This window comes from Cebidichthys violaceus, unplaced genomic scaffold, assembly GCF_023349555.1.
Source record: "Cebidichthys violaceus isolate CVI_PGR_0920_01 unplaced genomic scaffold, fCebVio1.0.p SCAF_1, whole genome shotgun sequence".
In the NCBI taxonomy this organism is placed as follows: Eukaryota; Metazoa; Chordata; class Actinopteri; order Perciformes; family Stichaeidae; genus Cebidichthys; species Cebidichthys violaceus.
In genome coordinates, this window is record NW_027176262.1 from 8,142,296 (window position 1) to 8,286,474 (window position 144,179).

General features: G+C 41.7%; 5 protein-coding genes and 1 long non-coding RNA gene across 11 annotated transcripts in view; 2 read left to right on the plus strand and 4 right to left on the minus strand.

Moving 5' to 3' along the window:
• Nucleotides 1-2,721: 2,721 nt before the first annotated feature.
• Nucleotides 2,722-29,948, minus strand: pid1 (phosphotyrosine interaction domain containing 1). The gene is made up of 3 exons (XM_068709088.1): nt 29,801-29,948; nt 20,018-20,164; nt 2,722-5,437 (listed from the first exon to the last, which is right to left on the minus strand). Exons 1-3 carry the CDS (start codon nt 29,828-29,830, stop codon nt 4,952-4,954), a joined length of 663 nt encoding a protein of 220 aa, XP_068565189.1. The 5' UTR covers nt 29,831-29,948; the 3' UTR covers nt 2,722-4,951.
• Nucleotides 29,949-33,142: 3,194 nt separating this feature from the next.
• dner (delta/notch-like EGF repeat containing) lies at nt 33,143-83,134 on the minus strand. Its single transcript, XM_068709101.1, has 13 exons — nt 82,587-83,134; nt 55,027-55,395; nt 54,825-54,922; nt 49,553-49,716; nt 47,376-47,524; nt 46,396-46,549; nt 45,573-45,686; nt 39,782-40,015; nt 36,433-36,555; nt 36,193-36,306; nt 35,849-35,980; nt 35,248-35,494; nt 33,143-34,481 (listed from the first exon to the last, which is right to left on the minus strand). Exons 1-13 carry the CDS (start codon nt 82,995-82,997, stop codon nt 34,370-34,372), a joined length of 2,421 nt encoding a protein of 806 aa, XP_068565202.1. The 5' UTR covers nt 82,998-83,134; the 3' UTR covers nt 33,143-34,369.
• Nucleotides 83,135-85,528: 2,394 nt separating this feature from the next.
• trip12 (thyroid hormone receptor interactor 12) lies at nt 85,529-111,116 on the minus strand. 6 transcript variants are annotated; one of them, XM_068709154.1, is made up of 42 exons: nt 111,029-111,116; nt 107,691-107,837; nt 107,148-107,273; nt 106,049-106,836; nt 102,337-102,442; nt 100,789-100,925; nt 100,469-100,552; nt 100,172-100,267; nt 99,933-100,084; nt 99,794-99,829; nt 99,594-99,689; nt 99,406-99,498; nt 99,160-99,321; nt 98,674-98,742; nt 98,371-98,536; nt 97,060-97,177; nt 96,760-96,916; nt 96,285-96,354; nt 95,747-95,975; nt 95,481-95,599; nt 95,072-95,279; nt 94,646-94,746; nt 94,308-94,482; nt 94,039-94,180; nt 93,622-93,813; nt 93,360-93,511; nt 93,075-93,232; nt 92,816-92,889; nt 92,486-92,685; nt 90,783-90,910; nt 90,516-90,667; nt 90,222-90,364; nt 89,924-90,080; nt 89,608-89,706; nt 89,379-89,493; nt 89,004-89,158; nt 88,624-88,788; nt 88,338-88,502; nt 88,115-88,228; nt 87,855-87,949; nt 87,620-87,723; nt 85,529-87,043 (listed from the first exon to the last, which is right to left on the minus strand). In XM_068709154.1, the coding sequence occupies exons 2-42, from the start codon at nt 107,786-107,788 to the stop codon at nt 86,847-86,849; spliced, it is 6,093 nt and encodes a 2,030-aa protein (XP_068565255.1). In that variant the 5' UTR covers nt 107,789-107,837; nt 111,029-111,116; the 3' UTR covers nt 85,529-86,846. The 6 variants fall into 6 exon arrangements, with proteins under 6 accessions (XP_068565255.1, XP_068565249.1, XP_068565216.1 ...); XM_068709148.1 differs by having other exon boundaries at nt 96,285-96,357; XM_068709115.1 differs by having other exon boundaries at nt 96,285-96,438.
• Nucleotides 111,117-113,641: 2,525 nt separating this feature from the next.
• Nucleotides 113,642-124,484, plus strand: zbtb38 (zinc finger and BTB domain containing 38). Its single transcript, XM_068709166.1, has 3 exons — nt 113,642-113,774; nt 114,357-114,644; nt 120,160-124,484. The coding sequence occupies exon 3, from the start codon at nt 120,160-120,162 to the stop codon at nt 123,838-123,840; it is 3,681 nt and encodes a 1,226-aa protein (XP_068565267.1). The 5' UTR covers nt 113,642-113,774; nt 114,357-114,644; the 3' UTR covers nt 123,841-124,484.
• Nucleotides 115,010-126,596, minus strand: LOC137871378 (uncharacterized). The gene is made up of 4 exons (XR_011102800.1): nt 126,509-126,596; nt 125,575-125,655; nt 117,756-117,922; nt 115,010-116,990 (listed from the first exon to the last, which is right to left on the minus strand). It is a non-coding gene; the product is annotated as an uncharacterized lncRNA (long non-coding RNA).
• Nucleotides 126,541-144,179, plus strand: part of rasa2 (RAS p21 protein activator 2) — a 26,614-nt gene continuing 8,975 nt past the window's right edge. The window contains exons 1-10 of the mRNA XM_068709179.1: nt 126,541-126,792; nt 130,205-130,328; nt 134,332-134,435; nt 134,538-134,632; nt 136,491-136,567; nt 138,836-138,919; nt 140,269-140,341; nt 140,426-140,502; nt 141,072-141,173; nt 143,880-144,033. Of these exons, the coding sequence (XP_068565280.1) occupies nt 126,735-126,792; nt 130,205-130,328; nt 134,332-134,435; nt 134,538-134,632; nt 136,491-136,567; nt 138,836-138,919; nt 140,269-140,341; nt 140,426-140,502; nt 141,072-141,173; nt 143,880-144,033 (948 nt within the window). The 5' untranslated portion in view covers nt 126,541-126,734. The remainder of the gene's footprint in view (nt 126,793-130,204; nt 130,329-134,331; nt 134,436-134,537; nt 134,633-136,490; nt 136,568-138,835; nt 138,920-140,268; nt 140,342-140,425; nt 140,503-141,071; nt 141,174-143,879; nt 144,034-144,179) is intronic.

Below are 144,179 nucleotides of genomic sequence, written 5' to 3' on the forward strand. Positions count from 1 at the left end.
CTTTGTTTCAGTGTTTCAGCTCGTTGTTCCCTCAGACTCTTATCCCTCGTTCCTGACAAACCGGCTCCTCCTGGATCTCAGTCCAGACATTTCCTGTCCCCCAGGGATTCAGGGCATCATCTCATCTGTGAGTATATTACAATAGTGATGTGCACGGAATCCTCTGGGCTTTGGTTAACTGAGAGTCTGGAGTAGGTTGTGACAAGCAGCCACAGAGCCCCCCCTCCCCTTGCTTCTTTCTCCTCATTCCAGTCCACATTTCAATATGACAGGAATCTTAAATCATATGAAGCTTTTAGGGGATCTGGACATGACCAGAGGAAATAGTTTGTATTTCAGAAAGGACTATTCTAACATCCTCTTTATCATCCATCCTCAGGTCTGGGAGATACATTACCTTCAGCACTTTAGATTTGGAACTAGTTTTCTCTGCATGTTGTTATTTTGGCCTGTATTTTCCTAATAATGTCCCAATAGTTTTCTGCAAAGTTTTCTGTAATGTTTTACTAATTACAGGGAAAAGAAAGACAGATACAAATGTGATAACAACATTGTTATTTCCAGAAAACCAAGGAATGTATTGTGAAATTATTAGGCAATAAAAGGACCCGTAAAGAGTTCCCCATGTTATTTCTAAATTTGGCTTTTCTTGCTCATTCTTTTGTCATCTTTCAGCAACAAGAAAGTCTTTACTTTCCTGTTCAGTTTGTAATGGATGTAATATAACGGAAGAAAGTTTGACAAAAACGCAGAGTGGTCATGCCAAACCGATTGAAACTTAAAAGAGGGAAGACTGAAAATAATGTTTGCTTTGTGTGCACAAAATAAAGCCTGTGCTGAATTAGCAGTGGTTATAACAATCACTGCTCACTCAGCAGCACATAGGTTTTATTTTATACCACTACTGTATCTGCCTGGCTACTGTTCACGGTTACAACATACTATTTGTTGAATGTTTAAAACAAGTATTGTTTCACCATATTGAACAACACAATGTAAAGTGTGCTTTATCAGTCAAGCCAGAGGCATAAAGAATGTGTACAGGTCCTGGTCCATTTCACGCATATGCTACACACACGTTTACAGTACTCCCTCCAAGAGGCCCGGGCCCCCCCTGCTTGGGGAGCAACAGCCGAGAGAGAAAAAGAGAGTAAGGCAGAGACAGCGAGCGAATAAGAACGATCTGATCAGAAGCCAATATTGGCCCTGCTCCCCACCCCAGCCAGACCTGAAGCGTGTGGGCATCTGACGGGTGGATAGACGGGCGGTTTTGGGACTTGGAGGATGAAGAGCGGCCAGCTGGAGCGCTAACAGAGTTGTATTGTGAGCCGACTGACTTGACTGACTGACGCCTCGGTGGAGCAGAGACGTAGGCTGATGGGGGTGGCCTCTTTCTGGGCCCCCACAGGGCCCCTCTGTGCCGATGCACTCCTGGAAGTGGGTCAGACACAAGAGCACAGCGGAGAGCGATTGAGAGTGTTCGCTCAGCAGAGGCACGAGACAAAGAGGCATCAAAACGCCGGAGCTTGTGTACAGTGAGCTGGAAGAGACGGGTGCAGAAGGCTTTGTTTACTTGGTGTTATAAAGCTTTAGTGATGATTATCAGTATTGTGGTCAGATTATGTCAAAGGATTGTGGCTGATCAATGTTGCATCTGTTCAATGCAAACCATTACTAGAATTCGCTCATCGATATCCATTTGGTGCATCAGTGTTTCATTTTAGCCCAAACAAGCCGATGACGGCAGCACACACAATCTGTTTCCCTCCTGCAACATAGAAAGTAATGATTCTCATCATGAAGAGTTATGTTTATGACAACATGAAAAGGCCTCTTTGAAAAAAAAAAAGAAACTTCAAAGCGAGAGGCTGTAGCTCTTCTTGCCAGAGGGAGGCAGTGTTCTCATTCAACACATTAACATTCTTCACAGCATCCATTTTGCCTCCAATTCTCTGCAGCTCTTAAGCTGCAAAATGATCGCCAGCCACATAAGCAGAGAGCAGCTAGTTATCTTGTTATTGATGTGGGCACTTTGAAGAGACGAGGGCTGCCACATTCTGGCAGACGAGAGGCCGGAGCACAACAACGCAATAAAAGAAAGATCTGAGGAGACAGAAGAATGTGAAGAATGGGAGAGTGAAACCTCCTTCAGAGGACGGACAAAAGGCAGTGTCACACTTATTAAAACCTGAAATGAGCTTGGAAACATCATAAAGTTATGTTTATGAGTTTGTTCAGGGAAATTGTGCCCACACGCAGCCTGAGGAGTGAGTGTACTAGAAGTGTGAGACACTCAAACACTGGTCACAACATTTCTGCCCCATCGGCACTCTAACATTCACGATCCTATGAAAACAGAGCTTTTGTGTTAGATTGTGGCTTTAAGTCAAACATTTCTCAAGCACATCAAAACAGATTTTATACCTTGAATAGTTGCAGGAAAGTCACAATCCGGTGTGTTGCAACATGTGCGTATGGAGGACTGTGTAGTTATGCTTTACATATGTCCTGGCACCCTGTAAGAGCATCATCTGGTTACTCGCTCTGTTTGTTCTGAAACTGAACATGCTTTGTATTTATCCTCCCACATGCAGCCGCAGCGGGGAATCCACTAAGTTAAACAGGTTTTAAAGAATGAAAACTTCTTCTAGCCGGGGATCTGGTGACAGTGGAGACATGAGATGTGGATTTGAGACGAAACATAACCACACCGTCAAGCGCTTGGTCTTGGTAAATACTTTATATGCAATTGTTTCTTGATCTTTGCAAACACTGTATAGAAAACACTTAAGGTAACACTTTTCAAACATTTAAAGCGCGTCTGAGCTTTCAGACAGACATGACACAGTAATCTACAGCTTTATAAACACTCTCCTCCCTCTGACATGTCCATACACCCCCCTCACCATTCTTCCCAACACACACACACACACACACACACACACACACACACACACACACACACACACACACACACACACACACACACACACAGCCACCGCTATCAGGCTCTCCAATTATTATTCACAGTAGGCTTTATAACACTGTTTCTGTATCGTATGATGCATTTTTTTTTAGTATTTAAAATAGCTATCAACATTTATGCTGTAATATTTGGAAAGTGATACATTTGTATTTACATAAGCTTATTGAGCAATATTCAAATACAATGTGTGTGTGTACATTATGTATAATTGTATGCAGGTGTGTATATTTGAGTGTGTGCGGACCAGAGCCACCTGATCATTCTGTTTGGGTCGCTGACCGAAGACCATTTCCACTGATAGCGCCCAGTCTGTTCAATACAGTCCAGCTAGAAAAGAAGAAGAAGAAGAAGAAGAAGAAGAAGAAGAAGAAGAAGAAGTGGCGTGGAGCTCTGATGAGTTTTTGCCCCACAGTGGTGCCTCGATGTAGGGCAGCAGAGCAGAGTGAGACTGGTCACCTACTGTCCCGTACAGCTTGTCTGTGATAGCATGAGGAGATCATGGGGAGAATGGAGTGACCGGCGACGGCGCGAGGCGTTCACAGCACGTTGGACTCATCATACATTCAGCAGAGGCCAGGAGGTGTCAGTCTTTTATCTTGGACGGCTGTGTTTCAGTGTCCTATATCCTCAGCGACTGGCACATTCAGACTCTCCTGTTTCTCATTTCATAAGAGATAAAAAGTAAGAAAACGTGGCAAATGGTCACAGTACCGTGTCTTGATTTTAAAACGCCTCCTTAAGCATCAAAAATGGATGCTTCCGGGGCGATGAGTCTTCCGGTCAAAACCGCCCTCCCACTAATCTTCCTCCTCCCTTACCTTTTCTCTTTCACACACAGAGATGCAAGCACTCACGTGTACATTCATATACACAAAGTACAGAAGTAAGCAATTACACCCACACACACACACACACACACACACAGAAAACAAGATTGGCACGCACACATGGCCACACATACACACAGGGACCTGGGTAAGAGACCAAACTAATGTGAGAGGAAAGTGAGGCACATAATCTGATAGGCAAAATCCAGCCTGAATTTTGGTATACTCAAAACAGAAGTGGATGATTAAGGTGTCGCAGACAGGCCCGGGCTTTCAGCCCAGTGAGAACTTCTAAAATGTAACAGCTATGTAGCACCTATATTCTCCCGGGGGCCGTACCAATACTCTGAATCGTTAAGTACCTATTAAACGGAGACAGCGGTAGAAGCTCCGGCTCCATTGTCCAACATGAGTAACAGCCATGCTGGCAAATAATTTCGGGGTTGGACTAAGGTACCATAGTGATGATATGAATAGTGCTTAAAGGCTTAGCTTTTCTTTCACATCCTCATTTGCTATTACCAAGGTCGAAGGCATTGTAACAGAGATCCACATAATTAAACATCTAAAGAATTCATGTGCTCCAACAGTCTCATAAACTCTGGGTTGGGACCCGAAATAAGCCACCGGCCTATTTCCGCTGGGTCCCTACATGGCAAGAGTAGCAATAGGTTGTCATGAGCTGGGGTCAGAAGAACAGGGACTAAACTCTGTTTGTTTCCTGGGTGAAAAGCTTCGGAACCACAAACAAGAGTCTCTGCTGAGTGCAGGAGTGACACAGTGGTTGAAAATGAAGATGGAAATGTCGAGTCAACCTCTTGAGGGCGATTACAGAGGTGCTTGAGAGGACCCTGTGGGTCTTTGAGGGCCATTCATTCAAAGTGGCAGCACTTCGAGATCCCTGTATGTAAATGCAGGTCTTCAGTAACTCCTTTTTTCATATACTTTCCCTTTACAGTATTTAAAAGCTACTTCATTATACTGGGCGTGTTGGTTCACAGGGTCCGTTAATTTTCTTCCAAATTGGTAACAGAAAGGATAGTAGGGGGAGAATGAGAGAGAGCAGAAAATCTGTCCATCCTTCCAGTAACCCCTCGCTCTGTTAGGATGGGCATCAGGAGTTTAGGTGAGTTTCAGTTCAACCGTCGTCTGGGGTCGAGTCGTCCGGGGTGGATGAGTCCTCAGCAAAGTCGTCCGACGAGCCACTCTTGTGGATGCGGCCGTCGCTGCGCATGCTGTGGAAAGTCTTGCGGAAAGCCTCCATCATCGAGTGCGCCAGCTTCTTGGCCTCGAGCTTGCTCTCGCACTCAACGGCGTGGCAGTCCATCTGGAAGGACAGGTCGTCGTTGATCTCCCGGTAGATCCAGGCAAAGACGTTGGGTCGGACGCTGTGGTCGGCCGTGCAGTAAGCGATCCGCGCCACCTGGTAGGTGTCCATGGTTACCGAGGCCTCGCCGTGCTCGTCCAGGTGGTGAAGACGCACCTGGAATGGACGGATCTCCAGCAGGGAGTTGCCCTGCTGCTGGGCAAGGGCACGCCGCTCCACCAGACCCACCACCGCCGACTCTGTGCAGCCCGACAGAAACTGGGTCCCGGAGATTGTCACTTTACCCAGGTAGGCCACCTGTAGGAAGACACGCACAGATACTATCAGACTCGTCTTTTCCCACAATGCCATGTTTTACAAACATAAACATGCAGTTGGCTACAAATACACTACTACGGTTACAACTGCAGTTTTCTGACCGAATGTGCAGATGTCAGCTGCAAAGGGGAAAATAACAGAGATGCGATCCAAACTACCGTAGAAATATAAAAAATGTGAATGCTCCCTGTCATACTGAAAGAGTCCTATTAATAGGACTATTTATAAAGCAAACAACGTTACAATGAAAAGACACAGAGAAAATAATAAACTCTTAATAAGTATAGAAAAAAACCCAATTGTTTTAAGAAACAATTTGAAAGATGTTACAGACGTCTGACAGTGTCATCTGCATAGAAGAGGACATCATGGTTTTGAATCACCTGACTGAGCAGAAAGATGCAAATTAAAGACAACAGTGGGCCAAGAATGGTGCACTGGGGTGACCTGGCCTAATATTTAAGTATCTACAGAAAGGAGCATTCATGCATCAACCTCAACAGTTCTGCAAAGAATCAATGTCTGCATGTTCAGCTTTAACATCAAGATACTACAGACGCCACTGCCATGCAATGTGACAGCTGTTATCAGGGTCCAGAATGGTCCAAATCACTACTAAATTGGTCTTTATCTTCATCAAGAGTGGACCCATTTCATTTTTAAATCACCTCATACAGTAATTAATTCCTCTATTCATATGCATCTTTAGTTAATCAACCTTAAAAGAAACTGGCATGTGTTAAGTCTCACTGTAGTGATAATAACAGCCGTATCTGATTTCAGCCAATTCTGTGGTAACTGTGCTGACATGCAGAGGGATGTGTGTTCGCTATAAAAAAACACTATGTTGAGCTGTAGCTGCAGCAAGGTACATAGAATACCATAGTAATGACACTGCATACCAGAAGAGCGATAGACTGAGGAGATGGAGAGGGATAGGAGGAGAGAGAGTTAAGAAGGGAACAAAGCTGGAGTTTTATATGGGAACGTGGCCAATTTCGAGAGCGGTCCAGCAATAATGGCTGACTTGTGCGCGTTCTCTACATGGTGTTCTTTATAGCTTTATAAAAATACACAGAGGAGGAGCCTGCTACGAGTCAAACACTAAGAGAGTCTTTACTCCTGTCTGTGTTTATACTGGGGCAGGGGAATACTCCTCTCTCTCATGAGTTCATTACAGCTGGCTTACATGCTGCACACATGGCTGCAGATGACATGAGTGCAATGATAAGCGTGAATACTAAAGGAGAGATGCGTATCATATAACAGCCTGGAATGTTTATAGAAGATGTGACCTGCTTCATTCACGTCTCAATGCACATATGTCAATGTCAAGACAGTCGGAGGTTTTCGATAGCACTATTCCCTTAAGAAATGTTAACTATTACCCCCAAATCTTTTGAGTTTGCGCCGATTTATTATTCGACAACTGCAAAAGGTCCACCGGGCAGATCAACAGATACCAATGCCTGAGAGACATAAAGCACCAGAAAATTATACAAAGCAGTTGTCCTGGTCCTGTTTTAATCAACACGTGATCGGACAACGAGCTCTTCTTTCACAAAGTCTGTAACCATTACGTCTGCTTGCCCTCATTTTCTGCTATGAGTTTCACTGAATGGGATCTTTCAGAGTAAGCATGTAGAACAGTCAGCCAGTCACTTAGACCTGGCTCTTGGTTAGACAGGCAGTTAAGTCTTATGAAGGGCCGGTGTAGCATTTACCATTAAGCTGCAAAAAAAAGATTTAAAAAAAACTTGGAAAGGATGCCCTGAAATTGAATAAAAGGTAGTGCCGTGCTGACATATTTTGTTAACTCATGCACTCTTTGTGAACACACTCATCTAAAAACACACACAAAACCCCTTACAAACAAACACATCCATTAAAATAATAAAAGATTCTTTAAGAAAAAAGAGGAAATGAAAGCTATGGAGAAATGGAGGGGTAGAGACAGAGGAAGCTAATGAGAAATAGAAAGCAAAAGAAACTGGAACTTTCTGGAAAATGTATAGAATAATAAATATTTCAACTTCCACAATTCACATTCTTTCCAAAAGTTGGATGAGAAGATAGATATCACTGCTAGGTCTATGTGTTATGTATGGGGCTTGAGAAAAGACATGGTTAGCCTAGCTTAGCATAAAGACGGGACGGAAGAAACAGCCAACCTGGCTGTCTAAAGATTTTAAAAAACACATGTATCAACACCGCTCACGCTCACTTATTAATACAAATGTAAAACGACAATTTGTGGTTTTAGGGGTGGTTACATACCTATTCAAGGCCAATTTATGAAAAATAAGACAAGTTACTGTATATAGCCTGTCAGATAAAAGTAAGCAACACAAGCAACACTATAATACAATGCCAACATCAGAGATATTTCAACTCTGCGCAATAATTGAAATAGTGTCAGAGGTAGGTTGCACCATTAATCTGCTTTTTATTTTTTTCCCAATGGTAATATAAAATATTTCCTGTGACAGTCAGGTGGATTTGTAAATGAACATAAGTAGCATATTTCACCCAAATGTCTTTTTGATTTGGTGGTGAATCTATCTTAAAGTAGTAGCATGTGTAGTATCTGCTCCATATATATATATATATATATATATATATATATATATATATATATATATATATGGAGCAGATACTACACATATAAAAAAACACTGGTATGCTACAACTATGGCGGATCAGGCCCTGGTAAACCCTGATTACAGCGCAACATGACATGGATTCCCAGTTTCCTATAGGCAACAGTAAGAGATCCAGGAGGTGAAAGCAGCTGCCTCCTCAAGGCTTGTTTTCATTAGTGGTGACCGCAGGGGTGGGACATACAGCCTTTGCACCCGATCCATCATTCAGCCGACTACCACAGGTCTGCAGGAGCAGCCTGGAGGCAGGGTGGTTTGCTAGTCGACCACACTGACACCGTCTCGCAGCCAAAAGGCGGTCAGTCACTCAGCAAGCCAACAAATCCAAAGACTATGCCAAGATAAATCAACCATCCACAGTTTGTGTGTCAAACAGCAATAAAGAGTCATTGTGCACTTCTTTTTTTCTGTCTCTCCTATTTTGATATCGAGTTACTTGTTTAAGCTGCGATCGTTTCTACTGATTGCTTGCTTCCTAGTTGAATGACGGCCGACTGCGTTGCCAGGTTTTTGTTCTCTTACAACAGCTGGGAGTGGGCCAAAACACAAAAGGGCAGTTAATGTTTTCTCTCAATCTATGCATGTCTGCTCTACTGTCTCTGGTGTTAGAAAATTAGGCAGTGATCTAGTTAATGTGCCAGGTTAAATAAACTATGTTCACAACTTGGGAAAAAGAGCCAAGATGAAGAGTTGCAGCAGCTCGATATCTAGACTGAATTCAGTCTGATGTCTTTTCTCCAAGGGAAAGATTTGTTCTTTTTCCTAAACCAATCATTAGTGACTGGTGTATACACTACAGTTAGGTAGTTAGGTAGAGGAAAAGCTTTCTCTGATCATTCAAAGGATATATTAAGGACAGTAAAAAAGAAGAAGAGACTAGCATAGTAGAGAGGCCAAGAAAGAAAGTAAAGAAGGAAGATGGTGGTTTTGGTTGAGTCCAAAAACAAAAATGTATGTCTTGGATAAAGAACAAAACACACTGGCCTGATTTGGCACATTTGGACAGTTTTAACTGTTTGGGCTGAATGTTAACTATCAACATTCCAGACAAGAAAGAAAACGAAATAAACTAGTATAAAATAGGTAGATGTGTGTGTGTGTGTGTGTGTGTGTGTGTGTGTGTGTGTATAAAGACAAGCGAGGAGTGTGTGAGGTGAGGACACCAGACTCGGCAAACATTTAGAGTTTGTTTCCTCAAAGTCAAAACCAAACATCCAGCTGAAGAGGACATTGTTACTTATAAGGCTGTTCATAAAAAGAAAAAAAGATACAGCACTAAAAACACTCGACCCGGATATGTTTTTTTTGGTTTGCAGTATTTGAATCAGCCATTTCAGCAGTATTGACATTTTATCCTTCAGGGCTACGACACTGAGCCTATTTACACCTGCTATTACACTGTGGTCTGTAGGAGAACATAGCATCTCTATAAGGAAAGCTTTTTGAGCATTGGTGAAACTAAATGTGGAGTTTATTTGGTTTGGGTGCTGATTAATGGCGCTGGATAGATAAAAAACATGTGAACAGGTTCAACTTATATGCCAAATAAGAACCAGTATATTGCCATCATTCCAGAAATATGTGTTCAAATACAGTCATGGTTTTCATGTGTAAATTATATTTGGCACAAATAACAGCTGTGACTCATGGCTGTTGTGTTATTAATGTGTCATTTTGCTGAAAGCAGCAAAACGTACTGTTAATCCAATCCATGTGAAACACTGAAAGTGTTTGGCCGTTGGGCAGAACCATCATGGCCGCAGGCAGAACTACCAGTGCTAGAATAATGGACATGAACTAGATAATTGTGCTCCCTGGACCCAACAAGACACTCAATATGAGACAGCAGTGAAGAGCGACAGTGCTTCAAAACTAGACAGGTGCCATTAAAATACATATTTATATCCTGAGGAATGATAAGAGACGAGATCCGCTGACCTAGCACCTCTCATGGATGTTTTTGTTGAGGTGCTGCTTTCCCTCATGGGAATACACAAACAATAGACAAGTGGGACCCTTGCAGGAAAGCTGAAGCTGCAATGAATTTGTCCTTATATTATCATGAAGTAAAACCTAAGGGACACTTTTGGGAAAATATTATTTAGACTGTCAGGGAGTCAATGGATCACAAAACATGAGATCCTGTCAGGAACCGGCTGAGTAATTGACAGTAACAGACTGGACAGTCGTCGTTTTCTAGCTTTGAGGTAATAAATCAAAGCTTTATGATACAATATCAAAGAAAACAATTTTTTTCCCAGTCAAAGACGTTGAAGGCAAATGGTTCGATGTGTCACAATTAAGGGGGATACGTGTCAGGAACAATTTAATGCACAGGAGCAGGGCAAGTAGCGCTGCCTCTTAAACATTATGTATTACCTTTTTACCTTCATTTCAGTAAATACTTGCCAATTTTGTGAAGTAGGGGTGTTCTGAATTTGCAGGGAGTACACATGGAAACAGTAAAGCCTCTACTACGTCAAAAAAGAAAAAGTTGAAACTTGAAAAAACACTGTATAAAGGCAGACAATCTGGCAGACAACAGCAGAAACATGGCCAAGCAGACGTGACATTTAATATGAAATCTGTCTAAGAATGGAGAAGTTGCTTTGATACTCCTTCCTTTCTTAAAGAAAAGGTTGAGACTTCTAACCAAACACTCTGATAGAATAAAATACAAATAAAAAAACACCATTACAGCCTGAGCTGTATAATACATTATCTAAATCTTGTTTTGACTCCAGCTGAATACCTGAATTAAAGACAAGGCTTTAAAGCAGCAGCATTCAAACGCTCACAGAAGCACAAGTGAACAATCGGTGTTCCATGGAAGCTAGTAAATTGCAGAGGCGGACCTGAGACAAGTTAGTGGGTGACTTTTAACAGCTACAGTGTTTGAACGCGTCAGGATGGTTTCCAAAAGTACAAATCACAGGTTTTGATTGCAACAGTGAAATTGACTCAAATCATCTTAAAGAGTCGTGATTCAGGTTGGACTAACATACGCGGTGCAGAGATGAGCTGCAGTCAGGATCTCAAAGTCAAACTACAGATGCCTGCATGAGTCAGTGTTAGTGCAGCGTGTGAAGCGAACCACTCCAGCTCTGACTAAGAACTGATCCATCAGTCCATCCACCCCAGACCAGAACACGTCTATTGTTCTCTGCTCTGGCGGCCCGCTCACGAGTCGTTGCAGTGCTGGCAAGTCAGGCGGGCGGCTTAAATCATTCCAGAGATCTACAGTCCCCCCCTCCCTTGTTTAAACTCTCCATGTGTTTCTCTTCTTTCTCCCCCATCTCTGAATTTCTGTTGTCTTCTCTTTCTTCAACTCTCTCCATCTCTTTCACCAGTTTCACTTTCCAGCATCTGTTTCCCCCCCCCCCTCCCCCTCATCATCACCTCTCCTCTATCCTCACATCCCCTCCTACAGCTAGCTGTTAACATTTTTATACCGAACGACTGAAAATATTGATTCCATATGAAGCAATACGGAGACAAAGGTAAAGATCAGTTACAGGAACGACGGCCTTGGGGGGGCTGCAAAGGGAGGAATGCTACGAAGTGAAATGGAGCAAACATTGACAGAAGAACAGTGAGGCAGCAAGGACGTTGAAATTGAAACTATCCACTGGATTGTTGCTGCAGACAAGAAAACTACATGTGTATGTGTACCTGCTTTGTAGGACATGGGCAAAAACAAAAGAAATGGAGTGCAAGTGTTTTTGAATGTGGGACAGAGAGGGGAGGAGCGTGGTTAAACATTTGCATGTGTGGCGAGACATATGGCCACCATTACTGACTCTTTGTTTATGTAAGATATTCCTATTCTAGTCTCTCTGTCTCTCTCTTCTACACTGGGAAACTCTACGACCTGCAAGCTAGAGTTATTGATGGACTAGTTCTTGGTAGCCTTGCTAACTTGTCTTTGTGTCCTGTAAGAAGTTGAAAGAAACAATTTTGAGAGATACGCTGATTTTGATTTTGAGTTAGATGAGGAGCTTGAAACCGCTCAAATGTCTGCACACCGTACTTATGAAGCTACTGGCAGCAGCTTGCTAAATTAGTTTAACACAAAGACTAAAAACAAGGGAAACAGTTAGCCTGGCTCTGTTCACAAACCCACCTACTAGCATCTCTTAAGACCCATAAATAACTCATTGTATCTTGTATGTTAAACCAATACAAAAAAAACGTGAAAAAACAACTATTTGCAGTTTTGTAGATTGGAGTTGTAATAACAGCTCACAGTAAACATGCTAGCAGATTAGCTAACTAGCGGTAGCGCTGTTGCTTATGCCACCACACCTTGCACGCCTCAACCCTCTCCCACTCCCACTCATATGCAGACAGACATTTACAAACTTTTGCTAAATTTTATTGTGAAATCTTCATATTTTCATCTTCACATTCCTCTTAAAATCCTTCTGATGAAACAATCTGACAAAGATTGAACTGCTCATAACATACGTAGCCTGTTCTTGGGGGTTACAAGTAGATATTGTCTGATTTTACTGGGAGACTAGCCAGAAAGGTTATGAGTGATTGCTCTAGTTCCTAAGGTCCATCTGTATAAGAGACATGTATAGAAATCATCGGGGAGGTTGTGCAAATACGTTCAGTACATGCTGGATTATTAAGTTGTCTCTGCATTGCACGAGACTGCAACTGTTACTCATTAAAAGCATAAAGTATACTGTAGCACATCCATGCCAACAAAGTCACTCTGCTACCACCGCACATGCCAGTAACAATGCTTTCTCTGTTTAATGATAAATGAGGCAAACAGATTTTAACATTTAACTTTTTTTTGATGAGTCACAGGACACAAACCCAACAATGCCTTAAAAACCACAATGATGGCATGACAAAAGAGAAGCAGACATACATGCGGGGAAAGGGGGAGACGGAGAGAGAAAGTTATTGCCGTGAGCAGATTGACAGCTGAGCAGATAGAAAGTAATTGTATGCAAAAGGAGAACAGAAGAAAGAGAGGGATACACAGAGGGAGACAGAGAAAACATCCGCAGCCCAGCAAGCGAGCCTGTGGGAAGAGAGACAGGAACATCCTGGTCCTCTCTCACACACACACACACACACACACACACACACACACACACACACACACACACACACAAACACTGTCTATGTGTCTGTCTGTGTCGTTCCAGACTGTGTTTGTGTGTAAGCACACAGGCATGCATGTGTGTATGAGAGGTGCAGAGCTTGGGCAGCTGTGCTGCTGGAGCCACAGCTGGTTCGGCTATCAGCAGAGAAAGGACCAGAGGGGATGGGAGGAAAAGAGGAGGAGGTATGGGAAAAGGAGGAGGAGGAGGAGGAGGAGAGAGGACTCTATGAGGAGATACCTGTCCCCACGGAGAGAGGCTTTGGGAACATGGAGAAAGAAGAAGAAAGGGGGCCGAGATGACAGGAAGAGGGACTGAGAGCCGAACAAGGAGGCACTTGTTGAGGAGAGCAGTTCGGGTCCTGTTGGATCTGATCTGGGAACAGACTGAGATGTGAAGGTACAAACAGTCAGCTACACTTCTGAAACCCGTCGTTTCAGCATGAGGCACTTTCCCAGACGCCGGTCCAAGGACACACTGGTGGTGCAGACAAAACAAACAGCCTATCTCTCAGTCTGTGTCTGTTTTCCTATTTGCCACTCATGGACGCATTTTTTGTTCCAAACAGTAAAAGTTTGTGTTCTTTTCCAAATGGCACGAGATGAGTTGTCAGTGAGAAAAATACGGTTGTTTTTGTTCATGACTAAATGGCTGACTATTTGGAAACACGTGGGACTTGTATCTGGCAGTGGCGATCTTATGTTGTTTGCCAAAAGTAAGAAAAATACCTGGTATTATCAGTGTGCAAAAGGAAACTTGTAAATTCCAAAAAGTCATGCTTTTGGATAATTCAGAAAACAAAGAAAAAACTGTGGCCTATGGCAAGTTTATGCTGAAGAATATTTCGTGCAGTCATGAGGTTTACAAGCTTATTTTAAAAGGAATTTTTCAACATTTTAGGAAATCCGCTTATTCACATTCTTGCAGAGAGTTATATAATAAGATTGATATCACTCTCATGTCGGTACAGAAAATATGAAGCTACAGCCAGCAGCCTTAGCTTGGGTTAGCTTCGCTTAGCACAAAGACTGGAAACAGGGGGAAACAGCGAGCCTGGCTAAATCTAACTACCAGCACCTACACATCTCACTAATTAACATCTGGTTGGTTTAATTCATTTTTGGGAGTGGGGTGGGTGTTAAATTTCACTGCGGATGCTCCAACAAGAATTTCTAACATCCAAATATATCAATATATGTATAGTATTGACCCCAAAAATACAGCATTGTCTACTCAGTACCATGACACTGACAGAGACAGTTACTGAGCCCAGTATATAAATGACACAGCGTGTTCTGTAGATGAAACACCACCGACCCACTGTCAGAGATGGAGGATATCCTGGTCTTCTCCCTCAGGAGGCCCCTGCGTCTGGATCCCCCCAACATAACTGGGAATGCACTGCTTGGGAATGCGGCATTCCTGAAGAGGTTGTTAACATTCCTCTAAACTTATTGAATCAGCACAGTGCAGCTGGCTCCGCTTGCCACGGCATGCAAAGATGGAAGAGGCTTTTTTTTCTTCTTTTTTCTTTTTAAAGCGCTGTTTGTGTTGCGTGGTGAGATGACGATGTTGTATGTGTGTGTGTGTGTGTGTGTGTGTGTGTAAGTACAAAACAGAGACTGAGTGTTTCACTGTAAGTCAAGACAGGAGCACCTCAGTGTAAATGAAAGAAGCTTTCACATTCCCTAGCCCCTTCCATACATATGGTTAGATTCTTCATACTCCCAACGATGGCAATAAAATTAGTCTAAGCTTAAACATTCACTTGGCCACAAAATATGGTCTCACGCACACAAATTTCCCAAAGCAAATGCAAAAAAGAAATTGTATCAAAGACCTTTTTTTGCACTAGGCCCATCAGGACCAGCCGACAGAGCACGCAGTGGTTCATCTGGTCCAGATTTTTGCACAGAGAAAGTTTTGTGCAACACTGTAAATATGTTGTAGGAGGCAGAGCCTACATACATACTCATACCAGAGACGTCATTTGTTTATCAGGCCATCGTGATTCTAGTCGCACCAGTGCAAACACAGAACATTTTAGTGGCACTGACAGATTCTAACTCTAAGAAAATGCCTGTACTCTGGAGCTCTGCAGAAGTTACTTTGCTCGGGTCTAAGATTATTGGAATCATTTTAAATTGCTGACTCCCACCACAGAGATAACAGTGAAAGCGTTGAAGGCTAAACTTGAGACAGCGTCATGTCTCACTGTCCAGTGCCTGGGTCGGTCATTGGGTCTGAGGGAAGCACTGAACCGCTGCCCAGTCTGGCTCCTCCACCAGTTAACCTGAACCTTAATCCAGACTGCCTTTGAACAACCTCCAGTTTCCATAAAAACAAACACGCATTTCACTACTTTGAATGATGGTTACTGTACACAAAAATAACTGCCGTAAACGGTGGACATTCCTATATTTTCTTTGACATTTGATCATCCTGTTATCTCATGTCAAGGCCTACTCCCGAGACCTTGAAACACACTTTGAGGTGTAAAGAGTTCCTCCTTTAGGAGGGAATAATCCGGAAATGTTTGTACATTATCAAACACACACACACACACACACACACAGAAACGGAAAATCACTGATACAAAGGCTCCATTAGTCAAAAACACAGACGCACACACATTCATCAGAGAAGTGGGAGCACCGGTCATCTCGCTCTGGCTGCTAATCATCTAAATGTCATCACTGTATGTTCTGTTCTCCGTTCACTGGAGAATACGGTACGTCCAGTTCACTGACTGACATCGGAATATTAAGTACAGAGAGACACGAGGCCTCTCTGCCTCAGAGATTAGATAAAGACATGGTCGTGTAAATGACGTCAGTGTGGGAGGATCACACACTACCACTGGTTTGGTTTTGCTGACTGTCTTTTTCACAGCAGACAATTGGAAAAGGAAAAGCAAAGGTGTGACTGATAACTTTAACTAAGCTCTGTTCTAGCCATTACTATAATTTAAAGGCATTTTAGTCACGTCCTGTCAACCCTCATTAGCCAAATCACTGTCAATCCCATTTTAAAGGCAAATCCAAGGTGCAAAGTTTCCTCAGTGTGATGAAACAATTTTAAAAAAATTGTGAATTCAAGATTTTGAGAAAGTCTTTGTGTTAAAGCTAGGGTTAGTAGTCTTGATAAAGTAGCCTAAAGTTGATTTAAAAAAATTATCCAACCCAAAAACTAGCCCAGTTTTGCCAAATATTTTCCAATAAAAGTTCCAAAAGTTGCTAAAACTAGCAAGAAAGTTGCCAAGCCTGCGACACTGACGGCCTGTATCTTCAGGCCTCCCTCCAAAGCCAATCCCCAAAATTATCGTAATAATATTGTTAGAGCTGTCAAGCTAGCAACCTGTGAAAACCTGCAAGGGCAGAAATGAGAAATGTTTGTATAGTTGCTTAAAAAGTGAAGTACAAGAAACTGTAATTTAGAGATTAATTAACACTAACACTACTTAATTTTCAGCCAATCTGCTAATTGACTCATTGTTGCAGCTCCGCTCTTCAACAACTTCAACACAAACAAGATCTTTTCGTAGCATTTTGGCAAAGGGAGATTCTTGTGGATGACTGGTTGTTTCCACTCCACATCCATGATGATACTTCTACAGTTTACACAACGTCTCACCACTGGGCCGCTACAAAATGTGAGGTGGACGTGCATCAGACACTTGTGTGCTCATTTACTGTATGCAAGGTAGGCATAGCCAAGGGGCCGCATGAAAAAGCATGCACTTATATGAGAAAGTAATTTGTCTAGGCAGCCAGTCAAAATGAATCGCATATTCCTTCGTCAGAGACATGTGAACAGGGAAACTATGAGGTGATTATATACTTTTTTTTAAACTCTTGGAAAGTAGAGACAAGACAAAAAAAAATAAAAATCACGAGTGAGACGTCATATTGTTTGTATTTTGAGCAGACTGCAAAGTAATTTCATCATTTGTCACGAAGTATGACTGTGGAGCTGGCACGGCTGTAAAGTGCATTGAGGACTTTTTCTCAATGGATGTGAAGTGGACTGCTTTGACAGCAGCAGGCCAGGCAGGGCAATGAGAGGTGGCCTTTCATCCTCGCTAGCTGTTAGCTTTGGCAGAGAGACAGCCGGCCTCAGCGAGCCTTCCTGCCTGCCTGTAAACGGGGGTCACAACTGGGGGCTGGGAGAGACAGAGTGAAGGAGTGAGAAATGAAAGAGAGGGGAATACAAAACACTGCATGAGCATAATAAGTGGTATCATAATGTATTGTAGCATTTCAAAACAAGCAGGAAGGAGTGCAAAAAGACTAGTTTCCCGTGATTTTATCATTTAAGAAATATTGCAACGGTAAGGAGCTTTTATCCCAGGAGGATCATTCATGTGTCTGTTTTAAATTAGGTTTTATCTCCGTTTTATCTTTACACTATCAATACAGTGTTTGTGGCTGCGTCTGTGGTTTGCTTCCGCGTTGTGCTTCCACCTCGAAAGAGATGTGCTATCTAAATAATGTTTGCTTGAAAAGAAAATAATGTCTGTTTGAGGTCTAACAGTAGAAGCAGGTGGGCAGACAGATATGCAGACAGGCAGGTAGTGACTCAGACAGGAAGTTACACAAGCCAACAGATTCAGGCGGCGAGGCAGACAAGACTCGCATACAAGGAGGCCGCAGACAGATGAGGGAAATGGATTTTTTTTTTTTTGTGAGGCTGGTATTCTGCTGAATAGCTGTAGTGGCATCCATGGCAACACGGCTATTGGCGTTCTTGGAAACGCTGGAAAGAGCGGCGAGTACAGAAGAGGAGCGGATGCTGGGATTCAGAGATTCATTCAGACAAGAGAGGGATACCAAGTCCAGATGAGGAAAAAGGTGTTAAAATAGTTGTAAAATAGACGTACTTTAACAAGGGCAGGCAGGATAACAGCTGTCTTTAAGGGACATGAAGAGCAGGTGCAACGCGTTGTCGTAAACAATGCATCAGCTTAACAATATCACATCATGAGGAATGTTTTCTTTTTTGTTTTAAACAAAGGTGTCATCTGTCAGGTCTCATTAGTTCTCCTTTTATTTATCGTTGTTATACGAGAACTTATTTCTCTCTCCCAGCAGACCAAACTTCTCTGTTCTGCCAGTAAGTTCATCTAACTGACTTTCACTTCATGTTCTCATTTCAACTTCTGGGAACAGCTTTTGGGAAGATGATGAGGACTCAGCACTTTTCGGCCTTTTTCAATATATACAGTATATTGCTATATAAAGCAATATATATTGCTATAGTGACAGCTTTTACATGATAATGTGTCTATGTGTGTTAGCTCTTGTGTACAGAGAACCAAATAAACTCAGACAATTATCAACAAAACACATTGAGTGTGTTCCATGTGTGTGTTTCTTGGCAATAATTTCAAGAGGGAATTGTTTTCCCCCTCATATTTTAAAAAGGTACAGTGTGTAGCATTTAGGGGGATCTATTGGCAAAAATGGAATATAATATTAATAAATATGTTTTTCTAAGAATCGTTGTGTTTTTGTTCCATTAGAATGAGCTGTTTCTATTTATATACGGAGCGGGTCTTCTTCATGGAGTTTGATATGTTGCTACAGTAGCCCAGAAGGGACAAACCAAACACTGGCTCCTAGATAAACAGATTTTTTAGTGATGTGCACAAATGCATCGGGAGTGCCTAACAACCTTCAAACTGTACGTAAGATAAGACAACCCGTTCTGTTTTTGTGCTGCCTAACATGTTCTTAAACAGGCTATTCAGATTAGGCTCCCCTTCCTATGTCTGATTCAGGCTCATTAGAATATATAATGCCCCCATCTGAGTATCTCCACCCGCAGCATTAGAACTACCTTTGCAAAGGTGCACCATATTTTACTCGCAAGCCAATCTTAAATATACACATGACACTTTAATAACGGACTAATCGTTTGTTTGCTTGTGTATTCTATTTAAAATGTTCATATTTTTATTTTTCAATCATGTCTTATACTATTATACTGTATTTAATTTTATGCACCAAACTTACTTGGCAATAAACCGTTTTATTGTTTTTTTCAGGAGGAGGGGCTTAAAGCGACAGGTGCTAAAATGAAGCGTTGCAGACGGTGGGTGAATACAGGCTCTTTTTTTAACATTGAATCATGTAAACTGGTTCAAGTAGAAACCCAAAAGCATGAACCTGAAAATGAGCATGATATGTCCTCCTTTGAGGCAGGTTAGTTGAAAAGCTTCCACTCCTTTTCTTGTTTATGGTACAGCGCAAGTGACCAAAACCAACATTTAACCTCCAAAAGAAAACCCCACACGGTCACTTGGAGTTGTCTCACACGGGCCCACAGTCGTTCTGTTGTACTTACAGTGCTGTGGCACAAGGCAGGCAGCTACACAAAGACCCAATCAGTTACTTTGGATTGTAAGTGCTGTGTGTAATACCAGAGCGCGGCTGGTATTTTAATCTGCAGCCCTATTTGTTTTCTGTTTCGAGGACGAAGAAAAGAGAATAGGCTGTGAGTCAAACAGCTCATTGGATCAAACTATTTTTCTGACACTTCCTAGAGCCGGGGAGGGCAGGAAAACAAAAGGCACCCATGCCAGACCACATGCACACACTTTTCACATTAATTAACAAAGGCTGTGATTCAAACACACAAAAAACACTTCACTCTTGTGTATCCAAAAAAAGGAAAAAAGGAAAAACAGTTGGATTATGGTTCTATTAATGCTATTATAGATTTACTGTTCGGGAACAGGGCTGGATTTTGGGATTAACGGGTTCATGTGACCCTACCTTGTATCCAGCATGGGTCCTGCCCTTTGTGAGTGGTGTGGTGGAGCAGAGCTCGATGGCCTCGGGCTCGTGAAAGATCACCGTGGGCAGCGGCTCCTTCCTCAGCGTCAGCACATTTAGCTTGGTCTTCAGCATGGTCTGAAAGTGCTGATGGAGAAAAGAGAGACGTACACACTGTGCTTCAGGCAAACTTCCAACCAGTATCAGACAAGCTATAAGCCGACAGGTTCACATTTGCAGTTTCCTTATCAAAAATAAATGCAACCTCCACAACATGGGTATTTTAGAGTTTTTGACACTCACTTAGTCCAAAAGTATACAAAATTCATACATGTGTAAATGTGATGGGAGAAAGAAATCTGCTTGGTGCTCTATAAAACTTTCATGAGACTCAAAGGTTTCAAGACATCAGGATATCATGTTTTCAGTTTTCGTTTGACGAACGTATATAAAAAAAAGAAAAATGGCAGTATGAAATTCAACACAGGAGCATTCCCGATTTACAGAACACACACACACACACACACACACACACACACACACACACACACACACACACACACACACACACACACACACAGAACAAATCTCAGTGGTGAAAACTGGAGATGAAGACTAGAAGTGAGATGGTGTGTGAGTTTTTTTTTTTTTAAAGTGGAATGTGAAGATCAGATGAAGGGACCTCTGCCCCTCGCCACCTCCGTCAAAACAAGAGGAGAGCCGCCTGCTCCCATACTACAGTCCACAGCCAGTGTTTCCTGAAGCCGAGCAGAACCACATGGTGGATCTGGCCCTGTGGAATTTCTGCGCTTCCCGAAACAGTCGAGACAAAAAAATTAGCAGCTAATGAAATCAGGACTTTCACAACAAAGGAAAAAAAAACAGGCATATGGCATGTCTGCTGGGCTGTGGTCTGCAGCTCTCATCAATTATCAAAGACCATACAGCGCTAACGATTAGTCGGTGAAAATATTTTCTTATGCAAGGGCAATAAACTTTGAATCTGCCCGCCTGATTCATTGTAGTTTCTTTGCAACACAAGTTTAACAGCTTTTGTATAAGTCTGTGGATTACATTGAACTACACGGTCACCTGCTTTGACTCAAACTCGCATGCCGACATGGTCAGCCCAGAGGGAAATCCCTCAACAACTGTCATTGGTACACATATTCATGGTCCCCAGAGGATGAATCGTACTGATTGATGATCTAGCGGCATTGATTAGGTCAAATCTTAATCATAATACTTTGGACCAAATACCTGCAAAACTACTGACGTCAGCCTCTGCTGTGCTTACTGCTCATTAAATGCTTGCATGCCAACATGCTGAAACAAGATGGTGACAGTGTTAAACATTCTTGTTTGTATGCGAGTCCCTTTATTTCTCACCTTTATTATTATCCACTTTCTGGTCAGAATGTCTCAGAATACGTCTTAGAGTGGCCACTGTCCTGTTAAATACAGATTAGGCCTATTTTTTATAAATGCTTCCATTCACTTTTTTTTTCTCTCTTTGGCTCTTCAAAGCTCTTTTCCATGTTGGACCTGTCCGTTTTTGTAACAGATGCTTAACATTTTCAGGCGATGAAAACAGTCAATCCTGCCAAAAACAGGGTACCATCAATCTTCAGGGTTGGTTTGTTTGGCAAAGCTAAGAAGAACATAATCAATCAACTTCCAGAAATAGGTTTGGTGTCCAGTCTCGATATTCAACGCTGCTGCATTGTTCTGTAAAAATGTTACACACATTCAATTCAAAGCATTCTTGAGTATTCTTATTTCCTAGAATTGGCGCTTCGTATTCTGCCTGTGACAAACGTTCGATCATCGGACTGCAAATACCTGGCATTTGGCTATAAAATGCTGCCGCTACCCAATGATAACAATATTAGAGTATTCTATAGAGTCCTCATAACCATTATTATCATTTTAAGGTTTTCAAATCGTGCGTACACACTTAAGGCCAATTTAGTGGCGTCCAACCACACAGTACGCAACCTGTTGGACCAGAAACCCCAGCCCCCCCCCAAGCTAACCTTCACGTTGAAAAGAGGGTGGGGGGGCTGTCAGGACAGAAGAAGATAAGGCAAAAAAAAAAACAAGGAGCAGATGAAGGAGAAAGGGAGAAAAAAGCAAGATGGGGTTGTGAAAGTAAAGCCACATGTGTGTAAACGCTCGCTGACCTCCGCGTCAGCACTTTACAGCTTCCTGACAGCGGCTCACATTCCTGCGGTTGGCCCCGGTACGGAGAGAGGGGGGGGGGGGGTTGTGGTGGGCTTCCCAACTCCTCCACCCCCCACCAGGAGCAAAAGGCCTGAGCGGAGGGCCGCTTGTGGAGTAACGCTGGAATTCTATTCATAATATTTTCACTGCATTCTAATGTTATTTTATTTCTCATGTCCCAAAAGTCTCCTCATCAAGTTTCTGCTGCTATTGATTCTATTTCTGACTTTAGCTTGGACCGGTCGCCGCCATCAGCGCAGTGTGGGCTGAGTCGGTTTTGAGCTGGTTACAGGACAAGGTTCTTGTCCACGCTTCAGACCTAAATGCTAAACAATGGCCGCTATCACGAGAAAACCACAAATCTCAAAATAATGGTCTCCTTTCAGGATTATAAATTCTTTAAAAGATCGACACTTGAGCAATCGCTCAGGGGCCTGATCTCCACGCATACTATGTAAATGTTTGATTTTAGTGAAAGCCTCTATATTTCAATCTGATTGATTGAAATTATTTTTTTTAATCACACTACTAAAACAAACAAAATGCTCAAAGCAGCAACTAACAAACAAATAACTCTCTGAGGGACTTGATGGCTTTCCAAAATCCACAGATATCAGGAATCTAATGGCAGGATCTTTAAAAGTTTCACAACTCTGCCAGAGGTTTGGTAAGTGACACTTAACCCTCTCTTCCTTTTACAGCAACTGCCAAGTCAGTGTCGATCTGCATTTGATACCTGAGTCAATGAAGCGCATGACTTCACCTCAAAACCATAAAAAGGTCCCCCGTTTGATGGAGTCAGGGGAACCATTTCCAAAAGATCACTGAGATTAATTTTTCTCATTGGATTCCATCCAATGCAGACCAATGAAAAAGTGAAATGTTTGATAAATCGAATAATTATTGTGATTATATGACTATGAGGCTTTCTACTTTCTTTCAATGTTCATTTACCATTTTTAGAATTTGCTGTTATGATAGGTGATGAAGATTCAAAGTATCTATTTATACTTACTAAGTTGTATTACTTCCACTCTTTACATATTTAGACTTGCTATAAACCCAATCAAACCAATTGGTCATTTGTAGCTAATTATGACATTCACTGTCATAACAGTAAAAAGGTCTACATATTTAGTAGCGTGGCGGTAACGCTAAAAGCATCCACACTGACTCATCGCTGCCTGTAGCCATGTGATTAACGCGTATTTATAGCGCAGAGAAGTCACAATAAAAAGGAACTTGGCCGGACAGAACCAGAACAACAATTTCAGTTATTTATATTTTATGGATCTTAAGGTTCATATAATATCTGCTTAAAAACAGTACTTCCAATAAACTTGATCCCACAATTTTTATTTTTACACAGGCCTAACTTTTTTTTTTCTGTGAGTAGTACTGATGTTTAGAAATTGCGCGGACGACCAAAGTTAAATCCCACAGACCACGTGATGCCAGGTAATTCTGCCTGATTGCTCTCCATGTATGTCCCCGATTACTGCCGGAAATCACAAGTGTCATCAGCGCAAGTACACCTGCTATAGGAATTAAAAAATTGTGAATTGCGCATTTATAAATATGTAAATCCAGGACGTAATTCGAACAATCACGCCCATGGGAAAATCAAGCAGACAGGCTTTCGGAGAGTCTGCCTCCTGCAGTGATGAGCTTAGCAGGTCACAGATGGTGAGTTAAACTGTTGGCCCCCTGAGGGAGCATTCTTACAGGAAAGAGGTTCCCGGGTCAATCTCACGGTAAGACACTGCACAACACGGGTAAAAACAGACCTCTGCCACGCCTACTGAGACACACAAAATAGAGGCTGCAGAGATGTGATCACGACAAAACAGTAGGAAACAGCTGGAAACAATGTTAAGGAACTAGCAGAGGCTAAATGGGCAGATGATCTGTGTCTAAAGAGCATGATAATCTGAAAAAATACACCACTTTGATACATAAACCTGCTACTGGTTCATCCTGAAAAAGAGGTAAGTCATGTCATGTATGGCGAGGAGCTTAACACAGACCTCAAGACCAAAACATTTTTGTCAACAACATTTTAGCCTGCCTCAGACACATCTGCATACTCCAAACCGAACACATGTGTGGCTAGCTGGAAGATGAAAGAGTGAGAATGAGCTTCGTACCAGATGTTGTGGGTCTGTTGGCAGAATGCGAGACAGTAGGACATCACTGGTAGAAATCAGCTCATCAGTTCCACATCTTTTCATTTTCAAAAGTCAGCCAGGGCCAACTGTCAGAAATTTTTTATTGTGCATTTCAAAAGAATATTCTGTATCACTGTCACCAGCCTGGCGTCACCCCTGACTCTAAGCGGCCCCTACCACCACATCCCGGCTGGTCTCCATGTTCTGGAAGCCAAACCATGATTAGTCCCAACGATCGACGGCCACAAACAAGAAGCATCAAGCGTCAAACCTTGAGCCGCACATCGCTCCTCCTGTAGCGGCTGACGAAACAAAAGGCGCCCTGTGGCGTTCTCTAGCGAACAAAGTTCTGTTTACATTCAGTGTTGCTCACCAAAAGTTAATGTGTGTATGCTAGGGGTCCAACAAATATGTTGAATGCATTTCCTTCCTTAAACAAAACATTTGCAAAGCCGAACCTGCTTTGTTTACATCCCTGTTTGCTTGCTGGCAGTTTTCTTTTTCACCGCCGTTTGCTGACGCATTGCTACGTTTTTTTTGGGGATGTTACTGCCGCTGTTGATCAGTGGAATAGTAACACACTAAGACACTAACATGTTCATACAAACATTGTCCAACAGTGCTTCTTGTGGCCAAAAACCTCCACATGGTACATAGTAAAGCCGGAGAAAGATATTTTGCTTACAAAACGACAGGCATCAAACCACTGCCATTTGCCAGTGAGTAAACAGCACGAGGATAGAGTTTCACATCAAATGAATGAATGGTTCATAAATGTGATCCTCAAAGCGAGGCCAGTTTAACCAACAAACCCTGTCTCTGCAAACAATGCCTTTACTTTGAAGAGGAACAAAACCTGCGTCACTCTGGACTAACAACCGGCTCCGTTCCGCCAGACGCCACTCACACACACACACACACACACACACACACACACACACACACACACACACACACACACACACTTCTGTTACCTTATTGAAGGAATATGCTGTGGCCCCCATGTAGAGCAAGAGGAGGAGGTTCACTCAGCGTGTGGTGGCAGTTACTACCTAAAGCCAAAAGTAGGATTGCACCCCCCCTCCAGTTCATTGCATGGCAGGGACCGGGCAGTGCAACTTTCTAAGCTGTCCCTTCTATGTGTTTACTGCCAACCCCCTCTGATCCGGGGACAGTTTACGAGAGGAAATATGTCTGAACGGGCGTGTGGGAGGGAGAAGGTCAATGATCGGATGTCGTGATTGGTGGGTTACTTCTGTAGGAGGAAGCGGGTATTAAAAGTACCCAAACCTCAGACCCTGGGGGTGGAAATTTCTGTCTGGCAGTAAAAACATCAACAACTCTGACGTAAACAATGAACCCACCGCAACATCTGAAATGGTCTCCACGTGCAAGGGCACACGAAAAAGACCTGCTGATGACAAAAACAGGGCGTTGTCAAAAACGGTTACAATTGAAATTTAAATATGTTCTGTTATTCACCTTCTGTCAGGTAGAAAGCAGTGTACAGTATGCCCAAAAGATGAACTAATCAATGAATCCTCTACGGTCATCAGGTCAGCGGGCAGCCGACTGAACGTGCAAACTAAACATGGAGACGCAGCGCAGTTACTGTGCAGCACAGAGCCAGTACCAACAACTTTGACCACATTTGTGTTCTCACCTTTGACTGGACCTTAAATACGCATCCTGAACTACATAGCCCTGCTATTCTGTGGGTTTTCCATTCTCATATTTTGGCATTTTGGTGTTTTTGTGCTGTTTTTCTTTCTTTTTTTATGTAATATGTAAGAAATGTGCTAAGTGCTACACAAATAAACTTGCCTTGCCAATTCAGTTTCTGACGCTTGATTGATCAATCCGTTTTTTTCCAGCCATAAAATGTTAACACATTTTCCCATTTTAATACTAAAAACTAGGAAGATTTGTGAAAATATGTGTGCGGATTATTATCCAGATGAACCAACAACCTAATGGGAGTTGGATATACCATCAGCATGTTTACCGCTCTGGTCCACATTTATTTTTGGATTTGGGAGATGTGAGCTAACTTCTGCAACCTACGCTTACCCACATACGTTAACCCCCCCAACATGAGATTCTACCCATACATCAAATCCAAAGAGCCAAAAGCCACTTGTTCACAAGAGGCAAATGTTGCTGTTTGAAACAAAAAAAGCGCCGAAGAAACCATGTGAATTCTGCGCCAGTCTGCTCGTGGATTCCTTTTGCCGCCGAGGCCACAGTCTCAACAACATAGCTGTGGCCACAAAGCAACCTCAGACAGACGAAGAGACAGACAGACAGACAGACCAAGAGACAGAAACAAATAAAGGCAGGCGGAGATGGCCGCAGTGAGTAAAGGCGCACAGACGGCGGCTGATTCCCACCATGTTTGACCTCAGTCAGCTTATTACTGCACTGTCAGGTCCACATCTTTTCGTGTGCTCAGCCCTGTTTGTCAGAGTCACACACATTAAAGTATGTGACTCTGTGGAAACCATGGCTAACGGAAGAGCTGCTGACGGAGCGAAAAACACGTTTGGAAGCTCTAAGGATACTCAAAAAGGAAGCTTGTTATGTGTGTGTACGCACGCTTAACCCGCCTGCCAACTTGCATATATAGGACTCTGCCCTGACTATACTGCATCTTGTGCAATCTGTTGTTGAACTAACATGGCCTCCGCCTGGGGAGGAAGGGCCCCCCAAAAAAGTGATTGAGGCATGTAGTCAGCGAGAGGTAGGGAGGATGGGGAAGTGGACACAGAGAGACAGACGGACAGAAAACCGTGATGCAACACCGACGCACAGCATCGACAAAACACACACTTAGGTTTCTAAAACGCTCCTGATTGTAAATATAAAAGCAGCTTGCCGTTGCTGATGATGCTTAACTCAAAGCCACGACCTGCATCTCCTCAGCACCCCCCCCCCCCTCCCCCTCCTCCTCCCTGAGCGTGAGACAAAAATGCAGCAAGACATCAGGTGTTGCTATGGCAACAGAGGACAGCACAAGTGAGAATAATATGGACGAATGCCACAGTGAATGAAAACAAAACAGAAGATAATAAACACTGCTACATTCCAGATCAGCGATACCTTCAGCTCTAGAACCCAATCTTATACAGTTATTTTGGACCTTTTGTTTACAGATCCAGTAGATCCTGGCGGTGCATGTGGACCGTGAGCAATTCACATGGGGTTCTGCACAAAACAGAACAACCTGGGCAGACTTTGTTGATCCAAATTCATCATCACCATCCATCGGGTTAACCATTTCCATGCAGCGTTTCGTACTTTTGAAGTGGACAGAAGAAAGACGCAAAACTGTTTGTTAACTTTGGCTGACAGCTGGCCTCCAGGAGGTGGACTGGTGTGAGCCAAGAGGCGGTTATCAAATGTACGATTTCTTTAAAACACGCCAACCTGATTTTTTGTTTTCCTCCAGCATTGCACTTCTAAAAAAGCTGGATTCTGCATTTCTCATAATGCATAAATGAACTCGCCCAAACTCCATGCCCCCTAGTAGATTGCTTCCTGTTCTATTTTTTTATAGTCTCCAAGGCCAAGCTGATATTATTTTGTCAGACTTTAGAAAGCTCCCTTCAGAGACCCCCCCCCCCCCACTGTTCTCACAGGCAGAGTCGCACTCCACATGATAAGTAAACTGATCTTCAAGTATGCCACTATAAAGAATAGGTTGGCTTACTCTTTTTTGTTTACGTGCAAAGGTTTTCAGAGTCTGGATCCGAATGGTTCTCAGGTGTGATGGCAGTAAAAATACAAAAATTTCATTCACACTGAGACGATACACCGCGTTCTGCACCCCCCCCCCCCCATAAGCTGTTGAGAATCCAGTACAGCGCTGACGCACAATATGAAGGGTTGAGTAAGTGCACATTGGCCAACGTGACGTCCATATCGCTCTGGTTTAGGCACCAAACGTGTGGACGTGGTGGACTGAAGATGGCAATAAAATGCCTAAATCTAAAAAGCACACCGTGACTGTATGAGACATGGTGATAGATGGGTAGACTAAGACCTGTGAATAAATAAGTATCAGCTGCTGATGAAAAAAAAACAAATTCACCTCACATTTACATTTTTCAACCTTGCAACCAGGTGACTGTTCATGATGCTATTTGTCTGTTTGGTGAGGGGTTCTTGGCAAAGTGCAGTGACTGGAATGATTCACTCATACCACATTTACTTAATTAGGGAGCCACGTGAAAAATGTGAGACATATGGGGACTGAATGACACTTGTTGAGCTAGACACAGAAAGTCAGTTCATCCCAAAAAAAAAAAAAAAAAAAAATGTGCTCAGTCAACCTTAATAACCCAATGACTTGGATGTTTTCAATGAATCGAAGAGTCGGGCGGTCACGCAGATGTGTGTGTGTGTGTGTGTGTGTGTGTGTGTGTGTGTGTGTGTGTGTGTTTACGGGATCATTTACGGCGGGCCCCCCTTAACCCCCACATCTGAGCACCGGAACTCTCGGTTTAAATAATACGTGATTCCATCTTCTTGACGCCTGGGCAGAAGAAGGGATTGTGCAAGTTCACTTGGCAGGCGATCCGCAGGCCGACATCTGGAGAGCATTACGTCTGCTGGGAGACGTGAAGCCAGGCTCGGTGCGCGGCTTTGCCCCATGGATATCAAACTACGTGTCATTTACTGTGGTGTTGTTGTTGTTGTTGTTGTTGTTTTCTCCATTTCTTAACAGGTCGCAGGTAATTTAACGAGGGGCCTGCGCTTTTTTTCTTTTCTTGTAGCGATTTCACACGGGAATGAAGAGTAAAACTGTAGATTAAAGCATCCTGATGTGACAACATGAGGGGGGAATAGAGTGACAACAGGAGGAGAAGGCCTGCAGTTGCACTCAGGAGGTTAGTGTAAAGGTAATGTTGCATGAAACAGGCCTGTGGGCCAAAATCAGCCGTTTTTTTTACACACTACAAGAATATGCTCGTGTTCATTTTAAGGAAAAATACCCGCGGTAGATTAGCACAGGAATGCATCGGAGCTGCAAATTGTTGCACTGTACACCCCCCGGCTTGCGTAACGTGAATAGGTGCATTTAAACGTATCACAGAGAGATTGGCAAAGAAAACGACGGTTGTTTTGAACCTCGCATTGAAGAGACGACTGAACAAGATCTCGAGCGAAAAGACGGTGCTCACAAAACATCTGTAGCTGCTCGGCAATCGTAGCAAGTCTCTCCAGGCTGGAGCCGCGCACAGCACGGCGGGTTTCAGTGACCGTTAAGACGGCTGAACCGTTTATTTACTGCTGCCCTGTCAACAATAAGCGTTTCACACACACACACACACACACACACACACACACACACACACACGCACGCACGCACACACACACACTGGGATCTTACCTGCAATCGCTCCGACGCGGGTTGCCACATATTAGCAGTATCAAAGGTTTCTCCGTCTTTAACTACAGCTTGTTCTCTTTTCGTAGTCCGGATCACATCTGTTCGCTTTCACGGATCGCCTCTCTGTCCTCCTTCAATCTGGACTGGTCGGTAATGAAGGATGTGTTGCTCCGCCTGGCTGCAGTAAGCAGACCGACCAGCAGGTGGAGCCACCTGCCGCGTCTGGTGGGCTCTTGATGCTGCCTTCAGGTACTTCAGGATAATCGAGACTAGAGTGAGCCCCCCAGGAAGAAAGTAGCTTACATGTGCCACCATTATAATAGCATACCGTGTTGCTGTTTTGTTTCAGAAGGTTTCAGAAGATATTCTGCAAGTTTCAACTTAAAGACTGCAGAGAAGGCATTCTGTTATGCTTAATCCCACATGAAGACAACCATTTTATTCAAGTTTTCTCTTAAATCAAAAATTAGTCATCTTTATACTACACTAATCAACCCACAGGAAATTGCTTCAGACTCTGTAGTGTTTTGGTTCATGCTCGTGCTCTCATCAACACAGTTTTCTGCAGCTATATCAGGCAAAAAGGTATGAAAAAAACAACAACGCCCAGCACCAAATTACACATAGCGACTATCTGGTGAACAGAGTGGAGCGTTTAGCTATTTCCTTCACGAGCAACATGGAGACTAGACCAGAGCGACTGAATATTGGAATTACATTCATCATGTGGCCAGCAACACAACGCCAAATGAATGCTAATGTTGCTCCATGTCTGCTGGATTTGTGAACAGGCAACTGTTTGCTAACACGTTCGCCTACAACTTTATATGTCAGTGTTGCGTTTACAGCTTGTTCCTCTGCCCCCAAGTGGCCAAAGAAATGTATTGATCGTGCCTTAAGTGCACTTGTAAAATGATAGGAAAAACATTTTCTAAAGTAAAACTAAAGAGTAAGTCTAAGTACTTTACATGGGGTCCACCCTGAAAGTCATATTTATCACTTTAAAAGAATGACCTGTCCTCTCTAGTGACACAGTCTAAAACAGTTGAGTAGCTAAATCTCCTACTGACAATTCTGGTTAAAAACATACACAAAGTAATTAATACCTCCATTTTGTTCTCTTTGGTGATAACCTGTATTTTTCAGGTGTGTTTTGGGATCCCAGAGAGCGCTGCTTGTGATTTCTGAATGTCATCACAGACGACCAGTTTGTAATGCTGCAAATTCAGGGGCTTTCATCAGTGGGCCATAGGCTCAATCCCCATTGTGTTACCTCGTTCGGTGATGGATAATGACTTAACAGACATTCAAATGAAAATCGTCAACATTATTACTTTAATATCAAATCAACATTAAAACATGTTTTTTTTTCAGCTGGACACCAAAAGGCTCTAGTAATGATATTTAGCACCATTGTAAATTGGACCTCAAGGTCTCAGAGGATTAGTCATCCAGACCAGAGTATAGCCAGCCAGTAATGGAAATGTGGTTACTTTAAAAAGTTTCACAAAGACAGCTAAGGGCAAAGTCAAGTGAATTGCAGCAATGCCCACATATTTTAATCTTCTTAAGCTTCTCAAAAACAACATGTAGCAAAACGTTCAGTCTGCCTGACTGTTTTGAATGGGTTTGTATGACCTTGTTATTCTAAAAGTGCGGTCTGGGAATCCACTGAAGAATTATCCATAATTGTGTCGAGTGAATTAGTTTGACTGCTGCCAAAATGTTGTACACATTTTAACTATTGGGTGATAATGCTGTTGTTGTTTTTTTGCTGAAAGTGATACCGTTTTGTAATGAAACCAGGGAGAGACGTGTTTTGGGACCCGTGTCGAGCCAAACTGTGACTACTCTGACCTTCTGATGCAAACAGATGGCAAAAGCCGAGCACAAGGCCTCCAAAGCAGACCATAAGCAAAGGTGAGAGCCGTCAGTGACATCTGGTGCTCCTGCAACGTGTGTGTATGTGCATGTTTGTGTGCACACACACAATATGTAGGTGTGCTGAGCGACATGACTCCACAGGCTCAGTCTGTATTTAGAGGTGTTTACATGGGGAACATCTGGATAAAGCCTGAGGTCACTGAGGGTGTTCACTTTATTCACTCCATAAAAGGGCTTTCCCACAGCTGAGGGTTCAGTCTGGTGGGTTTGACCCTGGGACGTTACAGAAAGACAGACACTGCAGATTATTTTTCATTTTGGTTTTTGCTTACATGAAAAAACAAAAACAAAACAAATCAGGATCAAAACAATTGGATCATTTTAGCCCAAAACGTATTGCAGCATGCTCTTTGTTTCTCTGAATCGCTACAACAGAGGTGGAGAGTGGAAAGTGAGCACAAACCACACTTCTATAACAGCCACCTTTATGGTAAATATACCAGGTTGAAATAAACTGGAATTATCCTCGAAGGTTGATTCAATTGATGCAACTACTGTACGTTACTCCATTATACCAGCCTTAAAGAAACAGTCAACAGTACCGCTTAATAAATAATAGTAGGGCTGTGTATTGGTAAGAATCTGGCGATACGATCCATATTATGATACAGGGGTTACGATTCAATATATGTTTGCAATGTATTGCAATATATTACAATACTGTAAGCCAGGCGACATTTTGCAATATTTTAAATCTATTTTAAAACTAGCTTAGTATAAAGAGCAAACCACCATATGCATAACATTAGTGAAAAACGTTTTCTTTTTTATGCAATCAGAATGGTGGGATCATATTTGCATTCATCACAGTCGCTGTAACATCCAACCTCAAAGTGCTATTTTTTGTGCAATCTGAGCCGCTATCTAACACAAATCTTTGCATGTAAACTATTAATCAAAAATCGACACACAGTATCACAACAATATTGCGATACCCAAGTGTATCAATATTTTCTCACACCCCTAATAAATAGCGACTTAAATGTTTTGATATTGTATTCTCATTTATCTAGTTTAAACTGATGTCAGGGTTTTAACTAGTACAATGAGGGCTGGGTCTCTAACTAAATATATTTTTGGCACAGACCGAAATGTGTCCAAAGTAACAATAACAGTACAGTAATGATGACTAAGTCCCATTAAGTGTCCCAGTAAGCTATTCCAGTGAGCCATGCACACACACACACACACACACACACACACACACACACACACACACACACAATACTAGGCCCTCCACTAAGTGGAATGCAGCTTTTCCCACTATGAAGAGTCAAAATATCAGATGCGAGGTCTATTGGCACTACTATTTAAAACTGTCACCTGCCCCAATCGCCAACACTTGCTGTTGCCAGACAACAACATGCTTCACATGACACAACAGGCGAGTACTGTAGATTATGTTCACTTGAATCTTTATTGTTTTCATCATTCAACATAGATAATAGGTAACCATGTGGTTTAAAATGAGAGGATAAAAAATAGAGGATTAGCTGAGCCTGTTGGTAAAATATTGCTTGACTTTGAGAGGAACAACACAGCTGCACGGACAGAGAGGTTTCCATTGGCGGGACATAGAAGCACATTTATTCTGGAATAGATATCATCCCTCTCAGTCTCCTCTTCTTCTTCTTCCTCTCCAACCTAAAGCCAGAAACTTTTCAACACCGTCAACAGGTGAATTTGTACACTAGCATCAACAGGTACTCTGAGTAAAACCAACTACTTTTCTGTGCATTGAGGAATATACCTACCTATTATCCTAAAAATCACTGAAATACATACAGTAGGATGGCAGGGTCACAGTACTCCCACTTTCTTTACTATTCATAATACCATTGAGAGACTTGCATGTAAATAACAGGACAATATGCAATTATTTAAAAAGAAAATGTGTGTGACTAGTATTTTATACTTGTGTGTATTTAATCTTCTAACCACAAATTACCCCCAAAATATTTGGCACAATCTTGACAGAGAGAAATACAACTGCAATGAAAAAAACCCAACAACAAGTACAAAGGATTTTAAATTAATGCAGAGAGAACATCTAATCTAACCATGCACGAAGTAAGGCAACCTACTGCAGATTTTTTTGTTAAGATATAGAAAAAGATACAGTGTATGCACCAAGAGGAGTGCACCTATTTCTACCACACCTGTAAGGACTGCTGTCAGCACTGTCTGCTGAGTTTACACTTAGAAATTTAGGCTTTTGGGTTGCTGGCCTTGCCGACGGACAGACTGTCTGGTGCAGACTAAAGTCCTCTTTATTACAGCAGAGGTTACGGTAGTGTCGCCCATCATCAATAACTAAAGTAATGCAAAGTATTCTCTTATGCTACAATAAAGCCTTATTGGAAAATATATTTATCATATTCCGGATTTATTCTTTTTAAACTACAGTATGTCAATGATAATTTTTTCTCCACTTTACATTCAATTTTGTTTTGCTGTTACTTTTTTTTCTTAAGAAATACTTCAAGATTTATACTGACTTTGTGTATATATATGTATACACATAAATGTGTGTGTGTGTGTGTGTGTGTGTGTGTGTGTGTGTGTGTGTATGCACAAGTGTACATGAGCAGTGTACAGCTTGTGATGTGTTGGGATTGTTGTGTTTTACAAATCCTTCGTCTTGATGAGGGTAACCAAAGGCTTGTCGTCAGGACTGTAGTCTTCGTAGGCGATGGGAGTGGCATCGTACATGGCAGGCCTGGACTTCTTGCCAAATCTGATAAAAAAGCATAAACACTGCATCAAATAAAGTTTGTCAATGTAGCCCATATACTTTGTTGGTACTGGATGAGTGATACGGTGACAGATACAGAGTACAGAAACTTGTATTAAAAGGTCACTTTAGTGTTTTAGTGTTGCACTTCTATAAAGTTAGGGAGACTCATAACAGACAGAAAATGAAACGTCAAAATGTAAGCATTGTAATATCCTATCTTTTAGCTTAAAACCACCGGATCCGTCAGTGTCATTTTGTTGGACCCTCCCTGCCTTTGAAATGCCCCTGTGCTTTAAACTCAAGGTCCAAAGATTGTAAATCAGGCTGTCTGCTCGAGATTTAAACTTTCCCAGCCAAAGCTGAGATAATCACAGCTGATAACATCATCATGTTCTCCAACGTTATAAAAGAAGAAAGCTCCTCCAGAGCAACAAAACAGTTTTCAGAGAGGAGTAAGCTACTCCCCATGTCTCGTAAACTGACTTGAGCTTCCAGTTTATTCTTGACCTTGGAAACAGCAATTGACTTCTTTGCTTTTATTGGGAGTCACGAGGTCCACAAGCTCCAAGAAAAGGCAGTAAGGGAACCATGAGTTGAGAGTGTGAACTGACCGTTATCTGTGAACTTGGTGCTTTTACTTACTTGGTCCTTTTTTAAAGGGAAACCCCACCAACACATACGTACACACACAAAGCTCTGACGTTAATTAACACTCTTCCTGTGAGACTTTGTCAATCCGTCAATATATTCCGATCCCGTCACTGACCTGGCGTGACGGATGGAAGCGATGGCGTTGCTGAACTCGCTGTCGATGCTGCGGCAGTTGTAGAACTCCTGGTAGGCGTGGCGCGACGAGCCCTGGTACTCGATGCGGCTGATGCGGCAGATGCCCACGATGAGGATGATGAGCATGAGGACGAAGGCCACACACAGCGCTCCGATGATGATATAGAGGGAGTGACGGGGCATGTTGGTCAGGGTGTCCTCGGTGTGTGCTGGTTTCCACTGCAGGTCTGAAACAGACACACACACACAGTTGTGTTTTCATCACTTTAGAGGACGTTACATTGACTTACATTGATTTCTTGGAGACTTACCGTAACGCTTACCATAACTGCGTCTAATCCTAACCATTACACCAACTTTAACCTAAACCTGACTTTACTCTAACCTTAAACCAAGTCTTTCCCCTGTAATGTAATGATTCACGTGAAGGGGACGTGCCTTTTGTCCTGAAAAGGAAGGCGAGTCCCCACATTGTGACTATATAAACAGATTTATGTCCCCACAACATGAGTCATGCACACACACACACACACACACACACACACACACACACACACACGCGCACTCACACGCAGACTTACGGATCTCACAGCTGGGCCCCACCCACCCAGGTGGACAGTGACAGGTGAAGCCATTTGATTGGTCAATGCACGTGCCTCCATGGTGACAAGGGTTGCTCTCACACTCGTTGACGTCGACCTCACACTTCTCCCCTGTGTGGACATGAAAGGTTGTGTTCAATGACAACTAGAACAACACAGGCAAGAGCAGGAACCGAGGCTCACAGTGTTCTGACTCCTGATGCAGTCGTTTACAAATCAAGCCTTAACACCCAAGAATTGTTATGTGTCACAATCATTTTATAACCCTGCCATGTGAATCATACTAATAAGGTAGCCGGTCTAATAATGGCACCAGCGCTCACCCAGGTATCCAGGTGGGCAGGCGCAGGAAACATTGAGTCCTGCACTCTCACAGTGGCCTCCATTTTGGCAGTGCATCTTCAGACAGGGATCCTTGTAGATTTCACAGTGTCTGCCTGCACAACCACACAGAACATGTCTTATGAAAACCATTACATACAATAGTCTATGTAGACGCAAACTCACAGATGTGTGCCTGCATCTAGAAATATTCACAAACTCTGTCATATATACATACATACCATCAAACTGTGGCGTGCAGACACACTCATAGGCATTGATGAGATCCCTGCAGGTGGCGTAGTTCTGGCAGGGGGCAGACAGACACTCATTGTACTCCTCTTCACAGTACAAGCCATGGTAGCCTTAATGGGACACACAACAGTATGTAATAATGTAAGAGTCATTTAATAATGAATCATGTTATTTTGCTGATGCAACCAGAAGATGTTCTAACCTTGAGGGTTTTGCTGAAAATTGTATGCTGAATTTAACTGTGATCAGCAGTTAGTGTAAGTCATTAACTTTTACTGATCTTACTTCTCAAATGTTGCGGTGTAGCATTTGATGGTGCGATGGGACCTGCATGTCTGTAAAACAACCTTGGCCTCGTCATGAACGTTAAGATTAGTCATCACTTCCTCTTTCCCTATAATACTGCAGAGAGCAGTTTCATCATGGAGCTCCACGTTCAATTTAGATTTTCTTTCTTCAATACTGGTCCACAGGAAGAATGCACAAGACACCGCTAACAGTGTAGCAACACATTTTGGGATTTGCTTGGATTGAATGAGTTAGAAAAGTGTGAATATATTGTATGCCCAGTATTTTCCCTCTGAGTTTCAATGGCATTGGGCATCAGGTCAAATGACATGCAGTGCACTGTGTTTTCCATAGGATGGCAGCTGTGTACTGAGGCAGGGTAGGACCTGCAACATCTGAAAACACCGTCAGTGTATGAGTAACAGACAATCAGTTAATCTGTTTCTCAGATAATATTTAGAAGCTAAAAAGAAAAACACAAAGTGTAATGTACAGCTTGTGTCCGCACACTGCTAAAACAGTTTGCGGGCTGGTTATGAAGATACAGCTACTAGAAACACAGGGAAACTCAAGGACAGAGTGAATGTCAGTATATGTTTTGTAACTCAGTCACTGTGTATTTCAATCTGCAGTATTTAGGCTGAGCAATAGTTGTAATGTATGTAAATGCGCTGATAATTGGATGTACCTTCATATACCTCATCACACTCACAGCTGCTCTTCGTAGAAACGCTACACCATCTACGACTTGAGAACCAAAATCACCAGAGGACCAACGTCTCTTGAGTCCTTACACGACTATGTGCAGCAATCTGTTTTCATTAGCGCTGCTCCCACTTTGACTACATTTCTTAACCGGGTCCCAGTGCTGACAAAGTTTCAACAAAACCTCCCTGGGCCTTAGCTAACATGTGTTTGGGGAAGGAGAGAGGTGGAATTAATGAGGAGCCCGGTTAGATCCTCTAGGGTCCCGTCTGTGAAATGCCAGTGAAATGTCAAGTGCCTTTCCAAGACTGACTGCTTTCTGTGAGCTGGCTGGTGGGCTGGCAGCCTCTCAAGTGAGCTGGATTACAGGAAGCTGAAGGATGGATCCTTCTACATATCAGCTCCCCGGCAGCCTTCTTTCAGACAGCCATCAGGAATTTACTCAACACATACACACACACACACACACGCATTAGCACACTTATTCATGGCAGATAAGCACACATATTACTGTATCTATGAGCACACACGCACATACACGCACACAGACACACAGACACACACACACACACACACACACACACACACACAGACAAACACTCATACCTCAGACACCAGCTGGCATTTTAATGAGCTGGAGAAAAGGTCAATTTTGGTCCAAAACATTGTGTGCGTTTGTGTGTGTTCACTGTAATGTCTGCTAATTACAAATCACCAATTTCACCAATCCCATTAGACAGGGAGGTCTGAGTGGAGACATTTGATTGGAAGGCGGCATCTGCTTAACTAGCATAGTCACAGACACAGACAATTGATTGCAAGCCCCCCCTCCCACACACACACACTTCACCATGACAACCAGAAAACAGAGGATGAAAGGGGAATGAGGTGAGGTAAACGGCAGGAAGATAAAGACAAGGAAGGACAAAGGGACACGTAGAAGAAGGAAAAAATATGAAAGAAATGCAAAATAAAAAAAGAATAAGACTCAGGCTGTGGGGAAGAAAAAAAGATATCTGAATAATTGGAAAGCAACAGACGACTGCTCTGCATGCCGTGACAAAGCAAGAGTGAAAGCATTTGAATAAACACGAAGAACATGACTTATGGAGGGATTATGGACTCAAGAAATAACTCAAATATTCAGGAAACTGTTTCTCAGGTTAGAAAAAAAGCTAGAAAAAAGCTCATACATCATTTAAAATACAATAAGTGAAAGAACAGCTCTGTGTCAATTCGTCTGTGTCCTGCAGACTAAACTATCAAGATATGTCAACACCATCCTGGTTAAATCAAGAGAGACAACAAAAAGAATGTAAGAATGGGAGAATTGACTAAGAGATCCAGATGGTGAATGGCTTATACATCTTACTGACAGATGGTATAAACAGAGAGCAGTAAGGGCAAAGTTTCAAAGGATGTTTATGGGCCAGTGGGTAAGTCATCTATCTCTCCATCCCAGCAAGGTAATTGCAAGACAGTGGATAATGATAAGTCATCATTCCACTCAATTGATTTCATCACAGAGGCATCGATGCAAGCGCCGCAATCGTCCTGTCTAAAAATAACTCATCATTCACCCAGACGATATTTACTGCTACTCTTGAGTCTGAGCTCATGCTAGAAGTCACCGTCTTTTCACTCATCACTAAGCTCTATGGTGCTGGTTGTAAAGCCAGATCTAGAGTGGTGAAGATTCAGAAGATATCTTACAGCTGTGGATGAATTTCTGAATGGACGGAGTATCGAGTGCAAGGGGTCCGAGGGATCAGGGGTACCAAGACAATAGCTTCTGTTGGAAGTGACTTATATAAAAAAAAAAATTTGATGGAAAGTCCAAGTGATGATCTTGGAATTGAAACCTTGATTAGGTTTCTTTGGCTCCCGATCGTTTAAAGTATCTCCCAATATCAAGTGTGATCGGATATATTCTGTTCCTGCTTGACAAACCTGCAACACAGGTTTCATTTGACGGTTTCCTTTAGGATTTTCTTTAATATTTGTGGAGAGGGGTGTCAGGGTGGATCAGCTGTGATGGAGAAGCTTTAGGGAAAAAGGTTGACAGGCTGTCATCTTTAGCATGAACAAAATACTTCAGTTCAGGATCTCTTTACAACCAACAGTCCTTCTGTAAGACTCCTGCAGAACAAACACTTAAACTAACTGCATCTTGAAAGAAAGTTCAGACTCTATCCAGTCTAAAGGCACATAGGTCCTATAACAGATGCCCTTTTTATTAAGTAGACACTGTTCAACAAATAACTAAAAACAAGGTGGGCAGCATGACATCAGCTGCCAGCAGCACCCTGAGCCATTTCTAAAAAACCTTACTAAACAGCTCACCTGGGACACACAGACACCTGTAGCTGTTGCCCACGCTGCGGCAGACCCCATGGGCGCAGGGGTTTAGGGCACAGAAGTCCACCAGCTGGGCACACGTCGGGCCGGTGAAGCCTGCTGTGCAGCTACAGCCGAAGCCCAGGGGGCCGGGCCCCTGGGCGTAGCATGTACCGTTGTTGTGACAGGGGCCGGAGGCACACGGGTCCACCTTCTGCTCACATGTAGCCCCCTGGTAGCCTGCAAGAGAGGAGAAGGTGTGAAATACACAGAGAGAAAAATAGAGAGAAAACCATGGGGAACCAGCACACAAATAATGAAAGTCCTCATATACCTGGAAGAAAACAGAAGCTTGGAAAAGCTGCCAATACCCGTGATATTAACTTGGTGACCTTATCAACTGGAAAACATTAAGCAACAGAGCTGAGGTGCAAGAGCAGTCCTATTGCCAATTCTGCAGATGTAACCCGTCTCTAATTTGATCATTTCAAGGCTTCAAATGTACCTACCTACTTGCAACAAGGTGGGGAGAGTGGCACAGCAGGGGTTGAGTTAATGTAGATCAGGTGGTGCAGTGCAAAATGTGACATCCACTTTGGCATGGACTCTTCTGTTCACTAAGACTGCCTCTTAATGCAAATAGGCTCAAAAAGACACGTCTGTGGGTTTCAGGGGCACACAAAGACCTTTCGACTTAAAGTTAAAGTTAAGTTTAACTTTAACTTAAAGTTTTGTCTTTAATTTGATTTCAAAAATCATTTCCACAAACTATTATACTACTATAACAAAATATGATTTTTTTATGTCTTTAATTTAAGGTAGCGTCTGCACTGGATGTTTTAGAGCTTTCTCATTCACAGTTTCAATCTTTGCAACCATCCGAGGGCAGCAGGAATCATGCGTTTGTTCCATCTGCAGACTTGTAAGCCACTTTACTTAAGTGATGCATATGCTTCATTCAGTGTGGGTGCCTTAATTAAATCTCATGGCAGGCAAAGCACGAGGGAGTACAATTATGTACACAAAATATGTGCACAAACTTCAGACACAAAATTGTATGCTTGCACAACCAGTCATTTATTCCACATACTGTAGATAGGCCTGTCACAATAATTATGTTATTGACTTATCGTTTTCAGACATTTTAAGTAATTTTGGGAAACACACTAATAAGCATTCTTGCTGAGTTAGATGACAATATTGACACCCCTGTCTGCAGGTTTAGTAGGATATGAATCTACAGCCAGGAGGTAATTAGCTTAGCTTAGCTTAGCATAAAGACTGGAAGCAGGGGGAAACAGCTAGCCTGGCTTCTTCCAAAGTTTAGAAATACTGCACGCCTATCAGCACTTAATAAATTCACATAACAACACATTAGACCTCATTTGTTTAATTCATACATGAACGGAAACGGAAACATTTTGGGGGAGTTACGTGCTGTCAGAGAGCCAGATTAGCCGTTTCCCCTTACTTCCAGAATTAATGCAACAACCCATTTGCTGTAGATTCATATTCTAACGGATTGCTCATCTAACTCTCAGGGGAAAAAAGCGAATAGAAGTAGAGAAACTATTCTTTTAATGACTGCCTAACAACTTTGCAGAAGCCAATGTGGGGAGAGCGACAGCACTGATAAAAAGAAAAATACAGCACGTAATTTGGATCTGTCACCATCTACTACCCCAAATCACCACATCATGCTCTTTTGTTTTATCCCTTCCTCCTCATTGTTAAAGACAAAAACACATTGTGAAAGCAGCTCAACAGAAAATGAATTGTTGCCGTTGACAGGAATGACTAAACTATTGTGTTAAAAGGAGAGTAGTAGTGTTTCTGTCGTGGCTTTTCACCGTCTTTGTGGGGTGACAAGACCTAAAGAAGAAACCAGTGGCGTCAACACACAACCACTCATTAGCATGTGAGCCTCTGCTATTCTCACCTAACCTTGTCTAAAAATAACTTCCTCCCTCTTTTCTTCCAGCCCTTCTCCCCCCTCTGTCTTCACCTCCCCATGAGAGCTGCTATTGTACTGCAGAGCGGAAAAAAGACTCTGTACATGTATATATGTATGTACATGTGATTTACAGTAACACCGTAGTAAATCCCTGTACTGACTGCACACTCCATTGAGCTAATGAAGAAATCTTAAGCATCCATTGATCTGCGAGACTTTATTTCACTGGGTGAGGAGGACATGTATCATTCAACAGCAGAGAGGCAAGAGTAATCTGCAGCAGAAATCTCACCCAAATCTCTCTCTTTCTCTCTGTGCTCCTTTATAACTCCTCTGCCTCCTTCCACGTCTCCTCTTCCTTTCCCCACACTTGCAAAACACACAGATGCTAGCCCATGCGCACACACTTAATTAAACACCCTCTTGCATACATTTAATGTTATGATTTGTATTTAATCCGTCATTGTTGAATCCCCTGCTTTCCACAGTGTTTAGCTCCTTTGCTCTGCCAAAGAATTTCCGCCTCTTGAGCTCAAACGGTTTCTGTTTATTTGTCTAAATTTCTATCCAAATAGGCACAAACACACACACACACACACACACACACACACACACACACACATACACACATAGTAACATGGGACCTGGCTGACATAGAGGTGTCTGTTCATTCCTGCTGCTGGCATTCAAACCTGCCAACATTAAAAGCAGTTAACAGTTTAAATTTAGCCAGCTCGCTCACTCCCCCCGCCCTGATAGTTCTGACTGGAGGCAGTCACAGTACTGACACGCACACTTCCTCTTCTGTCAGTGCGTATAAGTGTGTCTGTGTGTGTGTAAGTGAAAGAAAGTTAACAATGTGGCAGTCTCTGATGAGGAGTGAGAGGGCAAAATTGACTTGAGCACATCTGTGAAAATCTAATGTTTAAATGGTATTCCTACAGATTTGAGCTCTTTATCACTTTACTTTGAACTGACAGAAAAACTGGAAGGCAGTCAGAGTAAAGACCTTAAATGTCAGATACAATTATTTATATCAAATATATATATTAAATTGTAAACATGTGAACTATAGTCGCAATAAGGTCTGATTAGGGTAACATCCCAGAGTCCATTTAGTTGTTATATCTCTCTGGAAAGCTGTTTTTTTTTTTTTTTAGATTTGCTGTTGACAGGGAAACAAATATTAGCTTCTATTCCGGCAGGGTGAATCTATTTTAACATCCCTGCCTCCCTTGTGATGTTGCAAATGAAAATACGGCTTTTGGTCTCGTAGTGATCACAGAGTTGATGCCTCTATGATGATATCGGCGACAGTTGTCATGCCATACATCATTTTATTTATTGCTTCTGTCTGTGCTGGAACATTGCAAGTCAACATGGAGGTGTAGTTTATTTGGGTGGGAGGGTAGAGCTGTATCTGTGCCTCTGTGCCTGTTCATTTGGCCATCTGAGTGTGCTTACATTTCTTTACCTGTGGAGGACACTACTGTATAAATCAACTCCTAATTATTATTTACTGTAAAGCTTCCTACTCTTTTCTGTCCTTGAGAAACATGGACAAACAGACAGAAAAGGAACTTGTGACTTCTGCTCCAAAGATTCAAGGACTTGGAATGAACGCTGGAGGAACAACAAACTTTTTAATACATTTTGTATTCTCCTTTCTCTTTGGTATCTCTCCCTGTTATTCCACATAACTTGGAATTGTAATAAAATCCTTTTTTGATACAAGATTAAATGTTTTCTTCTACTTGGAAACATTTCATTACTGTGAAGGATCTCCTTTACAGTACCCATGCTAAAAAAGACTAAAAACATTCTGATGTAAAACATCACCTTCTACTTTTGATTATTTGCCCGAAGGCTGTTTACATTTAAATAATCCTCCCCTGATGTGTTCATCAGTATGGAAGCACACCTCTGCTCATCTCTGTGTGCTTCTCTAACACACACAAACTTGTTTTTGTCTCCAAGGAATAGATGCAAGTTGTTTTTATGTCCTCCTTGAAGTCCTACCCAACCCAAAAACATAAACAGTACACTTTCTTTAACAGACAGATGATGCCGTGGTGTCATTTAGCAGTCAACAACCTTTACCTCAACCTTACTCGTCCTCATGATGCACAGTGTGCATCACAGATTTATTAAAAGAGTTTTTCTTGATGCTGTGTGTCTGTGTTTTCTTGCAGGAGTGTGCGAGTGTTGTTCAGCATTATGATTCAATTATTGATTGATAATTTGTTAAACAGCGTGTGCCATTCTGAGACATCCTCTGCTATGGATTTCCCATTTTGAGTTTGTATGAGTGGAGCTCTTCTTTTTTTGGTCGATTATATTCCCGCTCATCTTGAAGTTTTACTTTTTTTTGATTTGATTATTATTCTTTTCAACATGTATTACTGTCTGTCCGTCCAGGGAGAACAATCCCTCCTCAGTTTACTCTGATGTGTTTTTGCATGTTTACCATGCTAAAGGGTTTTTCTCTATCCGAAGTGACAGTCCAAGGTCAGAGGGTTTGTCTGCTGTACCGATTGTAAAGCTTCAATGCAAATTTGTGATTTGTGATATTGGGCTATATAAATAAAATTGAGTTGACTTTCTACATCTATTCCAAACAAACTGCCTACATATTTCAAGCTGTTCATACGGCAACATGAAATCACTTTCTCAGCACAAAGTGTATCACTCTTAGTAAGCCATGACAGGGTGACAGTGAGCCAGCATGCACAATACCAGGACCCTGAAACTGAAACAGCTAAATGGAATTCAGTCATCATTCATTTTATTATTTATACCTGTGCTTTTCCTGCTGTGACATCTCAAAATGTCTTGTGTGAAAATGACCTATGGTTAAATGGTTTACAAAATTGCAAAGTTGGACATGTTTTCCTAAATGCTGTATTAGTCACTTTGGTGATTAAACAAAAAGAAAATGGTCCAAGGCAGTTTGACATATTGATTTACCGTGCTGCTACATGAAAAATAAATGCTCAGAGGTAATTTGTCCAAAAGGTCTCTCGGACCCAGAATTATCCAATAAGCTGATGAAATGTTTAAAAGCCCTCTTTCAACAAAGTCTCCCAGCGCTAATATAGACGTGCTGGCATGGTCTTCACCGCCCTTTCTCTCGTTTAATGAAAATACCTGCGTCAAAAGCGATGGATTATGAATTACTTTCCTCATTGGAGACCTTGTTTTTCTTGGCAGCTGCAATTCAGTCAGGTGTTGCAGTGTGAGTGAGACCTCCAACAGATCGAGAATGAACTGACTGCTGGGAGCTATACCTGGAACAATGAAACAACCTTCCCGCCAGCTTTTACATCCATCTGCTGTTTCTTTATTTATGTGGCCAGGGCCATTGTTATCTAATGTTTCCCTGGTGTTCTAAGAGAGAATACACACTCCGTATACACCGTTGCCCGTATGTGGTGTACGTTAATCACAAACTAGTGCGCTCTTATTGAGAAATGCAGTTTTGCAGTCACAGATTTCCCCAGAGAGGCTAATGCAGGTCGCTGAGGCTATGAGGACTAATTAGGATAGAGGATGAAGGTTTAAAATAAGCATCTCAGTGGCACAGATACTGTTAACCACGCAGATACACAGCGTGTATAATAACTGGAATCAGATGAAAAATACACTTTTTCTGTCTATATGTCCCTCTCTGTGCGTTTGTGTTTTCACATAGAAACACAAAAAACACTGATTTTGGCAGAAATGCTTGCGTAATGTGTATATTTAATTTTCTTCCAAAAATATGTTTTTTTTATTTTAAAATTACAATACTGTGCAACCAACAAAGCAAATAGAGATACAAAAATATTTATATAAATGACCTACCTTCGGGACAATAGCACCTGGGCCCGGCCAAGCTGCTGAAGCAAGTGGCTCTGTTCTTGCAGGGCTGAGAGAGGCAGTGGTCAACCAGCAACTGGCAGCGCTCCCCTTCATAACCTGAGAAAAACGCAGTTTATAATCACTACTACTTGATTTATTTCATTATATTCAGACAAATGCAGCTAAACGTGATCTGTGTAAGATTGAGCAAAACAAAAGTCAACTACCAATAAACAGCCTAGTCATGACAGGAATTCTAAAGTTGGAAGTGTTTTGCTATTTTGTACTTACTTTTAAAATGTTTGAGTTATGAACAATTGTTTTTTACTTGCATATAAATGTATGTCTGTTGTCTATTGGAAAGATTGTTTTGGTGAACCCCAGCAAGAGAGGCAGCTAATGGGGAGCCAACTAAATATGCATCTTCTTTTTCCTGTTTAATTTTTCCAGTCAGCTGCCCACACTGCTTGTTTGCACAGTTCCCTAATGGGGAATGACAGGCAATCAGCGGTCACCTCCGACATTTACCTTCCTACCAGAGGCCCTCACTTCAAGTCCCTGCCTTAAATAAATCTGACAAGGTTAAAGGTTCAATATGATCTCATCTCTGTTCCCGTGCTTTTATTCAGAGAAACAATGAGAGAGGGTTCCAGTTTTTACATCTGCAAAGCTCTAATCAAACAAACCAAGACCACAGCAAGACTGAGACTATTCATGTAGCTGCATACACGTGTGTATACAGCTTTGTCTGTGTTTAAAGGCATCCAGCATGATGCATGCACACTCACACACACACACACACACACACACACACACACACACACACCTGGTGGACAGGCGCATGTGAAGTTGCGTCCTTCACCCCCCTGTCTAACGTCGGTGCAGGTGCCGTTGCTGTGACAAGGTCGGCGGTGGCAGGCATCGAATTCCTCACAGAAGATTCCAGTGTAGCCGTCCTCACACTCACAGAAGAAAGTGCTCTGCAAAACACACACACACACACACACACACACACACACACACACACACACACACACACACACATTTCACAAGTCAAATCAACGAGCCTTGAAGGTGAAACGACCGGAGATAGCGATGAAAGGAAAAAAAATCTTGTGAAACAGAAATAATGAGATTGCACATTGAAAAATTATTCAGTAACATAACAATGCACTAACAAGCAGCAGAGACACTGTTTGATTTTCTCAAACAGCGAGGGGAGCGATAATGAGAAAAAGAGAGAAACCGTGAAATGGTCTCGGCAACACCTCCCTCTATATTTCTACTTTAGTTAGTTTTTTTTTAGCACGTCCGGTGAGAATCTCTTTTAGTTCAATGTATGGATGTGGAGGGGACCAACGGGTCTCTGGTGGTTCCTTCTACTTCATTGTCTTCAGGGGTGCGGCTATACCAGGCCAGAGACTCGCATGCATTTTGATCACAAAATGAATGAAACTGTGTTTTCCGACTGCTAAGAATGTGTCGCGTTGCATTGCTGTAATCTGTGGCATTGCGTTGTGTTGCTCTGTACCATTCTGACCCGTGTTCTTTTGTTTTCTGTTGTGCTCTGCATTGTTCTCTGCAAAGTTTTTTTCTGCTGCACTTTTGTGAATAATGATCAAAATGCACTGGACACAATGCTGCAGCTGCACTGATAATGTTGGGTTGAATGGTAAGTCTTCTTTTGTTTAATGTGCAGATGCATTATTGTTATGTAAGGTGTGAAGTGAGCTGCAAGTATCCGTTCAGTTTCATTCACACCAAAGATTATGTGTTGTTTTCATGAGAAGAAACATCATTTCTCACCTCGGAGGGCTGTGTGATACATTTGCCTTTCCCAGAGCACTGAGGGTCACTGAAGCTGCTGCCGGGCTCCACACAGCTGCTGGCTTTCACCGTCAGGTTGAGACGCAGGGTGACCTCCGGGGCTGTGGGGGTGCCCACACGCAGCACGCCTATCACAGAAGAATTGAGGGAAGTTTTAAACTATTCATGTGGTGTTTTTATTCATTCATTCATTACATTTTAAAAATATGTACCATAAGCAGATAGTATAAAACAAATGAGCCCCAATTCTAGAAGAATATGCAATCAGACAGCATTTTGAAATGTGCTTTGATTGGCTCTATGGATGGCAATGATGGTATGTTGGTTGGACAACCACCGCCTCCACAACTATTGAATACATCTTCTACAGACATTCATCGTCCCCAGAGGATGAATCCTATTATTTTTTCTTTTCATCTAGCACCACCACGGGGTTGTCATTTGTGGTTTTGAGTGAAATGTCTTCACTATTGAAACTATATGAACTTTGGGTCATTCATGTCCCTCTTACTATAAATGTATTAACTATGGTGATTCCCTGACTTTTCATGTAGTCCCATCATCAAGTTTAAATGTATCCATTGCTTTGGTTTAGGACTAAATACCTGCTAAGCGTATGAACTTCCCATTAGCCCCAGCTGTACTTGGTGTTTATAGCCAATAAGCAATGTTAGCATGCTAACACTCTAAACTAAGATGGTGAACATGATAAACACCTCCTAAATATCACTATGTTAGCATTGTCACTGTGAGCATTTTGGCATTTAGCTGACGTCAGCCTATGCACAGCCTCAAAGAGCAGCTAGCATGGTTGTAGACTCTTGACGATGCTTGAGGACATAATTTAAATAACTCCCTCCCTAAAGTGAACCTTGCTGCCAAAAAACAATTAACCCTCATGTGGCTAAAGGTGTTAAAGAACTGATGCAGGCAGCTCTTCATTGTGACTGAAATAGAGTGCATGCCTCTCCGTCTTGTCTCTCTGGGTCTAGAAGTTCAGAACATCTCTCATTATACCTTCAATCAAAGCTGACAGTTATATGGGCGCTTGGATAAAAATAGCCATATAGTGAATACCAACTGCCATTTTTTAGAGCCTGATCTGAGCCAATGAGCTGCGAGTCCACCAATGACGAGACTTTGACGATGCAGTCTCCTTGGCCAATCAGAGGGCCCGACAAAACAACTTATGCTTCTCTGTCACCCCTGACCAAACGATTGTCAGCCCCAATGACATGGAATGTTGGACCTGCGGAGTCACTGCTCCATCAGATTGTGAAAGCTCATTGCCAACATTCAGATCCAGTGACGTGTGAGGAGGGAGATGCAACGTCACTGCTCCTCCCTCCGCCCTCCTTACTGATGCTATGCATGCATCTTCCTCTTGCAGTTTGACCTTCAGTCCTCCCTCTTTCTGCATCCTGTCTTTCTCTTTAATCCCTTTCTGTTTTGCCATCTCTTCTTTCCCCGTCTTCCTCCCTCCTTATCTGACTCTTCCTCTCTCCCACCCTCCATTATCCTTCCACCCCTCTGATTTAACTCCCCAATGTCATCGTCCTCTCTCTCTCTCTCTCTCTCTCTCTCTCTCTCTCTCTCTCTCTCTCTCTCTGCTTAATGAAACAGCATCAGGTATGTTGATCACACACACAGAGGTCAACCAGCCTTTCAGACTCTAACTACCCCCCTCCAAAATCTGTGTATGTGTCTGTGTGAAGCACAGTATTAAAATACAGATGGAATATCAGCATAAATAGCCGTTGTTTTTTTTTCTCAATATGCTAATCTAACATTTTGACTCATATATGCAAATATTATGCGATTCTCCCCAATGTCATGTCAGGAATAAACGCTGTAAATACGATTTATTTAGATTCATTAGTTCCTCAGATGTGTTTGCCTCAGTTGTAAATGAGCGATTTGGAGGTATTTAAATGTAATGTTATCTTCTGTTTGTTGGATGAACAAATTAAATATCAAAAACAGAGATAATGAAAGTATAATTAAAATGATACATTATGACTAAGATTCTGTTTAGCCAATGAACTTGATATATTCTGCAGCCTCTCGCCCATTAGTTCACAATAATGATAAAGACGAACTGATATGAATGCTGTTGTTGAAAACTGCATCATATGCTTGTATACATGACGTCTTACTGAGGAAGTAGTTTTGTCCCAGAGGCAGCGAGCGGTCTGGCACCACCAATCCATCGGGAGACTGCAGGAACCACATTGTAGTGCCGTTCAAAATGGAGGAACGGAGGAAACCCTCTTCATTCACACGCCACAGCACCGGAGCTCCACTGGCATTCACCACCACCCTAGTTGGAGAGATGAAACAGGGGAGGGAGGGATGGAGGACGAGGACATGACCGGGGAAGAAGAATCAGAGAGAATATATGATTATTGTAGGCTTTCTCTACAGTTTGGACCAAAGCTCAAATTTACAGCGATTGTCGATGATCCCGTTTTAATTGGTGACAGTTCTCAGCTGCTCTTTTAGCTTTTGTACTGCAGGTCTGCAGTATTCACAGTTTGAATAATGGATGGTACCAGACAATATATTGAGAGCGCCAAATATAAGAAACACAAACTGCACCATTATTATTTTGTGCATCCAGAGAACACTTGATTCAACTTCCCCAGACATCTTGAACTAAAAAGTCAACAAAATCAGCATGAAAGTTAAGATAAATGAACTCATCCTCTATGTAAACTTCTCTACTTCTTCTAATCCTTATTTCAGTCAATTTAAGAAGATTAATGAAACATCGACCTCCATTCTCCACTCATGTCGGTCAGCAGCAACACAGCAAGCTGACAGTCGGTGTCTTACTGGTTGGACACTTTGTCCCGTGTTTGAACCCAGCCTGTTTGTTCTGCAACCTGGCATCATGGGCAGGTCTGGTGAGTAATGGCTGTCAGAGGTTTGGCCCAGTGTGGGGTTGGTGTTGAAACACTGTGACCCTCTTGTAAAAAGGCATTTTCTTCGGAGGCTATCCTTCATCAGGACCTCATACAATTTGTACAAAATAATGAAAACCAAGATGGACCAAATAGAAACTGGAAAAGCAGCAGGTTCAACATGGAAAGAGATGAATAGAAGAGTGAGAGCACAAACAAAGTGTGCAGTCAATTTTTAATGCTGCTGCAAGGTAATGCCCTTAACTTTGGTCTCTCCTCCACATTGCTTTCTCTATTTGGATGCCTTTTGTGGTTGAGGATCCTCACTGATTAAATACCTCTAAACACCCCTCTAACCTCACCACATCTGAAAAGGTCATTCACATATCTACAAAAACAAATACAAAAAAATGTACTTTGTACTCTTAGCTTTTGTGCATCAATAATTACTATCATCACTACCTCTACAGTACCTTTCAGTCAAAGAGCAGCAGCTGAAAGTGTATTACAGTGACATTACATTACATTTAGCAGACGCTTTTATCCAAAGCGACTTACAATTGAGTATCTATCTACACACCGTAGGCACAGCTTAAGTGGGGTTAAGTGTCTTGCTCAATGACACATTGACATGAGACTAGTGGAGCAGGAGCCGGGGATCGTTGCATTACGTGTTAAACATTGAAATGTGTTTATTACACTTAAAAGAATTGGATGGTTGGCTTCACACAAGTGGAAACACGCGGTGAGCCACAAGCTGTTCGATTTGTTATTATAGCCATCAAGAAAAACATGGGAGTAGTCGCATGTGTGCGTGTATCTGCGAGTGCGTCTGTCAGCGGCTAATCTCACATTGTGCTGCAGCAAACTACATAACATTTTGGGTGCCCAGTTATGGCTGCATGCTCAAGGGTCTCGTGGTTGCGGTGACTCACTCTTTCTCAAAATACCTTTTATTGCCTGTTTTATACTGCTATGGACTGCCTGGTAACTCCTCACTCACTACTCGGTCCCCGGTCGGTTGGTGCCGTTAGTGCTAACACAGCTGAACGCATCTCCGATCTCCGAATCGGTGCCAAACTTGCCCTGCATGCTTGTATAAGAGCTAGCGATAAAATAGTAATCAGTGCATCTTGAACAAGAGCCAGTATTTAACATATGACAATGTTTAAAAAGGAGACCTTTTAGAACCATAAAAGAGAAGACTTAACATTTCTCTTTACATGAGCCACCTTCAGAACTTCAGAAATGGCCTTCTGTCGGGAACAGATCAGAATATAAAAAGGACATATTTAGGTTGTGTCCATTTCACAAAATTGTTGAGTGAAGAGGGAGCTGAGCCTGAAGGTGAAGCTATGAGCAGTGACCGACATAATAAGATGGTGGACAGGCTACTTGCTGAAATGAGTTTTCCTTTGCAGGGTGTCTGGGCTCAGCCTGAGGGACAACACAGGGAGCTCAGATATCTGGGGAACTACTGCTATTTCAAGATGAAATGAGCTATTAGTATATAATTAGTAGTTAATACATGGTGAATGGTGAATTGACTTGCATTTGTATAGCACCTGTTTATTCTTCTGAACACTCAAAGCCCTGTCCACTACATGTTATCATTCAGCCATTCAGACACACAAATGTCTTGCCCAAGGAAACTGGAACTGGAGGAGCCGGGGATCGAACCACCGATCCTCTGACTGGAAGACGACCCACTCTACCTCTGCTGACGCATATAGATTTACGGTGGATTTACCACAATATCTTACTGTATTTCATAATAACTGGAACATACAGTTAAATATTCATCCTTGAAATGTAAATTAACAGTTAATGCTGTCAGTTAACCATAGCGGCAGATAACTGTAATTTATCAGAATAATACATTATTTTCTGTGAAGTGGTTGAAATACACTTCGCTAAGTTCAGTGAGTTACTAATCATCAGACAAGAGCTCGAGCTCAAGTAGCTGTAACGTCAGCGAGCTAACAGCATAGCCAACAACAAGTTTGTTTTTGTAGTTTGTTTTAGTTGTTTTGAATTAAATGCAAACGTAGCAGATTTTATTACCCTTTGTAAATAAACAATAACATTCTCTTATATACTGTAAAATGACCGTAAAAAACAGTTATTCCACCATCACATACTGTAATCCAATATACGATAAGATACTGTTAAAATAAATTACAGCAACTGCCGCAGTAAAATAACAGTTCATTACCGACTTCTCTGCTGCCAGTATTTCACTGTTATTTTACAGTGAAATTGTTGAGAGATTTAGTGGCCAGTTAGTTATTATTGATTTAATTCATCAAAGCAATTACATTAATTTGATTATTATTTGAAAGAATTAATATTCTCATGGGTAATATTCAGCATCAGTGTTGATATTGTTATGCTTGTGTCTGTAATCTTCTGCAGTGGTGACAACCCCCTCTCTCTCTCTCTCGCCAGCTCCTTGGGGGACACAAGAGCCCCATTACATTATTATTATTAGGGGCAACATCATGGACATCCTTGACCGTTGCCTCTGCATTATTTATTGACCCTTATTTACGGAACCATTGTAATTTTTTCTGTTTAATAGCAAAAATGCTCTGAAAAGATGGAGTACACCTGAAGCGGAGTAATGCAGGTAATACAGTGTCTCAGAAGTGGGTCATGAAGAGATTACAATGGAAGGTTATTAGTTACAAAAGCTACGTAATGTTGCCAACAAAAGTTGCTGCATGAGAGGTATGCAGATAAAATGCTGTGCAAAGTAATTTCTATTGTATTTTCTTTTCATTGCAGTGTTTATGCAGACAATATTCTGTACAGCATGCTCTGTTGTTATTCTTGTTGATTAGGATCCAAAAAGCAGGGTTCATTTTGTAGGTTAAATTCTGGGAGTTTGTGTTTGAAAACCACTGTATCACTGACTTACTCTGTTGGAATGTTTCATATCTGTTGTCATCTGTAACCACAATTAATCCGGTCAATTAATACAATCGCGTCACTGACATTGATTAAAAGTAAAAAACCGCAGTTCATTAAAATTATTTTTAAATTAATCAAATGAATCCTTTATCTTTAAATGTGACATTTTCGTTTCTATCGGGCTGGCAATGATAATACGTCTGAATGATTCGTGTGAAATCTTTCCTCCTGGGAGCCTAACCAAATCAAATTAATCTATTTACTTCTTCTCTACAGAAACAAGGAAGCTCTGGGTATGAAGCAACTAAATTCTCAGTTTACTGGTTTATCTTTCACAAACAACTGTTTTATTCTATTCTATTATTAAAAAAAACCAACAACAACAACAACAACAACAACAACATGATATCGGCCTCATATTCATGGCTGTCCTGCTCTCTAAAAATCGGCTTTGCACATTGAATAACACATATTGCTCAACCACTAGACCACATCCTGTGTGCACTTTTACACCCCTAAATTAATGCTGCATTCACATTAAAAGGGTCAGACTTTAATTATGAGCAGCGGAGACGGAAAAACTGTCAGCCACCTAGTTGTAATTCAGAGATATTCGTGAATTTCTGGCAGCTAAGATATCTCCGACATGGTGAAAAGAGCTACATTAGAGTCAACATGAGGTGAACTTAATAAACTGAAGGTCAACATGATTCTCAGTTGGTGTTGACATTACTTTTAATAGAAGAGTGCTCTGTTAAAAACGGTCCTGCACAACCACACAGGTGTTTTTTTTATTCTGGCTGATTACACCTCTGCTCTGATTGGAGTTAATTATTCCACATGATAATAGAAACGATTAACGTGTAACACCCAGCAAGAGTAAGAAAACTAACAGGAGGGTCCATCAAGCACAGTCTGTGCACACCTACCCAGTCCTGAGAAGTGGTCCAATTAAGCCTGAGTGAAATCACCTGTGTGAGTGGACTTTTAAGTACCAAATATTCACTTCCTGATTGATGTACACTTTTGGTAGTTGATTATTTACTTGTTGTTTTGGCTCTTGCTTTTGGAATCTACTGTAATTACTGTTTATCCAAAAGGTGTAAGCTACAGGCTGTCACTCTGAGTCATCTTTCAAGTTTACAGGGAGCAAGTATTGGATACACAAAAGATAATTTTTTGGTGGACTACTCATTTAAGGCAAAGTTGGATTACCATCCAGACAGAGTGGGAAACTGCCCCTCTTGTGGCAATTAGTTTGTGGTTATTTGAGTAATTGCACATTTGCCAGGGATCGAATAGTAAAAGGATAGACCCATACCCAAGTATGCTTACATGGTGTTTATTCCTCTATGAGTTTAATAAGATTACTATTATAATATAGTATCTAACCATTGCAGTAGTTTCTGGGTCACAGGGCAAAATATGATGAAGCTGCCAACTACAGATGGGTAGTTAAAGGCAACAGGATAGATACTGCACAATGCAAAGAGAGTGGGAGGAACCGGGCATTAATAGGGGGCCCACAGCAACATTTGGCCCCGGAGCCCCCGGCTGGTTAATCTGGCCCTGCTTTAAGAGGAGAGCAGTCAGTCGTAAAAGTTACTCTTACTTTACAGCTGTTTCTTCGGGCACTTCCAGAGACAGAGTCAGTGTTCCTGATGTCAGCTCACACAGCTCAGGACTCACACAGTGCAGACCCTCCGTCACCTGAAACACACACACACACACACACACGCACACACACAAACATATGTTATGCATTTGAAAGATAAACCCACAGGAGCTTTAACTGAGCGTGGAAGTTATCTTACCCTGTCTGCTTCCCACGGCACCACCAGCAGCCTCTGGCCAGGTTTGGGTTGCCATGGCTGCAGGGTGGGGGGTGGTGGCGTTGTGTTGGAGCGGATGGTGGAGGGGACGGTGGAGGGGATGGTGGTTGGCTGTGGCGGCTGAGTAGCGGCCGTGGTGGTGGAGGCGACGGGGGTGGCCAGTTCAGGCGCGGAGGGGGTAGCGGGGTCCCACTCGGCAGCCGGCAGGTCCAAAAGGATCTGATCACACCTCTCCCCCTCGTAGCCTTCGGTGCACTCACAGGTGTAGGCCGGCTCCCCCTCCTCCCCGCCGTCGCTACGGCTGCAGTTTCCATGGAGACAGGGGCTGCTGGCGCACGGGTCTGTGAAAAACTGAAAGAACAGAGGAAATAAATAAAAACAGGAAGAGGCAGAACAAAAAACATTATCGTCCAACTGTGTTTTTTCAACCTCTGTCATTCCATACTGGACACCTAATTTTATTTTGGTCTTTTTTTGACACAATGAAAGCCTAAAATGTGAGCATCCAGCTTAATTTTAAATGGGTCAAGGAGTGGGTCATTAAAACGCTGGAGAACAAGAAAGTGTAGTCATCACTACTCAACTGCTTCTTTTATTGCTGTCTGACTCAGCTGCCTTCTTTACACCACTCATTTATTTATTTTATTACATTTTGTCTCTGTGTTCCTGATAAATTGTTGCAGGTGTGCACTTCTTCCTCCCTCGCTCCATTTTTACACTCTTTCTCACACACACACACACACACACACACACACACACACACACACACACACACACACTTTGTCCCCAAACAAGGTTTTCCCTCGTCATGCAGCGATGAAAAAAATGCATCCTGACAGCCTCCTTCATGCTGGTTTCCACCCCCCATCAATAATTGATCATATTTGCAGGTGAAAAAGGACAAAGCCTAGCTCATGAAGCTTACTGCCTGACACTGTGTTGCCTTTTGCTTGGTTTTCAGAGCTTTCTTAGGCCTAAGAGCGTCTATAATCCTGTTGCCTCTATTTATTTATTTTGAGCAAATTCACCCAGAATCACTCAGGTATCTGCAGCTCCAGCTGTCTGATTCAAATGTGTTCAGATAACAGTTTTAATAAAAGCGCAGAGAAAAGAGAGGGTGTGAACAGAAGGATGGTATTGATGCGTGTACCAAATCATCTAGATATAGATGTGCATGTGAATGTGCATGTGTGTGTCTGAGAGAAACAGTGAGAGGCAGAACAACAGAGAGTCGTTAACAGTCCGCTCTCTCCACGACCGAGTAACAGCTCATTAGTGCTAATCTCTCTCAGGTTTTTACTCGCGATGCCTCTATCAAACATTGTCTTTGCTCCGAAGCACAGCGGTCCCAACCGTCCCAGCACGCCACTCTCTCTGGTCTTTACACAGTCTGCTGCTCTTATCTCCTCTCTAACGGCACCAGGGATTGAGTTTATCTACCTTTAGAGGACAGCGGCGCTGGCTCGTCTGGGTTAAAGGACACATTAGAGTCCAGCTCATGAGCTTTTTCATCTGTCGCTCTTGATTTCTCCTCCATCCAGCCTGAACAGAATGTCCTCGAACACAGCGGGACTTATATATACACACTGTATAGTTATGGGATGAACAATAGGATCTCAAATTGCTTTTACACACATTAGCAGATAATGTTTCCTTTCTTGTGCTTACTTAGTGTTTTAAACTTTACTAGGTACATCAAGAAAATCTAATGCAATCAAAAATCTTAAAATTGTGTGCAGTTTATCAAGTACACACGTTGGCCCCAGCACTTAAATTGTGAAAGTTTTAAATCTCTGTAAAATGAAATTACTTAAATTAAGGTTAAGTAATTTGAAGAATTCACCTTTGGCGCTCAGACATTTTAAAGGGTATTTTAATGAAATGTTACAGCTTACATGATTAACTGATTATTAAAATAAAACCTTATATGAATTCATGGTTGAAGTGATTGTTTCTTACAGGTGTAAAGATTCTGGACTTAAGGCTAATTGGTTGGTTGCATGTCGGGTTAGGTGCCATTATTTGTTGTGGTGACTCTCAATTAAATTATGTAATTTTCAGATTACTTAACAAAAACTGTAATTGAAGTCAGTGATAGATTCATTATGAGGGCATTACACAGCCATGGTCGACTCACACAGGTGTTTTCACTTATTTGCCTAATTGGTCCTCTTTTAAGGACAGTGGAGGCGTATAGAACATGTGATTGATTGGCATTTTTGTTACTCTCTAGTCTCACCTGCCAAGGCATGACAATTCACACTTTCCTCACTCCTATTGGTACAATATATTCAGATTGGTGACTCACATAATCCCCAGGTTATAACTATTCAGTGTATATGGCAGCCATTTTCTATGGTGCCATTAGCATTCATGTACTTAGTTACTGCCTGTCCTCCTGCATGATGTTGCTTCTTATTCTCTGGCCCCAAACGGCTCACATGCCCCAGGCTCTGGCAAACCATGCGAATCAATTTCCTCTAAGCAGCTGATTATAACTCACATTAGTCCCTTTATCTATATTCCCACATGGACCAACAGGCTGAACAAAGACATTCTCTTGGGCCAAATGAATTGCTTCTCAAGGTGCTGTGATCTACAGTATTTGCTAATTTGGGACGTTCACCCTGAGCGGGAAGGATCGATACAGCCGGAAAGGATGGAAACAGCAATGCACTTAAGCCATTGGTATCATCAATTTAAACACACACACACACACACACACACACACACACACACACACACACACACACACACACACACACACACACAATGAGTTAAACAGAAAACTTTAAGGTGAAATAGAAACAACTGAAAGTCTTGTTGTTGAGTTATGCTGCACCTAAAATGCTGAGTGTGCAAGATCAACCAAATTGAGTAACAAAGATGTTAATATAAATAAACATATATGAAGAATAAAATGTCACAATAGTAAATTAATGATGAATTATATTTGCTTGGGTTTAAAGTAAGCTTTTCTCTCAAGAAAACTTCCATTAGCCAAATCTTTCCTGGGAAGAGATTATTAGGAAATCATGGAGCCGTGAAATAAAGCGTCACTAGCATTTTATATATTAATTCTGTAAGATCACGTTCATGATGTTTACCGCTGTTGTGCTGAAGTGTTGAAAGCATTAAAGAGTAGTCTGTTGGGCTACAGAGTTAGTAATCAATGAGACAAACGGATAGGAAGCTTAGATAAGAAGACTGGCAGAAGTGTCCTTGAGCAAGTCATTATAGTGAATCCCAACCAGCTCAGCAGATCTGAAGCTGCCCTTTGCCCTCTGAGAGAGTTAAAAGAGAATTTCACCACATATATTAATACATGTTTCAAAACTGCCTGCTAGCTTCCTCGTACCAATTTTTCCAGAGGCTGAGTTGAGTTTAAACTCATGATATTACAAAGAGAATGGTATGATAAACAGAGGGCTTTATTAGAAACAAAGCAGTATTTAAGAATGTATCCATTACTCAGTGATTTTACAAACTGTTGTTGTTGTTGCCAACATTTCAAGAACTCAGAAAAACACATTTGTTTGTATCCGGACCATGACTGTGCAGCATGTAATCCTTCAAGTACAGCTAAAGGAAAAACAATAGTTGGAGTTGTGAGGGTTTTCCCGTGTGTATCAGCCCAGCCGTCATAACTGGTCAGTTATTTGGTGGAGGCTGCATTGGGAATATTAAAGTTTTCAATGGATTGATTATGGGGGCCAAATGACAAGGGTGCCTACATACTTTTTGGATGGGTGTGTTTGTCATGGTTTGGGCTCAAGGAAGATCTTAATGTCACAGCAAACATTGATATTTTAGACAATAGTGTGCTTCCAACTTTTTAGAAGCAGTCTGGGGAAAATTATTTTCTTTTGCCCTCCTGCACAAAGCACGTCCATGAGGAAATTGTTGTCCCTATTTGGTGTAGAAGAAAGTGACTGACCTACACACAAAGCCCTGACTTCAACTCCATCCAATGCTTTTAGGATAAACTAGAACAACGATTGAGACTTTATCGTCCAACGTAAGTGTCACTAAATGCTCTTATGGCTGAATGGGAGCAAAACCCGTTCAAAGAAGGTGCATTGTGTGCACATTCAACCCCTAGTTTTGCACAGGTGGAGGAAGATATTTTAGAGTGGCTATTACCAATACTGCACCAAACTCGCCCAGCACTAAACAGCATAAAGACATAGTTAGCGACTAGCTGGTCAATTTTGTGGAGCGTTTAGCAGCTAAAGAAACAAAAAGCAGAGCTAAAAAGAGAGTTCATATCGGACTTACATTTGCCAGGTGGCCAGAAACTCCAAATAAATGATAATGTTTCTTTTAACTGCTGGATTTAAACTGTTTCCAAACAAGTTTCTTATATCAACTTACAAGGTGATGATATGTCAGGGTTTACACGCCGTCACAGCTGCATATTAATGGGTATGCTTTTGGAATAAGTTAGTCAACAATAACACGTGGGTACAATGTTTGAGAACTTTCTTTTACTATGGCAGAGAGTTTGCTCTGAACAGGCAGATCGGCAAGTTCAACAAGCACCTGTGAAGCTACAACCCTGACGGCGCTGGAGCCGTTTCATAACAGCAGTTAACTGAGCGCTCCATTTCACCAGTTTATCAGCCACTTACTGTTTATGGGAGACTCATTTGAGCGGTAGATCATAATACTGCAGGGGTTCACTTTAACGGCCAGATCGTTCAGCTAATCACACACATGCAATTAGTCAGAAGGGCAGCGATGACTCATGCCGCACATGAAAATAAAATGTACACGTGACGAAAATAATAAAGTTTCACACACTAAGGGCTGAGGACTGTACAAAAATAACTGATTAAAAAAAAAAAGGCTTTTCAGTATCGGTCTGCACAAGAGCACTCGAATACACACATGAGTACAGGAAAAAGGTGAGAAGCTGATTTGGTCACTCAGCGGGTTGTCTGAAATTGTTCTACAGCTCCTTTATAACCATCAAGGTGTGTTGCCATGGCTACAGTAGCTAGGTAACGTGAGCGCAATTAGCAAACAGTACTATACACGTTGTGTGTGTGTGTTTATTTCATGCCCCCACCGCATCAGTTCCAGGCACACACACACACACACACACATATTATATCAATATTTGCCCAAAGAGTCTCATCATGCTGCAGAGAGACAATCCATTTTATAATCCACTTACTGCCTCATCTGGGCTGTTTATCACCATTTGCCTCCCTCTGTCAGAATGATAACACCCCCACTGTGGAGAATAGATACAGATAGCATTTGCTTAATCCTTCACTCATGAAAACACTCTCTCGCAAATGAGGAAAATATCTCCGCAGGAGCTCAGTGAAGGATAAATTTGTCTTGTTAATAGTCCCTCCTGAGATGAGGGGACACAGAGTGGTTCTCGGTAACATTGTGTCCGGACGAGTGCACTTGCTGTACTGTAGTGATGCCACAGTGCATCTGAACCTGAGAGGCATCTTGAGAATAAGCGAACACTTAACAAGATAGATTTTCAAGAGTAGTGTCCATTGCTCAAAGTGAATATGGCATTAGGCATTTAACTTTGCCTTGAGAAAGCATTTCAAACAGCAGTTTGTGTATTCAACCCTAGATGTTCTACCTTCCATTTGTCCAGAACTGTTGCTTCATTCAGCTACCTGCAGATCGCATTTTCCTTTATTGGACCATCTCCAACAACAAAACTGAGTGAGAAAAGTCTCAGGCTATTTCACTAACTGCCTTTTGGTGCATACACTGAGGCTAGTAAGAGGTAAACCCTAAAGAACCCACTGCTAGCCAGTCTTCTTTCTCCCACCTTCTATATACACATACTTTATGTGACGGAATGACTTGACACTGATAAGAGCAGATGTAATTCCTTTAAACAGCTTCTCATTATTAAGATGACTCCAGGGCATGACCAGAATCAGAAATTCATTATTGATCCCGAGGGTAAATTTGTATGATGGGGAATAGTTTGCAGTTGCCAATGTCGAGATTGTGTCACAACCATCAACGACCGAAAATTTAAACCTCTCATTGTGTCTGAACAACTGTGGTTTATAACATGTTACACTTTGTCTAATGCGAGTGCTTGAATACTTCACTACTTTGATGCCATTTGAAGTAATACATTTGATTGTTTGTGCTAGAAAACACTTGTTTAACTACACACACACTATTTTTGTAAATTATTTTTCATGTATAATAAGTTACCAAATCAACTGAAAATTAAGAATCATTACTTTCCAGTGCCAGTGTTAAGGTTATGATACTGCAGTCTGACTATCAGCAGAAATGTAATGTATCGTGTCGACAGTGGTCTTATATTTCATGTTTTAATGATGAGAGATAGTTAAAAATGTATGCGCCTGATCTAGATCCATCTTCTTTTTAAGACCGAGTGTGTATTTGTCAAGCATTCACTGTTTGCTGAATTCAAGGCTACAGAGAGAAACTGGAGCATCTCTCTGCACTGCGTAATCTCAGAGGAACAGAACAAATATGAGAAAATATACGGTTGGAGGGAAAAGTACAATCTTGCAACACGAAGGCCATGTACTTTACAACACACACAGCTATAACTACATTATTCTCCACAGATCGACAGCTGTGAAACACACTGCATCACCAGTGTTAGGGAATTACAAACATAACTATGTGACTATAACAGAAACAAATACTGTGTAATTATATAATCAATCACACAGCAATTAGCTAGATGAACCGAATTAAACTTTCATATAGCCAGCAGCAATTTTTATCCTGAATGTGCAGTACGTAATGAGCACCCGCAATCCAGCTAAAACAAAATATTTAATTCATGATAGTGACAAAATGATACTTTAAAATCATCCCTCAATGGAGTCATTTTCCCCCGCAGTATTCTCTCCAGTCTGCTGAGGATGGCTGAGCTCTGGGGTGTGATCGGATTATATAAAGATCCAAAAAAGCATTAAAAATTGCCACCGGTACATAATTAACTGTACTAATCAAGTGGAAAATGTGCTACTGTGGAAATATCACCTTTCATATAGCCGCAGGAATGTATGGAAGTACAGTACACAACTTTTGGGTACAGACAGTACAAGTCCCCCAATGCATTCCTGATTTATGAGAAGGGAGACTCAGGGATTCAAACCCGAGCAGGAGCAGTGCACCGAATGAAGCATAAAACAAAACAAATAAAGCGAAGAGTAAGGAATCTACAAAGCAGAGCACTGGTGCAGACGGTAGGTGATGAGCAAATACAGTTCTGGATACCAAACAGTTGACACCCAAGAAGGAAGTTTTAACAAATGATGAGACATATAGGGCTCTGTGAGCACTACAAACAAAGAATGCAAATGCAAACTTAATCGAGAAAGGAACGATAAAATTAAGAAACTGTTTGATATGGATTTGTCCTGTAGACAGTCAAATGTCTCAGACTGAAAAGTGGCAATAAGCTCGTCAAAGGAACAATGTCTGTTCTCACATCATGATGCAAGACTGGCAAACATTTCTGTCCCTGGCAGAAAAAGTAACTATTTTTGTTCACATGCCAATGGATGCAAGAGGATCAACATTTTTGCAAGTCTAATCCCTGCTCCTTTTCATAATACAAGAGACTGATGGAAACCCAGCTGAGTAACTGCCCAACTGTCAAATAAAATTGAAAGACTTGATAAGTCGTAGCCACTGAATATTTTAGGTATGGATTTGGCTGGTGGCAGGTTTTAATTTTAAACCCTATGAAAACCGTTGCTTAGAAGACTGTACAAAAGAAAAATATGAACAAATACATGAAATTAATTGTATTGATAAAATCTGCATGTTTTGTTTAATAAATTGATATTCATTAATTGTTAGGACAGACAGAAGACAATCTTTATTCACTGTCACAGTCATTGAAAATGAAAAGCAGCATGTGTATACATTCAGTATACCTTCAGTAGTGTAGTAGTAGTGCTAACACTATGGTTTACTGGCATGGTATGCTCCACAGGTTGTTACGTAGAAACACAACATTTTAGAAATGTAGGCCTATATCTCCTTCCAACCTCTCCGGGTAACGAGTATCACTGTTACACAACGTTTAACCATGACTAGCTAGAAATCCACACAAGCAGCCTGAAAATGAAGAAAATCTGAAACGATTGCATGAGAGTCTGATTTGGAGAATAATTGTCAGAACCTGGTCGGAGTTGGCCGATGCTACACTACGATTGGCCAACTCTGCGTTTGAGGGGCGGGACTTAGCAAAGGGTCAAGTATAGCTGTGAGTGTGATTGTTAAATAAGTTTTCCTGACCAGGAAATTGAGTGGTTTTTTTTCATTTTCAAATAAGAAAGGTTTTTGCTTCCCTTACGCATACGACCTCATCAACTCAATAATATTGAAAGACTAGAGGTAATGTGCTGTCTTGAGCTTCTGGTTTAGCATTTAAGCAATATCCTGTCAGTATCCCAGGTAGACATTACTGTTGTTACGGTTTATTACACCCGTCAGTCAGAAAACCACCAAGCATGAAACCCCTCATGATCCAAACTCGTCACTTCTGCTGTCAGCACAGACACAACTTAAGACACCACTTCACTCAGCCTGAGACTTTTTCCCATTTCTATCACAGCCATGAATGGAGGAACGGTTGATTGTTAGGATGTACTTGTCAGAAGTTACTTTTACAATGTTCAGGTATTTGAGCCTTTTTCTGTCACACTCATTGAAACTGAGACATTATTTTCGGACAAAGAGAAAGGAGACAGACAATCTCATCTTTCCATACCGTGAAAGCAAAACAACATTTTAATCTTTTCAGAGTGAAGCTGAATAATCGTGTTTTTATCTTGGGACTCAGGCTCATTAAAATATATTAATGCTCTTGTCATATCAAAGGACCAACAGCAACAGATCTATTTTAGGGACTGCGCCTTAGATTTAAGAAACACAACAGTGTTAAATGTCCTAAGGCTTTTGCCTGTTTGGTGCAAAGCAGACAGACATGAATCAAACCATCAACTGAGAAGAGACTGACAGCTGTCGGGTTGTGTGAAGAGCTGAGGTAGAAACAAGGCAGTTCAGATAAAATAAGGAACCAAAGTACTTTAATAAATAGATAGTTAGTTTATAGATAGTTTATAACGAATGAGATCAGGAGAAACGCCGAAGATCCCATTTGAGAAATATATGGAAATAGAAATGTTTTTGCTGTCTTGTCAGCATTATTTGTAATATTCGAATATTGTAAAATCAAAAGAAGGTACAAAAAACAACTCCACATGTAGCCAAATATATATATTTTTTGATAAGGAAAGTTGGTTTTCAGTACATCGTCACTTGTATGTGGTTTCAAGAGGCTGCAGTCTTCTCTAGCTTGTTTCAACATGTATTTGATCAAGTTTTAGCCATTTTGGGTGTTCAGTTAAACTGGGATGAAGAGTGTCAGCTGTCTGTGCTGCTATCTGCCAGATGATTGACGAGTCTCAGCCAGAGATGAAGCAGGAAGAGGTGGTGATCTCACTGAATGCATCTGGAAGCAACAATGGATTTTATGACTACTTGTAAATCAAACTGACAAATCCACAGATAATTGTAGTTCCCCTTAGCTATGTGAAGCAATGGCGCCGTTTGCTGAGACGGCCATCAGAAAAACTTTATTTCAAGCTTTAAATCTTCATAAACCTTTCAGCTGTTACCAAACTATTGCCTGTTTTCACACCCAGCAGATATACGGTGAAACATTAGCATTCGTTTGGAGGTGTATTTTTAGCAACTTAATGAATGCAAATCCAATATTCACTCTCCTTTGAGCTCTGTCTCTACCAACCATATATCTGTAGCTAGATGCTATGCTATGGTCTCCAGCTAGTTGCTAACTGTGTCTGTTTGAAGTTTGGTGTGGAAATCAAAACAAATAGCTAAAAGATGCTAAAAACTATTTTGATTATGGTTTCTTTCCAGGTATACAAAGATGGTGAAAGTATTACATTGCTTAATATGACCAACAAACCAGCACTGAAAAGAAAAGGCTACTTTAAAAATAATAGGAAAAAACTACGATTACAAGGTATTTTTGCTTGTAAAATATGCCAATGAAACGAGTGAAATTTGGCATGGTAAGATTTCTTTAAAGACAATGTAATATTTAGGCCTCGCAAGATAAAGAGAGATTCAGAAATTTGCTGAGAAAACTAATTTTGAGCTTTATTTCACTAGTTTTTAGGAAGTATGTCATAATGAGCCTGCTCAAAAGTTAAATTTTTTCACTTAAGATATTCAAGACACGTGGTCTAAAAACAATCCCCTATATCTCACTGAAGTGGGTCTTGTTAGGGGATTGGGTCTTATATTAAGTGTTATGAGTGTTAGACGAATATGTAAGATTTTGCTTTTTTTGCAGTGCAACTCCCATAAAGTTTGTGCAGCCCTTCAGGCAGCCTCATAAAATACATTATTACTCACAGCAATGCCTTAGGGAGCACCGCACGGGAAAGATGGATTTCACTCATTCACTCACTCCTAAGAGCTGCCCGGTGATACCACTAAACAGACTCGCTCGGGGGTACTTAAAGTACACATTAACTGCATCTGGAGGAAGAATTTACATCCTTAAAACAGATTTCCTAGTAACGTTTCTTTGATAAAGTGGCTATAGCTGTCCTCATTACCACATGGGACTGAGCCATGTGACAGCACACTTATCGATGAGTTGCCATCCCTTTGACAGCAAGAGAGACAGAAGACGAGCAAGGACACAATACTTGTTCATTATCATCTGCTAAATATGAAACCATGCAGGAGTTCACTTCCTACCGCCAAAAAAAGGGTAAATAATTGTTCTCAAAAAAAAAAATTGGCTCCCAGAATTGTATTGTCCTCTCAAGCACATTAGGCCTACATTTTCCAAAATGATATCCCAAACCATCGTGGGATAAAGACTCTGCAAACTGCAACCATCTGCTTCATATTCATCCAAGTTGTTGTAGCATCCAGTAACACGGGACAGTGCTTTCGTCGTGGCCAGAAAGTGTGTTTTTGTCAGGCGAGCCTTTAATGTTATCTATTTCTGCACATCAAAGCATCCGCCATCCCTCCTTCTCTCCCAAAATTCCCCATCACTTCCTGGCCCAGTGGCTTCAAAGAGCAACTCCTCTTTCAAACTATGGATCCATGAAGCCTACACGAACGTGGCCGAGTACCTCGATAGATGTTGATCTCGCCTTGATGCATAAATAAATTTAAATGGAGGAGCAGTGGAAGTAAAAACATACTAATGAAGTGAGACTGCCCTTCGTGCTCATAATTTCCCATCTAAATAATATACATACATATCTTCCGTTCTTACGCATTTTTACTTTTTTTGTTATCATATTTTATTGGAGTTTCATTTTTTCTGTCACTCAAAAGCCAACACGCAGCAGGAGGACACTTAGTTTGCTCCACAAGGGTCCTCGTGCTGTCATCAAACAAATGACATGTAATAACCTCCCGTGATTGCTCAATATCATCCCTCAAAAGACATTTACCTCTCAACTCTGCCAAATAAATAGACAGAAAGATAAGGGGGTTTAGAGGAGAGGAGTAAGGAGAGAGGAGAGGCGCTGCGAGGCTCTATTTATACCCATCCAAGTGACGCCGGGGCTGCAGGGTACTTGAACGTCTCTTCTCGACGGCTGGGACACAGTCGTCTGTCTTCTTATCCTATCAGACGGAGACTATAATGGATCAGGAGCTTTCAGGCTCTTTGTGAATTTACCAGAAGCTTGGAGCAGATGCACTGACAGATAAAAGTTTTTTTTGTTTGTTTGGTATTACACCATGCAGCTTTTCACATTACAATGACAACTAGTCTGTCTGCTCGATACTTCACAACACTGCAGTTATTCTTGATTAGCTGTGAATATCGACTCTGTGTCAGTGTTGAGACTACAGTATTTTTAGCTGTCACAAGTAGAACAGACTGCATTTGAAATATTAGGCACTTTTGTGCAGAGTGAAATATTGCATCTCTCTTCAGATTATTCCTATTCTAAATTTAGCTCGGAGCAGGGCACGTAATATGAAAAATGACATTGTGGATTGCTAACCGGCCTTAACGAAGACTGATCTTGCTAGCTGTCCAGTTTTCATTATTTTAACAGAATGTGCTTTAGTTCACAATTAAAAAAAACATGAGCTAATATGGCTTAAATTAAACAAATGGAAATATTAAAAAGAAAGCATGCAACAACAGTGTCATGTGATTTGCTGCATTTTTATTCATAGCACTGTCATCACTATCATCCCTCATCACTTGGCTTCACTGACAGTTTAATTCTGAACAGTATGCAGGTTAATGTGGGCCATAGCCAACGGCAAAAACAAAACAGCTAACTGTGCGGTTCATTCTCTAAACTAGTCTCTATATCAGACGTACGCCGTCTCACTGGTGTGACTGACGGCCTTCACGCAACATGTTCACCGACACCCTGGAAATCTCAATAACTGCACTTTTTCCTGCGTAGCTCTCTGACAGAAGTAACATATCTAAACACAGTGACATGCAGAACATAACAGTGACTTATAACAAGTCATGCAGCTCATTTTACTCGTTAAATACAGAGGCTTGGTCAGTAGCCCTAAGCTTCAAATTATGACTCTCTGGGTACCTCTCTCGCGTTAGCTTTGGACGCATCAGGGATGTCGTGTCAGTTTCCACTTGTTACATACATAGTGTCTTTTCTAAAATTAACTACCGCTTTCACAGGAAGTTAGGTTTAAGCAACAACACCACTTAGTCTGTCAAGTCAACGTCAACCACGATCTTTTCCTAAAACTAACTAACAACTCTGTGAAACAAAGAAGTTACGTGTCAACCGAGTCATGTGACTAACAACGGCACAGACTCATGACAAAATGATCAACATTTACTTTTAGTTTCACACGGTGACACGGTCACTGGTCTCCTAGACAAATGTCCGGTGTTTGTTTGACCCATCTATCTCCCCTTCCCACGCGCCGTGTCTGTCTCGCTCTTTATACTAGTTGCTTTGACAGTCAAATAATAGCACTGATGTGTTTACATTGGGGTTAGTTGAAATCCCGGTGTGTCGGTGTCAGAGAGCCGCGGGCACTGACCGACCGTCAGTATTTGACAAGTAGGGAGGGAGACCGGGTTTCCTCCCCTCATTCAAGCTCATCCACCAGACACAAACAGCAACAAACACACCTCTATACTGGACAAAAAACAAACTCAACTACAGCATACTGCCCGTACTGTCCTCAAAGGGATTTTGCACAATTATGCCGTATACTTTGTGGGACTTATACTACATCACCTCATGAGGAATGGTAAAGCCTTTAACAGCTATACAGATAAGCAATGAGCGTAAGCAAAGAAGACTGAATTACCATCCATACATAATATGGACATGTCGATCAGACAGAGTCACGGTCTATCACCCGTAGAATAACATGTCTCTCACAGTTACAGGCAGTTGTGGTCTGACAGTGGACATATGTGTGTATGTGTATACGTATATATATAGAGAGAGAGATATATATTACTATCGCTCATACATTATATATCAAGGACATTGCAGCAATAACACCACTAGGTCAGCAGCTGTATTTTCACTCTGCAGCCTTTTCTAACATTAAATCAGATGCAGACTGCTGTGCAACACAGAACACTTAATGATTTGGATGGAAGCCCTCCTCCTGGCTTTTAAGCTGTCTCTCTGTATGACATGCTGTTTCATCATTACTTTCTGCATAAGAAGTTACTTCCCACTGCGATCCGACTTACTGAGGAGCAGGAGCATTAGTTATTGCACATTGTAATGAATTTAGAGTAACAGGTTTGGATATGGATCGTCTGTGGTTTGTGTCCAAACGGTGAATTATTGTATATTTTTAAAAAAAAAGTATTTCTGCAGGAGAACACAACAGACAATATAAAGTGGTCGCACACGTGGGCAAGTGCTGGACCAAAAGACAGCAATGAAAATACAAATGAAGAGGTCGGCACACTGTAGCTCCCCTTGCAATTCATTAGCACATCCACAAGTGACGTTTCGAGCAGATGCTCTTCTGCAGACTTAGTTATATCAACAGAGACGCCATCTTTAAATACACATGCTCTGGTCACATGATAGTAACTTGATAATACCGGTGAACCATAAAACCCACACATAAACAGTTACATATGTATTTTAAAAAAGCACATATATAAATATAATATTTAAAATATATAGGTAAGAACCTCACAGCTTGTAAGAACAGAATACCTTCTAAATATGACTAAAATAATTACCTCTAACTCTATCGGAACAGGAATCAACAATGTCAAGCCCATGGATATTGACAGAGGAAGAGAACAGCATCTAGACCTGGAGTCAACCAAATACACAATAATGTTTAGACCACAATACCACTTGCTGTATACAAAGCCAGAGTACGCTAGACTTAAAAAAAATTCTCCAATCGAAAAACCCAGCCCAGAGTTGCAAACTCTTTTCAAATGATAATATACCCGGTTGTTACGTGTGGGTTGTATGGTTCACCAGTATTATCATGTGACTATCATTTGCCCAGAGTGTGTGTATTGCTGATACAAGGTATGGTGTGGAGCATTTAGGGGGGTATATTGGCAGAAATGGAATAAAATTTGAACAAGTATGACATAATAAGTATGTCATTAGTGTATATAATAACCTGGAAATAAGAATTGTTATGTTTTTGTTACCTTAGAATGAGCCGTTTATATTTACAAAGACAAACAGCGGCTCTAGAAAGGGCCATTCGTGTTCTCGTGTAGGCCGATAAGTAGATGCTACACACTAGACCTTTTAGGAAGCCACCATTGTTTTTTTTACATTTTCATTTCTGCAGGAGAAAAACATTACAATGCAATAAAATAGTCTCTCTCTCGCTCTCAGGCCACAGCTGGTAAAGACGGATGTCATTCTGTGCCGTGATCTACGAGCTCGCTGTTCGCTCTGACCTACATACACAGAAGGTTCCTTGCAAAACAAGATATCCACTGTATGAAAAAAAAGTGACACCTACTGCTGACACAATTAATCGGGCACCTGCATAAAAGTAAAACAGTTTCTGGAACTAAATCAAAGCTATAAGGTGGCTTGAGGCTTTTGTCGCTGTTGAAAATATCTCAGGTTACATTTAAATTATTATTTTTTAATACGTACGTAGCAGATGTGAAAAATAAAAGCTTAATCTCAGGCTGGGTCTGGAGCTGGTGATGCTGCCACAGGGAATTAGTCACTGAAACACTGGAAGTAGAACATCCTGTTCCCATTGTGACCTGAAAATCTATAAATGACCACCATTCATTTCACCTGGAACTGGTTAACAGCATGAGGACTGTTGAATAATTCTGTAAAGAACTATAGAGTGTACAAATGAGTAATACAGAACATGTCGTACCTCGTACAACTACTCATTGTGTTTAATGCGGGCCACATGATTTGTTCCTTTTCCTGTCTGAATTCATTAATTCATTAAAAAGGAAGTAGATGACATCTTTCTGCTCGGTGTTATGTACTCTTCCCCTGTTGATCTTTTGGCTCCCCTCGTCACTGCTCTGTTGCTATGGAGACCCCAGAAGAGGAAAGGGGGCATAGCAATGAAAACTGGTCCTCATCGTAGGAGGCGACACTGGACATGTATATCATCGCTGTCCTCCCACCGGTTTTGTCCCCGAAGAGGAAGAAAATGTTCTTAGAAACCACAACAGAGAAGACGCTTCTTTTAAAGGAGCTCCAGATCTTCTGCCACACCGCCTACATGAACATGTTCGACCGGCAGAAGGAGGGAGAGGGATGACGGGAAGGATGTTCTGAATCGACAATACCAAATGTGATTCGGGGGATTTTCTTTTTTTTTTTTCCTGAAGACAGTTGTGTTTGGTTCATTCTATAAAAGGATGTGAGGGAGACTAATGTGTCGGTTTGTTGGGATAACAATAGAAGTAAATGTTAATACTGTAATAAGTTGATGCCATTGTTTCCTAAAGCTTATTTAAAGGATATCGTTGCCATTGTCAACAAATCCCATTAAAAAAAAACGAAACAACAATGTGTTCATCAATGGGAGTCTGTCTCTCAACATGTTCTGACTTTCCAACTCAACACCAAACCCATTTGTTCAGACTAAAGATGTTATTGTTTAAAGTCAATACATATATGACATATATGGTTTCATTTTTTTTTTTTATTTTATTAAAGGCCCAGTCATTTCAGAAAACGGTTGAGCACTGTAGTTTTTTTAGCAAAAAAAATAGGAGACATAAGTGCATTTGCTCGGGATTACTTTCAGCAGACGATTGACACACAGTTGTTATATTAGTTTATTATTTACAGCAGCACACTGAAACAAGTCAGTATGCCGAGTTAGATCTGTTGAGTTCTTATGATTCAGTTCACTTACTTGAGCTCAATATTTCTCAAAAAAAACACACAGCAAGTAGTGATGAATTATAGCTCATTTTTGAAAAGTTTCACTGCTTTTATGAAATGTTGTGAAAAAATGTTTTGAAAGCCGAAAAGAGAAGGCAATGTCGTGTATAACCCCCATCGATCAACAGCGATTGGCTGCGGATCACTGAGGACTGATGTGATCAGAGCGGCGCTGTTGGAAGCAGATGTATCAGCAGGAGATGAAGCTCCAGACGGATCGATTTCTCCCCGAAAGCTCAAACTCAAGTTTAAAGCACATCACAGTGAGCCAGTGAGCCACACACTAAAAAGAAGATTTAAATTCCCATCAGAAACACGTTCTGCTTTTATAAAGACAGATTTGTGTAGAAACTGAAGACAGCTTGGGTTCAGATAAACCATAATGTCTCATTTTACAAAAAAATGTTAGGTTTCAAGTAGAATATATTAATGTAACTGAAGCTATAGCAACTTGCAATATATTTTAAATCATGTATTTTGTGTTTTAATTGAACTTGAGTTTGATGTGTAAGCGCTCTCCTCCCAATAAAACTAATATTGCTTCTTACAAAACCCAATTTTAGGTGAACTTCTTCTTCATATCAGACTTAATATTTACTTTTTGTCAATACATTTCCAGCATAATCCCCAACGGACAGGCAATTTTTCCACAGCGTCTTTCCTATAAACTGGTAGACAGGCCCAGCCGTTAATGCGAGCTAATCTCTGTGTCTAACGCAGGAGGCTGGTGACTGTGCCTCGCTCCTCTATCTGGCTGGGATGCTCTGCTGGTCCTGAAGGGATTTTTTTAGGATTAAGCTGGCATTCATTGTCTGCAGCTAAGCGAAGATGTTCAAGACACACACCAGTACACACACGCATACACCGCCACATGCTGGCTTGTCTCCCAGTTGGCTTCATTAAATAACATATTGTCAAATCGACTTAACTGACATGTGTTGTGTGTGTGTGTGTGTGTGTGTGTGTGTGTGTGTGTGTGTGTGTGTGTGTGTGTGTGTGTGTGTGTGTGTGTGTGTGTGTGTGTGTGTGTGTGTGTAGACAGCAGGAGTCAGTTCGGAATCTGGTACTGAGTCACTGTCATTTGGAAGGAAGAAAGGCAACAGAGCAGAGGATGATACACACACCCCTCCTCTAAACACACACACACACACACACACACACACACACACACACACACATCTGCTTCCTCCAACCCCAAAGCAGCAATCTCTGCAATGCCTAACCATGATCTGGGAGGGCAAACATGCTCCAAAGGCGGAACAGACCGCCTCAGAGTCTGTCCCCTCCTGCAAAGTTCTCTTCTTCACAACTTAGTTGTGATTCTCACGAGGCATTTATGTGAAAGTCTGAAGTCATGTCTTGTATAATAGTAATTATTTTATTTACAAAGCACCTTTCAAAAACAATGTTACACAGTGCTTGACAGTAAACATGTGATAAAAAATCATTAAGATCAAGATAAAAATAATCATTAAAATAGAGACAATAAATATGAATAAATTCAAAATATTTGCCTACGAAAAATGTCCATTTAATGCAAATCTAATGGACAACAAAGTAATCTGAATGATGTGTGAGAGCTTAGCGATGGGGACACACCACATCACTTTTGCAACAACTCCTCATCCAGCAGCCAAGACTCTCCATGAACAATCCTCAAAGCTACAGACGGACTCCCTGGTGAGTTCTGTCCAACCACTGAATACATGACACCACATTTGTGTGTCTATGAGCAGTTCAGTGTGTAAAAATGTGATTCAATGCAAACCAAAAACAACATTTGAGAACAGGAGGGAGCAGCTGAGAATGAATCAGAAAGGAATATGAACATGATTCCTCAACTGGTGTGTTCTTGTATCAATAAATATCATGTTTTTAGTTTTATTAGTATAAATCTAAGGACGAATATTTGGTACCATGGATACACCTATTAGGAATCCAAATAAACAAAAGCATGGTTCGTATTGAAATAAAAAATCTTATAAGAGGGTTCAGTCTCATTCAGATCGCTATATCTAATGAATTAAAATGAGATATATTCTTTGAGGCCACATGTAGACTATTGTGTACTCGATGTGATATTAGTAGAGAAGATTTATTTGCACTCACATCCCCTTCATGTTGTCTTTGCCCTGACCAATCAGCAGCGAGAGATGTCTCCATTCTGTGAAAGCAGTTGCCTAAAGCAGTTTTTAACTGCAACCTATGATAAATAAGCCTATTTTCAAGTCAGCTTACAATAACCTGTAAAGCTACACTATGTCAATCTCACGTCACCATTTATGTGGCTATTTTTCTCTATATTTATTGTGGATGTAGCCAGGTAGCTATGTCTGCAAATTACATCCCCATTCTTAAAAAAGGTGCAAGATAAGAGATCAGATCATTTAATGTTAGATCAAGAATTGGAAGGAGGGTGCTACCATTCCGCGACCAAGCTGTCAGTTGTCAGAGAGCATTATTACAGCATTATAAGCTGTAACCGCCCTATGAGAGCAGTGCATATACACACAGTCCAGTGCTGATAAAGGTTCATTTTGTACAAAACTGACCCAAACTGTCACAACTTGGAGAGCAGGCAGCAGGGGAAAGACCCAAACGCATGCAAAGGCTGATGAGGGAACAATGCAGTGATTTAACAGATATGACTCACAGGTTTTGAGTCTAAAAGGCAGGCAGGAACAGCAGGCAAGGCCACAGGAAACTCCAAACAGAATTGTAACAATGGAGACGAACTGACAGACGACAGAGGGAGCCCAGAGACGACACACAAGGTAAGGAGGGTGATAACGAGGGACAGGTGAGAGCGGGCCAATGAGGAACAGGTGAAACTCATCAGGGCAAACCAGCTCACAGGTGGGAAACACAAAGGCAGGAGGGGAAGTTGTTTGAAATGGGAGAAAGGTGAGTATTTCAAAATAAAACAGGAAAGTGTGAATGAATAAATTAGCATTACACTTGTAATGTATGACTGTATGAACAGCGATGCGTTCACTTACTGACGTGACGCACACACTGAAATGAAATTGAACAGGAATGCGACCGACTAGTGAACAAACTACATACTCAGTGACTTCCAATCTTTGAACTGAACCAAACGAAATGATTCGAATCAGCAAAGTGTTTCATGATTTCCACCTCTAACACACACACACACACACACACACACACACACACACACACACACACACACACACACACACACACACACACACACAAACACACCACACTCCTGACACATACGCTCATTACGTTGACAGCAACAACAACAACCAGACTAATCATTAGGAAGTGGCAGCATGACGGTGTCATAGCAGAGGTTTATTATCAGGGTGAACTGCTGCTGAATTAGAGCCTCTCTGCCCTTTTTTTTACATTATTCTGCGAATGGTGACACAACTCGCTGCTCCATTAAAGATATAAATAGCAATGAGGGCAGACGAAAAGCAATAAAAAACACCTAAACTAAACCACTGGGAGAAATGTAATGACTTCTCTATCCAGGACAGAGAGGGTGAAGTTTCACTTCGAGAAAAATGAAAGAGGCAATAACACAAAGATAGGAGCCCTGTTCACGATGAGTGGCAGCAAATATGTGAGCGGTCAAAACTGCTTGACAAATGCAGCAACTGATTGGCCTGTATTAAGGAAACAAGAAAAAGAAAAACAGACATGAAACATGACTGTAGTCAGAAAGATTTCATTATTTTTAAATTGTTGCTGGCAGTGTTCAAAATTAATTCTGTTACCAATTGTCTTGTGAATAATACTTGTCTAATGCTGTCAGATGATACATGTGGCAATTTCTTTTAAGGGATTTAGGCAGTAGTGGAAGAAGTATGCAGATATTTTACCGAAGTAAAAGTAGCAATATCACAGCGTAAAAATACTCTGTTACAAGTAAAAGTCCTGCAATCTTACTTTAGTAAAAGTACACAAATATTAGCATCAAAAAATACATAAACTATCAAATTAAAAGTAAAAAATACTTATTATGCAGAATGGCCCTTTTCAGAATCATGTATTTCATATTACTGGACTATAATCATTGATAGATTAATGTACGTATCACTTTAATGATTTTAAGAAAAGTCAGGGGATCACCAAACTTGGGAGGATTGATCCTCTGGGGACCATGAATGTCTGTCGGTTACAAAAGTTAACTTCAATCCATCCATTACTTATTAGCATATTTCAGTCTGGACCAAAATGGTGGACCGACTGTCCAACATGTCTCTAGAACCTCTCTGATATCGTGGCTAAAAATGTTAAGTTTTAACTCAACATAGAATCCAAATTGCAAACGCTACAAGCCAACCAGGTCAAACATATCAAGTGAAACTAAATCTAACACATGACTTTCACCAGTCATAATGGACCCGTGGGTGACTGTAGCAATCAATACGCAGAGCAGAAGCACTTGGTGTTGAGCCGCTCACGTCCTCTGCAGACCAGCTCCTCTTTCATCCATATATGCATCAGACCTCACTAACCCATACACCACCTCAGCACGAGCTTCCCACAGATCAAAAGGCCAGGTGATGTGTGATATGGAAATAACCAAAGTGATTGGCCACGAGCCCTCCTGCTCAAAGGCAGCACAGTCCGCCTCGAAACATCTAAGGACATCAACATGAATAGTGATAGCTCAGTGATAATAGCTCAAAGGAGTCTTGCTGATTGGTAGCTGCTGTATCAAAGGTACCGGCAGGGTTATAAGCAGCCTGTTACCAAAGTGACATCCTCGCTTTCATCAAACCATCTGTAACTGATTACATGTGGATGTAAACCTGTGCAAATGGTGCAACAGTTTGCAGTTGTTTAACACCTATTTTCCAAGTTGACTGTGAAAACCAGTAAGCATTTACTGCAAAATCAGAATGTTTTTTAGTTTTTGCTATGAATAGTTTTTAAGGGGCTGAACTTTCTTCTTTGGACACTCGATGAGCTTTTCCCTGGCCAAAATGTCAACTATGCACACAAGATATATTGTTCTCCAAACAAGACACATTTCTCATCCCTCTGCACAGCTTGAATTTTTATGACCCCAGGCTGCAAATTCACACAAACATGTTAAACCCGACAAAATATTTTGTTGGGGGATGTAATAAACGCTGCAGCCTCTAGGATTTCATTTCAGTACTGCAAGGTGTTTTAAGTGCAGTGAGAGAAACAGCAATATTGTAGGAGTCACCATCAGAGAAAAATAAGCATTAACAATCTCTTTACAGAAATATAGAAGAGTGACGCTGAAGAGAAGAGGGATTGAAAATAATAAATAAGGTAAGAAGACAAAAAGACAATATCTCTCTAAAGTAATTAAAGATTATATCGAAAGAAAGTTTAATTTTCACCAAGATAACATGGCGTCATCGTGATGTGACATGTTTGTCTTGTCTCAACAGTTTTATTCAATTAAGACTGGTAATTTGACATTCAGATATTCATCACTGGTCACGGAGCATTGTTTATTTATTTATCTATTTATTTATTTGTTTTTTATTATGTCCCCTACGTAGATTTTACAATTACAGACTACAACATGTGATGCACAGGAGTGTCATTTTAAAACCAATATTGTCACAATTTTTAAGCTGAAACAATTAGTTTGTTGGAGCCATAATGTGGTTTTGTTGTTTTCTTTTGTCTTTGAGGGAAACACGAGGTGGGTTTGGATGGTCAGTTCTGACATTGAACACTGGGTGGCACATTGACATAAAAGTGCATATAGGTAAGTGCCTGGTAATGAGAATCAGGTCTGTGGACAAAAAGCCAACAGTTTTTGTCAGCGTGGTGTGTCAGCGTGGCGTGTCAAGGTGTTGTATTATCCTGTCATGTAGTATCCTGTGGTGTTCTGTTATGGTGTCAATGTGCAAACGGAATAAATGGATCAACGGATGAAAGAAAGACAGCGTACTTTCTCCGAACAAGTTCTCCTGTTCGCCCCCCAGTGGCTTTAAGATAAAAAAAAATATTTGTTAAAGTCACTACAAGTTAATTAATGTATTAATCTGTTGGCAGAAAGTAAATCAGCAGCAAATTTGAGGAATCACAATTAACCTTCAAGTCAATACATGGTAAAGGCTCTCTGGTTCCAGTGTCTCATATGTGAGGATTTGCTGCTTTTCTCTGTTTTGTAATTGTAATTAATAAATAATGAAAATAATCATTTGTTGCAGTCCAACTTGATTTCATAACCACTTTAAAAAAACTATTACCTTTGAGAAAACACCAGCACAGGCAATATTATGATCAACTGAACATACAACACTTTTGAGGTCAACAAAAGTGCTTCAGTAAATAGAGATATAAAAAGACTGCCCTCTATAGCAAGAGGATATGAGAGTCCATTGATACACACACACACACACACACACACACACATACATATATATATATATATATATACATATATATATATATATATATACCCTCTGACTAACAAGACAGGAATATCAAAGAGACCAAAGGCTGGCGATGAGCTTTGAGCTCTGCTTAATTGGATGCGGCTTAGGCTGTTTCGGGTCCAGCAGAGTGAATAGCCCTGGGAGACTGACCGCCACACACACACACACACACACACACACACACACACACACACACACACACACACACACACACACACACACACTCCCTTTTCTCAAACTGACAATGTTCTAGTTCTTTGATAAGATGGTGCATCGTATATCAACATACTGTCACTTTAAACATGTGAAACTGTATGTTTTTATAATTTAAAAGTTTGCACCCATCTTCTCAACATAGACATTGATCCTGCAGATGATGGCCCAGATACATTTGATAAATAACAATCTTAAAGGAATAGTTGCTTGCTTTCTTGTCTTGAGTTAAATGAGAAGATTGATTGCGCTCTCACTTCTGTACACTGAATATGAAGCTAAACCCAGGATAGGGTTAATATAGCTATGGACAGGGGGAAACAGCTGGTCTGGTTATGACCAAATGTAGCAAAAGCTGCCAACAAGCAACTCTGAAGCTCATTTATTAAGACGTTACATCTTGTTTGTTAAAAATAAAAATAATGTTTTATCCTAGGAAGTGACTGCGTAGTCCTCCAGTGCAATCACAACGTGTCGTTTTGAATTCTTCTATTTTGCTACGGATTCTCTCGTCTGTTCCTTAAATATGAAGCTTGAGCCAAGTAGCTAGCTTAGCATGAAGACGGGAAGCTAGGACTTCCTAACTGGGACTATTTTTTGGCAGGGAGCGGTGACTCCCTGAAGTCTGGAGGTCACTTCATATAACCCCTTGTAAAACTGTCTTGTCCTTTTTAATTCTAGCTTTAAAATGCTTTTGCTACCATTGGACAGAGCCAGGCTCGTTGTTTCCAGTCTTGGACTAAGCTGTGCTAACCAGCTGCTGACTGTAGCTTCATATTTGCCGTGAAAGGGGTATCATTCTTCTCAACTCTCAGGCTAACTCTCTAAATATCAAACTACCCCTTTGAAAATGTTCTTACACTAGTCAGTGGTGGTAGAAAAGGAAACATTAAAAAATCACATTAAGAAGCCAGAACTTATATGATTAAAACAGTGAAACCGAGGTTCTTGTGAGTGAGACAGCACTTATACGTGTCGAGGGGAAAACCGGTGATGAGTTGACATCTGAAAATCATCAATGGATCAAAAAGCCTTGAGTCCATCACAGCTCTGACATGCTATGTGAGAGCTTGTTAAGTTGAGGCAGAACTGTCGGCTGCAGAAACAGCTGAATTACTTCTGTGCTCGAGATATCACCTCTTTCACCACCTTCAGTTACACATCTCCTCTCCAAATAACAGTCAAACAAGCGTTACCTCGCGGTAGCTGTGTCCATGTACATGCACGCATTAATGCATTCGCACACACACACAACTTCACTGATCTCCATGCCAAATCTGAGCCTCATAGGACGAAAACTGTGGCTGCCAAACTTATGGTGGGGACATTTTTGTGGACCAACCAACTGACGGAGCATGCTGCAAAGCTGCTGGTTGCAGCTAATAAAACATGCATCCCGTGTTCGTAATGCTGAGGCTGTAAACTTAACTTCAGTCTGCATATTCTGCTCTGATCCACTGCTTTCATATAACCGAGTGGCTTAGCAGCCCTGGACTTGTTTCATGACATATGGCTGCGTTGCGCTGCCACAGCCTTATTGTGTTGTAGAGCAAGTCACCAAATCCATCAGGGCGCACAACAGGCCTTTCAATAATGAATAAGCCAGAGGCTGAGAAGCTAATAACTCACAGAGAAAGGCCAGTGGTGGTGAATTCCAACAGGACAGCTTACAGGCTGCCATCCAGAAAAGGTGCAGGATTATATTAAAACTCAGGGAGTTTAACAAGTAGAGTGGGTTTGTTTTTCCCTGCTGCTGTGGTTTGCGTTAGCTGCTTCCACACTTTTAAAACACAACAAGTCACAAAGCAGGATTTGCAATTTAGCCAGAACATTTTTAACTTATTATCCTGAAATCAACAGGCATGAGTTTTAATCCTTACTCTACAATTCAAGTTGAGCTTTACAGATTCTGCTTGGTTTTTGCTCTCATCCTACTTTGTGTATGGCGCCCTTAGGTTTGACACAGAATTTAAAATAAAAGAAGGGAGAGGCAGCGAGGAGGGTGAGCAGATGACACTCGTTTACAGCAGCATTTCTTCACTAAGTCGCCCCCAAACCAGGACTTTACTCTCTTCAAGACTCATTTCTCCCCCTTCCTTCACTGCCGTCTCTTTCTTCGATCTCTCCTCCTTTGTCACTGGACCATCTGTGTTGTGACGCATGCAGAGGCAACCAGCCCAGCGCTCTGCCAATCAGGTCATTTACCAAATCTCAATTGACTGCTGCTCCAGTTTCCATGGAGAAGAAACAACCAGCAGGAGGGCAGCAAGGCGAAAATAAATGATTCCCCTCGAGCCTGGCTCGGGGCCGATTCCGGACCTGAGATTTGACGCATAAGAGGAACAAAGCTGAGAGTGGATGTTGTTGTCTCAGGATTTTACAGCAGAAGAGAGAATTGTGGGCAAGGTGGTCAGGGAGAGATGTTTTTTTACCCCCCCTCTTACCATAAAAAAATATGGAAATTCTGTACATGCCTCGTCCAGCCGCAGCTCAGGCTGTGTGACAACATCGTCCTTTGAGGTTTGTGTGGAACAGAGCGCATTGAAGTGAAGCAGGCTGCAGAGGTAACAAACTGCAGCCGCTTTCTATTCTGAGACATGAAACCAGGACAGCCAAGGAGACAGTGATCAGGCCCCTGTTGATGCTCCACTAAATGGCTTCAACACAATGCCTGCACACCACCAGCAGGCTCACCTGTACACCACCAGCAGGCTCACCTGTACATACCTTCCACCATCATAAACAACACCAGCATGCATGTACAAGATGAGCAAACATACTCTATGCATATCCACATGTAAACACAAGGTGCAGGGGGGGATATGGCTGCCACCTGTTGGTGATCCTGCTAAAGTTCACCCAGTCACCTTGCCGTTTCCCTGCGTGATGCTGCAGCAGACTCATTTATCCTCTCTGCTGCTGGCGGATGCTCTCTTTCACCCCAGCATGACTCATACCTATTGAGCCTAATGCTATACCGAGGCTTAGCCACAGTCTATCTATTGTAAAGCTCAAATTAATTACATGCAATTCAGCAAAAAGAAAAACAGGTTTATGTGGAGATCAATGCTGAATTAACATGCTTCAGAACTTTAAATGTCCTTGAATAGATGGAAGTGTAAAAACGATGCAGAAGGAAAAAGCTAATTATCTCCTATGGAGTAAGAGCTACAAACTCAATCCAGCAATGTGATGCCGCTGAAACAATCCTGTCAGTCTATTATTTTATTTTCAACCGTATTCATGCAATTTTTCCAGGGACTAACACCTGGGGGAGCAGCATGCACGGAGGGGAAACAAAAGGAAAATCTACAGTCAAATCTACATTTTGCAGACTTCCATCAAAAGAAAACGTTTATTAAATTATTTGGTAAACCAAATCTAAACATGATGAAGGCTACGAGGAGCAGTTGTCAGCTAAAAATGTTTTTTTTTTGATGTTCAAATCTATTTAGATTTTTTGCATTAGGCTGATGACATCATGCAGAATGGTATTAAAAGAGACAGAATTGCTAAGGTGCTAGCTTTAACCAGACGGACCTAATAACTTGTGAAAAGTTGTGTAACCTGCAACAGAAAAGCACATCTGTCCAGATGTTCCAATTAATGAATGCAGTGTGAAGACGGGTCCTTTGGCCTTCTCCCAGATGTTAACGGCTTCAGCCATACTTGAGTTTGTATCAATCATACACATTATTAGAGAATGCGCTTGAGGAATACATTTAACATTACCAAAGGATTTACTGTAACTTTCGTTTGCACAGATGTAAAAAGAAACTTGGGGACATCATAGGGGGAAATGCTGTATGTCCAAAATACTCAACAGCTCACACAGTATATATACTCTCTCTCTCTCTCTCTCTCACAAACACACACACACACAATTCTTTGGTTTTCACTAGCATCTCACTGCTGCCGCTCTTCCCTCCTGTTGCCACAGCAACGCAGCACTTGTCTCCGTGTCTCAGTGACAGCACATGCTCCCATTAAAAAAACATCCGAGAACAGCAGAGCAAGAACGCACTCACACATGCCGTCATCTACTGTACGACTCGCATGCAAATCAAAACACAGATAGGATTCAGGTTGATCTCTCTCTCTCTCTCTCTCACACACACACACACACACACGCACTATCCAAGTTGAACCCCTTGAGATGATGATAATGAATAATTAATGATAATGGATGATGCTAACATGCCCAATACAAAAAATAAATAGAATACAGATAATGGGCAAATACAGCTCTTTATTCTTTGCTCTATAAAGTACGTAACACATGAAACAACCTTTACATCTGCTCCTTCATAGTCACCAAAGCTCATTTAGTATCTTTCCTCTCAAGCAAACACCAAACTAAAGGATAAGATCTCTCTCTCTCTCTCACACACACACACACACACACACACACTCTCACACACACACACACACACACACACACACACACACACACTCATCCTGTGCAGATGACATGAAATTAAAATGTCCATACCTCACAGTTGCGTCCAGTGAAGCCCTGGCTGCACGTACAGGTGTACTCCCAGGTGTCCTCTGGCCTGCCAGCGGATGGCAGGGCCAGGCAGAACCCCCCGTTGAGGCAGGGTCTCCCCTCGCAGGGGTCCGGACGAGGTGCCGCCTGGGTCGGGGTGGGCTCGGCTGGGGCCGGGGTGTCCGGGGACAGCTGGAAGGCAAAGGGGACGGCCCCGATGCTGCTGCTGTTACTGCCGCTCAGGAGCAGGAGGAGGAGAAGCAGGGGGGGTGTGAAGCGCCGTGCGATCTGCGTGGGACGGCAGCAGGGGACTGCTGGCACACTGCACACACTCATCCTCATACTCTGGTTTCTTCCCTTCTTCTTTTTGTTGTTGTCTCCCCTTTCCTCGGAGCTGAAGCAGCTGCCGTTCATGCAGCGGCTGAGAGGTGTGTGAGTGTGTGTGTGAGAGAGAGAGAGAGAGAGAGAGAGAGAGAGAGAGAGAGAGAGAGAGGAGGAGGAGGCTGGTATAGGATGTGGAGCATCAGCTGTGCACAGGCAGAATGACTGAGAGCAGACTGGCTGATGGTGTGGAGGCTGAGGGAAAGAGAAGGTGGGGATGCAAAAGGAGAAGGGGAGGGCTCTCGGCTCTATTCTGTCTCAGAGTCACAGTGACGAAGATAGCTGACGACACCACCACCCCCCCCCCACCCACCCCACTCACACACTCTCTTTCTTGGCTTCTGTGTGAGAGTAGCAGGGGAGCTCTGCACCCTCTTCATTTAGAGTCTCATCATCCATAACCTCTCCTTGGAGCCGGCCTTTGAAGGTGGGAGGGAGGGAGGGGGCTGTAGTTGGGGAAGACGGAGGAGGAGGAGGTGGTGGTGTTGGTGGAGGAAATCTTTATCAGCTTTGCTATAAGATTAGCGGCTTTTCAGCAATAACAGGCGGTATTACCACAAGGGAGATGACGCACTCCAAGTGTGAAAATAGCAGAATGATGCTCAAGGTGGTTCAAAGCAAAAATGTCCAAAATCCTTCATGAAACAATAACAGCAGACTGTGTATGGATGCTGCAGTCCTTAAGGTCAGAGATCATCAGCTCTCTTTCACCAAGATACCATCACGTGATGACCAAGGTGGTGAGAGAACATCTTCACATAGAAGTTGAAAGTAGCACACACGTTGACATACTTTTCACGAGTTTTTATGGGTATAAATTCAGGACAAAGACATGCTTTAGGTTGTTGGTTAGGTCATATTATTAATTCTGTTTTGGGGTGGATTTTCCCTCAAGTCCCTAATCTGATGCAATGTTTCATTGTGAGGAATCCTGAAGGGGGCGGTCAGTTTATAATTTGACTGATCAACCAATTGCACATTAGTGTTTTTTTTAAGGACACTGAACTTTAAAAAAGGGGCAGTCCACCAATTTTACATAAATCTACTAGTCACTATACTAGTAATAGTTTGAGACGAGTGGCATGACAAATTTAGAACAGAAAGAACCCATCTTTGGATTGTGGAGATTAAAAGACTCAAGGCAGGGAGAGTGTGAGAAAAGATGCTCCAGAGTTGCATTATGTGAGGTTCTGAATAGGATCCATGCAGTTTTTTAAGCTTTATCTAAAGTATAGGTTTGCAAAAGTCTTTCTTGAAACAATGGAAGACACCCACTTGATTTAATTAACTCAAGACTACTGAAGGCTGGTTTACATTTTCAATTAACTTTTTTTTTGCTCAAAACAAGGACTGTTGATTCTGTCGCTCATCTCTTATACATAAGACAGGATCTCTTAATGAACATTAACATGAGGATTATTACAGCAATCCAAAACTGTTAATGTACACACTAGCATCAGACTATTGGAACAGTGTGAGCCTATCCTTTGAACAAGGGACTAAACATCAGGGACTTTATGGAAGTGCTGTATTAAATCAGTGGAATGCCCCTCAAATTGTATTAATATGGAAAGCTTACCAATCATATATTAAGACAGAGACAACAAAAAAAAGTAGACTACTGATCAATTCAACCTGCACTTCTAACACAACGTCCTTACATTCTTTTCAATAAGAAGCAGAAGTCTCATCAGGCCCTGACCTTGTCTTTGTATTCTTTCTCCATCAGACTCAAGAGTGGATGGTTGATTTACAACCTCAATTTATTCAGTTTAAGGAGTTGCATGTTTCTGAGAGGGGTGGTTTGTTTCAGTGAGATCAATAAAAAGCCCTGGTGGTTGTTAATGAGACGGTGGCCTTACACTGCAGCCTCAACTTTCCCCATCTCCATAATGAGTCCTCTCAAGATGCAATGAATCTGTCACCTTACACCACTGCAGCCAGCTCACTGAAGCTCATGGTGCTGCAGCAGACTGCTAACTCTGAGTCTGATGCTGGTACACACACACACACACACACACACACACACACACACACACACACACACACACACACACACACACACACACACACACACACAAAGAGGAAAAGAACAAAAAAAGGACTATGTCTGTCTCAGAATTTAGATTTGGCTCGTAAAGTTGAATATTCTATTATAAATGGATGAATCACTGTGTAGTTAATTATTTCCAACACCTACACACATTATGCAATTTTAAATCCAAGGCTAAGCTTTCTGTTGTTTCAGAGTTTGGGAACACAGAGGTGGTAACGATGCAGTTTAAGAGGCCGAGTTTAGTTAAACCCTGCTGAGACCTAAAGGGCAACATTCCATGTGAGCTGAAATAATGACCCTCGTCACCTTCCCCCATGGCCACTCCCCTCATCCTGTCCAGCTCTGGATCAGAGTGCGTGAAGATTTGGCAGAATTATCCATAACAGATTAATTAATGATCAGCTTTACTGAAAACTGTCCAGTATCTAAAAAGTTCAACCATCTGTGAAGGATTCATAAGAGCAACACGGCGCAGTGATGGAGGGGTGGATAAATAAATGAACAAAGATGAGTCAAACAGTTACTTTATTTATGTTCAGGTAAAAACATGAACCTGATGCAGTAAATTATTGCAGATCTTAGAAACCAGCACATGAACGATTGGGCCAGGAGAACATACAGTGGCGCCCTCCCCTGGCCACAGACTGCAGGTGCACACCACGGTTTGTTCCAAGCCAGCAGTGCAAAGAAAATAATAATTATCAACTACAGCAAGAAATAAAGACAATATAGAAAATTAAAAAAAAAAAAAAAAAAAAAAAAAAAAAAAAAGGTAAAGCAGACATTCCCACCTCAAACAGGGTGTGAAACTGCATATAAACTTTATTCCGTAAATGAACTTGAAATGCTATCTGGCCATGAAACGATAAAATGAGACCAGCCAAATTTTTTTGCCCAGCTACATTATGTGTTGAGGGTTGCTCAGAGCTTGGTCTACCAAGATAACCCTACACATCAGGTAGGGCCCAACAGAAAGACACTAACTATCAAAATAAGAGCAAAACAAAATTTCAACACATTGGTTACAACTCTTCATTTGAGCTGAAGCTCTCTATTATAAAGGAGGCCAGAACACAATCTCAACATGGGTAGAGGGGAGAAAGAAAAAGATAATATACGCTCATCACTACCCGCATTCAACCAACGGCAACTCTCCTTTTTCCACAACTTGAAGCAAAAGACACACGAGGGGGGGGGGGGCGAACCGAAATGCAACACACAAACTGGGGTCAATATAATACAGAACAGAATGCGAACAGACGAACTGAGAGGAAGAGACATGAGAACAAAGAGCTATTCTATCAAATGTGTAGAATGAGCAAAGTCTGCAAATTTGTCTGTACAAATGATCTTTGGAGCTAAAGTAAACCTAGCTTGCTCGATGGATCCCCCCCGCCCCCCCATCCCCTCCCCCTCCCCTCCCTGACGCCCAGTGACGTTGTCCACCACTCTGGAGAGGAGACATCCCTTTTTTTAAATATCACATAGCAATGCAATTTAAAATGTCACCCAGATGTTTTCATCTTTTTTTTTTCCTTTTTTTTTTAACATTACTCAACTACTGATATAAGTTTTACTCTCTCTTTTTTATATTTTAAGTTCTGTGAGTCATGGAACACTTCTCCACTGGTTTTTTTTTTGATGGTTTTTTTGAGAGACCGGGGGCAGCAAATATATATTTAAAGTCTTAATTTTTCTGCAAGCTGCTTTCTCTAACAAGAAGGCCGTACATGTAGCCTTGATGTATGTGGTTACAAAAAACTAAGAAGGAAGTCGTGATTTCATCAGTCGCTGTAGAAGGCATTTGAATGTGAGATGTGGAGAGATCAGGAAAGGTGGAAAGACTGCTGGCCCTCACGGGCCGCGATCAACAGTTTCTCTCGCATTATGTCTATGCTGGAGTAGTCAGGCAGCTTCAGGTAGTTGACACAGGTCATGACCGAGGGGAGGAAGTCATCCGGGTTCTCTGTCGACTCGAATGTCTTCCTCACAATCGTCAGAGGGGGATTCAGGCTCCGGAAACCTGAGACAAGAGCCAGATGACGGACAAAGTTACAGTAGAGACATGAGGAGAGCTAGTTAACGTTAGCTGTTAGCTTCCAGCTGGCAGCAGTCTTTCTTGGCTAAATAACGGAGCCAACGATGAACTTAATCAGACATGTAGGCCTATTGTATTGTCAGTCATTCCCATGCTTGCTACTCAAAGTAATCACAGTGACAGAGTCCCTCTCTAACAGTCCTGCTTATAACGGAGCTAACAGCTAACATTAACAGAGGTTGCATTTAGTTACATTACAGTGCGTTCAGGTTTCAAAAAGTAACATTTTGTTTTGTACAGCGATAGCATGATGTGTTCAAATGTAATCTCATAAAATGTAGTTTTGGTGAGGTGTTCTCATGCAAATAAACCCTATATATGAAAATAAAGTAAAAGGATAACATTGACATTTTTACTTTTTTGTGTCCGATTGTCCAAATCCCTGTTGATTTGATTTATTTTTAAGTAGACCTACATTTTCGGGCAAGTAAAACACCTCAACTACTTCAAAAAGGCTGAAAAAGCTTAATGTCAAGTGTTTGTGTTTGTGAGGTGACTCACCACCAACAGGCAGTCTGGGGCTTCCTGTGACAAACTGCAGAAAGAGTCTCTGCTGCTCGGCATCAAAGCTGCTCAGCACCTCAAACAGGAACCGTACGGCACGGCTACAAAAACACGGGAGGAAACACAAGTCAAGCATTTGTCTCGAGACAAAGGTTAATAAGACAGACGTTATGTAGAGAGGCTGCACCCATATCTAATGGTGCTCTATTAGAAATAAAGAGTTCGGTCTCACCTGTCATGTGTGTAGCCGTGGTCCGGTCGACAGCACTCCATCAACGTCTTGACGTCCCACGTCTCTGATTTACTGCCGCACAGCAACTGGTCGAGCTACAGCGGGAAAGGAGAGGCAATGAAGGAACTTGTGGACCAACTAATATTTCTATTGAATTTTGCATGATTGTTCAAGAGTTGATGTAGCTTTTTTATTGACTGAATCGTACTGTCAGTTGCGATGATGGGCTGGGATGAATCAAAAACAGCAGATGTGCCTACCTCCTCTGGATAGAAATACTGCAGGTGATGCAAGGGGAAGACTGATTCAAAGCCTTCCCTGAATGACTCAAACTGTCTGGACACTCCTTCATTTAGAGTCCAGTACACCACCAGCTGGAGGGAGAAAAACACGGAAAAGATCAGCTTTAAGAGGAACAACATCAAGACAGTCACTCTGTTTCATACTTTTTGTCTATTTGTGAGAAAAGACTATTTCACATACCCTGAGGTACTCCTCCAGGTTGTAGATTGTGACCGGAAAGTCTTTGCCACCCTTTTTCAGCTCAATGTTTGGGAATCCTGGAAGAGTGAAGTCCAAACTCAGGTCTTCCACTGAGCAGCCGTTCATGTTCAGGCTCTCCAGGGCCTGCTGTAGGGTCTCCCTCGTCTGATGCACACAAACAAAGAGACACATTACAAAATATTGTATTTCAGGACTACAATGGAGACCAATGATGGACTTTTAGATGCATTCATGGAAACAAATGCATGAAGTCCCCGTGCTTCACCTGTGATCGGTCCTGTTCCAACCTCTTCTTCTGGCGAATAATATCCTCCAAGTGCTGGATGGACTTCGCCACACCGGGGTCAATGTTCACCAGGTCATGGGAGCTGATGGACACCTCGTGCCGGAGCATCCACTTATAAAATGGCAGCCCCAGAGGCAGGTCCAGCTAGGAGAAGGAGCGAGAGGAAAGTGGTTTAGAAAGTCAGTTAAAATGAAAACATGCATGAAAAGCTATGCAATGTTTTAAATGATGAAAGATATATTAGGACCAATATTTGAAATAATGTATCCGACTGCCAGCAGACACCTTGATTATGCCTGAAAGCTCTGAATGCAACAGGTCTAAATAAGAAAAATAGAACAGAAAATAGAGGTGGTTACCAATCTGAAGTCCATAATGGCTTTGGCCATCAGCTTTCCTAAGAAGCGGAACTTCATTTTGATTTTGGCTATGTGTGCTGGTTTGGTTGTCCTTCCGAAGGGAACAGCAAACAGTCCTTTGGAGCTGAACATGTACTTAGTTCCCTCTTGGCTTCCTGTTGGGGCAGAGACATAAGTATGGTCAGAGTAAAATCACTATATATACACACACACACACACACACTTTCACCAAAGATCAGTCCGGGACAAAGAGCTCTTTATTTAAAATAAGTAGATTTCACTGCGGCAGTGTCTCACGTTGTGAGTGAAAAGTAAAAGCCAACACTAACATGACATGCTTTTCATCATATTCTCTGCGAGTCTGAAGCTTCGTACCTTTAGGATTGGCCAGTGTGACCTCTTCGCCCCTCCACAGGCCGAGATCAGCCCGCTGGAGCTCCTGAGACACCAGAGCGTAGAACTCCAGAGTGGGGCCAAGACCTGTGCCGACCTGGAGGAAGAGTAAAAGATTAGAATCACATCTATAAAAAAAAAATATATATAAATAAAAGCATTTTATTGGACCAAAGTGCAAGTCATCCTTTGGTTTTAACATAACAGATACCTCGTTCTCATACTGAATCTCCAACATTGCCCTGGAGCTGCCCAGGTCCTGCATCACAGACTCGGCCTGTTTCAGCAGCTCGTCGCGGTTTATCGTCCTCTGCAAACACAAGACGGAGGAGGAAAGAAATTAAGTTTAAACCAGAAAAAAAAGTTCAAAGAGCAGTCCTTAAAAACAGAAAAAAGGTACCAAAATGTTAACATTTCAATAAGAAAAAGATCCCAACAATCATAAAAAGGCACAACACAATTTAGATACACTGTGTACAATAGATGGCTTACAGTACAACTGTTCAATATAACACAAAATATTGTACCTTCTTCCTGTCGAGACGTGGAGCAACTCTGCTGTCCTGGGAATCTGATTGGTTGATCTCAGGGTTTGTGTCCAGTAAGCGCTGCATGGCTCTGTCGCGATCGAAGGCAGTTACGTAGAACAACATCTGCCGGGTGTCAAAGGGGAAGAAGAACGGACTGTAGAGAGAGAAAGTGTATGTTAGAACCAAGTAATTTTAGCCAAAAATCAACACAAATATTACTTCTGTAGCCAAGATACAACACAGGTGACAGATACAAGGCCAATTCCTCCTTTTGGTCTTAAGTATGAACATTTACCAGGTCTTTCCGAGCTCAATGAGCCAAGTCGGGATGTTCCCCGTCATGATGACCAGCGGGTCTTGCAGCTGACGGTTAGCTTTAGCGGTCAGCTTACTGTTGATGAACTCACTGGTCGCCATGATTTCCTTACACACAGCATTCTGCAAAACAACCAGAAATATTACATATCTTCATGTTACTTACTTACACACACACACACACACACACACACACACACACACACACACACACACACACACACACACACAAGTCGCTGCCTTCCTCGTGTGATTCTTCAGGAAAGAGACTTACTTCGTACAAGTAGAACCAGTATCTACTGATTGAGTGCAGGACCCTCAGCAGCAGGTTGACTTCTAAAGAGGGGTCCTCAAAGGTAATGGTCTCTGGAGGCTCTGAAGTGAGGTATGTCTCTAAGGGGTTGATGACACTGGGACACACGCCATCTGGAAGAGACAGGAATTAACAGTAGTAAAGATTCAGACTTGTAAGAAACAAACAATCAGAAGCTGTGTGATCAAAACATGTGCTTCCTTCACTATGAGATATTTAGGATCCCACCATGCCACAGCTCATCCTGCTTCTTGGCGTTGCGAGGAGAGGTTTTGGTGGGAGCAGTCTGGGCTCGACCCCTCTTTCCACCCACAGCGTCTTTGCTGCCGTCCTCGTCCTCTCTCACGGGCTTATACCTGTCAGGAAGAAAGAAGGGACGTTATGTCTCTGAGTGCTTGACGAGCATTAGCGCTGGGCGGTATACCGGTTTTAATTTCCCGTATGTTATTAATTTTTCATACACCGTCATAGCCGAAACAACTGCTGTAACTCTTCAACAGGCAGAAAAATACATTGTTCGCCGCGAAGAGCACTACGGCCGGAGCTAACGCTAGTTGTGTATTGAGTGGGACCCCTAAGTTATGATTATAACACAACAATTAATAACCCACAACTAACACTCTTTAACAGGGCAAAACACCACGGCACACAACAGTTTGTGACACACAAACAATTTGTAACACTAATAATTGTACATTTATAAAATTACACCGCCGAACGGCATGCTGGGTACAGCTAGCTAGCTAGCCCGTTAGCTGGTTTGTTAACAGCTGGGAGAGGCTCCGTCGCTACAGTAACGTTACATTAAAGAACAGAAAAGAGCGATGCAGGATGAACAAAGAGAGACCAGAGATGCACCAATACAATGTGTGTCCAAGAGAGGAGCTGTGTCTGCTGTTTGGAAGTTGTTTTCGAGGCCGTCAACCAGTAACGTTAGCGCTAGTGAAACCGTGAAGCTAAAGGGTCAGACGTCGCTTGAAGAGGCATTTGCTCGAGGCACTGAATAGGACAAGGAAAGCAAGCGGTGGAGCGACATTACGAACGCAATAACGATCCACCTCTGCAAGGACACGGTCCCGCTACACACAGTCGAGAGAGACGGGTTCAGAGCAATGATTAAAACACTGGATTCAAGGTATGTCTTACCGGGGCCAAACTTGTTATCCCTACATTATACGAACAACACCGACGCAAGATGGAAGTCGTCCACTTTTCTACAACAGTGTAGGTCAGTTTATAGTGTTTATACAACCATCTTAACATTTTTAAAATGTAAGTTTGGTTTTTACTACGTTGCAGTTTGCACAATAAAAATTGTTTACATTCTGCAACTGTTTCATGCATTCTGATTCCTTCATATATTGTAACATTTTGTGGGGCCAAGCAAACCCTCTAGTAATCAAAGCCTTTATACATGATGACATTAAAATGTATTTAGATTTTATGTACTCCTGACAGTAGAGTAAGCCACTTTAAACCTATATAAAAACCCAGTCATGGGAGAAAAAAAATACTGCGATAGAATGTGAAACCGCCAGAATCTTAAAAAAATACCGCAATACAAATTTTTTGTCATGTGACAAGACTCTCGGTGTACGAACATTTCAAGGAGTAAATGCACTGAGGTCAATAAGCACTTGCAATTCCAACTGTTGGTGAGTATGTGTGTTAATCACCTACTGTGTACTCCCCACTGCAGAGTGTATATTAGAATACATTGAAATAAATCACCACTAGCAGAAATGATGATATACATTATTTATATTTCTGTGACCCTTCAAGGACTGACTAATGACATTCAGAAAACAAATCCCCCCCAAAAAAACATTGCTCTTCTGTTTCAAAAGTGGCAGTGAAGGTTAAGAAAGTTGGAAGATGCACAAAAATAAGTATAAGTAAAGAAACAGTTAGATTTAAAAGAAGCATTTTACCATATTGTGTGCGTTTTGGTCCAGATTCCAGCTCGCCCAAGTGGGTTCGCCTCATCGTCTGTCGACTCCCTTTCTTCCTCTGCTTGGAGACTGTACTGCCGTACAGCCTGGTACACAGTCATGTTGTATGGCAGCAGGTGGTCACCGATGTAGAACTGTAGTCTGTGACGCACACTCCCAGAGTTCAGGAACTGTGCCGCCTGGGTAACCAATGAATAACATATGTGATTTATTGATAATACTGACGCGGTTGCAGGACTTAGCTGTCAATAGGATTAAGGGTGTACGATTGAAAAATGGGCCTTCTTTGGCATTAACGGTATCACGTACCAGGGATTCATCGATTTCATCATCTGAACCGTCATCATCGCTGTCTTCATCCTCTTCTCTGATTCGGCCGTAACCTGTACAAACAAGATTTACAGTTAGCAACCCAGCTAAAGAAACACTGAAAGACCCATTTTAAGAGCAGTTCAAAGGAAAACATTTTGGCATTTGGATAATGTGGAGGAAAAACAGGTGCCATAGGAGAACTCCCGGCTGATGGTGTACTAAAGGAGGCACATGGTAATCTACTAGAGTCCCTCACCTCTCACAACAAGATATCTCTCAATGGCTTGCACCAGGGCCAGGGGGTCTATCTTCACAGGGCCACCTTTCCACTGCTTAACGTTAGTGCAATCTGGGTGTCTCTGCAGCTGACACTTGAGCTGATGTGTGTTGAAGAACTTCAGTGCCTGAGAGCCCCTGGAAAGATGCATTTTAAAAAAACACATTTTAAACGTATATCAAACCATACAGTTTCATACCCAATCAAACGTGTTTTAAATATAAAGTTATTTTGATCAAAACATAACAAAATAAAGCCACAGACCTGCTGCCATTGCCGTTGCCACTGGGGAAATCATGCACTTTGACGGGGAACTGCTCCATTTGGCTCAGGCAGCTGTTCATTTTGTGCACCAGTGCCAAGTACGGGCCGTTCTCTGTCGGGTCCAGACGACCTACAGGCTCCATTCCTTGAACCTGCAAACCAAACGAGAGAAGAACAAAATCAAATTCTGAATATCTAGACTGCCAAAGTCATGAAAATCTTTCAAATGTATGGTACATTTGAAAACATTCAAGTCTCTCACCGGACAGCCAGCGAACACATGGAGGAACCTCTTGAGCCGCACGTCGCGGCTCAGCAAGTCCCTGTCGGTGTTGGAGGTCAGGTAGACCAGGAGCTGCTTCACCAGCCCACTGTGCTGGATCTCAAATGACGACACGTCAGATTCTGATACAATACTGGAGATCTCCACCAGGCACTCCAAACCACCGTCAACCTGGGAAACGGGAACAAAACACATCGTCAGATAAATGTGTCAGTGCTGGCGTACATCATTTTTAGTATCCATCTCTCTTAAGATTCTCCATCAGGTTTAACAATTTCTTCAACAATTTCAACTTAAAGGGCAACATCTAAAACAACAATACATATCCTTTAGTTTGTAGTGCATGTTATTATCTCATGCTTGCTGTTCAATAACAGGGGGGTGAGGATGTGTTACCTGCAGGTTGAGCTGCTCAGTGGCTGTGCAAAGTCTCTGGAGTACATTCAGTGCAGGGTTGCTGCCATCCACATTTTCAGAGTTGAAGTAGCGCTCCACAAACTTACTCGCCTGTTCTTTGATCCAGGCTTTTATTTTGTCTCTACAAACGCAAAAACAATTCACCAATTACATGAAGTAAACACACATTACCCTCATAATCACTGTTACTTAACATTACAAGAAAAAGAGCACAATTTGAATAAATGTGTAAACTCTCATCATCGTACCTGTTATTTGAAATTGAGTCCTTGGGCGGTGCCCTCGCCAGGCCACTCACTCCCGCTGTGCGTGAGGGCTCAGAGTTGGCATTGTTGGTCTGGGCTCCCAGCTTGCCCCAAGTCTTGGGATTAAGACTGGCCAAAAAGGATGATTTGGGTGACTGAGTACTGGTAGGGCTCTTGGCTGTAAAGAACCCAAAAGGAAAATTAGGAGGGTTATTCATGGTTTCAAAATATATCAAAGTCCACAAAATAGTATTTAATATGCCTTTTTTATGTCTCAAAGAGTGTCTAGTGGGGATGTTTAAACATCACACATACACAGGGAGAGTAACACTTTAACTCACCCTGATTGTCTACTTTATCATCATCTCTTGGGGGAGAGTATTTGGGCCTCCTGGGCCCTCTTTTAGGAAGCCGTTTCCTCTTCAGGACATCACTTAACCGTCTTGATGGAGGAGAAAGTAATTACTATAACACTCTTGGGGGGGGGGGGGGGGGGGGGGCAGCAGTATACATTGAGCATATCCGACATTATGTGTGTACTTATTAAGCAATGCACGTAATTTACTATAGTCAATTGAACTTGTGGAACTAATTGCCAGGCAATAAAATGGTTTAAAAACAGTTTTTCAGGTGATTCAACACAGGATGCAAATGCATTTTGTGTTAATGAGGATAGTTTCCAGTGTGGACACTAGCACTGTAGCCTCTATTAGAAACACATTTTTCTGTTAACAGGCAAACCAAAGCCACACGTGGCACACACTCACCCCTGTGGGCTGAGGTCCAGAGAGTCGTCCATGCTGTGCTGGAAGCTGGGTGAGCCCAGATCAGGAGTTGCATTGTTAGCAGAGGTGGTGGATGCCGTGCTGATGGTGGTAGTGCACAAACTGGCAGTACCACTAGGGCAAGCCTTTGGGGGACTAGTTACTAGAAAGCTCTCAGATTCTGACAGGTTCTTCACCTGGTGCATCACACCTGAGAGAGAAAGCAGAGGGACAGAAATTGTATAAATCCTTCAAAAATAGCACAATACACAGCAACACAGTGTTTGTCTTAGGAGGGAGTTGTAGCAGCGGAGGTGAGTCCTCTGCATCTTCAAAGCATGTTTGTCATGCATCTGTAACTAATGTAATGTATAGGACAGACATTTGAGTTTTCCATTGGATTATACGCTACCTTCTCTTCTAAAATAGACACTGAAGACATCAGGCAGCTTCTGCATGAGGATCTCAGCCATCTGAAGAGAACCCACTACAATCTTCAGGTCCTGGCTGGATAGCATGGAGGCAATGTGACTGTAAAAAAAAAATAGATTAAAGTCAAGCTACTTTCAACTCAAAGACTTACACCAGTAAAGAAGTTATTAACTTAATTTCAGGCAACCCTCTGAGCTGGTTTTAATGTCAATGTTAACAGTAATCCACAGCCCAGTGAACTGATACCTGGACACAGCATGGTTCCTCAGCACATCCTTCAGCAGCTCTGCATCAGCAAAGTAGATGATCCTGAGGATTGCTCTAAGGCACTTGTGTCTGACAGCAGGGCCGGCCGACGAGCTGTACACCTCATACAAGACCCCGAACAGAGTTTTGATAAAGCACTTTGCCAGCTCAGGGTCCTCCTTCATCAACTGGGCTCGTGCATCCTCTCGACGAACCTCCTGGTGACTCCCTGGAGAAAGACGGCGAACAGGTCAGGCTCATCTCCTCGACCACACAGAATTTGGTGACACAATGCCACAGAATTGCAGGCAGTAAATGTATGGTGATTTACCTGACCATAAAATGACAACCAATTACTGTAATTAACAATTCATTCTCCTTTCCCGATTACAGTTGCCATCCTACTCAGTAGAGTTGGCTAAAAAACATTTAGGACATCAGGCCCCGTCAGTGAGCGTTTGTGGTTCCTCTTATTTCATGATATAATGCTATGCACTGTCATCTTCACACAAATGGTATTTGAAAAGGTCTGCATTACCTGTATTAGGGTTGGCAAGAGGATTGGGTTTCCTCTGGATACCACGTGCTGTTCCTGTGTCTTCATTAATCTGCTGCATAGAGTTAAAGTCAATTGTGTACACACGGCCCAGGGTTGACAAGCTGATCTCATCCTCCCCGTTCTGGTGTGCTGTCTGCAGGGCAAGATAATCACCACCCCAACATCAGTTTTCCATACGGGGAAGCCCCAAATATTTGTGTGTGTAAATGTATTGAGAGAGGATGACGCACTGTAAATAGACTAGATGTTGTCAAGTAGTGTGATGCAACATTTTAATAGATTTAATCCATTATTCATCCGTCAGATAATTAACTTGTAGTGTGACGAGGTCCAGAATGACTGACCAGAAATATTCAAATACTGACGATGATTGAAATACAACACATCACTATGTATATCTCCAGCTGTTATGATTTCATATCATTAATACAGAATGTGGGTGATGCACTCATACCTCAATGATGCGGCTGTCAATGCGGTTGTAGGGGTGCCACAGTCCACGGTCATCCCTCCATTGCCAGATCGCTCCCTCCGTCGTCTGGGCGCTGCCCTTCTTCAGCATCACATCCACTGCAAAGATGCCCTCTCTGGGCAGGCAGGGCATCAGCTCGCTGGAGGAAGAAGAAGAAGAAGAAGAAGAAGAAGAAGAAGAAGAGCGGTTAACCATCAAGCAAATTGCAATATTTTTGCCATATTGCCCTGCATGATCTTAACCCACAACATACTGAGAAGAAGTCAGGCTAATAGATGTTACCATATGAGTGAGGTCAGTTCATAGAGCTCCTGGGGGCTCCGGGGTACCAGTTCAATCTGTTCCTGGCAGCTGCCGTTTGATGCGCCACACAAGAGGAAACGCAGAGTTTCTGCGATATCTGTGAGAAAAAGGTAACACAAAAAACATTTCTGTTGTTAGCTGCCCTGTTGCACCTTTAACACGTAATATTCTTTCACTTCTCCTAAAGGCAGTTGAGACCAAATGCTAAGCCAATTTTAGAGGCAGCCAATGAGATGAATACAGTCTAGAAGGTTCAAATGAAGGCAAAGATTTATCTGCTCGAGTTGAAAATGTTTTGAGGTGCAGTATAGCATGTACACCTGCACACACAAATACACGTCAGTTTATAGGTGCTAGCTAGCTACAAGCTACATTTTGTACCGTCATGGATCCTCATCACAAACCACACATTTTCCTGAAGTATTGCCACAAAATGCATTTTACTAGAATTGTGAAGGTGTCGAATATGTTAGCTCATAAAAAAAACTAACACAACTCATCAGTGTACGTTTGCTTTCTGACTTCAAATAAATGGACTTGTACTTGTATAGCGCTTTTCTTTTTTTTTTTCTAGTGTTCAGACCACTCAAAGCACTTTAACAACATTTAACACTGCATGTCATGTTGTAGGGGCTACCTTGCAAGGTACCTGCCCATCAGCCTAGCATTCATACACCGCAGGCACAGCCTCTGGGGGCAATTTGGCGTTAAGTGTCTTGTCCAAGGACACATCGACATGGACTAGCTTCTAATTTCCCTTTAGGGAGAATGGGACGAAACCAAATTGAAGCTCAAGTGTTGATTGGATTGCTATAACAACACTCAAAAAGGGGTTAGAACCACTTGTGATTGTTCAGTTCGTTCATTGATTGACAGCGAGATCAATCTGACCGTGAGAGGGACATTGGTGTTCCATCGGCACTGATGGGGTCTTTAAAAACGATTTTGATAATTACCAGTGTTTGCTAGGACAATAGGGGCTGAGTAACTATTAGCATAATTAAGTGGGCGTTACATTTGTAATATTTTGAAAGATTTGAAAAATGGAATAAAAACAAGTTTCCTTTGCTATTGTACACTAACCTTTTTTCCCCTGCAAAATATTTATCAGGCTGCACCAGCTGGTAACCATCTCATTTATTAAGTATAAGTGTCGTGAGTACATACAGTACCAATGTATAAAAATATGCATGACAGCATATGAGAGTGGCAAGGGTGTGACCTAGTGTGTGTGTGTGTGTGTGTGTGTGTGTGTGTGTGTGTGTGTGTGTGTGTGTGTGTGTTACTCACTCTGTTTCATAAGCTGGACTGCCAGGCAGGGGCAGTTAGAGCACATCAAGGAAAACATGCGCACAACCATGATAAACATCCCCGAGCTGAGCACAGGAGGGGTCACTACCAGCAGCTGCTGAATGTTGGTCAACAGGTCCCGTGACGCCACCTCCTGCAGCAGGTTCTGTTGATTGAAACACACACACACATGAGCATGAGCTGTGGAGTTGGATGGAAAATGGAGGAGATAATACAGGAATGGCAAAAAACACAAAAACAGCAAACATGGTATTAAGTCTTAAAAACAACTGAGGTACAAACCTCCTCGTGTTGAAAGTTGTCCACTAGTCTGGCGAAACAGAGGCAAGTGCTTTCGACTGACTTTTTATCCTGAAAGAGGTTAGTGAAAATAGCAATCAGTGAATCTTCACAATAGGTTACACTGAAATAAATGACTGAAGAACAATGTATGGAGGATATGATACAGCAGAGGATTAAACAGTGGCAAAGCTAAAGCTGTTGTGCCTTAAAAAAGAAAATTCAGGCTGTGTGAACGCAATCCTCCCAGTCATCTAAATGTGTACAAAAAAAGTATTCATTTCCTAATGATTGACCAACACACTATAACAGAAGTACGACTTCTCTAAAAAAACACTTGAAGTTTAACACTTTGTATACAGTTACTGTATATATTAGAAAAGCATATTTTTCTCTCCGTTTTTCGTAGTACAACCAGGTGCAATTTTAATTTCTTTTGCACAGAAAACACCAAATATGGATGAAAATTGAGAAATTGAAAAAACGCACCTGGTGTGTGAGTCTCTGAGTCAACAGCGGCAGAGAATCCGCAACAAAGTGGAACTCATCTGGCGTGATGCTCTGGCAGCAGTTGGCTGCGATGGCCAAAGCATTCCTCTGAGCATTGATGCTAAAGAACTCCAGGTAGAGGAGGCAGTCAGCGAGCCCACCCTGCAGGGGAAATAACATGATTGCTGTATATAATTGTGGCTAACAGAGATGGGATGTTTTCAGAGTGTGAAAAAAATCACTTACAGCCTGCAAAATGGCTTTGCTGTGTCGCCTTGACAGCATCTCCAGGGCCGTCAGGGCCTGCTCTGCTACGTCAATAAACTGGATCACCTGAAGCTGCACAGAAGAAGGTGAAACAAGGCATTAGCATATATCAAAAAAATCCACCGTTAACAAGCGATAAGGGACAGACGGAGTGCACGGTGTCTCACCTTCTCCAGGAAGACAGGAATAGCATCGACCACCACAGCAGAGGATCGAGGGAGCGCCTCCATCATGTAAGTGAGTGCACGAGAGGCGTGATTCATCTGTGTGCACGGATCAAAGGCATGCAAATGAGCATCATTAGAAAAATTAATGACTCACACAAAACACTACTACATTGACAGAGATAAAAGTTCCTCATACTCACAATATCAAAGTTATGCTCCATTTGTAACAGTGTAATCTGTGAAAAAGACAGTTGAGTGTATTAGTATGGGATCAGAATAGTGGAAGTCAAATATCAATACATACTGGAGAGGTTAATGACCAAACAAAGTAAGACTAACCAAAGCGGGCACCACACTCTTGACCGGGAATCCACCAAGTGTTTCCTCGTTGCCCATCACCAGCAGCTGGCACATCTCAATGGCAGCTTGGAGCTGCTGAGACTCGTCACCTGTGGCCTGCAGGCCCTGCAGTAACTGCTGAGCCTTGGAACCTGTGGACAGCGGGGCGGAAGGTTTCATCGGTTATTTACCAAACGTAAAGAACACTGATTTCAAGAGTAGGTTGGCAGTGTACTCACTCGCTCCACTGCCGATGGTCCTGTGAAACAGTTGTGACATCCGGGGTCCTAGGGGCCCAAAAAGATGAGGGGGGAGACCCCTGGCCTCCAGTAGGGCTATAGAGACAAAAACAGCAAAGTTTAGAGTGCAACTATACAAAAGGTAAAACAGTTTGTGTAATTTTTACACCTGAGGCCATAGCATTAAAAGGAACACTCGTACATTCATTCATGCAGACACAATATAGTGACATAGTCTACAAATGGTTAATCTATGTAGCGATTGACTGTAAAATCTTGGGGGGGGGCTTAATGTACCTTGAAGCCTTCCCATTTCAGAGTCATCCGACTCACTCTCTCCAGAGGTGGTCATGCCCACTGCTCCGGCAACTGAGCTTGAAGCTGGACACAGAGAACATATCAAATCAGATTTCATAGTGGAACAAGTTAAAAACAGTGAAGAAAGAATTTATCTTTCAAGCTGGTAGCCAAATTTCATAAAAAAATTAGACTATGAGGAAAAGCTTAAAAACCCCTGAGGGCTTGAAGAGGTTTAATTCCCATACAAGTTTAGTAGAAACATTCTGATCATTTGCTCTCCTACTAAACAGGAAATGAATAAGTGGCATGATGGGTACCTGAAGCCCCTTGTGATGCCTCATCGGTGCGAGCGGCTGACGAGTTGGCCCCGTCCTGGTTGTTGTCGGAGTCGGCCATTTTCTCCTGACGGCGAGCGTCGGCTGCCCCGCGCTTGCCCAGGCCTGAGCCCCGCCGACTGTGATACGAGAAACAGAGCGACAGTATGAGTGACAGCAGCGTAATCACAAAGGACAGTGCATTCCAAGTCAAATGGATATAGAGCAGTGGCACCACTGGATTTTCTGTTTTCATGCTGAATGTTAATAATATTGTTGATCAGACCGAAGTGCGAGATTGAAGACTAAGATGCACCTACACTCCTGTGGGACCTTGTTTCTATTGCAACAAATGCCTAATCTCTGGAGTAAGAAGAGTTCAAAGTTTAAGATGTTGGTTACAAGCCATGTAGTGATGATCTAAACAATATCCTTACTTATTTGGTGAAATAGCTTCATCACCTTAGTGGGGAAGAAGGGTTTTATATAGGAAACACAGGGTGAATTGCTCACATCCTACATTGCGTCATACAGCTTTCAGTGTGTCTTCACCATGAGGGAAGGCTACCGTTGCAGGGTCAAACAAAGCTCACAGGTTCCCTGGAGAGTTTTTGACTGCTATGGAGGTTTTTCTTTGAAGGGGTCCTTGTTCTGTCATCTTGCTCATGTGCAAAAGGATGTACATGCATGATGTGGGAGACGAAATGCATAGTCCTCCAAGTGGTTTCACACTATTCCACTGATCTACAGGTGGTGGTAATACACCAAGAAATGATGCAATGCGCCAGTAAAAACAGAGAAGAAGAAGACTGCAAGCTAAGTAACATGGCTGTAAACGCACTCAAGCCGATTGTTAGACCTCAAGGAAACACAATGAGCATAGTTGAGTAACACTGAATGTAAACATAACTTTTGTTTACAAGAAAACTCCACAGGGCACCTTTAAGTTAGCTCATTTGATTTTGACAAGCAACATTTTAAAGTATGTGATAGCACTATTCAACAATTGAATGTTCAGGACTTTGTTCAAATATCAGGTCAGACCATGTATCAAAAGAAAATCCTTAAAAAGAGAAAATAAAATAAAAAATACTGGGAGTAATAGCTATCACTGGGGTCAATGGATGGTCCTAATTGTGACAATACTTTGACACAGGAGACACATGACGAAATAGTATAAAAACAACCTTAAGATACCAGTGCTATATTAGCGCTATGGGGTTGATGTTGCTTAAGCTCTTTAAAGACATACTCTGATGCCAGTTTATTAGGTACAAACAGCTAAAAACGTATGCAGTCTTATACAATGGCCCTGCAATAAATCCAACTTACATTCAAGTTTTAATGTTCAGTTTTTGTTCATACAATGTTGTGTTCATTTTGGAGGGTATAGTTTGTGGAGCCGTTGTCTACAGAATTACACTGAAAAGTGTGTCTAACAAATAGTAAAGTCTACCCTCACTGGTGAGCACCAATCATGAAGTTTTAGACTGTTAGACTTTTTGTAAGGCATCAATATACTGAACATGAGGTCATTGCTGCGATCTGTACCTGGTGCTGGCACAGGAGCCCGTGGTCTTCTGGCGTGTGCTCCGCCGAAAGCTGGGGAGCTCTGCTGGAGGAGACTCGCTGCGCTTCTTAGTGGATTTCCTCAAACCTGCGGAGAAAAAAGGTGACATATTACCCAACTGTGGACCGGGTAAAAACACTGGCAGCAAGTTCTTCTGACCGGGATAAACTAACAGAAAAACATAAAATCAAAACCATTGTGCTATTTGTCATTTAGCTACAATAATCATCACAGGCAACACGTTTCAGAGAAGAAGAAGTCTTATTGTGGCACCATATCATGATTATTGGTCACAGGTCTGTGAAAAAGAGCAAAGACTGATGCTAAGTGTTACCTTTCAGTATAGTAAAGGCTCTAGTGTTGCCGGTTTGGAACCCCTGACTAGATGGGTATTAATAGTAACCCAAGCCATGGCCCTATAACAGGGCAACCTTCATGCTAGATCTGTGACTCATAATGCAGTAGTACAAAAATAAACATTGAGAAAGTTAAGACCAAATGAATTAAAGACATAAAAGCTATCATTTCAACGCGATCACAAATATTGTTTAGGCGTCCGTAACATTACTAATTCAACATGACCGAAAACACATTGTGCAATGTAAAGCCATACAGAATCATTGGATCACAGGCAAACATTGTAAACGCTTACTCACCATTAGAGCTGAAAGTAGAAATCTATGTGTGTTAAGAGTTATAAGCAGGCAGAGAGAGACATATGAAGTGCTTTCCTCCCGACAGAAGCAGTGTGTGAGTTCTTCCCTGCCCTCAGACATACCCCTGGTCAGCTGCTGGGCCAACAAGCTAAGCCAACTTAGGAGGGGTCTCTCCATTTTGGCCCATGGCACAGAGCCCGCCTCAGTTCCTATCCCCTCACCTATCAAGAACAGCCTAACCCCGCACTGACCTCAACAGCTCACCCACCACATCTCTACTGTAATATCTCGCTGTATCTAACCTAGTGTTCTGCAATGTTGCCTTCTTCTAATAAGGGATGGGTATCAAATATTAACCCTTTAAAGGGCTAACGTGTAGTATCTTGGTGGATCTATAAGCAGAAATGGAATTTTATATTCATAACTATTTTCATCAGTGTATAATCACCTGAAACAAAAAATCACTGTGTGTGTGTTTTGTTTGCTAAGGATGAGCCCTTCATGTCTACATAGGGAGTGGGTTCTCTGCACCGAGTCCACCATGTTTCTACAGTAGCCCAGAACAGATAAATCAGACTCTGGCATATTGCGTTTTTACGTTACCTGTGAGCCTCCGTAGTTCTCTGACACACTTCTGAGTCTAGAGTAAACCGTGGTACCTCCAGCCAGTCCGTCTTCTGTTGCTCCTGATCTAGTGTTACTAGGATATAGATGACCTTTGAGCGAGACTAACGGAGTTATCGCTTCACACCTGAATTAACTGGTTTTTAAAGCTACATGGCAAAGACAATTTTTTGTATTTTATATTTAAATGCAGCCCTTATTTTACTTGAAATGAGAGAACATTTATTTTATTATTAGATTATACATTATTTATAATTCATCCATTTCAATTTCAGAACTGACAATAAATATTGTTAAGATATTACTCAATTGAACTTTCTATTTTTGATTTGACAGTCAGTTGTTGACTACATACAGACGTCGATACAACTGCTAGGCTACTTCAATAATTATGGCACTAAATCATAGCCCAAGTTAGACATTACTGTGTCTCTCCAACTGGACCTGGTTGAATATTAATTGAACACCCCTGGTTTAGTTTGTGTTTAACACTGGTGCATTAAGTACATTTGGCTTATTTTTCTTTTCTACAGAAAAGGGATTTTACTGAGCCATGTATGGTGTATATGACAAAGACACTGTTGCCATTACCTAGTTTCACCACCAGAGAGCAACAACAAAAATGTAACATTTCCATAAGAAAAATTATTATGTTGCGAATTTATAATAGAGGTCGAGAGATTAATCTGTCTGGCTAATTAATTGGCGCAGATAGGACATTCTTACAAACTATCGATATCTGGGGAACTGGTATCTGATAATATCCAAAAACCTTGAGTGCATGATTACTTCTGGCGATACGCTGAGAAAATGTGGGCTAAACCTTTGCCGTCCCAGAGAACAGCTACTTTTTGTGGCGTTACTCATGACCTGCTTTCTGTTTATTTTTCCCCACAAAATATATCTCAAATATATTACACAACACTATCAGCTCTTTGTCCAAGTAACAAGACAGCTCTGTAAAATAATTCAGTCATGTTACCAAGAGTTCACACTGCCCCAGTTGTATGGGACGGGCATTTCAAGCAAAAATACTACCTGATATTCACTGGGGACTATTGGCTCATTATTATTCCCAAGCATAATCCCAAAAATATCTTAAAAAGATCAAAATGCTACCATAAGTAGAAACACCTGAACCCTTAAGACAAACTGTAACGTAACCCTAGCGTTGTTCTAATACTATACGGAAATGCCTCCGATACAGCCTAAAATGCTGGATTGGGTATCAGTGAGTATGCAAGTCTATGCATCAATCCGATGTCACGTTATCGTATCATTCATTAGGTCATTTATGCTACACAGGAGCAACAACAGGAGTCGTACGTCATACCTGATTGCATGTGGAACACTAAACAGATATGTGAAAGAAGCAAGTTGGCTCACTTGTTAACCACTTCCTTCATCAGCTCCAAAATCGATGATGGAAGGAACTAACAAGTGAGCATCTAACTTCCTTCACATCTCTTATGCTAGCAAAGAGTGGAGCACTAGTCAGAGCTTGCAAAATTGGAAATAATTTAAACTGGAAAAATCCCAATAGTAAAATGGAGATGTGTTTTTAATGGACTGGTATCTTATGGGCCAATGCGCAAGTTCAGGTATCAGAGTTGGTATCGGAAAATGTTGTTGGAACATATTTACATCACTCAGGATCTCTGCACTAACAGTATTCATCAGTGCGGCCTGTGGATTAATGGTCATCACTAGACTATAGAAATAACGCCTTAAAGACTATCTTATTGAGTGAACAGCCGTATTTATGCAATTAGCTATTCTCCAATTTCAGGCTACTGGTACTTAAGTCTGAAATCTGAGCCAGTTGAACCGCTCAGTGAAGCCCACACTCACCACATGTGAGCTAGATAAGCAAGTCAAGACACACATGCAATATTGTGAGCAGTGTCATCAACTGCATTTATATATGATGCATGTTCATCATATGAGTTTAGACAGATGTCTGGATTAAAGGTTTTGGCTGTGTCCAAAATGATTCCCTATTCACTATATAGTGAACTATATTTACTTTATTTGACAATTTGATTTCTAGGAGTAAAGCGTTTATCTGCATGGTTTACCTGTGGTGGATGTGTGATGTAATGGATCTCAAAAAGGCAGCAGTTACACTAAATATACTAGCTCCCAGCGGTGAAGAGTACGGTTTTGTAGTGGATGCCGTGACGCTGCTTAGATCACAGGTCATGTGACATTTTGTTATAACCTCCGTTCAAGCGCGCAAGAACAATGTGCTGACCCCTCAGTCTTGTTATACAATTAGAAACCCAATAAAACAAACCCTTGCTGATACTTCCGTTGCAGCATGCTGTAAAAGAGAGATCAGCTCAGACTGTGGAGTAAAATGAGCATTTCTATTACCCACAGAGGGGCTCCATACACAGGTAATGTGACTCACTTGCTAGTTTAGCTTGTAATCCTGATGGCCCAGGTTTGGATGTCTCAGTCTTGGAGGATCCGGGCAAGGACAGTTTGGGTTTTGGCAGGTTAACTTTGGGGTTGAAGCGCGCTGCCCACTCAAACTTTGACGAGCTGGCGGTTTTAGCCTGCTCCTTGTCTCGGGTACTACGGCGAGGGGAGGGGCTTGAAGCGGAGCGAGAGCGTCGTGCCTTGGTCTGATCTTTTCCCTGTTTGACTCGGGCGCCCTGCGTGGTGGCGCTGTTGGGGCCTGTGGTGGAGGAAGAGGAAGAGGTGGAGGCAGAGGAGGAGGAGTCCGTCACGTTGCTACACCCAGCTTTGGCTGAGGCGGCTGATTTAGACGCCAGCTTGGTGGGTTTTGCAGTTCTGCCCTCGGTACGATTGGGGAGGGACCCAGCGGCGCTACTTAGACCGGGGAGGGAGTCCGCTTTCTTCCGTTTCTGGATTGGTGAGGCCCCAGCGGCCCCGCTCTTCTTGCTCTGGCCTCGACCTGACAATGCAGGTACCTCTGAAGCAAGTGGCCTCTTCTTGGACTTAGCCGGGCCTTTCTTGGTCTCTGAGGTATTGTCTCTGGGCTGTGGGAGCGATTTGGGCTTCTTGGCAGGGGTCGGTGCGAAGGTGCTAATTTGATCAGGAGCCTCGCTTCGCTTAAGCCCACGGGTGCCTTCGCTCTTTGACTGGTGGCCGGGTCGTTCTTGCTCAGATGTCCCAGCAGCCTCTGGCTCGTCTTGCAACACAAATGAAGCCACGGACAGAGTAAGACCGCTTCTGCCAAGAGGGACAACAAAAACACCATCTTATAAAACTCCTCAAACTGTGAAATGTGATTTAATTACACGCCACATTCATTGTACTCTTTCAGATTTAGAACAAAACCCAAAACGTGTACGATACTGTATGTTTGTCTTCATTGTGAATTTTACTTAATATGACACTATTGAATACGGTACACACACAGACACACACAGACACACACAGACACACACACACAGACACACACAGACACACAGACACACACACACACACACACACACACACACACACACACACACACAGCACCAAGTAGAGAGGACGGGTACCTTCTTGAGCTGTGGCCTCTGGACTGGCCAGTGGCTGAGCTGGCTGTGGCTTTGGAAGCCTTAGAACTAGGTCTTCTACTTTCAGGTGGGGAATTTGCTTTATGTTTTATCTGCTCTGACTGCAACCTGTAAGGTTGGAAATTAAAGAGCAAAGGATAGTGTGGGTTTCTGTAATTAAGCCACATTTATAAAAAAAAGAGCCCTGATCAGTCCGCAAATAATTTTGGCTGACATTGACTGCATATCCTCTTACTTTAACACATCTGGAGGAGCAAGAAAAACAGCTAAACAATAGTTAAACATCATTTTACTATGCTAAAAGAACACAAGATAAGCTTCCAGTCTAAACAAATAATGCAAAATGTTTATATTGGCCTATGTTGAAATTCAAATTAACTGCAGAGAAACACCACCCATGACCCAAATACGTATATACCTCTACTAAAACAAACCTCATTATTTTAAAAAACCCTAACTAATGTTCCCCACAAACCATGATAACTGCCTCTTACTTTGAATTGAGATTTAAACTAAAAGACTCACCTTCCTGCGACTGTGTGGTCTTGTGGCTGGGCCGCAGCAGTGTTCCTCTGTGAACGGCGCAGTGACCCCCCTGGATTGGAATTAGGCCGGTTGGACATTGGCACCTCTCTCCTGAAGGGACATACCCTTTCTAGATACTACCATTCACTGCAACAAAAGAGAGAAAGAACATAAGAATACCAGCAAAATGCAATGGCTTTTATCTAATCTTTCCAACAACCACCAGGTTATCTGTGGTTTAAAATGAGTTGCTGTGCTGTGGGTGACAGCCGATTGAGCGTTTGTACCATTAAGCTCACCTCTCTAGCCCATTTGAGATGATCAGGGGCAACGACTGTCATCAATTTTCCTAAGATTGTGTGTCACAGGTTACAAACTCACACCAGAAAACTACCGACAAATCCCATCACTGACACTACTTGTCATTTAGGCACAAAAACAGGCTGCCACAAAGATCAAAAGCAAGGAACCACACAACTCAGTTGATACAGTAACCATTGTAGGATAGTTTAAGAAACTATATGGACGGTAGTTTTTCTATAATCAAAAATATTTCATTAAGTCACTAATGTGTCCTCAAAAACAAAAACTAGAGAAATCCACACTCAGTTTCTGTTCCAAGCACCATCTCACTATCCCATCTGCAACTAAATGTATATTTATGTGAACCACTTACAGAAACTCACTAAATGACCTTTAAACATCAACTCTTAGAGTGTATATCAAATCACAATATCATGGTTTTAAGAGACGGCACCTCATAAAGAAGTTCAACAGTTTTGTATAATGAGTAGTTTGTTTTGGACTGCTAATCATACTAACCCCAAGTATACCTAACTTGCATTTTTTTTTTTAAATGTACATACATTTGTACATTTAGCCCATTGACAGGAGGGACAACTGGCATCAATTCACCAGATAACCATCATCATCAAAATTCCTTTATATTATGAATACACCAACCAAAGATTTGTTTGTGTAATAATACGAAAGATCAGACAAATTGAAATAAACCTAACATTGGGCAAACTGCAGATCAAACAATACCACAAAAAAAGACAATTCAAAGTTAAAATCATTTTAAAAATTAACAACAGTTGTTGATATTCCTTAAATGACCAATACATTTAGATACCTGACCAACAGAGCTTGTTGATGGAGTAATCATTTCCGTCAGGGTGTGAAAGAAAATGTCTTATACATATAAAGAAGTTTAATTTATAAGTAATTATCATCAGTCAATAACAGGAGGGTGCTGACAACAGGAGTGATTGATATATTTTGAACACACACACACACACACACACACACACACACACACACACACACACACACAGCTGAATGATTGAATCAACTCCTAGACAATGACTAATGATTTGCAACCTAAATACTTTTCTTTCATCCAGAAAAAGAAAGATGACCAATCAACCCATTTCGTTATAGTTTAAATCACGAAATCACTGATAATAACATACGCCACACTTGGCAAGCTCACAGGGCCATTTTAGGCCTTCACTGACAGTGCATCCTCGTCTTTGTTTATTCGTCCCTTCTGACAACTGGTGCACCACACTCGCGTATAATGTGATTAGTTAAGCACATCAGATGATCGGCTGCTCGTAACACTCGCCGGTAGGACGTTTCTTACACTACACCATTAAAACAAGCAAGCCAGTGTCCAAATTTACACCCATGATTAACAGAGGCCTATATTTCTGACGTAGTTCTCTATCACCACCGACTTACGTTAGCATGTTTAGCCACTCACGTCTTAGCTAAGTCCCATACAGTTTGACAGTGGCTTAGCCGAATACGTGTAAAATTCCAAAAAGCGAAAATTGTCCCGCTGAATCTTCACTTTTACGACAAGAAAATGCTAAAAGACTAGATAGCACAAACCGGAGACTCGCTAGTTAAAGTTACGTTGGCTAACAGTGGTTACATGGAAATGCGTAGTCGGCGTAACGTTACCGGTCTGTCTGTCTTTAGCCCCCAAAGTAAACGCATTGACACATTACAATAGCTAAAAGCTACCTTGTTGTGGTTTGAGACGGTCATTGTGTTTATTCAACGGTTAAGACCAGTAACCGTTAGCTTAAGTTAACCCAACTTAAACATCGAAAATGGCAGCATCGGTAGGTCCGTCTGTCGCAAGCGGTTTAACGTTAACGTAATATAGCTAGCAGGCTATAAGCTAACTTGGAATTCTGACTGCCATGACACACTGGTCTGTGTTTGGCTGTCGATCAAGTTTGAAGAAAAAAAAAAAACATACATGTCTCGCACGCAAGTTAGCTCACCTTCTATACGGTTCGATGAGATGTTAAAGTCAATAATACACAACTGTCAAGTCGTTTGGTAACTGGCCACATCCACGTATCACTCTTTTAGGAACTGTCAAACGAATGTTGAGTACACAAGTATAGCTAGCTAACGTTAGCTAGCTATGGGGATCACTTGTTTTCTAAGCTGATTTAAGGCCAATGCCTGCTTCACACTACAGCGCTGGCTAGCGTTTTAGCTAATGTTAGCCAGACAGAAACAAGTTGGCTACTAACAAGCAACGTGTCAACAAAGTATATACTTCCTATTTCGGTAAAAACGAACAAATTAACGTCAAGCATCCAATTTAGCTAAGTAGCCTATCTTGGCATGAATAACAAGTATCGATGCTAACTATTAGCAAGCTAATGCTAGCTTAGCCAAATAAGATAGCGAATGTTTAGTCAATGACGGTTCACTCGCGAACAGTAGGCTGACAAATATAAACACTTGGCTGTTAGCTTGGGAAGCTATTGTTAATTAGTGAAGATAGCTGTCCGGCTGACAAAAAAATACTGACCTTAGCAAAACTGAATTAGCTACTGCAGGGCAGTTACGTAGATGACGTTTAGCGTTGTCAAATCAAACAAGAGCATTATTGCTATTACCAGCTAACCTTGGCAAGCGAGCTAATTAATATTAGCGAGCCTTGTTGTCGCTAGCTAACGCTTTGCCAGCTCGACAGAATGCTAATGGGATTCCTTTGACAAACAACAGCCTCGTTACAACACACGGATTCAGCCTTTCTGGGAACAATTTTATAACATTTTGTCAATATATTAACAATTTGTCTAGCTAGCAGCTAGCACGTTAACGCTAGCTAGCAAAAAAAGAAATGGCCTCTGATACCTTTTAGACACAAAAAAACAGGAAAGCAGGAACGGGATTCGAGATATTTTCGCAACACTGAGTCATAATTCCTTCGATGTTTTTCGATATTGAATAATCTCGAAGGTCCGAGTGACTGTTGGCCGAGATGTCACTGAAAATGTCTACCTTTTGTATAATGTTGTTACCTATTTGTTCCAGTGTTGTAGTTGTAACAGACAGTGCACCAGCTCCTCTTTTCTCTCTCTCTACCCCTGCTAGTTTCACATCAGCTGAGGGGGCCTACAACTGCAATATACATCCGCGTGATTCATCCGCTGAGGGACTAGTTAAGTCTACTGCTGATTTTCAGCTTTCAGCATCTGCTTGTTTTTTAGCCAACGATGCTGCTGCGAGCGCTGTGTTTTGCTCTTTAAATATACGACTAAAGGGTCTTCAGACAAAATGCGCTGCATTTTTTGGGGTATCAAATACAACGACTGCAACACTTAAGTCATTGGTGACATTAGCTTGTATCAATCCGCTGGGTCGTGACCCCCCCCCCCCCCCCCCCCCATACACACAAACATCTTTAAAAACACAACTATAAAATAATCTGATGTCCAACAATAATGCGTGTCATCAACCCACTTAACGTTGAATCCAGCAAAGTGTTTTCAATACAGTTGAATAAAATAAATAATGTTATTTCAGTTGATTTTCAGTTGTCATGGTAACAATCATGCGTCCAAAATGGCGTCTTTCAGGGTCTACCTCCTCAAAAATATTTTTATTACCAAGATAGAGGTTGAGTGTTTGTAGGAGTTTCTATTTATTAATCAGAGCCTCAAAGAATAACGTTGAGTCACTGGGGCTTAATTTTCACCTACAAAGTTAACAGCTAGCTAGCTTTTAAACAAAGTAAGTGTTAAGGTAAACAGTGAATTGATGGCAAAATTATAGTTACCAATTGTAAAATTAATCTATGTAAAATAAATATTGCAGTGGGTTAGAATCCATCATGCCTCAGGTCATTTGTTATTCCAGATATTATTATACATAATTGTATTTTGGATTCATGTACAATATAAGGTTTTCCTGGAATTAAATCAAGTCATAATATCTTCACTGTGCTGTCACTGTATTTCTTTCTAACTTTATTGAGATCATGGACGATTTATGTGAGACTTGATTGCCAGGAAGCTGCCCCCAGAAACTTATTCAATGCCCAGTAGCCTGAAAATCTTTTTCACTTTTGTTTGGCGGTGTTACAGTACTTTGTTTGGGCTCAGCATTTGTGAATCTATCATTTGATGTCCAGGCTGTGCTTTCCACTGCTAATCTGTGGGAAAAGTTGGTGCCGTTTTTGGGCAGAGGATCCTAGAATACACAAGATCACTTTGTCAAAGAAAGTTGGATTACCGGATGACATAGTGCTCCAAATCCTGTCCTGATAGAGCTGACAGATATGTGACGCTGCTGGCACAGGCCTCACATAGATTCAGTAAGGTGAAAGCCTCTTAAAGTGTTTTAAAAGTTTACAACAGTACAATAGTGTCTGTATTAGATGATGCAGAAATGTTGTGTTATTTTCAATTTAGCTGTCTCCCCACCATGCACCTTTGTGCTCATTTATTTTGACACTGATAACCACACCTGTAAACCTGCATTGTGACAATACCAGCTCGGCAACTCTGAGATGTTTTGGGAGCAAACTGCGAGGAATCACTGTGCTTAGCTTACCAGTGACATGGGCACTACTGTGGCTAAGTGGAGAGCAGGGCCGTCCTTCAATCAGAGGATAGGCGGTTCAATCCCCGGCTCCAGTCACATGTCGATGTGTCCTTGAGCAAGACGCTTAACCTCAAACTTCTCCTGTAGCTGTGCCTACGGTGTGATAGAATCTGAATTGTAAGTCGCTTTGGATAAAAGTGTCTGCCAAATGACTCACACCAGGGTCCGTAAGGAGAAGCAATGAAGTAACTGAACAGTTTAATTACTGTTGTAAAACCACTGCAGTACCATTTCTGTCACTGGTGATGTAGTGTCAGTATTAAAATTGTACTTTAAGAAAAAAGATCCAGTGTTTTATGTGAGGTTTAGTGTTCTTAAGTTTAAAATTTTGTGTTGAAATGTGTAATCTACAAAAAAATGTTTCTTCAATGAATTTAAAAGTGCCAGATATTCTTAAATCAAATCATTAATTCCATCCTCCATCAAAATATTAAATAGCAACAAGTAGTACTATATGATATGATGTTATTGGGGACTAATATATTGTGACTTGACTATTTATATAGCTGTGTTGATCACATTTGGTTTTATTATTCGTAACTATTGTCGACATGTGTATTTAAGCATGTTTATGCATTAGTGTATGTATGATGTATGTTCTATGCATGCATGTGGATTGTGATGCTGGCAAGTGTATTGTGTGATGCAGCAGCTTGGAGCCCAAGACAAATGTATATAAATATATATAAAAACATGATCTTAAAAAAGGCTTATTACAATAGAAGAATTCTTAAGAAACTGGAGTGCTGCTGACATCATATCGAGGTCAATGGTCAATTTCAACATACACTTCCTGTTTACATTTGCCAAAGAACTGCTCCTGCGCCCTCTGCTGAGGTCCCTCAGCTCTCAATGCTTACAGCCAACCTGGGTTTGCTTATTGTCTCTGTGCTGTGTTCACTGGTGCAGCCAGCAGAGGGAGCAACATGGCAATGAAAACTAGAGTCAGATGATGGGAGGAGGAGGATCAAGCAAATAAACCCTTGGGTAACGTGTGCAAAACAAGTGCTGTAATTCTGGTAATCATATCCAGGCCTTAAGACCACAACACACCTTTTCTGGATTGAAACCTTGTACAAATACGTCTGTGGGTGCATCTGCCACACCGGTCCTGCCTCACCTGAAACCTGTACAAGCAAGCTACAGTAACGTAAGACAAAGGTATGCATTGTTGTTTTTTTTTTTAAATGTTTCTAACAGGTATCTTATTGGATCAGAGACAACATATGGGATAGTACTTGTTAGCTACATACTAAAATACTGTCATTGTTTCTTATTGTCACAACAGGAGGACAGAAAGAAACACAAACATAAGTCGTTCGCTCCTTTGTTCTGTCGTAAGGGACGAGAAGAATGTGTCGTTTTCCAGCATGCTATTTTACATTAATGTTTAAACTCCCCTCAATATTAAAAATTCTTCCATCCAAATGATAGCCGCATGTTGGAATGATCTGACATAACCGCCCGCATACAGCCTTGACTGGTTGCTCCTATGGCCTATTATTAGCCACTGAACACTGGATACCGCCTTCTCAGCTGGGTCTAGTCGAGGAGGAAAAATATTCATTACGTAACAATACAGGATCTGTCTCCCAGACCCACTTCCTGAATACCACAGCAGAAACTAGGCCCTAAACCGAGGCAGAGCGGAAGCCTCATCCATTTGTTTGCTGGAGCAGTGTAAAGCTGTTTCATGCTTATCCTTTGCTTCCTCACATTCACCACGCCACCCCTCCTTCACAGCTCCTCTTTATGGGTCAGTGATGCAGCGGGAGTGACGCAGCAGTGGCAGCAGCCTCCAGTCCAGAAGACAACTATACACGGCAGGACCAGGGAACCTCTGCCAGAACCGTAGTCCACAGGCAACTTCCAGACTGCAGTGAAGAGGGAAGATGGTGAAGGCCTAATCTAGGCCAAAGAGACAGAGCGGGAGCCGGGTACTCACTGTCCTTTCCTCCTCCTAAACAAACACCAGAGAGACGTCCACAGTGGCAGAGACAGGCTCAGCAAGACCTGCGCAGAGACATTTTGGTAGGCAACTCAAAGTATGAGTGCGGGCTGCAGGGATGAGTGTCTTTCTATGCTAAGAGTGTAAATGCTTAGAGAATGAGGATGAGGCCTACTCAGCCTTGTAGGGCGGTCTGTGCCTCCCTGCTAATCGGAGTCTCTACAGGCCACAGCCGAGCTTACTGAGCATCGGAGGCCTGGCTATTTGTCCCGTATACAGAGTAGTATCTGTGCGCTTTAAGTAAGGACAGTGAATTTTTAACTGTTTTGATTCCAGTTTAGCTTGAGATGAGATCTACTTTGAATGTGAATTTATAAAAAGAATAGTCTCCCAATTCTGAAATTAACATAGATAATGGTTTCCAAAACTGTAAAGCACGTTTGCCAGATTATTTAAAAGCACTTGTTTTATTGGTTTAAGACAGATGCATTTCAGCCTACATGCATTAATAAGGTATAAGGTACATACAATTTGGGGGTTATTTTATGTAAGAAGGACTAAAGGAACACTACACGGTGGACTGGATCGCACAAAGAACCAATGGTTTAGAATTATTAGTACGGCCGCCATCAAAACCTGCATTTACTACTACTAAGTCATTGAAGTTACTGGGACACACACATTAAATGTTACGATGATAAAACTTTTGTGTATTTTCTTTAAATGCCACTGATCTTCCTGACCTGGCTCAGAAAAAAAAAGACAAATATACAGCAGTCTTCAAAAACCCTCCAACTCACTCACAACATAATGGCAATGTTTTTTGTTCACATTAATTACTTCTTATTAGTTCATTTGACTTCTTATGTGTTTCTTTGCTGTGAATTTGAGAAGTTGTATTATCTTATGATTGACAGCAGTCTCTGTAAATAACAGTCAGCTGTGGTGGTTGATGCAAACTCATCCCACTTTAACTCCAGCCAGGCTCCTCCTTAGTCTCCCAAATTTAGATTGTATGGCTCCAGTTATAGAGTATGCACTGAAACCACATTTTGCCTAATCATTTTCGATTGCTATCTCTTTTTTCTTTGTTTTTGGTTGTCACACCAACATGGCCCATTGTGTACACTGGCTACTCCCCAGGGCTAATGTAGAGGTCTTCGAGGAAGCAGGTCTTGCTGTCAGCAGAAGACTGAGCTTGTCGTTAATGTCGTTAAATTGTATATTTCTGAAACCAACATAATGTGATCACTTCAGAAAGGGGAACAGGACAACACAGCAGCTAAGATTTAGAGTGATAATTGAGTGTAATTTAAGCGACTAAAGCACAAACACACCTTATATAGCTTGTTTCCTTCAGGACTACGAGTGACTGCATGCATAATGATATGGCACCTGCTACTTTGCCTTTTGCATCAAATGAAATGGCTTTTTGAGCTGGTTTAAAATGAGTCTCAGCCAACACGAGGAGAAGACCAACGTGGTCATATGACTACGCTCAGTTGTGCAAATTAAAGAGCTGCTTCCGTCCTCAGAGGCTAGCGAGAGGCTCACAGTGCCACGTCGGGTTCAGCTTCCTCCCCTCCCCCTCGTCTGCAGTGCTGACGCATCTGCTGCTTTTGCATCAATCAGCAGCCTCTATATAGGTATACTGAGAGCCCCCGCTGATAGCAGGACTCCCTTTTTCCGATCAGCCTTGCATTTTAGTTCGCACACTCGCTGCGATTGTGAGAAAAAAGCATCGATGAACATCTGTCCTGTGACTGCTGTTATCCACAGTAGGACAGTAGTCACTGCCATCTTCTCACGCGTTCTGCATTACCTAACCACAGTGACTGCGTAAGCACAGACTAAAGGCTTTGATGTAATATGTTGCTGCACAGATAGAGTATGTGTGCACAAGCATGAAGCAGATGGTGCAGCGTTACGCATTCAAGGTGCATGTTGTTTTTATGAGGGCTATAGATAGCCTTATTTCATGCAAAAGAGATTTTTCATTTTGGTCAACCTCAATGCATCGGGATCTACCCGGTGTGGAGCTGAGGGAGATTAAATATGTCATTTGTTGTATAGCGGAGTATCCCCACACTCTACGCTGCTACCAGCAATGCAGCTGAGTGTGTTTTCTCTGGCTATAGCATCGAGCACAGAGCTGGTGTGTGATGTAGCACCCAGCATCTCTCCGCTCTCCCTACAGCCCTCTGCCATGCTTAATAAAAGTTGCCGCTTCCTGCTCAGCGGCTCCAGAACGAACGCTTCAGCTGCCCAGCTAGCACAAAGGCAGAACCATACTCCGGCTTAGCTACGTGGTGGATAACCTGAGAGTTATTCCTATAGCGGCGGTGGCACATTCAGAGGAGGGCAGGGCAGATCTAGCCCAGGACCTGGGCTGCATGGATAGAGGCGAAGGACGTTTGAGCTGGAGTCATCTGCACACAGAGAGGGAGGGAGAGGAAGAACGACGTCAGAAAAAGCTCTGCTTCTGACAACACCACTGTTCAGCGACCATCATAGAAAAAAATACTACTTTTACCTTGCTCTCACGAAACAGTTTTTTTATATATAGTTAGGTTTATTGAGGGCTGTAGAAAAGAGATACTGCATGACACAGTTTCCTGTTTGCCCTGCATCATTCTCTCTGATTTACTAAGGTATGTTTGCATGGTTTCCCTCAATTCATAACCTGTTTTCTTTTGCGGAAGTATGCTTTGCAGAGATGCGTGAAGTGGCTTTTGCTTTGACATTTCGCTCTCTGTTTGACAAAACTGTGTCTGTGTGCTGTATTGTCATTTCATGGTTTGTGGTTTAGCATGTGGGGATTTTATATTTTTCAGGTTGAGACGTTAAAGAATAATATCACATGAGCTTTGAAGATAAAGCAAGGTTGGGTGTGGCATCATCATAAGAACTGATGACAATTTTTTTAAATTTCCGCTCAGCATGTGGTGGCAATAAACCACAGCAATTGGTACAAACTGTGGCAAGTGAAAGTGGTAAAGTAAAATAGCAACCCAGAAGAAAATACGAAACTGTTTCTGTAAACGTCACAAAAGGAGACATTTGAACAAAAGCCGTAGCACATCACTTGCTGATATCAGATGAGAAAGTCCTCTGGGTAGCATCTCTGCTGCAGACAAAGACACAGACCGATACACACATACACAAAGTACATTCAAGCGGAGACAAAGGCAAACCTCGATTGCTCTGTAGACTGCTGTTTGCTGCAGGTTCTCAGAGAGGGCAAGATGTTTGTGGGAGAGAGGAGACCGAACACCCGGACAGCTCATACAGTCACTTGCCATCCAGCTGAATCCCAATAAGTGCTGCGCCATAGCATGTTGCTATGACAACGGAGGCCTGTCTGAGAAAGAAGGCAGGAGGCTGGTTGTGTTTTCAGCAGTCTGAGAGGCTTGAAGAATGGCGGCCATATTGGATTTGTTGCACGAACACGAAATTGGAAATGGATGAAAAAAAAACAACATAATATGACATCACTGATAAGTTACCTAAACCACCTTTGGAGTAAACAAAAACAAATATTGTAAATGTATTTTTTTTTAGAACAACTAATTTCCAAATGTTGTGTAATGCCCGAGACAAAATTTGTAAAAAACGAAATAAAATAAGAAATCAAATTTAACTGCTTGTTAAGTTAATATAACTTCAGACTATCTTCACAGTATAATTTGCACAGACTAAAACCTGATTACCCGATCAAATTAAACTCTTCTGCTGTTTTCCATTAAGTAAGAACGCAGAAGAAATACGTTTACAACACAGAGACAATAATAATGTGAAGCACTAACTGAATATGGATATTTAAAAAGACTCAGATGTGATGATTCATCACTTGCAGGCTGAATGTGTTTTAGCAGATTCAGTCAGCATGCTAGCGTGAAACATGACTTAGTCTAGAATCACACCACATTCACTCAGTTGTGAGTAGGCCACAGTTAGAACACCATGCTAGGTGACACATCCTCTTTCTAAAGTGAGAATGAATGAACTTTAACTTCCTCCAAGTGTTGCAGTTCATTTAGTTTACTGTCAAAAATCTAACTAATCCACAAATGCTGCTTTGTCAAAATTCACAAACTATAACTCCCTGTCTGATCACAAATCTGTGCAGTGTGTGTAATAACTGAAGGATGTGTCATTAAGATATATAGTATTTAGGCCTATACTATTAACAGCACAGTTTCTTTGAATCGGCCGAAGAATGTTAATGTTTCTACTTCACTTTATAGCAGTGATTATTGTGCTTCTGCGCTACATTACATTATATGAATGACTGTCATTTACCTCATGAAGCATCAATTAACTGTTCCCTGTAGTTTTTCGAGTTGACAAAAAATGTATGTGGGACAAGTGAAAGGATGCCTCAACTGCCAACTGACAGACGATTGAAAATGGGGCATATGAGTCATCAGTGCGCAACTGTAATTTTTATATTAACCTAGGCCTTGAGAAGAATGAGACTGTCATGACAACAGAACCAGACCGAGTGAGGAGCTGCGGTAGCACACTGGATTCAGTTATTATAAGCAATAATCAGGACTGAGTGACTCACGCATAATTTACTAGGCGCAGGCCAATACTTTTTTTCGTATTTTTTAAAAGATTCCTCTCATCTTCTCATGACTTTGTTAGATTAGTGCATCACCAACTTGGGTTGTCCATAACAAGAATATTCCATTTATGAAATACCAAAAGTCAGCGATGGAAAAGAAAGGAAACTATGGGGCAGACAAAAAGTAATCGCATGTAGGAAATAATTAAGAACGTCCTACATTCAGTCACTGTATCCAAGACTTTTTCCAATCATAATCTTCACAGTACAATTCTAGATCAGTGGCAACATTTATATTTGGTTATGTTATTCGACATAGAAAGTAATTCTTGTGGTATTTTTAAGTAGCTGGATCACGGCACCCTCCCACCTGGGTGTTTTCTAGTGCAACTCACAGGCCACTAAGCAGCTCCACTGCAGCATTTGGGAGTTCAATTTCTAGCTCAAATGCATGTTGACAGTAGTATCAATAGACATAATCCCATTACTCAAAACAATCATTGCCCCACGTGTTAGAGCTGACAAATGGTTTACAGCTTGCAGTGACTGAAATATCATAACAAATGTATTTGTATTACAGTATTACATCAGTGAGGTCTTCCCTATAATGATAGACATTAATTGGTCTCATTTAGCCTTTAGAAGAGATTAAAGATCTCTTCTACACAGGATAAACAAGAAAAAGAAAAAAGAAAACAAAAGATCAGAAGAGTCTTAAGAAAGTAGTGACACCTTAATCACCTTAATCAGTTAGATAAAAGCGCCCACAATTCATTAAAGTTGAAATTAATTTCAAAGAGACGGGATGAAGATTAGGATAATAAAACTGTTGACCAGACTGTTGGCACTGGAGCTCATCTGTCAGGATATCACTGCCATCTAGTGTTAAAACACTAGAATAGCTCAAATATTTCAAATACAAAATGTACACGCTTCTTCTTGATTTATTCAGTACAATCAAAACAGTCCGATTCACCATTTTGTAAAAATCTGATGAAATTATTTATTTTTCTCCCTTCTTTTTCTAGATGACTGTGGTGTCCCCATGCACTCAGAACCTCATGGATAGTGCTCACCCTCACACCGTGCTCAGCAAGCTCAACGAGCAGCGCTCACAAGGCCTCTTCTGTGACGTTACCATTGTGGTGGAGGACGTTAAGTTTCGGGCACACAAGAACATCCTGGCAGCCTGCAGCGGGTACTTCAGGAACGCTCTGACGTCTCCCGAGACATGGAGCTCCGGCCAAGTGCTGGAGCTGATGGACCTGAAGTCTGAGGTGTTCGCTAGCATCCTCAACTTCATCTACTGCTCAAAGGTGACGTCACCTGGTACAGAGGACACAAGGGGGCTGATGGCAGCTGGAAAAAGACTCGGAATTCCTTTTTTAGAGAAGCTTGCAGAACAACAGAGGCAGGATGAATGTGTTAAATCCACAGACTCTGGCAAAGCCCCAGTGTCCAAAAAAGCAAAGCAGGAGGCTCCCAGACCTGAGGACATCGACAGAGGGCCCCGCATCACCAATGCCTTCTCCATCACTGAAGTGTGTCCTGGGAACAATCTCTTCACCCCTCTGGTTCAAACCAATAGGGAGAGGCAATCACCTGATGTGGGACCGCTCCCATCAAATAACCCAACAACCTCCTGCCTCAACAAGAACACTGAGACAACGCAAGCCCTCTCGGAGCACTCATATGCAGTAATCAAATCTACTGAAGGCAACGACAGCAGTCAGTGGGACAACAATAAGGTCTGTAAACCAGCCACATCTCAGCCAAAACAACTCTTTTACAGGAATGCAGGCCCGCTTAAAAAGCGCCACAGGCTGAGAGGAACTTTGTGTCGAAGTATACTTCCAGCCCCAGCTGAACCGCAAAAAGATAAACTAAATACAATAACCCCCACATTAGCTGATGGTGTTTCTGCAGCAGCACCTGCTGCAGTCATGACCCCACCTCCACTTATTTCAGAGGCAGAAACAGAAAAAAGTATGGGCTCCGGGATACCTTTAGCCACTGACAATGTTCAAATGGAGTTAGGCCCACCAACCCTTTCCCCTCACACAGAGGACAGCATTTCAATTTACGGATGTGACCACTGTCCGGAGATATTCACAAAAAAAGCTCTTCTTGCCATTCACGCAGAGGTACATAAGAAGCGGTTTGTCAGTCATTTGTTTTGCAAGTTTTGTCACAGAAAGTTCATACACCTCAAACGACTGCGCAACCATGAGCAGGTCTGTCCCAGAGCTGCAAGAGGCCCGCCTAAACTGGATGCTCCCGACATATCAACCAAAGAGGCGGAACTCCATTCAGACGACGCGCCGAACGCAGAGAGCAACGTGACACAGCTTCCCTCTGCGGACCTCTCCGCATCTTACACCCCAGAGCCCCCACGAGTGGACCAATCACGGCCTTCACATGTTCAGAAGCCAGGGAGGCCAGGTGGCAGTCAGAGGAGGTATAACTGCAGTGTGTGTAAACGGGTCTACGTCACCTTGTCCAGTCTGAAGCGGCACGAAAATGTACATTCCTGGCAGAGGGCATATCCCTGTCACTATTGTAATAAAGTGTTTGCATTGGCAGAGTACCGCACAAAGCATGAAATCTGGCACACAGGTGAACGTCGCTATCAGTGCATTTTCTGCCTGGAGACATTCATGACCTATTATATCTTAAAGAACCACCAGAAGTCGTTTCACGGCATTGATCCCAGTCTTGCTGTGAAGAAAAAATCGGCCAACGGTGGTCTGAAAGCCAGTGTTTATCCAATCAAACTCTACAGGCTTCTGCCAATGAAGTTTAGAAAGAGGCAATACAAGACGTACAGCCAGACGTTCTCAGAGAGTGTTGAAAAAGATGACGAAGCTCCACCGGAGAGCAACTCTCTTATCCCTCCATTTGAAGAAAACGGTTTGAGCAGCAACCCAGAATCGGTCTCATTCCCTCTGACTTTCATGGCAACGACAAAGATGGTGGCACCTGTCATGCCTCGCATCAGCTTTGGCAAGCCATGTGACCAGGAAGTTGACCAAAGTCTGAACAATGACTTGGAAATTCAGAGAGGCACAAGAAAAGAGGCTGAGAATAGACATTCACCTTTTACCGACTACCACAGCACCTTCTCTTTGCAACCCGAGTCTCCTGCGGTGGGTTACAGAGACGATCCTCCCGTACTAAGTAACTCAGAGCTCATCAGTCATAATGTGCCATTCCTAAACTCTTTGAACACTGTTAAGAGGTTAGGGGAGTTATCAGCTTCTGCAAAAAGAGTTGAGGACATGACCAAGGAGATACTTCAGTCAAGCACTGAGAATCTGGCGCGCGATAAAAAGATGGGGGCGAAGACAGAAACGTATATCGCCAAACCTGCGTGCCCGGGTCCATCTGTGGATGGTGCTGCCATGCCCCTCTGTCAGATAACGGTGAAAATAGGCAATGAAGCCATCATCCGCCGCCGAATCAAAGGATCCAAGCTCTTCCCCAGAAAGAAAAGGAGATTCAGAGAACTCAGTGAGGAGGGGAGCCCAAGTCAGGGCCCGCCAACACGGGAAGACTCAGAGAGCCCCAGGCTCCGTCTGAGACAGGAAGTCACTTCTGCCACAGCGCCAGAGACGTTGGAAGATCCCAATGACTGTGACACCGCTGATATGCTTTGGCGTCCCTACTATTCTTACAAAGCTAAAAAGAAAAGGAAGAAGTTGAGATTCAAGCACGGAAAGGCCTTGTTTCACGGTTATCCTGAAACATCTGGAGACAGAAGTGCTCCCGGCGAGGCCCACCTTGATAAAAGTACTTGGCTGACAGAAGAGAGCATGTCAGGTTGTAGTGGAGAGGTGAAACGCAGTCTCAGCAGGAACTCCAGCCCGAGGACCACCTACAACTGTGACATCTGTGACAGCTCTTTCATCACAGAGACGGGTCTGAGAGCTCACGTTATTGGTTCCCACCCGTGTTTCTGCCGGACCTGTGGTAAACAAGGTCCCCCTGGTGAGGTGCCCGCCGGGGGTGATTACATCTGCAACCGCTGTATGGAAAATGGCTCCTGCTTTGATAACACACCCCGGAGCCCCAACCCAGAGAAGAAGTATCGCTGCTCCTTCTGTCCCCAGCGCTTCCTCTACCTCGCCACCAAGAGAAGCCATGAGAAAAAACACCAGGAGACAAATGAGGAGGGATATAATTCGGACAACTTCACACCATGTTCTAATTACTCTGCACACTTGAGAGACGACAATAAACAAGACGACATCAAAACAGAAGACAGTGACAATCAGGGAGGCATTGACATAAAAAGTGAAAGGGTAGAAGAAGGACATTGTTCCATTGATAAAATTAAGCCTAAAATTGAGGACACAAATGACTTTATGTCTTTGACTACCTACCAAGACATGTCATATTCCAACATTAAAAGTCCATTAACGCCTTGCATTGACCCATTCTTTTCTCTGACAACCCCAAAGATGAAACATAAAATGGCGAAAAAGGGGATCAATGTACAGCATTCTATGCATGTCATCTCAAAAAAGCAGGCTTGTGACAGAGACAGCGATAGCAACCAGGACGTTGTGACGGGGCCGAGAACATCCAGTCACAATGATCTGGAGAAGTCCTGTAAACTCTTTAGGAGAAATGACTGTGAAACTAAAGGTACCCATGTTTCTATACACAAGCCAGAGAAATGGACGTGCAAAGAGGAGCCATTTTTTTAAAAATCTGAGGGCTGTGGAGAGCAATCGGCAAGAGAGAAAGTGAATAAAACTTTACTTCAAGCCACTGCTGTCGTTAGGAAATGTAAAGTTGTCACCTTTGCAGCTGAGCTCAATAAAATGTTTATGAATCAACAACACTAAACATGAGGATCTAACATGACTCACATGCTGTCATTTCTTCTCTCCTAAACTCAATGACTGAATTATTTTTCACCTTTGTAGAAGATATTTTTGGGATAATATAGGAGCTTCTGACACAGACTGTACTTTGCCCATTGTCTATGCATATATGGCAGACTCAGTGACATAACTGTAAGCAATTTCAGAACAGGGTGTGTTGGAGAACTGAACAGCTTCCTAGTGTGGTCACAGCTTCACTTTTTAAAACATGTCTAGAATAGACAGTATGAATTTCACAACTGTCCCATTTCTGAATCTCACGTTCAGTTACCTGGCCATGGTGAGTTGCACTTTATAAATAGACTATGCTATTCTGTTGGTTCAAGACTTTCATAATAAGTACCATAAAAATAATTCTAATTTCTAATTAACACATGGAATCATTGAGATTAAAGTTACTTTTGTGTGTTTAATATGTATAAAACATGTAAAACTACTTCAATAAATGTTGTTGATATTCTAAACAGATACATCCTGTCCTCCTTTAGCCTGGTATCGGTAAATGCTTGATTATCAATTCACAGTATTGAGAGACCACTGACTGATAAGCACACTCGCCAATTCTCTGACGGTAAGGGAAAAGATTTAAACAATTTAAATAGTAGGATTTAAACATCGTCATATCTGTACAAAACACAGCAAACTATTTCCTAAATATAAAGCCACATGGTGGTTATCTGCTGCTCCTGGTGCTTCAGGGACCTGCCGGCCATCTGAGAAGTTCATTCCCTCATTCTTCAACACAAACTGCATCTGTATTTAGAGTTGGGCCTCAATACACAATTTCCAGATGTTTTTAAATTCTTTGCTTCTTTTCTAAGACTGAGCTGGTGATGTAACAAATGGATCATACGTTTGAGATACAAGGCACTGCTCAACGCACTGATTATGCCAGAGAGGCGACTTTTTCCATTCATTGAATAAAGGATGATTAAGTATTAAAAACACTGATCGCAACAATTCATGTGATGTTACTGATGCTATTGAAGATTGAATATGAGCAGCATTTTCAGTTACTTTTCATTCATAACCTGTAAGAATATGGCTAATGGCATCGTGAGCCAAGATATAAGCAAAGATTAGTTACTCTAATGTAAAATCTTCATATTGTTGAAGTATAGTGAGAAGCATGTAGTTGCAATCACGTCAATGTACAACTGAAAAGGCACATACTCACTATATTGTACTATAGCTACTATGTTATAAAATATAAGATACCAATCCAGAATATATATGTATATGGAACATATCCAGTTCCACTTCAGAAATATATTCTTGACTTCATTTAATGAGGGATTTCAAATACAAAGATTTGCTTTTTATGGCTTTTACTAAATGTCTATTTTAAATAGAACCCCTGATCTGCGGAAGACATGAAATATTTTACATTAAAAGCCTCGATGTCACAAACGTTGATGGTAAGAAGCAGAGGATTTTGTGACATGATGTGCAGCTCAAAAGACAGATTAGATGTTAATAATAGGTGTTGTGAATTAGTGTGAGCTATACCTTAACAGGGGACAATAAATTGATTATGAAAGTTAGAATTCATACCTGACTGCCCTTTCAGGCTCCTGGTTCCTATCAGCGATGAAAATCAAACTCGTCCTTTCACCCAACCAAAGGCAACATCACCTGGAAAAGAGGAAGAGAACACAGAACATGTTTTCATCCAAGGGAGGTATTGAAATGAGATTGTATTACAGATTAAGATGAATAAATCATCTTTATAAATCAACAATCTTGGAATATTATATTTGGGGAACGTTTGGAAATGTCCACTAATAAGAATATGGCATAGTGATCATCACATTAGCTATTTTCCAATGTCATTCTTTATCTTGCTTAAAAGGTGCAACCCAGGTAAAACACAACCTCAAACATAATATAATAATGTGTTAGATGAAAACACCACTGGGAGAAAAACATTACAGCTTATACTTTACATAAAAATGTACAAAACTAGATATTTTAATGCATATTAACATCTTTATTAGTAGCATAATACCAGCTACTCTTAAACTGATGTTTTTATACATTTTTTAAAGGAAATGGATATTTATCTACTCGTCTGTTAACTTTTTTTCAAGAGTGCAAGACAAACATAACACCAGCTAGCTGTGATGTGTGAATCTGTATGTTTGCAGACACGTTAACAGGTCCACTCTCCATTTCAATATATTCTTTGTACAGTTCCCCTGATTTTATGTAGTCTATGTTTTAGACATTTGTGAGGTTTCTTTCTGCAACATTGTTCAAAGTGAAGAATGTTTTCAACAGTCCTGATTCTGTGTGACTTCAGAGAATGTGTTTTTAACCCAGTGACACAAGTCCATCTGTCTGAAACAAGCATGTCATATACACAGACAGATACAATAAGATTAGCTAGCTAAAGCTAACTAGCTCCACAAGTCAAAAGTAACAGTTCTCCGCGAGCGTTTGTCGTTGCATAATGAGCAACACTTACAGAGAGACCTAAAACTCCTACCATCTGCACAGTGAAGCACCAGTCAAAGCAAGGCGCTCGTCTCTTTTTGAGGAAGCTTGATTTCTCCCTAAACGTCGAGAGGCACCAGTGTGTACGGGACCTGACGTGACGCGGCAGTGGGGCTGGCTCTTTTCCTTCCACTCCTGCCTGCATTCATAAACGGATATGATAAACCAGCGCTGCTGCTGAATGCACCGGAGCAGCGACAACAAGTCAGCTCTGAACCATGGCGGAAGAGGACGACGCGACGGTTCGGATTTTACAGAGCCTGCGGGGTAAAATATGTAAGTCCTTGACTGGGCTGAGCCCGATTGTTTTGTCCCCGTCTCTCGAGGTCGGTTGAACGAAGCCGGAGGGGCGCGGCGTGAACAGTCAGTGTGGGGGCAGAGAGGTTCAGTCCATCTGGTCGGCTCTGCTGCTGGCTGCTGGTTCACTTCTAGTTAGCCTAGCGTGCTAGCAGGGGCTAGTAGCTTGTTGTGAATTATTTCATTCATCGATCAGGGCTCCACGACCGTCAGCGTACTGAGTGTTTTAAGCGTAACGGTTGTAGGATTTTTATTTCTTTTTACGTTTTATAAAAATGCGTTTTGTGTGGACTCGAGCTGCCCTGTAAGCTAAGTTAACGTTGGTGGTTAAAGTAGGCTATAGCCACTACCAACCTAACCCAGTCAGCTACAACCTCAATCACTGCAGGCATCTGACAGTCGGGCAATTTAGCTAATGTTAAACAATAATAACATGAATATAAGCGATAACATGGAGTTCAACCGCAACGTTAATGTATACAAAATGAGGTCTCAAAGTAACGATCGCTCACTCTATTTAGAGTTTAACGTTAGCTAACGTTACCTAAGTTTTGACAGCTAACGTTAAGTAACGTTAAATCTTGTTAATGATCGTGGCACACTGCACGTGTATCACAGCGGCGTGTTGATCGCTGGGTGACAAGAGACCAACTCTTTGAGTTCTAGTCCTGTCTCAACACTCTTTTATCTTCAGTCTTTACTCCTCTGACCTGCATGTGGAGGCATTAAAAACATGTCAATGCAGTCATCGTGTCTGATTATATGACACTACATGAATGATTAAAAAAAGCATCCGTGGGAATGAGTTGGCAGTCTTGCCCTACAGCAATAGTGTAGTAATACACTAGGCATGCATGTGATAAAAGAGTCCAAATCGGAAACGTTGGTTTTAAAGTGAAATAAAACAAAAAAATAAGCCAGTTTCCTCGTCCTCCGTCCCTCGCAGGCAATTGGCTGCTGGAAGTACCTGCCAGGAGGCTGTGCGCATGTTTGAATGTGTAAACGTGTGTTTATTTGCCAAATTACTCAACTTCAAGACGTGTGTGTGTGTGTGTGTGTGTGTGTGTGTGTGTGTGTGTGTGTGTGTGTGTGTGTGTGTGTGTGTGTGTGTGTATATGTATACACACATTTCTAGATTCAAATTACACAAGCTGTACTGATTCCCATCATGTGTTTAAACTCCACAGATTTGATTATCCTCAGTTTGAATACACATCCATTAGTCTATATGCCCACTGCTCCACCGTACTCTCTGTGCTGGTGTTTGTGGTCATTGATTATGGTTGGGATTCAATATGCCCCAGTGGCATTGCTTCATCTCAATGGAGACAATTAAGTGTTGTCAATCTTCAAAAGAAATACATTTGAAATAAGCTGGCACTAAACTGTAGTTTTTCTGAAGGAATAATCATTGGTATTACTGTTATTTTAAAATGTGTTTGACAAAACATGTTTAATATGTGCTTGGGATACATTTAATGTTTCTTAAGTAGGTGTAGGCCATATTGTGACATGCTATGAATCTGTCTTAACTGTATGTTTTTACTGTAAGGCGTATAGGCGGCTAACAAGTATGTAAGGGCTTGTATGCATAGGCACATGCATAGGAACTCAAATGTCAGTTTCACTACTATGAATTAATGAGAAAACGGTAAGCAGAACAAGATAGAGGAACTATCGTGGCATGTAACTCACTTTGCAGTCTTACGAAACTCCATTCTTCCTCGTTCACACTTTGTCCTTTTCTGTTGGCCTACATCAATCGGGTTGGCATTCTGTAAATATGTATTCCTGTGTATATATATTCCTGTAGCAGTTTTTCGATTTGTGTGCCTTGAGATATGCCCTTGTTTTCTTCATCGTCACAGTAAAATCAGGAAAAGGCCAGTTGACTCAGCCGTCGCCAGCTAAGTCTGGTATTGTTTAGGCAAACTCTCTGACCTTTCGCTCGTATTTTTTTTCACAGGGTGACTTGCTTCTGTTTTAAAATGTTATTGAACAGACGAGATGGCAGCAATGCTATCTGGATGTGTTTGTGTCTTCGTGCATGTGCTCGTGTGCTCTACTCCCACCAGGTCATCCTGGTCCAAGCTTAGTGACGACTTGGCTGTTTTCACTGGCCGTTCCTAAGATTAGCCATTCACCATTATTAATAGCTTGTTTAAAAAGCTGATCTCACTGGTGGCTTTTGTTAATTAGGTCTCAACCCGGGCTTAGGGTACGTATCCAAAGCCAATTTAGACGACTGACCCTCTAATCTATTAGTCTAAATCTGATTCATTAAGGCGTTATTGTTGGCGCTGTGTTTGACTGTATCTGGCTTTGATTTGGTGCGTTTCTTCTATGTAGGCCCGTGTGTTGCACAAACCCCCATGGCACATAATCTGGGTCTTGTGTACGTGCATGTCGTGTTTGTTGCAAAGGTGTTTGTCATTTGTGAATCAGCGCTGTACCGCCGTCATTGGTTAGGCTGAGGAAGTCAATGTTTCATGTTTTTAACCACATATGAGCCTCAAGTCTACATCGGCTACATCCGCTCTGCAGTTTGCCCGAACAACTGGCAAGAGCCGGTGTCCCCATATGAGCATGAGGATGTTTCATGTAAAAGCATAAGTCCACTGTGTATGTTTGCAATCACACATGCTTATATCGATTAGGATTAGATTATACAGAGTCAGCCTCAGTAAAATTAACCTATATTTTTTTTATTTCAGTTAATTTCTTTTTCTTTTTATGATTTAAGAATATCAGTAGAACTAAAACACATACGTTGTCTATCTTAACTCTAGGACTGCCAATTGGGTGTCGCAATGAATTATCAGAGTAAGGCTTTTTTTTCCCTTTTTTTTTTAAAGATCTGAAACTTGAACGCACATGTTCTCAGAACCTCTTGAGGGAATATCTCTGTTTACATTTCAATTAATCTGATTCTCTTCTCAGTCCAACATACCTGTAAGATTCATATTTATTTTTGTATATCTTTTCAAACCTTGCCAAAGACACCATACAGTGCAATACAGTACATTACTACCCTCCCCTGGATTTGCACATGACCCCGAAACATATGAAAATTAGTTTTAATATGTTTGTAAGCACGGGGAATTTTCTACCCCATAGAAATATAATATTTGATTTCTATGTCCTACCCCCACATGCACATGTTCTCAGAGCTTCTTAAAGTTATATCTGTGTTGTCACTTCTCAGTCAAGCATACCTGTAAGATTAATATGTATAACAGTAGGCTGGAAGGAGGTATAGAAATAGAGACATGCTCTTGAATAGCATGGGTGTAGATTGTCCAAAACCTGTGTCATTGATGTGCCAATGAAAGACTGCTGATGTCTTGATGCCAGTCGAGATAGTAACAATCTTCTACTCTTGGTGCTGCAGGTGAAGCTAAGAACCTTGGTCCAGTCTCGGGTCCAAACCGACAACGGGATCTCTGCACCTTTTGCACCATAAGTCTGGATCAGGAAGAGGTTTTCCGCACCAAGGTGTTTGACAAAAGCGTCAGGTGAGCAAGGTTACCCCCTGTATCTTATTTATGGCCGTTACTGTACAGTAAGGTGTTCATTATGTTAATGTTACAGTAAACCGTCAACTGTCAAGCATTGCACTTTTATTTAATTTCATAAAAAGTGACACTATGCATACTTTAGTCACATGAGGTTCAAGTTGGTGGATGCCCAAACAGAAAGAAAGGCCTGTACATGTTTATTTCAATGTAGCATTTCTAGCCTATTTACTCTTTTCTCTGTTGGGCATGTGACATGCTGTCTTCTAGTGTTTTACATTTTCAAATATTGCAGATGAATAATGAAGTTTCATTGAAGAGAGCTTTCTATGTCTTTCTTAAAGTTGGTTGGATGGTAGTATTTGGCAAACTAAATGCTATTTAATTAAGCAAATGAAGAGCAGTAAAATGTATCGCAATAAAATGTTAAATCTCTCTGACTAATACAGAATTGCAGAGGGCTTAGACAATGTGAACTCAGTGACAGTAATATAGTGTAAAGAGTACATTCACACACTTATAATCCACACAAACAAGAGGTACATATGAAAAGCGTAGTTGAGTAGTATCAAAGTATTCAGTAATTTGTTTCCTGGAGAGTGTGATACTTAAAGTGACTCAGAAGGAAGATTAAATGTTATCATGTCCAGTCATTCATGGTACACCTCATCTATAGAAAGTTATGTTTGCTACACAAGAAACCCAAACATCCTTCTGTTTTTATGCAGGCGAAGTTTCGGGTTCAGTGTCTTCTACTGTACTCCATTTCCTCCTTTGTTCATTTTTTAACTAGCAGAACCTTTTCTAAGGTTTTGGCTGTGTAGCTTACAATCAGGTGAAAATGTCAAACCTTCACAGCTTTACAAATGTGTTATTTTGTGATATACAATATTGTATATCACAAAGTGAAGCCTTTTACTGTTCATCTGTTGGCGCTTTAGACGTCATTTGTCTTTTTCTGACACTTTGATTTGTTTAATTTACTGAATAATTGATAGATTAATTGACGGAAGTCATTTGTTTCCGCTCTAGTAATATTAATCTAGAATGACGTAAATAGAAAGATAACACCATTTGGCACTTAACACTGGAGTACATTTTCGAGTAAATAGTATCTGCTAATGCAAAGTTTGTTCAACTGTTGTCATCACTGAAATAAATAGTAAGATAATGTGCAACACTTTGTTTCAGGAACAAAGTCGATTAGGTTATGCTCATATGGATTAATTGTATTACTGTTGGCTGAGTTTACAGTTTGTTTCAAGAGTTGAAGTCAAAGAAAAGCTAAAAGAAAATGGAAATGACTTGCTGAGAAAATCTCACATTTGGAAGCGGTTATACTAAACTCTGGACCGTTTTGTTTGTCACAGGCCGATCATATGAGAAATGTCCGGTTTCAGATTCAGTCATTTGATAACATCTTACAAATGTCAATATGTGACTCAGGGCTGTATGTGTGCAGGGAAGCGTTTTAGCTGGGAAACACTAAGTGATTCAGACTGAAATGAGCTTTTTTTTTTTATTACCAATAGCTACATTTACAAGCGGTCCAGAGAAAGGTGTGGGAGATGGGCACCAGGAAACCTTTGAGGTGTCTTATCTACATTATTACATATCTCACTGTAAACATGGGCCTTCTACAGGTATTTCACAACAGGTCTTTTTTCTCTCTCCTGATTTCGGTGCAGTTCAAAAGGATTTTACAGTCTCTGAGGAAGTGTGTCCTCCCACGCTCTCCCCTGTCTTCCTCTCTGTGTCACTCTCAACTACCTTAGCCTCTGTTTAGCACAGCTTAATAATCACTGAAATTTGGCCCACTGTTTTTTTTTTTTTGTGGATGGTGTTTGACTCGTGCCTGTTGCATGGGCTCCTGTTTCTGATGGTTTAAAGGCTTTATGGAAGCTCTAATATCTGCTAATGCCTTGGATAAAGCAGGCGTGTTCAAACAGTTGTGGTCAAGTGGTCCGACCTAGTATTCTCAAATTATTTAGAGACCAGGGTGACAACGGAAAGGAAGGTAGTGCAGTGGGAGTACGTTTTGAGCGTGAGCAGAACAGGGGAGGTTACAATTGCATAATTTCATGTAATGTTGAGGAGGATGCGTGGGTGTTCACTGGATGTGTTGACCAAACGCAGTGCGGAAGTGTCAGGCAAGATATTTCACTATCCAAGAGGTATAAATTGTAGAGGGACGCATCCGTGCAGGGATTGAAGAGTTACAAGATCACATTCAGACATAATTCATTCAGGCACATGACCCATAAACTCTCCTAATTTTGTCTGAGTGGCCGACATATTGTCTACAAAGTTGTTTATATGCCAGTTTGTTTGTTTTTTGGACGCTACATTTAATTTAAATTTTTGTCCCCAAATGAACAGACCTCCAAACTTTGTCACCACAACTGCCCTAAAATGACTCTTTTGTAAAACAGTAAAACTCACTGATTTGCAGTTTTACTTGAACACATGAGCGGTTAATCCAGTACAACGTCTAAGTACCGTTCAGTCTGTTTGGGACAGGTGGTTCATCTGCTGGCAGCACGTACATCGAGGTAGTGCTTAACCTTCAATCGGCTGTGTCAGATCAAGCTGTCTAGCTCACGGTCTTGGTGGGGAGGTAGTCGTGTTGGCAGGACTGAGTGGCACAGATGCTTGGGCCCTCTGTGTTTGGCCCGGCTCCCACAGGGCAGTAGGTCCCGGGCTAAGCCTAAGAGGTCTAACCGGGCTAGGTTAAAGTGTTAAACCCCGATGCTGTTTTAATGGTTGAAGTTTGCATGTTTGGACCCCCGTCGGCACGGGTTTCTTCCGGGAGCTCAAGTTTGCTCCCACAGTCTAAAGTCATGCAGGTTTGGTGGACTGGAAACTCAAAATGTGTGTTCGCCCTAGAAACCTGTCCAGCTGTACCTGGCCTATATAGGGGCTGGATGATATCGCTGAACACAGTATTGATTCAAATAGTTTTTCTGATATTGCTGTATATCCTGTCATGACAAATATACATGCTAAATTGCTTCTAAAAATAATCTAATCGATTTTTAATATAATCTAAATAAAATATTTCATCAGAAAATGATTCTATTGAAACTGGCCATGTATGATACTGTGCAGTATCAGTAGCTTTAGCAGATGGATGTTCATTATTACTAGTTATACAGACCCTTTGTCAGTAGAATGAAGGCTTTTCTCGCTTGATTGTTTTTCCTCAGTGGCTTTTAGCTGTATTATCTGCTTAAATGTTCCCCGAAATTATGCTAGTCATCACTTTACTCTGTCCTCTTTCATGTTACTTTCTAGATATTTTTTATCACCTTCCAGATATTTTACTCATTCCAGCTCCCATTTGACAGATTTTATTAAATTTTTTCCCCATTTAATTTGGTGAGGATAGAGGAATATAACACAAAAGAGTCTTCATGGATAATTGTTACAGGGTTTGTAAACTGTTGGACCACAAATTAAGGAAATGACAAGTACGGTTTTGGAGAGAATGGACGGAACATTCCCTACAACCCTGATGAGTCATGAGGACACCCTGCGTGTCCACCTTCTGTTCTGCTCAGACAGTTCATTTCCCAGGAAATCAACCAATCCTGGGATATGATAGTTATACACAAATATGATCATATTATTACATTTTGGCTTGAGCACAACACCGAGTTTCTTCAACAATCGCCTATCTTTTTCCTGTATAACCTAGGGCCATAAACATTGTTATAACCCTCCAGCAGTACATTTCATAAAGAGTTTGATTTAGCGATCACATGATTTCATAGTCTAGAATAAAGTCAGGTGTACTGCAAAGATGTAGCTGAGGAAATTACAAAGAGCGCACATGAAGTGACTTCATCCTTGTTGTAGACCACACCAAATTGAGTCTTTTAAATAAGATAACACTGGTGGTACACACACAGTCACGAACAAAGCATTAATTAAGTCGACATGTATGTGTCACTGACTAAACAGGCTACAGCCACTAATCTGGTCTCTGTCTTTTTATTTGCAGCCCGTTCTATGGAGAGGACTTCTACTTTGAGATCCCACGTCCATTTCAGGGTTTGTCCTTCTATGTTTATGCCAAAAGCGTGTTCCAAAGGGACCCACCTGTTGGTAAGTTGCATTGAGTAAGGCACACACTTAGACAAGTATATTATCTCATGTTAGTGGACGAGTTGTAGTTTAATGTGTTTGTGTATATATGTGTCTTTACAGGCAAGGTGTCAATTCGGAAGGATGACCTGTGTAAATACAGTGGGAAGGAGCACTGGTTTAGCCTTCATCCAGTGGATCCCAACTCAGAAGTCCAGGTAATATGGTTGAAACAACTGGCACTCAATTTATCGCACATCCCATCCGGATTTTAGTGTAAAACACATTGGGTTTGACTTTGAATTACACATGCTTGGAAGTTGCCACTAAAGCCATTGATAATGAGACTCCGCTCACTCTGGGCTCTGGGGATTGCTGCACCGCAACACAACAAGCGGGAAATTCACTTCCATGTAATTTAACATTTGCATACAGATATCATTGTTTCCTTGTCAAAGTGAGGTTTAATAGTCTGCTGCCCAAACCTGAAATACAGCTACTGTAAATAGATAGATTACTGTTATTGTTATGAAAATCATTAATTTTGCCACCAAAAATAAATAAATCTGGACTTTCACGTCATGCTTTGGATACAATTTATAAAGTATTTTTCTCCAACTCACTCCCATCTTTTTTTTAATAATGCAAATGTAACTGGCCTGTTATTGCGACTGCATACAAGATGGTTACATATAATTTGCATATTGCGTTAATCCAGACCGTCATTGTTTTGTACAATTAGTATGTCAAAATGTCCGAAGCCCAAGTGGGGCAAAACAAATGAGATGTTCAAATGAATTTGTTTCTGAAAGGATTTGTTTGTTTGGTTCAGTATTTAGCTGGCTGCTGTAGAACTCGCTAATGATTATGATACTATAGCTCTAGTCTTGACTTGAGAGGTGTTTTTCGTCTCGTGTCTGCATCATTTGTTGAAACTTTTTTTTTTTTTTTTTTTTGCCTTGCAGCATTTTATTGATCTTTTTTTTTAATCAGGGTTCAGTTCTAGTTTCTATCACATATAGGGCACGCATGTGGATTGTTCTGTTTCAACTGTACATGTCTTTGATCAGATATTATTGTGGTCTGTTGGGTGAAACTACAGCACACCACCACTTCTGTGCTGCTGTAGCTAACGTGTTGACTCTAGCTGCCATTAGCCCACGCCAGACTATTCTGGGTATGTGCTGCTACACTGATTCACTCACAAGTAGACACTTTCAACTGCAAAGTTACATCAGTGAGTGATGGAGGTGTTATTGCAATGCCTCTCTGGCTTGGTTTGTTTCAATGTACCCTGTCAGCAGTGTTGGCTTTTATTCCAGTGAACCTGCTCAGTTAATGAAGAAAATTGCAATGGTAGGATAAACAATACACACTTATTTATATTCTTTAAGAAAGGATAGGTAGTTGTAGTGTAAGTGTTTATTTCCTGATGATAGGGGCTCATTTGGATTTTTGCAAAGTAGTAAGTATATTGGCTTTAAGGCCTATCTTGCATCAGAAAGAACCACTCGCCATCTCAGCCAAGTGCTGATTTGCAGAGACAGAGTGCAAAGTGTGTGGGCGTTTTGTTTAGCTCTCTCTCTCTCTCTCTCTCTCTCTCTCTCTCTCTCTCTCTCTCTCTCTCTCTCTCTCTCTCTCTCTCTCTCTCTCTCTCTCTCTCTCTCTCTCTCTCTCTTCAACACTTCCGAAGGCGAGACTGGCAGCCTTCACCACATCCGAACCCGTAAAGATCTTTTATGAGTGATGACAAAATTCACAGCTGCTGTGGCTCTTGTCACACATGGTACCGCCGTTAACCTAAAACAACATGAAACATGAGGTTGAGCTGGGCCACATGTCTGTGAGAGAGAGAGAGAGAGAGAGAGAGATTACTCTCTACTGATTAGGTGAAGGAGTTTAATGTGTTCATTTTCTCACAAGCACATTCTACAGCCCACACTTTTATCTTATTATACAACCGTCATCTTAACTTGGGATTCAACTTTTTGTTCGACTCTGTTCTAGTGTGAGATCTCGTGTTTTGAGACATTTATAACTTCTCACCGGTCACTCTCCTCTCCTCATGTTCAACAGGGTAAGGTTCACTTGGAGATGCGATTGAATGAAGTGATCACAGTGAGCGGCTCAATGGGTCAACACTTACTAGTCCGGTGAGTACCAAGGTTCCCTTATCAGTCAAGTGAGGATCTAATTGCGCTGGTTGTCTTATGAACTGGGAATGTTGAACCACTCTTTCACAATTTGAGCCCGATGAATCCTGGCATTGTCATCTTGGAATATGCCCGTGCCATCAGGGAAGAAAAAATCCATTGATGGAATAACCTGGTCATTCAGTATATTCAGGTAGTCAGCTGACCTCATTCTTTGAGCACATACTGTTGCTGAACCTAGACCTGACCAACTGCAGCAACCCCACATCATAGCACTGCCCCCACAGGCTTGTACAGTAGGCACTAGGCATGATGATCCAGGTGGCGACTTTTTTTTTGGCCAGGCAGTGTATTTGTGCTTTGCCTGATAATATAGTCAAACTGGAAACATTTCTTCTCAATAGTTTAGACAGAGCTATAAGAGAGAAAAAAAAGGAGTCTTCATTGATATGATCGTATTACATGTCAATCTTAGCTTTCAGTGGGTTGTTTTAGGTTGTGTTTCACAATATTACTTCATCTATCACCTTTATATTTGCATCTGTACGTCAGACATCAAAAGTTCGTCACTGTTACTAGATAATGATATGCGAGGATCGTCATACACACACACACACACACACACACACACACACACACACACACACACACACACACGTACGTATGTATGTGCTTGTCAAACCTCATGCTGTTTACGTATGTTGTTTTGCATCCCCCATTCATACTTGGAGAGCGGGGTGATGAGGAGGAAGTGATGGCATCTGAGCAGGAAGCCTGAGCTTCTCACACTGCGACCGCTGTGGTTTTCTGCTGCCGTCATTCACCGGGCCTCTTGTTTGCTTAAACTGCCACCTGCTCACTGTCCGCTTCCATCCTATGTGCAGAGATGATGATACCTTTTTACCCACATCAGCCGGATGGGGCAAGGTAGCGAAGTGAGAAATCAAAGGCGCCAGGCTTATCATTTGCACACTGTAGTCATCCTGTCGCGGTGTCATTAGTCGCCAGAGATGGTCGGAGCACAGCGAGGTTGAGGGTTGAATTGAGAGATGCAAAGGAGACTACAGGGAATATCGTCATGACACCCTGGAAGATGATGCACAAACATCCTGACATTGGCTGTGGTCGGCTTCTCCCTCTGGCCTCACTTAGTGACGGGCTGAATTCATTCTTATTCTCCGGTGCCTCCTGCTTAGCAGCCACATCCTGTTTAGGGTACCTACAGTGTGTGTTTGTTGACACCAGAAACAGTTGTGAAAAAAGCAGTGGTTCCTGTGTGACACAAGCCAAACATGAGGGCAAAGCACTACTTCTAAATGAAGAAGCAACACTACTTTATCGATGCATTGTGATGTTTTATACTGGTGACAAAACTTCTGTTTGAGAATTGAGGACTTTGCAGCAATGTCATTTTTTAAATAGCGATCTTGATGCCAGATTAAGGTGAAGTCTGAGAACTATTACTGGAAAAAATATTTTTAATTGCAACCAACCTCAATAGCAATATGCCTTCTGTGTCAAACTCCATGATACAGTGAATGAATCAGTGCTACATCAAGACGTGATGAAAAAATAAAAATACACATTAAAATAAAAAGTTTAACTAAAATTTGTATTTTGTTCTTAATCAACATCATTTAGTAAGCTTTATTAAGGACAACATTTACCTGCATCATTACTGGTGTTTAAAGTTTTATTTTGCATTAGTGATACCTAAATTTAATTCAAGTAAAAAGTAATGAATGTGTGACAGAAAGCGAGTAATGATATTGCAATGGCATTCTATTTTTTTTTATTTTTTTATGGGCAATTTCGTGACTTTTTTAACTTGTTTTTGAATTTGTAGAAGTTGATGCCCACTGATTGATCAGTCATACATGTCGATCAAGTTTATGTTTGGAAACCTTCATTACTTCTGAAATAGTTGAGTCCCATTGTAACACAGGGGCCCCTCATGGTAAAGTGTTGTGTTTTAAGTAAACCTCTTCTTATAATAATGCAGACTGTTGAGGTTTAATAGCAACAGCATGTCCACTCAGGCATCTGTTGAACCAACAAGACATTATTTACCATTTATGCTGTCAAGACAGTGTTTGGTCCCTCACCGCCCTCCTGCTGAAGGATTTAAATTGAATATTTTTTTACTATTGCTTCAACTGGTGATAATGATGTAAATGAACACAGTACTAAAAGTCTTGTTCATGTTGTGTCCGTGCACAGTAAATGTATTAATTGTGTCCCTCCCTATTTCTTTGTGACCTCCTCCAGGATAATAGAGTGCCAGGGACTGCCTTTGATCAGTGGGCAGAATTGTGACCCTTATGCCACCGTGTCACTCGTTGGACCTGCCAGGTAACTTTGTGAATGCAACATGTATACCAAACGTTTTACAGCATACACATATGATGATATTCTTTGCATGTTTTAAGTATGGAAGCAGCAGGGTTGCTCCTGTGTAACTTGACGGTTTCCTTAAATAAACATTCTACATTTTTCTTTTCCTCAACTAAAAGTTAAGAGACACAAAGCTGGAAGAATATGTGCAGAAATAAAACTAAACTGTAAAATCAGACCTACTCTGCGACATAACCAGGAGCAGACCAAGTGGCTGTAATCAATCTTTTTATAATACGGGGTGACCGTGGCTAAGTGGAGAGCAGGGCTGCCTTTCAATCAGAGGGTCGGTGGTTCGATCCCCGGCTCCTGTTCTACTAGTCTCATGTCAATGTGTCTTTGAGCAAGACACTTAACCCGTAGCTGCGTCTACGGTGTGTAGATAGATACTGAATTGTAGGTCGCTTTGGATAAAAGCGTCTGCTAAATGACTGTAATGTAATGTAATGTATAATAACAACGTATAACATGCCGATGTGAAAAAAGTGTGACAGTGTGAAAAGGATCGATCGTAGTGATGAACCTACAGATAATTATCACCTGAATCTGCAGCTCCTTTGGGCTTTATAGCGTTTAGCCGTCTGGCCCACAACTTTAATGTGTTGGCTCACTCTCACCGCCCTCTTCGTAGTGTCGTTTTTTGGTGACAGCAGGCAGCTGTTTTCAGTGGAAAAACCCCTCTAAAAACCCTACTTTACAATATCTGCACAGCACCAAACAGACAGACACAGTTAGCGATTAGCTGGTGAACATAGTGGAGCATTTAGAAGCTAAAGAGGCAGATATTTACCCCAATAGTTAGTGGAGACTAAAAACTGAGCCAAAAACAGAATGAACATAGGTCGTCCATCAGCTGAACACAAATTCACTTTATCACCTTTAAACGTGTCACTGTTTTTTCTGTTTCTGTTTCTTTTGGCCCCCAAGTGACCAAAAAATTGTTATTTCAGGTTTAACAATAATATATAAAATATATTATTACATAGACCGAGCCAATGGAGGTAGCTAACATCAGTGAGATTACCTTTGATCCATTTTGCACCAAACTGCATTTGCTGAAGGAAACTGAGGCCATAGTTAATTATTTGCAACGATCTAATCTTGAGAAAGCCGACGGAAGCCTGAACAATTTTGTTTAGATCACAAGATAAACTGAATTTTACTGATGTTGCTCAATAAAGCTCTTTATAAATGGATGTGATCTTGATGCAAAGAATACAAAAACAGATTTTAGATGGATAATAGTGGTTTGCTGATGAAACATTTTCAAATATGAGTATCAGGGTTTCTGTGATGTATCCCCTCAGGGCTGACCAAAAGAAAACAAAGGTAAAGAAGAAAACCAGCAACCCTCAATTTGAAGAGACCTTCTCCTTTGAGGTACGTTCTGTTTGGCTCACTTAACACTTCTACACTCTTTGTATAAGTAAGTTTGTAAATGAGCCTCGACATGTTCACCCTCAGGTCACAAGGTCCGGCAGCTACTCTAAGAAGTCTCATTTCCAAGTGGAAGAGGAGGACATTGAAAAACTTGAGATCAAGTAAGTTTGTTGATTCATTTATTTATTTTCTCTCATCTGTGCGTTTCACTTTCTGTGACTCTGTCTCTCCATATCTCTCTCTCTCACCCTCCCTCCCTCTCTCTCTATTTCTTGTTTTCCCCTCTATAGTCTTGACAGAAGAAAAATTATTTCTTAACAACTTGAGGACAAAAACGTGAATTTAGATGTGGTGTGTTCTGACTACTGATAGAGAGCCTTGGTTTCTGGTTAAGGATATGTGGGGCTTCCGTCACAATGGACCCATAGCTCACTTGGTAAGACTAGACAGATTCGAAGGTAAAAACACTCATGCATGGTTTTGAGGTTTGGATTTGAGGTGATGTCATTGCACGGGTCTTGTATTAGCTTTTATGCACCGAGCAGGTAAGCACCACTCTAGTTGTGACATTCATGTTGTCCCTTTTTGCCTAATTGGAATTGGGTAGTTGTGTGTTTGTGCTGCACACACGGCAACAAAAAAAATGTGTCTTACTCGACGTACATGTAGTTCAATGCCATATATTCATATATGAAATACATGTCTCACTTCCCACCGTCTGGCTTTGCAGAGTTGATTTGTGGAACAATGAGAATCTGGCTCAGGACGTGTTTCTGGGGGAGACGCGGGTCCCGGTCAAGATCCTTGGAAATAGCCACATCCACAAAGCCTGGTAAGGACCAGGCAGAAGACGATGTCTTTTCATTTCTAACATCATTATCCACTAGGAGTGTAAACAAATACAAATGAATTAATGTGCTCTACCATATCTCCATATCTTACTTTTCTTTTTTCTTCTGTCTCACAATTTCACCAATTTGATACAAATATCTGCAGAACTCACTCTTTGCTGTGGTGGTGCCACTCTGACCATAACACAAACACCTGTTAAATGTTCAATTTACACTTTTCTTTTTTTTTTTTTTTTTTAGAAGATTGGTTTCGAATATAAATCCGGCTTTATTGTCCGATTGATTTATGTCCACCATTAAAATATAATGTTATTTTAATATTTTGTGAGCAGCTAAATTTCTACACGTAAACATGACGAGTATAAATGACGATAGAAAACAATTTAACACGGAAAAGGAAGTGCCCCACACCATTTCTGTCCCCTTGGGAGACCGCACTGACTCCCAGTATAAATACTAGGGCTGAAAATGAATAGGCCCATTTTAGATTTTTTCAGGGAAGATATCATAAGACTAGAAGACCTGTGCACCATACATACACCACGTCTAGCTCATGTTTATTAACCAGCAGAAAGGGTTTTTTTAGACATATTTCTTTGGTCAAACAGGAGTAGCCCATCTCCTTAGTAGAGTTTATTGGACGGCGGAATCATCAGGGACAATGATGGAAATAAGTCCAGGACTGCCTTGTCCTATTCCTGCCAAAGTCTGTTGTGTTTCTTAATAAGGTAAAACATTGTTTTCAATGAACAAAACCAAGCCAGACACAGTCACCTTCTTTGTAACTAGATCAGGTCTTTACACTGGAGGAGCTTCTTGCTTTTGAGTCTATTTAGTTTAAAATACTCCGCCCTGCTCCCCCAATAAGACGACTTGAACGCTTGAGTTCTTCTGTGCCATTACAAGGTCATTTGAAAAGTCCTCCTTGATTTCTCAGTGTTTCTGTTGTGTGGGTGTTTCCTAGCTCTGTGTCAGTGTAGGTGATATGGGATTATGCCAGATAGCAATCTGTTAGTACATGAGGGCTGTGAGTCGTGTGCGTGGGTGGCTTTTTGCATGGTGGCAGTACCTCATGTCCTATGTTTATGCTGGAAGCCGTCCATGTCGCGCACATAAAGACTGTTCAGCTTCATGAAATCGGTACAGGTGATCTGTTGACTTTTTTGCCGAGAAGCGCCGCTGTGCCTGTGTACCGTGATAACGGATCAAGTGGCTTATGGACAGGCCTACTGTATGTATCTGCAGCTTTTTGAAGCACTGCAGCTCAACTCTGCATTTCATCATTTTGTGTTTTGCTCCACCTGTTGGCTTTTAGGGAGACGTGCATGCAGCAGAAATATGAGCAATATTCTCTTAATCAAAGTCAGCTATTTAACAAATCCTTTGATTTTTAAGTAGAAATTATCGACTCCACTAGAATTGTGAAAGCAGCTGGAACAATCATAAAGACAATGGCAAACGACAGCTGACTGAATTATAGGTAATCATCAGCTTTGTTGAGTCGTACTTTGGACCCCCTTTACGAAGCGTTTGAGCTGCTTTCATCTTGACGCTGCAAAGCTACAGTAAAGCATCATCTGGCTGTATTAATGTATCACTAATAGTCTTATTGAATTGAGTTCTGTTTTATCAGTTTAAAGGGAGTTTTCATGCTCGTTGAGTAAAACATGTTAAAGGTTTGTGATGCTAATTTATTTCCAAAGGAAGCATTATCCCAGTTAGAAAACAATGATATACATAAGCCCTAGCATTTCCATAAAGCCAGTCATCTAAATATGACTATCTACAAGGTTATTTAATTGTCATTCTACAACAGGGTTGCACAAACAAATGCAGATTGTAGTCCCATTTTAATACTCAACAAAACACACACAAATAATGGAGGGGTGGAGGATGAATTAAGGAGTCTTGCAGCCAGAGGAAAGAAGTTGTTTTGAAGTCTGGTGGTTTGGCAGCTGATACTCGTGTATCTCTTGCCAGATGGCAGCAGGGTAAAGAGGTTGTGCCTGGTGTGGGTATTGTCTTTTAATATCCTTTGAGTTCTTTGCAGGCACCTCTTATCACCGATGCTCAGTACACGGGTACCGAAGATGTTCTGGGCAGTTTTAATAACCCGCTGTAGAGCCCTCCTGTCCTATGCCTGTAAACTATCCATTGACTCTGTAAGGAGCATATGCATCTCTGAGATGTTGAACAGCTTCACAGTGCTGTATCCATAAACTATTCACCAACCTGCATGTTCAGCTGTCCTTTTTTCATGCAGAACAGTAGTTGCATGCACAGCCCGTCCTGTGTGTCGGCGAAGCATAAGGTAAATGAGTTTTTGGATTGATGAAGATGCTTCTTTTTTGGTCCAATAAAGTTTGGGGGGCATTAATCCCATGTGTAGATACTCTCCATTTCTTTCCTTTTTAGCTGTCTTTTTTTTTTTGCAGGTAATATTGGTACAATACAGTTTCTATTGTGTTGAGCAGTTGGTTTCAGGTCAGCAGGATCAACCGTCCCTTCAGCCTCTATTTTCTGAACTTATTTAAGTGAACTTTAAATTATTCGGCCCCTGTGTAATTCTATGAAAGGTTGTTTTTAGGTTTTGTACTTTAGGTTTTCTTCAGAGATTGGTTAATCCTGACATTGAAAAGTATACCACAGCACATTGATATGGTGTCTGTCTTCCTGTGGTCTAACAGGTATCTCCTCCAGCCCAAAGGGAACGGCAGCAAGTCCAAGTCTGATGATTTGGGATCCTTGCGTTTGAAGCTGACCTACATAGAAGACACAGTGCTGCCATCTGCCTGCTACACACCACTCTGCAACCTGCTGCTCAAATCCCCAGATGTGAAGGTAAAACCTCTGAAAGAACATACACAATTGTGCGTTTCTGGTTTAAGGCAATCACAGAATCTAGGCTAACGTACACGGAAAACATTCAGGGGCTTTTAGTAGATAGCGCATGGTGGTGTAGCTTTCCTTTGTGTGGCCCAATCACC

Bases quoted from the DNA above. Each gene is read 5' to 3' on its own strand.
- zbtb38 (XM_068709166.1), top strand. From the start codon at position 120,160: ATGACTGTGGTGTCCCCATGCACTCAGAACCTCATGGATAGTGCTCAC.
- dner (XM_068709101.1), bottom strand. From the start codon at position 82,997: ATGAACGGCAGCTGCTTCAGCTCCGAGGAAAGGGGAGACAACAACAAA. The intron at 49,717-54,824 runs GTAAGAGTAACT...CTCTCCAACTAG, and splicing joins CCCGAAGAAACAGCTGTAAA to GGTGGTGGTGAATGCCAGTG. The intron at 36,556-39,781 runs GTGAGCTGTTTA...TGTCCCATTAAG, and splicing joins CAGGTGTCTGTGTGTCCCAG to GCTACCATGGCTTGTACTGT.
- trip12 (XM_068709115.1), bottom strand. From the start codon at position 107,788: ATGTCCAACCGGCCTAATTCCAATCCAGGGGGGTCACTGCGCCGTTCA. The intron at 95,600-95,746 runs GTATCAGTTCAC...TTTTTTTTACAG, and splicing joins AGGAACCATGCTGTGTCCAG to TCACATTGCCTCCATGCTAT. The intron at 88,789-89,003 runs GTAACCACCTCT...TCCTTCTCCTAG, and splicing joins CCATTATGGACTTCAGATTG to CTGGACCTGCCTCTGGGGCT.
- pid1 (XM_068709088.1), bottom strand. From the start codon at position 29,830: ATGTGGCAACCCGCGTCGGAGCGATTGCAG. The intron at 20,165-29,800 runs GTAAGATCCCAG...TTTCTCCATCAG, and splicing joins CCGCGTCGGAGCGATTGCAG to CACTTTCAGACCATGCTGAA. The intron at 5,438-20,017 runs GTAGGGTCACAT...GTCTTCCTACAG, and splicing joins GGACCCATGCTGGATACAAG to GTGGCCTACCTGGGTAAAGT.